The following is a 144,179-nucleotide window of genomic DNA, read 5'->3' as shown; positions in this document are numbered from 1 at the left end:
GAGAATTTACATTACGGCTTCTATATATTATACAAGGAGGTTATTATATGGGGAAACATGAAGATGACTATTCACGTACAATTATTCATACAGTGTCACCTAAAGGCAAAGCCACTCTAAAAGTAAAACATGTAATTTTTCTACGGCAGTGTCGCCATAGGCAGATGCATCAGTATGTCCACACATTTAAAAAGTCAGAGGGTGGTGAGAAGTGGCCTCACTTCACAGCTGCAGGTCTTGCTTCTTTCCCTCCCACCTCCTAATCCACTGCTGACAGCACCTCCAGTCCTCCAGCATAGACCTCTACATGACATTCTACTCCTCTCCCTGCCATCATCATAAGCACTGTGCTGTGTTTCTACGAGGCAGGGCTGGCTTCTCTTGATCTCGCTTGCCAGGAAGGAAGGCAGTCTCCCAAATGCAGCCCTCTCTTCTAGGGCCTATATACAAAGAACGGTCTCCCATTGTGGAAAGAAAATACACACCATGCATTCATCCACTAAAAAACCCACTCAGCACTGTCAACTGCTGTTCCCCAATAGAAAATGGAGAGTACCCTGTCAAGTACCTTGATTGGAAGCTTGACTGTGACTAATCACTAATACGACAGTTAGTGAAATTTACACAGCAAACTTTAAAGCTACAAAGGCAACAGGTATGCCTTTTACCCAGTAACAGATCACACACTTTGGGTGCAGAAGATCTAAGATTTAATCCCAGGCATCCTCCATTAAGATTACTATCTATCCAGCTATCCACTTACAGAGTACAAGAACCTGGCCCTCTGCCCTGAGGAGCTTACAACTGAAAATGTGACACAAGGGAAACAGAAGAAGAGGACAGGGGAGGAATATGTGATTGTTTCAGTTCTACATACTTAAGCTTAGTTACATCCTGAAATCTTAGAAATTATAAGGGTATCAGAAAGTGTGATATGCTCATAACTTCTTATTTTCACCACAGATAGCCTCTAAGCAGTTTGCAGATCAATAAAAAAATGCGCCTGTCATATAATAAGAAGCTTAAAATAACAACCACAGCTAAAAAAAAAAAAGTAAAATAGGACTCACATGGCAATCAAAAGCATGCTGGGATAGAAAGGTCATCAAGTGCCTGAAATTCAATAGGGAGAGGAGGACTGCTATTATCTCATCTGGGAGGGAGTTCCATAGTTGGAACTACACTACTGGGTGCATAGCTCCTGGTCGATATGAGGCATGCATCTGCATCATGAGGATCACCAACAGAGACTCCCATGAAAATCTCAGGGATTAGGCAGAGATATAAGGAACCAGTCAGTCCTTAAGGTATCCCGAACCAAAGTTGTTAAGGGCCATGTAAATTAATACAATATGCTGAGCTAAGAGCAAAAATCCTAACCGTGTCTACTCAGAAGTCTTATTGAATTCAATGGTGCTTACTCCAAGGTAAGAGAGGCCAAAACTGCAGCACAACCTCTATTATCTACTCTGAGTGGCAGTGGCTGCCAAAAGCCAAGGCAAAGATCTTCCACAGCACTACCACCCAAGACCCTTTTAACTGGAGATGGCAGGGACTGAATTGGGTCATTCCATAAGCAAAGCATGTGCTCTGCCAGACAGCACATTGTTTCAAGCTTCAGTTTATCCCAGAACTCTGTCCAAAAGGAAATAAAGAGCACTCTGTGCATACTTAATTGCTAGGTACACAAAAACTAAGCTGAAGAGACAATTGCTATTATCTTTGTCACCATAGTCTACAGTGGGGACCACGTCCTTCTGAGAGGCTTCTAAAGCTCATTCCAAGCACCACTTGTCACATTTATCAAAGGCCTGCGGACAATAAGTTAATCCCATGTGGAATGGCTGATTAAATTCTGTTGCCTCTGGTAGAACATCTGATCTCGATTCCTTTTACAGCAGCATTTCTCATAAACGGTCACCTCCAATTTGTCTTGCTGTCAATAAAAGTCTGAGCTGCAGCACACCGGCTCTCTTTTCCCAGGGGGAGGCAATGATACCGCTCTGTCAGCGGTGCACTCCATCAAGCCTCCATCCAGTTGAACAGCACTTTTAAAGCAATTTCCACTCATCTGTCACCATTTCTCAAGAAGCAGAGACTTTACAAAGGGCAACGCTTGTACCACAAGAGCCAGATGTCTTTTCCAGGACAAACATTTTCCAAAAACACTGAGATGTTTGGGAGGCGGGGGGGGGGGGGGGGAGAGACACTGACATGTAACTTTGCTGACAACCATTTCAGAATGGGTACATCCTGTCCCTTCAGTTCATTCAGGCCACATTTCTCTCGTGGTCTGTAATACTTCTGACAGGTCCCTACAGAGGCCTCTGCCACTGGTGCATTACAGCAAAAGCAACAATATTCTGCTGCCACCTTGTATATGCCCATTGATGTCATAAAAAGGGAAAATAGTTACCACTGGCAACACAATGGTATAAATAGGAAGGCCACTGCAGAATAGCAGTTAAGATGCTATGGAGCAAGTTCTATTGGTCTAAATGGGAACCTACGTCTGAGTAGGCATACACAAGGCTCCTCAGTAAGAGACTGAGATGCAAAGCTCCTTTCCATTATTTTACATTATACCTTTAGTCTAGGTACTAAAGCACAAATTGCCTACATTTTTGCAGACAACTTATTTCTAGTTCTCTTAAATACCCCCACATCAAAACTTTGATAAGCAACAGCCAGATCACTACAAAACATCTTGTCTTCACATGCACTGGGGCATGGCGGCGGCGGCGGCGGGGGGGGGGGGGGGGAGCTTCCAAAGACCATTGTAGCTATTATGAGTGCTTTATCATAGGAATGATGCGGTGCAGTGGCCAGAGTGGCAGGGTTGGATAAGAGAAATTCGAACACTAACTTGGCTTTTAACTTTATCTAGTGTCTTTGGAAAGTCAGGCTCTCTGAGTTTAAGCTGCCTCATAGGCTGATTGTGAAGCCAGAAACATTGGCTCTCAGCTCCTTGGAGGATGATCTAAGATCACAAATATATGATAATCCCAAAGGGTGAGTGGCACAACTTCCTAGGTCAAAGCAATTCCAAATAATGGCTGAAATCCAAAAGCTGAAATGTGTGCACGGAGTTGTGAAGAAAGGGGTGGTCAGCACAACCAATAGAAAATATTCATTCGAAGAGTAATTCTTTCCATACAACAATCTGGGAAGTGCTGCAATCAAGATGGCAGATACTGGCATGTTGGTACAACAGTGACTTGCCACCCAACCAGCAGTAGTGCAAACAGGATCAAAGAGCCATTCCATTGGCACCATTTCCCAAATTTCAACCCACTTGAGTTTTCTTCCTCTAGGCTGTTGGCATCCATCTATCTCGAGAGACAATGGACCCACCATCAGTCTCATCTGCTCAATCGGCCACAGCCTGTCTTCATATGAAGGAAGTCCCTAACTCTCTGGGGATTTAAGACCCATTGGCTACCTCACCTGGTTTAGCCAGCCAGTCAAGACATTAGCTGGGATGTGGGCACTGTCACATGCCGACAGCTTCAAGGAGCCACAGGTGAGAGCTGAGTGCGGGGTGAGGAGCGAAGGTGGATAAACAACCCCAGAAAGAGCACGACCTCTCCCCTACCAGACGTATTACCCCTCCCCTAAAACCCCATACTAGGTAAACTGGCATTTATAAACGAATGCTAAACATTACCTTTAGTCCATTTTGTGGGTTCATAAGAAAATTTCGTCCAATGTCATCAAACATAATAGTATTTTTCTTGCTGTAAAACTCTGAAAATTTGCCCCATATGACACCCAAGGGTTTCACCTGTAGATGTAAAGTTGTAAGAAAACCTCAAGTGAAACAGCATTTCAACAACAGAATTTACCATTAGTATTCTGCTTTTACTGTATAAAGATTATTTGCAGAAATGTGCTCCTGAAGGATGGGGAAAACGACAGAACAGATTTGGGAGCAGGTGTGGGAGCACCCAGGAAGAAGGGAGAAAGTCCTGTAGCATTGGGAGAAGCTCTTGAGTAAACAGGAGAACTTCACTGGATACAACCCGTTCTGGTGTAGAAGGTCCTTGTTTCTCCAGCCAGCACAGCAAGCAAGCCAAGCTCTATTTCTTTTATATGTATGGCTTGGCATGCTTACTTCTTAATTTTGTGTATGAACCACTTCCTATGGAGTGACTCAAAGCAATTTCACAATTCATAAACCCATATAACAATTGCATATATAAAAACTATTTCAAATTGAGTGCAGATATCAATTGGGATAAAAATATCTGGAAGGTTTGTTGAAAGAGGAGTCTTCAACAGGTGGCAAAAAGCCAGTCAGGTTTCTTAGAACTGTTGCTCTTAGTGTGATGAACCTATTCCATATTTTAACATACAGTCGTACCTTGGTTTTCGAACAGCTTAGTTCTCGAATGTAGCCGAATGTCCAACAGGGCTTCTGCAGCTTCCGACTGGCTGCAGGAGCTTCCTGCAGCTAATCAGAAGCTGTGCTTTGGTTTCTGAGCATTCGACTTCCAAGGTATGACTGTACTGAAATCTGAACTGCATACACTGATCTTTAGAACAGGGTGCTGATGAGTGGGTGCTCCTGCCCTGCCTTGAAAAAAGAGGTTGGTGAGAGGACACTTACATCAATTAATCCTCGTCTTGGTGTGTGAACAGTTATCATGGCCGCACTATCCAGCATGAAGGTTATCTTGTAGTTTGCATTGGTGCTCACTCCCAGCTCCTGCAATGAAAAACAATACCTAAGGACATTTTGCACACTGGCTCATCCCATGCTATAGTTTACCAATCTCCTATAATTTGCCTCTCCTTCTGCTTGTCACCAGTAGGAGCATCCCACGAGAGGAGGGAGGCATTCATGGGAACTTAGGGCCAAAGCCACAGTATTAATCATGCCAATTTTAGCACTTGTAACACAGTTCTATGCTGTGACTAAAATACTATGAATCATTTTGTGAAGCAGATCACACAAAGAACATTCTAAAACACAAGAAAATCAAAACACACACAAGTTTACACATCGAGCTTACTTTCATTTTAGCTTCAATCCACTTCATATTGGTAGCAGCTGAAAGGGAATAAACAAAGTATTTTCAAGTGAAGTATTTTCAAGGCATCTTTTAATACCATGTTATCCTATTCTGGGTATTAGCTAATTATTCAGGAATGCCGGCTCCAAATTAGTTTTCAATGCAGCAAGTCCCTCTCATCTGAACTGTTTTTCAGTTTCACCTGCATTCGCATATTCGTGGCAAGCAGCTAATCCAACAATTGCATGAATCTGCCCAGGGAGTCACTCTCTAATCCCAATGCTACCACCAAGTCACTGTAACAGTGTGTGTTCCTATTTATCTGAGCTCTGCTTATCTCATTTTAAGTGTGCGCTACTGTAAAGATGCTGAAACAAAAAGCACACTATGTTTAATATATAAACAAGAAAAAGATTGCTCAACCACAAGGAGGAAAAGAGGGGAGCATTAGATCTACTTCTGTACAACAAGAACACAAACAAATGGGAAGTGTCAAACAAAGTGGTTCAACAGCTGGCATTAAGTGTGTTTTCCTTCTCATGTCCTGGATCCTAGGGACCATGCAACGAGTTTTGAACACTCAAGGGAGACTTTGATTTGAATGTCTCCTACAGTAGCACACACAGTCCCAATGCAGCATGACAAACTTCATTTAAAGCAAGGCAAAGTTTCACAATCACTCTACTAGGCATCCCCAAGGCTTTGGATTACCTAAGTAGGTCTTTGGATCCTAGCCCATGTTTACAACCAACAGGGATTCATAACCCATTTTCTGAATCAGAGTATTTGCCCCAGAGAGTATTTTATCAAGTTGTTCAGGAGGGTATTTTAAATCAAGTATTGATTTTCATTCACACAGAGGTTCTGTGCTGACTGTCCCGCAAGGGCTAAAGCCTCCATTAAACTACCTCTCATGATTGCTGGCTTGAGAGATGTAATACAACAGAAAGGTTCAGCATCAAGCATTGTGTAAAAGATGCAAATCAAGTCCACAACATCTCCAGAGGATACCTATGTCACAAGTGGAAATGCATCTCTAGGCATAATGAAAACACTTTCAATTTGTGAAGTAAATAACTTACACCAAATTACAATATCATAGTCTTCATATGCAGATGTCAGGAATTCATGCAGATACGGCCTCATCAGCTCAAGCCCAGTCTCTGCGCATGATCTATGGTCTAGAAGAAAGTCAGCCAGTTCATATTAGTCATTTAAAACCTTAACTGAATGCCAGCATCTTTTCTCCTTACCTGTGCTCTGGCATACACCTACACTCCATTCAAGGGAGCATGTGGATAGCACCCAGGACTGCAGTGGAACCCAACTGAATCTACCTATACCCAGAGAGCAACTCTCTGGTCTGCTGCCAAGAACCATAAGATCAGCAGGTACCAGGCCCAGGGAATAATGTCTTGAAAATGTACATTACTTACCAAACAGGGTATAATCAACATCCAGGACCAACAATTTCTTCCCTTCTCGGGGAGGGTTCAATATTTCCACTTTATATTCCTTAACTCTGCGGGAGATTTTCAGCAGGTTCTCTTCCCTAAAAACAAACAATATAAATGACATGCAGCTGTTGCATATTTATAAGCCAGCCAATTATTTCTCTATAAAGCAACAAACTCACCTATTCTCGACTTCAACCACTTCCTCTTCAATGTCAAAATCATTGACTACATCTTCATTATCAGGCGGTGGCCCAAGGACATCTTCCTACAACAAAAGTAAAACACCGAAAACTTATTTTATTACAATCGTACCTTGGAAGTCGAACGGAATCCGTTCTGGAAGTCCGTTCGACTTCCAAAATGTTCAAAAACCAAATTGCGGCTACTGATGGGCCGCAGGAAGATCCTGCAGCCAATCAGAAGCTGCGGAAGCCCCGTCGGATGTTCAGGTTCCAAAAGAATGTTCGCAAACCAGAATAATCACTTCCAGGTTTGTGGCGTTCAGGAGTCAAAATGTTTGAGTTCCAGTGCATTTGGGATCCAAGGTAAGACTGTATTTGAAACTTCTTGTACAGAAAAACAAAATGAGATCTGCTTCCATTCCCTGCCCTTTAAAAGTACTTTTGCTTTTTGCCAAGGCGTTGTCTAAACAAAGAGCAACATTCAGAATTAAACATCACACACTGCTTAAAGCACCAATTTGGATACTTTTTACAGAGGATACATAAAGAGAATAAAGTGGCTGATCAAGCAGACAGCCCACAAAAATGGAAAATATAAACATGAGGAATCAGTGATAAAGCATATTAAGAAAATGTGAACAACCTATACATTCGTGGCTGCTTTGGAAGAATGCAGTTATTTTGGTGGCAAGAGGGTAGAAAATCAATTGGTTAAAGGAATTTAAAAAGGTAAGAGGAGCCTGCTGGATCAGACCAATGGCCCATAAAGTCCAACATCCTGCTCTTGGCAGCCAACCAGATGCTGTGGGAAACCTGCAATCAGGATTTGAGTACCCCTCCGGGAACACCTTCAGCTCACACCACATACAGGCCAACCTCTGGCTTCAACAACTTTTTGTCAGTTAACATTTAATCAGAAAATTATTTACACTGCTTGTTCTCATACATATACACGAACCCTATATTATTTCTAGGCAATTACATTTATTATAATCATTTTTTCTGTAATTATTAGTTTTTGTGTGTTTAAAATAGAAAAATGTATTTTACCAAGCTTTCCTCACGAGTCCCCATCATCATGATTTTAGTATTTGGTTTCAATTTTAGTGATCCAAGCTTAACATCATTGTCTGCTGGCTTGCCTGCAATATAAACAGATTACAGCTTCCTAGCAAAAATGAGTGATTTCCTCTGCAGCTGTTTCTTTCTCCTTTCACCTGATTTGTATTTTAAAACACTAACTTATGATCTTATACACACTCTCCTGCGAGTTAATTCCACTGAGATCAATGAGTGTTACTTCTGAGTAGACGTGTATAATATTATGATATTGGCAACCTAGAGTAAGATTTTCTCTCCTGCTTCCTGGTGTAACTTATTCTCCGTCCCCTCCCCTTCTAGGGGTTCCTGAAACCCACTGGAACAGATTTAGCATGGACACATGTAGAGAGAAGGAGAGGAAGTCCCACTGAGCAAACAGAAGTCTTTCTGCTAGCAGGACGACTTTGCTGGTTACAATCCAGAGTTCGTTCTTTCTTTCTGCTTCCCACCTCCCTCCTGGAAGTGCAGTGTCAACAACAAAAAGTGAACCCCTAGCCTATTTTTTGCAGGTCACCTAATACTTGCTGATATTCATAAAAAACATTAGAAGAGTGTGCTGAATCATAGTCTCACAGTGGCCAACCTGATGCCTACTAGAAATTCTTGCAAGAAATTCTGGACTGGGGAAAACCTTGCCACCTGCACACATCTGATCATTTAACACAGATTAGTTTTGCATATTCTGATTCTCAATTCTTGCTTTGTAAGTGTGTGTTAGCACAGGAGTGGGTCATTCTAGAAAAAGAGAGAGAGAAGGAAATTAAGGACGATGGAAGCCTTAAGTTGACCCACCCCAAGTGTAGGAGTCAGTCTTCTCTCCACCATGACAATTTTAACACATGGACCAGGCAAGAAGAAAGTGTGGATCTGGGACAAAAGGCAACAGATATGCAGATATGCCTTAGCAGCTGGCCAATTTGACAACCAGGTCTGTTTCTGCAACCCTACTAAACAGTGAAAGAAAGGTGGAGCATGAAATAAATATTACCTTTTACTTTAAGTCCAAGAAGCTTTTGACGCTCTGGGAGCACTCCAGTAAGTCCTTTGAGGGACTGCTTGAGATCCAGCACTGTGTCTTCTTCTGACAAGGTGGTTATCAAAAATTCCTGCCCACCCCATTTTATAATAAGAGAGACAGCCATATTTGTAACATATGTTCAAAATATACCTACAAGGAAGGAAGAAATGATTGTCAAGAGCATTCTAACATTTTAACTTCTTCTCACTTCTACTTGGAAAACCAGACAAATACTGCTGCGACATTCTGAACAAATTAGTGGTCCGCACACATCTGTGACATTTTGTATAAATTTGGAAGAGATGTCAAGACACTTCAGCAAAGGAAAAAGCTGCATGTCAGTAATATATTACATTACTGGACACCAGTTCCCAAGGGATACCTGCTCATGTCCACACCAGCCACCTGACTGGATAATCTGCAAGCTTCAAAAACCGTGTGTGCTGTCTTGTTTCAGAACACTAGAATTACCAAACTCTTAATGGGGGTGGAGGGGATCTCCTGCATATTTAAGAGGTGCGAAGACCAAAACTCTGCCGCAGCTCAGAAACAGAAGCACAGTGCCTTGAACGCTTCAATCCCTGGCCTCTCGAGGCAGGGCTGGAAAAGCCTCTTGCCTGAAACTCCGCAGCACTGCTGCAAGCCGGCCGTGGGCGACACTGGCCTAGATCCTCCAGCGGCATGACAAGGTGTTACTTGCTTTTCCCCACGTGCACGTGGACTGGAGAAAAGAGCCGGGCCAGGAGGCGGATTTCCCTTCGAGGAAGCTCATCGCCCCTTTCTGCGTAAAACGGCAGGCGCTGCGCAATTCATATAGGTTAAGGGACGCAGACAGGCTCCTGCTGCACCGAGGGCTGCGTCCTAAATGCTCCCAGCAGGTGTGCAGGGGAGGGAGGGAGGTCTGGAGCGTTGCATTAGGTCCCCTCTACCACCACCACCGCCCCCCCCCCTTGCAGGGTCCGAGCCTCGCGCTTCCACTAGCACACCCTTGGAGGTGCTGGGGGGCGGTTGTAGGGCGCTCCTTGCTGGCCATGTTTACCCCCCGAGTGCCACCCACGGCCTTTGGGGTGCCCGAGAGGGGCGGGGCAGGGGGGAAAGGCGCCCCGCTCTGGAAGACTTGCGGGCTGCGCCCATAGGGGCTCCCGCAGCTCCGCCGAGCGCCGGCCGGACCCAAGGAAGAAAGAGGAGCAGCCGCCCCGCCTCACCCCCAAGAGAGCGTCCCAGGAACCAGCCGCGCCGGAAGCAGAACCCGGCGACCGGAGCTCGCGCGCCGCGCGAACCGGAAGCACTTCGCGCTCTCGGAACCTGGACGTGGCGAGGGGGCCAGATGGCAACACAGAGATATAGCGAGGGGAAAAAAGTAGAGCGGACAGCCCGGGTTTCGCATCTGCCTCCCCCCCCTCCGCCCACACAGAGATGGGATTTCCGAGTTCCCCTTGCAGGAGTGAGAGCCTTCGGAGCGTGTCATGGAGGCTCAGTGAATAGGGCGGCTTGGGGAGATCAAAGGGAATGAGGGGCTCCCGACGGCCCCGCAGTGTAGGCCAGGTTGTGACGGTGCCGTGGCAGCACCAGGGCTTGTAGGGTCGCCCCCTCTTGCCTCCAGCCGATCCTGCTCGCTTCACCCTCTTGCGTCTCAGTCCCAGACGGGGTGGACCCAAATTATAGCCTGCATACACACAAACAGACGGGCACCCTACAGAGAACCAAGGTCCCGACAGCTACAGGTTTCCGTGTGATCTTGAGCCCCTTTAGAAGTTTCTATAGCAGCTTCCACCAGCGATTTATTAATACCCAAGCAGGTCATATGCAGATTTTACCAGAAACTTCGCAAGGATGGCTGCCTTCGTATGATTATGCCCTTACTTACAAGTAACTTTCCATATGATAACCCTGCAATGTACAGTAGTCCAGAGTTAGTAACCTGGGACGTGGGGCAGGTAGAATGCTTTGGATTTCTGTCCAAAAATCGCTCATGCAAAACACCCAGTCTGCTTAAATTTCCCTCACAGATGCCCTGCCGGTCCCAATCCATAAAATAGGATAAAGAGAGCAGGATCTTGCCATTGCTACTACTGTTCGTTTCAGGGTGGATGCTGTTACTCAACCAAGACAAGTATTAAATTTTTGATATCTCCATTTCTAAGGGCAGTCCTCATTGGTAGTTCAGGAATGAAAAGGGCTTCATTCAGAAGTTAGGTCTGAAGCTTAGTGTCTGTGGAACACAATACAGGTCAGAGAGAAGAGAAGCACCATCACTACTAAGAATACTTTCCTCCAGGTGGTGTAGGGCTTTGAAGTTCAACACAACCAGCCATATGAATGATGCCTGGAAACTATTTGAAGCTATTTGTGGAATAGATCAAGGTTAGCCAATGGTATGCAGTGATGGGAGTTGTTGTCTAACAACATCTGGAAGCCAGTGTGGTTGCTTCATTCTAGACCAGAACATTCCTGTACAGCAGCAATAGTTTACACATATTGCTCTAAGTTAGAGGTATGGTATGAATGATGGAGAATGCAGGGTTTTTTTTACTCCTGTAAGGACATATCAGAGGAGGGACAAGGGGGCCATTTGGCCTGGACCCAAAGCTCAAAGGGGGCCTCAAATTTAGACCCTTGTGAATTTTTTGACACTTGATAAGTGTCAAAAATACAATACACTGTCAGCTTAGAGCTGCAAATTCAAGCAAACAAGGTATGTAATTTGGGGAAAGGACACTGGCATTTTTGGTTAACTGATACAGATTTTATCATATTAATGAGTTTTAGATTTTCATAAATATTCATCAAAATATAGTTTTAATAGCACAATATTAGTCCATGGTGAATGTATCCTCAAAAGCATGAATTAGCCCAGGCCTCTCTGGACCTCTGAGGGCCTGCCTATTGGGACAGAGGTGACTATCCAGAAGCTGTTGGATTCCATCAGCCCTAGTCAAAAAGGGTGATGAGAGTTGTAATTTAACAACATTTGGAGAGCCATGGGTTCCTCATCTATGTAGTAGAGGAGTGTGCAGCTGGTATGCCAGACCTAGCTGGAAAAGCATCCCTTGCCACAACTGCAACTTGAGAAATGATCAGCAATATTGTGTTCAGGAGCACTCGCTCTTCCTAGGGAGTAGAACCTGCTCAACAGATTGTCCATCTACTCCCAAATCAACAGGTTCACCATCTCTTTATTAGCTGGATTGAGTTTTAGTGGACAGCTAAAGCCAGTAATGTTAGAAATTCAAAACTGATAGCCCTGGGTACAATTTGACTTATGCACCATTGTATAAGTCTAGCAACTGAGTAGGTATGACATGGAGTTGGCACCTGGGTTTATTCCATGAGTGCAGTTTTTAGAGTTGCCTACTGTAATGTAATACAATGCTGGAATCTACAATATGCAGTGGTGCCTCGGGTTAAATACTTAATTCGTTCTGGAGGTCTGTTCTTAACCTGAAACTGATCTAAACCTGAAGCACCACTTTAGCTAATGGGGCCTCCTGCTGCTGCCGCACCACCGGAGCACGATTTCTGTTCTCACCCTGAAGCAAAGTTCTTAACCCGAGGTACTATTTCTGGGTTAGCGGAGTCTGTAACCTGAAGCGTATGTAACCTGAAATGTATGTAACTCAAGGTACCACTGTATATCTCCTGCAGGCAAGCTTATTGAGTATTTGGATGTGATTTCATAAAGTTTGTGGGGAGGTAAGGTAACAGGCTCTTTATTGAGCATTCATTCTGAATTGTTTGCAATGGGGTCACAAAAAGTTGTGCTGAACAATCTGTATCCTACCGTTCCAGTACATTTTGCCACCACAAAAGTGCCAAATCAACTTGAATGTGACTGAATATCACCTGAAAACAGTGACAGCCTGGCCTAGTTTTGACACAATAGCCATTAAAATCAATTTCTATCCCTTTCGCTTACTTTTTGACAGTGGATTGGATCAGGTTCCAAGTTAGGCATGAACTGTTTTATTCATGGTGAAGGTGTAGGCTAATTTGAGTATGTGTCATGGCATATTAGGGTCCCTTTCGTGTATCTCATGATCAGCCTCAAAACTGTATGACTTACAAGAGAAAGCTGTTCTTCCAGTTATGACGGATTAAAGTTTTAGATCACTGTTTAAATTGCTACTGCTTGCCCTCTGCACCTTGGGAGGTGTCCAAATCTGTCTCTCTGCTGACAGAAGGGATTCATCAGTAGAATGGGAAGGGAGGCTATTTTCAGCAATGCCTCTCCTTTTCTGCAGCCTGCCCCCTCCCCCCAGCACAGCAGTTATAGGCAATACAGATATGTTTAACACTGGTTGTGCTAGTGCTTTGTAGATGTCAGCACTGTATTATCTGTCTGTAAACAAACATCATTGGATACTACCCTTACCAATTCAACACTTTAAATGCAACTGAAAGGTAAAAGGCTATATTTTCCCTCTTTCTCTTCTTGGGTAGATGTCATTTTCATCACCACATCTTAATATGTGTTTCCTTGGTTTTACTTAATACAGGACCACAAGGGACTATTCAGACCTGTATATAATGCAGCCTGTACATGGATTCAGCAGTGTAAGCATGGATGGGAAACTAGTAGCCCACCAGGTGATGTTGGACTACAACTCCCATCATCCCTGATCATTAGCCATGATGTCTGAGACTAATGGGAGCTGAAGTCCTACAATATCCTAAGGGCTGCAAGTTCCCCATGCCTAAGCTAAAAGGTTCACTTTCCTTAGGAATCTTGTGTTGGAAGAGATGAAAAGAAAAGAGAGAATTCTGAGGGAATTTAAGTACATCGTAAACTTCTGCCCTTCCCTTAAGCATGAAAAATGCATGTCTTGTCCATGTACATTTCATATTTTATGTGGTTGGGGGAAACGTGTTTGGCAAGGTAAGGCTGTTGTTTTTGTAAAAACCTGTTGGTGATGAGAGCTGTACACTGACAAATTGCCCCTACACTGTAATGTGTTTATAAAATGTTATATAGAATGCATTACTTTGGCATTGTATATGATTACCCCATAACTATGTGAATAATGAAGTTATTCCCCTCCCCTGATTTACTCCAGATTGCAGTGATGGCCATTACCTTTGACAAATTGACAGACAGTTCCAACAGTAGCTGATGTGCTGAATGGAATGTCCCTGTGCAGAGGCAGTGTGCTGCCCAGTATCAGAGCTGAATGTAAACAACAGGGTCTGGCCGTCCCTCTGCTGGTGAGCTTCCAGAGGCATTTGGCCAGCTACTGATGTAAACAGGATGCTTGACTAGAAGATGATCCTTGAGCAATTTGTGTTCCAAGGATGGGGAAGGGGCAGGGCTGAGTTGCTCCAGATCCCAAATTGATGTCATAGCCATCACCAGCCAGCATCAGGCCTGATCCAGACCCAAACCCTGAACCACCCTGGAGATGGCACAGGGATTGGGCCTGGCCATCCTTCTTCCAGCCCACACATCCACACCATCCATCACAGGGATGGCTACAGATGCAGCTGTTAATCCACTATCCTCTGCAGAACCCCAGCAGCGAGTTTAGATTTAGCCCAGGTTTTATTAGGATTGTTTTATTATGTATTTTAATTATGAATCTTTATATTTTAATAGTTGTGTTATGGGTATTTACTTCGTATGCCACTTAGGAGCCTTTTCTGGCATTAAACGATAAATAAGCCAATACCATAATGATTGCCTGTATGTGATTTTTCCTCTGTGAAAAACTGTTCTAGCAATTAAAAGAAAATGCAGCAAATGGAAAAGAAGACACACAAATGCTAGTCTGTACCTGCGATTGAGCAGTTAGAGTGCAGAAATCTCACTATATATATATATATATATATATATTTGCTTTCGTAGATTTTCACGGGTACAGGAATGCAGGTTTTGGTGTCCTCGGGTGTCTTCCCGTGTAAAAGTTGGGGTGTCTAGGCGACGTTTCGACGAGGTCTCACTCGTCATCTTCAGGCTGGTGCTTTCGGCTTCTTGTTACTGGAACAGAGCGGGATCTCAATGTTTGAGTTCCTATAAATACTGTAGAGGGGGTGTGGTGTCTAGCCTCCAATGTTCTGGGCAGAGAGGAAGTTCCCAGGCTAGTGTGCCTTTTCTTCTTTTGTTCCTTAATTACTTGAGAGATACCTTGAGTGATTTCTTGAGTGATATCCTGAGTACCACTTAGGTGGGTCATTAGGTGTGGATTAGTTGCTAAAGTCTTTGTGTCTTGACCTCTTGAACTTTGTGAAGAGTTTTCCTGAGAAGATGGCTGTATTGCACTTAGTTGTGCTTTGGCTTGGCTTCGTGTATAGGGGCGAGCTGTGGTTTTGTGGCTTGTGTCAGCCAGATCTGTGTAGGGATTGCAGGGGGGTGCAGCATCCGGAGGTGCCACCATGGACTGGCTACTGGATGGTGTCAGTAATTCATCTGTGGAGAGGGTCTGGGTTTGGGTCTGGTGTGGTTGATTGGTGTTGGCGTTCTGTGTGCCTCTGGATCTGGTGTCAGTTTTTGTGGGGAGGGCTAATTTCCAGATGTCTGGCAAGCGGGATGTGTCGTCACGCTTGTTCATGTTGTGAGGGTGTTTCTTTGAAACCAATGCTTTAGACAAGTCAGAACACAAACCCAAACTTTGGCTCAGATATGTTGACGACACCTTTGTAATTTGGCCACACGGGAAGGAAAAACTGGATAGCTTCCTCACACATCTCAACAACTTACACCCCAAAATACAATTCACTATGGAAATAGAAGCCAACAACCAACTTCCCTTCCTTGACGTCCTAATCTACAAAAAACCTGATGGCTCCCTAGGACACACTATCTACCAGAAAAAAACACACACCAACCGCTACTTACATGCACAATCACACCACCACCCTGCACAAATAAACTCCGTAGCCAAGACTCTCATCTCCAGAACCAAACGCCTGGCTGACAAAGACCACTTGACAACTGAGTTACAGAATCTCTCAAATGTGTTAATTGCCAATGGATACCAGCAAAACAGGATTACGAAGCTAATCCAAAAGGAAACACCCCCCAAAAACCAAGACACAGAAGAAAACAATGGCATGGCCCTCCTTCCTTATATCAAGGGCACTACAGATAAAATTAGCAAAATCCTCCATAAACACAATATCAAAACAGCCTTTTGCACCAACCAAAAAATAGCCAATATCCTCAGAAACCCCAAGGATAAAATCCAGTTGGAAAACCAAGGGATCTATGAAATACCCTGCAAAGTCTGCCCAGCCACGTACATTGGACAAACAAACAGACGAATAAATGCACGTATCGCAGAACACAAGAATGCCGTCAAAAAAGAAGAAAAAACTTCCTCTCTTTTCCAACACATGAAAGAAACAGGACACGAAATTAATTTTGCAGATTCCAAATTGCTCTTTAACACGGAACATCACCACAAGAGAATAATCATGGAAGCCATCGAGATAGAGAAACACCCTCACAACATGAACAAGCGTGACGACACATCCCGCTTGCCAGACATCTGGAAATTAGCCCTCCCCACAAAAACTGACACCAGATCCAGAGGCACACAGAACGCCAACACCAATCAACCACACCAGACCCAAACCCAGACCCTCTCCACAGATGAATTACTGACACCATCCAGTAGCCAGTCCATGGTGGCACCTCCGGATGCTGCACCCCCCTGCAATCCCTACACAGATCTGGCTGACACAAGCCACAAAACCACAGCTCGCCCCTATACACGAAGCCAAGCCAAAGCACAACTAAGTGCAATACAGCCATCTTCTCAGGAAAACTCTTCACAAAGTTCAAGAGGTCAAGACACAAAGACTTTAGCAACTAATCCACACCTAATGACCCACCTAAGTGGTACTCAGGATATCACTCAAGAAATCACTCAAGGTATCTCTCAAGTAATTAAGGAACAAAAGAAGAAAAGGCACACTAGCCTGGGAACTTCCTCTCTGCCCAGAACATTGGAGGCTAGACACCACACCCCCTCTACAGTATTTATAGGAACTCAAACATTGAGATCCCGCTCTGTTCCAGTAACAAGAAGCCGAAAGCACCAGCCTGAAGATGACGAGTGAGACCTCGTCGAAACGTCGCCTAGACACCCCAACTTTTACACGGGAAGACACCCGAGGACACCAAAACCTGCATATATATATATATATATATATATATATATTACTTTCTGCTAGAGTAGGATTCTGCTTTACAAAAGCAACTGAGTCAGAAAGGAGAAGACTTTTTCTAGTCCAAAGAAGTTCCAAGTATTTGCCATGTCTGATGATTCAAACACCAGGGTAGATAGGAAATTCCCCATGGAGTTCAAACTTGTTTACTGTTAACACTTGCATGATGACTATGTACTGCTTCAAGTATCAAAGGCAATGTGCCTTTAATTACCATTGCTGGGGATCATGAGTGTGGCTGTTTTGCACATGCCATGCTTGAGGGCTTCTCAGAGGTATTGCCATTGTTGGAACAAGATGCTGTGCTAGATATGCCTCCGGTCCAATCCAGCAAGGCACTTCTGGTGTTCTACCCACAGAGTAAACAATGTTTTACACTTCTGATGTTTCACTCTTGGAAACTAATATAATAGCTTAGATTAGTCCTTCATATCCTATTCCCTTTGTTTTTAAGTACCTAGTTCATACCATGAAGGGCTCTCTACCCTGCGTAAATATTCCATATTTTAATAAATGAAAGGAGAGCTCAAACTTTCTCTCCAATGATAACAGTTACAATGGTGCATTTTCTTCCATGACATTTTTCTCTGCCTCTTTCAGATGCCCTCAAAGGAATTTCCTTTCTGACTAATTTAAGGTGATGGCTTTTGTCCAGGCACTGTCATCAGACCTCCACATTATCTCTCAGTTCTGAGGAAATCTTTGGAAACTTTTAATGAGATTCCTCTGCATACTGCAAGCTTTTATTCTTCAGAAATCAACAGAGCTTTTGTTTCTGAGAAGGAGTGATTCTTTTCTTTTATTGTATGCTGAAAAGTTGAGAAATCCAATTTATATAAAGCTCTGTTAATAATGGGGTAAATTATAGCTGCAAACATCATGGCAGCAACAAATTAAAATTGCAGGAGGCCTTTGAAATGTTTGACAAATAAATGATTCTTCTCAAATGATACACGGCTGCAAATTTGTGTGCCTGGTTTCCCTGTTGAAAGATTTCTGCATTTCTAAACAAAAACCTTTCCCAGAAAGGAATCCTGACAAGTTTCAGTTTGGGAAATATTAATTTGCCTTCTTGCCAAATATGAGATGATTTGTTATAGCACTTGGAAAATCATACAAATACTAATATATCATGAATACAGAATGCATGAGAAGTAGCTAGCTGGTCACCCTTCTGTTATCAAAGCCTTGTGGGTGGGTGGAAGGGCTCATTCACACTTTCACTTGCCCCATTTTTTAAAGAATCACTATGTACACCAATTAATTCCCCTGAGTCTGAGAGCTGTTATTGTTCTGCAGCTGTGTCTTATGAAAATCCAATCTTACCCGCTTACTAAGACACCCAGTAATCAAAGTATCTTTTTTTAATTTTCTGTGCACCTGATAAGATCTGATTCAGCAGGTAAGATCTGATTTTTGCAAGGCACAGTCACAGAGGAACAATTTCTCAGATCCAGAGGAATTAATTGATACACAATATGTTCAAAATACAGGTCAAGCGAAAGTGTGAATGAGCCTTAAGTCACATTAAGAAAAAGCCCTGTTATTACAAATAATCTCTCCAGATTTGGCAAGCGGGAAAATTAATATTCCCTAACCTCGAACCACAGGTGTGGGAGAATTCAGCATTCCCCTTCCCCACATTCCTCTAAAAATAAAGGCGTTCGTATTATCTTTGTTTTGGGGAAATCTTTGATATTGGTGAATGTGCATGACCTCAGATTAGCCTGATCCTCCTGGCTGGCTGTGGATATTTGTTTGTTAGTGCAATTTCCTCACATATTCATGTATCTGAAGCCTGTGCTTTGCCCTAAAGCCTGCACAAAGGGTGCCTGACATGTGCAATACTCGCGCATCCATGCAAGGAAACTGCATATGACTTTAAGAAGTTATGTGTGTGTGTGTGTATTTAGGCGTGATCGCCTTCCATCTTTGCAGTTATCCTTGCACTAGGACTCGTCCTCCAGCTACAGCATGACAACTGTTCAAACACAAATGGTGGGGGGGGGGGGGAGGAATCTGACTGCAGGAGGTCTATTCTTGCTGTGGGAGGGGAAGTCTGTCCGCTCCTTTAAACAGCAACAAATAGAAAGGAGAGCCACGCATTCCAATGCTGGAGGGTTTTTGAAAAAAACATATCCTTCAAAGGAAAACAATGCATTTTTCAAAAGCTTATGACAGCACTTGCTGTCGAAGAGGAGCATAGCTTTGCTTGAATTTCCTACTTTCCCCTTCATTGTAATCTCCTGCACCAGGGGAGTCATTCTGGCCTGAGAGTCATGTGGCTCTTCAAGCCTCTCTTGGGAGAGGATCAGGAGCGGCCTAGGATGTTTTTCTGCTGTAGGCGAAACATCCCTCTGCCAACGGCCTGCCAGCCTCACCACCACAACTGCATCTTCACCCACAGATGCACCCATGCTGCCAGAACTATGCAGCAGGAAGGGCACAGCGTTAACTGCAAAGGCAAGAGCGCTGTGGCATAGTTGAAGCCAGGGACGGGCTAGCAGCAGTACAGTGGCAGGGTCGGATCTGCTCCTGGGGCAAATTGCTTTGCCTGGCCTCATGGAAACGCCGGCCTCCTTAGAACTCTCTCCAGGCCACACCCCTCATTGGTCCCCTGCTTCACACCCTCCTTGAGTATTTTTCTCTGGCTGAAATGTATTCTTGAACTCGGATCCTGCACTTTGCTTGCCCAGAGGGAGGATAAAGAGAAAGTAGCCCACCATGCAAAGATGGTATTTATATCTGTTGCTCCACCCACTTTTGCTGGTGCCCTTGCCCACTACTAACATGTGGCCCCTGGTCCAAGTGGAGATCTGGCCTGTGACCTGAAAAATAGATGAGTTATGTTTGCTTCTTTTAAGTTCACATTGTCAGCAATGTAGAAAATACTATCCATGTGATAGGGCACTGGTTATCAAATGGGTGCTTACCAAGTGTAGAACACGGTAACATGTGCACTGGACGTATGCAATACAACTATATGTTTTAGTCTCGATTTCTGTGATCTATCTACAGTACAGTGGTACCTCGGGTTAAGTACTTAATTCGTTCCGGAGATCCGCTCTTAACCTGAAACTGTTCTTAACCTGAAGCACCACTTTAGCTAATGGGGCCTCCCGTTGCACCACCGGAGCATGATTTCTGTTCTCATCCTGAAAGAAAGTTCTTAACCCAAGGTACTATTTCTGGCTTAGCGGAGTCTGTAATCTGAAGCATATCTTCCTTTGGAGATAACAGGCACACGTGAAAAAAGACGGTGAGAGATATACCTGAGCACATACTTATTTTTTACTTTGTTTTGAAGGTTCACATCCTACATTTTGGCTGGAGTCCACAAAGCAGCTCACAACACGCATATACCGTATATATAGAGAGAGAGTGTGTGAATACTACACTGCTGGCCTTAAACCTGTTGCTTTGTTAGAGTAATGATAATAATAGAAGCAATATTGTATGTAACACTAATGCCTCACAACAAATGAGGAAACGCAATTTGAAAAAAGAGACAATGCACGTATTTTTGTAAATCAAGAAATCTTTGATAATATTTTTTAAAGTATAAATACAGCATTATAATAGTTCCAGAGGAAAGATAGCACAAAAATGAAAGGTGCCTCCAGACAGCCACTATTTTGCAGTAAGGATTCGAGGTGTGCACTTAAGGTGTGCACATTTTAAAATCCACTTTTCCAAAAAACAGACTGTGGTTGGAAAGTGATGTGGAAATGCACTGAAACTTTTAAAGTGCAATTTGGTGGAACTTTTATTACATATATTAACAGCAACAATCTACAATATCAGTTACAGACAGTATCTCTTGAGGTCTGGAATGCTTCGTTGTACTTTTGACCTTTTGTGTTTTAATTTTAGGTACATATCTATGATTTTGAATGTTTTCTTTGTCCTCTGTGTTTTCTATGTAATGCTTTATTTAGTTATGTTATTCATATAACAAAAATTAAAACGTAAAAACATTAAATAATAATAATAATAATAGAAACAGTGGTAGCATCACTGAGCATTTATATACCACATTTGTATGGTTTTAAAGTGCTCCCCACAAATTAAACATAGCGACGAAATCTGCTTTGCATTCAGATTTGCATTTGATTCAGCAAGGGAGGGGGAGAGCTCAAACCCACATCCTCAAATAACTTTCCACTAAACAGGAAACAAGAGACTCCATTAACATTTTCTAATTGAAAAAAACCCCAGCCTTTAACCAAAAAGACTTCAAGAGGAGCTTGCAAAAACCAGTAATTAGGCAATCCCTGCCCTCCAGCTTATCATCTAAAAGTTATGACGCAGGCACCAGGAAAAAGGGATGTGAAGGAGCAAGAACCCAAGCTCAGAAATCTTAAGGCCACAGACCTGTTAAGGACCAGCTTGGATGCAGTAAGTTCAGGTAGCCTGGTGGAAGACTTGCTGCCTGGTGGAGACTGAGGGGGAACCACAGGCAGCTGGTCTGTCAGCAGAAGCACTGCAACAGCCCGGCAGCTTCTTTGCTCTGAAGCTCATTGGAATGGCTGCCACATAGTCCCACTTCGCACATCATGCTGAGCCAAAAGTTATTTTCCAGCAGGACGTTGCCCACATTTCTGTGCCTTCTGACCTCCCTCTTTATATTTCTCCTCCGCACAACCACACATACACATGCTTGCAACTCATTATAACACTTGTTGCATCTGATGAAGTTCACTGTAGTCCACCAAAGCTTATGCCACAATGAATTTGAAAGTCTGTAAGGTGCCACAAGGCACTCTTATTTTTCTCTCAGTTTCCTAGTGAAACCTGGTATTTACTATTGCCTGTAAGGTGGCAAGCTCATCTTTATTTGGGTATAAGTCAGATTGAACTAAAATTTATTTCCGAGTAGACATTACACTGCAAAACTAGCTATTTTCAAGACGTCACCATGGCTAATTAAAAACGGACCTACTTCAGCACTGGACTTCAGATCCTCAGATGGAACTGATGCAAACAGGTCAAAACTGAGCTTCCGATAATTCAAATGTCCTTATATTCAAATCAGTAGGTATGAAAGTATTTGTGCTGATTGCAGTGTGGGACATTGTCTGAATGGACCTACAAACAGGCTCTGCAATGTGGTGGGGTTGCCACTTGTGGAAGACATAGGGGTGCCCCTACTTGTGGGATGATAGACTAAGCACTCTGGGTGACAAGTCTGGTTGAGGGAAAGTTTGATTAAGTGGGGCTCCCCCATTGTGAGGGATGGGGGAGGAGAGCTGAAGTGGAATTTTTCTCTCCTGACAAGAGTGGGACGCACATATTACAGGGCCTTAGTTTAATATCTGTGGCTCTTAAGTACAGTATAGGTTGATATCGCAATGGTGGAATTGGGGCTCTCCAATTTCAGTGGCGTCCTATGTGACCGTCTCTCGCACTCCGTTCTACAGTGTTGTTGTGGTGGTCCCTGCAGCACAGTGCCCAGCTCAAGTACACTGGTTGTGCGACCTTAAAACTGCCTTTGGATATTGAATGCTGAAATGTGTCTTGCTGGGCATGTAGCTAGGAATTGCCAAGATGCTTCCTCAATTTCAGTGGGTGGGGGTTCAGGTGGAGAGGCTAACTAACACGTGGGTAGTTAGAAATCGTTTGATTTCTGTTCCTTCCTCTAGAGATACTGGTAGGCTATCCACCAAGCCTCCCTGGTTTGTACTGCTATTGAATGCCAGAGCAGTCCACCACCATGATCATTCAGGACTGGATCACCAGCAAAGAGAATGATCTGGTTTGCATCACCGAGACTTGGATGAGTGAACTGGGTGGGTTTGACCTTAGCCAGCTGTGCCCATCTGATTTCTTGATGCAGCATCACACCAGGTTTTGGGGGGGGGGGGTCCTAAGGGAAGTTTTGCTATTGTCCATAAAAGGACCGCCTTATTTTCCAGAAAACCTATTACTGTATACCTTGGGACAGGCTTAGGAGGTCTGCACCTGATCCTGGACTAGAGAAAGCACCCCCTTGAAGCAGAGGGCTTATTTTTAATGTTTGATGTCTCACTGTGTTTTTATATTATTCCGGAAGCTGTCCAGAGTGGCTGGGACAACCCAGTCAGATAGGCGGAGTAATTATTTTAAGTTATTGTTTGTTCCTAGTAGGCAATTATAGTATTTCACCACAATCCTAAATTCCTAGGTGATTATTATTATTATTATTATTAATTAGATTTATATTACCGAGGGCGCTTCATAGGGTAAAAATACAAGGTAAAAAATACTGCGGTTAAAAGCAGCAAAACAATAACGCCCCCAACAAACAATTAAAAAAGCCGTGGAATATCATTTCTTATTAGATTTATATAGTTGGGGTTATGAATCCTCGATTTCTATATACTATACTTGGAAGTCCCCGAACACAACAGGGCTTCCGCCTGAGCTGCTAGAATCAGGCAGCGGGATCACCCCGAGGGAATCTTCTCTCTCTCCGCCGGATTTCGCGACGAGCTAGGCCACCTGCGGTCGCGCTGGCTGGGCTCCGCTCCCGCGCTGGCCCCGCGGGCGAGGAAAGGGACCTGCAAGCGGCGAGGCGCCCAGGAGAGGGCGAGCCAGCCGCGTCCTGCCCCCGCCCGCCAACCGAGTAGCGCGCCGGCCGCGGCAGCAGCGGCGACTTTTTGTTTCGGCGGGGCGGGCGCATGCGCTCTCCGCCGGCAAGGGCTAGAGGAGGGGGACGGACGGGCTGCTCTGGGAGCTGGCTGCAGGCGCTGAGCGCAGCACCGCGGAGGGCCCCATGGCCGCCTGCTAATGGGGCAGCGGCGCTCGCCGGCAGCCGGACCACGACCACGACGATGCTGCTGCCTGTGGAGGCCGATCGGGTGCCGCTGAGCCGACGCAGGCCGGGCATGGAGCCTTGGCAGCTGCTGTAGGAGCCGCCAGGAGGAGGCGGAGGAGGAGGAGGCGGCGGAGGAGCGGGCGAACAAGCGAGCGGAACAATCCGAAGCCCCCCGGCTGGGGCGGAGGCGGATCGCACAGCCCAGGTGATGGAGAAGCGCCCGAGCCGCTTGCATCCCCACCCCGCCCCCGCCCAGCATGCCCACTCCCCAGCCTTCCTAACGGCCCTTTCTCCGGAGCCTCGGGGCCCTTCCCAGATCCCTTCCCGCTCCCCGATCTCCTCCTTGGTCACTCCCCCCCCCCGATCCTTTCCAAACCCTCGCCCACGTTGCCAACACCGCCTCCCTCTTCTCCAGATCTGCCCGTCTTTTTACCCGCCCCCCGTCTCCTCCCGTTTCCTGAGGATCTTCCCTCCCAACAAGGGCCTCCTCCATCCCCTCCCACCTTATTATTATGGCCCTTTCCCACCCAAAGTCCTGGCTTGGGTGCTTAAAAGGCCGAGAGGCTGTGACGGAGGAGGGGGGGTCGTCCCTGCCTGGATCCTCTTAAAGGCCTGCCGAACACCACGATACATCGCCAAATTCATGGGAGAGTTGCACAGTGCCTTTGAGTTATTGCAGCCTCTCTCTCTCTCCCCCCTTTCAAGAGCAATGCTGGGAAGCCCCCCCTCTCCCCGCCCTGCCCCCTTTTTCCTTGCTGCGCGCAGGTCTGGAGGCTGCTTTTGCTGCCGCTTGGGTCTGGCAGCGAGCTTTGGAGGGGTTACTAGAGTTCAGACGCAGCTGAGCTCGCAGGAGGGGAGGGTGCAGGGGGGGGTGTTTCCGCAGCAAGTTGTAGATTAATGGAAAGTGCTGAATGGATAGAAAAAGCGAGGTTCGGGGGAGTGGAAGGGCCAGGGGAGTTAGGAAGAACTGGCTTTCCAAAGCGTGCGTCGGCTCCTTGCGGTGGGATCCTAACCTCAGCCAGGGTGGTGACCTGGGTGCTGAGGTTTGGCAATGGCACTTGCGGCTCCCTGTTCCTTAAACGCTTTCGGTCTGTTCACCTTATTGGTCTTGCTGCCGAGTTAGCCCCGAGCACCTAGATCCGGAACTGGTTACGAGGAATTAAAGGCCTGTCGAGATCAATGGCATGGCCCAGGTATGTCGGATTGGAGTATGGACGATGGCTATTTGTTTATCGTCGCGAGCGTTTTTGTTTTGTTTTTTTACAGCGAGGCATGCTTTGCTGCAAATCCGTCCCATTTTGTGTGTGAAACTCGGTATTAGAGACAGAGAGAGAGGGAGGAAGGAAGCGGGGAGTCTGAAGAGGTCCAGTTGTAAAGCAAATGCTTATGTAAGAATTATTTCCCTTTTCTCAGTCTGGTGAGCAGGGGAGTCTGCCTGCACCTCTCTCCCCCAACCTGATTCTTTTAGGCACCTTAAATTAAAGCTTGCAATGTGAGTGTGAGTGTGTGTGTGTGTGTTGGGTTTAAAAATAATAATAATCTTTCTCTTTGGAGTTGCAGTTTGCCTTGACAGATGGGTAGCTATTGTAAATCTGCCTCCCTGTCAGGTATTACTTTGTCCTCTGGCAAGTACAGGAAAGGAGTGTGTGTGCTAGGGAGACAGGCTGGGCTGGAGAAAAACGTGACTTTAAAGATAATTTAACAGGCTCCACTCCTGCGCATTATATATTTTTTAAAAACCCAACACCTTAGTATGCTAACCTTTTCGTTATGATCACATGCGGATTTTGCTCTCCTTAAGGTAGACTTCTGACAATAATTTCGTTTATAAGCTATGCGATTCTTCTGGCTGTGATCAGCTTCAATTTTTGTTAAGAGATGTGTTTAAAGCTCACTATTTTGTGTGGAAGAGGCAAAGAGATTAATTTTCCATACATTATTGTAAATTAACACAGTTAACGTGCTGGCATTGTACTGCAGATCTGATGTACATAGTTCCTCTTGGTTTTACTTATTGTGGAGTGTAAAATTGCAATTCTCTATATAATTTTGGGGAGAATTCCACTAAATTCAGTGGGCTTTTGTCCAGTTTGGGATTGGGCTGCAGATTAAATCAAAACCACATTGTTAATGAAAGCTGTAATAAGAAAAGGATGGTTTAACTTTGGTAAATAAAAAATTGGCTTCTTTAATTGTGATCAATGGCATGCTTGAGTGAGTAGGCATTCTGACAGGCTTCTAGTTATACTGTTAGGAATATATTTGCAACAAAGTGATTTGGAAATAGGGTTGCCAACACTTTCTTGAACAAAGCTCCTGTATTTCTAACAGTGGCATAGCTTGTAAAAAATAATATTCAGAAACTATCTGTGGAATACAGGAAAAGTAATCTCCTACTGCATTTCTGTTTGTCTTAAAGCTGTTAAATGCACAGGGGCCTTGCTGGAAAAAAAGTTGGCATCTCAGCAGGGAATAGGCAACTGTGTGCTTTTTAACACTACTGCGTGACATAATGTCTTTCAGAGTAACCAGGTTTTCTTCTAGCAGAAATGTGAACATCTTTCAACATAGCTTTCTGTCTGCTTCACAGTACTGTATAAGTGAGTGAAGAAACTGATGTCAGAAGTGAACTGAAATCAGTCAAGTATACCAGAGAGGGATTTCCCTTGTCCCCTTTTGAAAGTGATGCAAATCACTCGTTTCAGTTCCCCCCTAATATCTCATGTCCCGGGGGTGGGAATTAAGAACTGCAGATAAATCAATATGTTGCAGAACTGACAAGTGCTGCAAAAAGGTGTGTTACTTTATAGTCTGCTTTAAGTAAACACAGCGCAAAATCCATTGAATTATTGCCTTTTGCCCTTTTTAGCTTGTCTATTGGTAGTTCAAACTATTAGAAGCCCAATTGGTGCTTATATTCCAGCTGCTCTTTTCAACCAGTACTCTGCCTGATACCATCACACAATATTTGATTCCAAATACCTGACTGCAGTGATTTTTTTTAAAGCTGTGGAATCAAATACAACTTTAATGTGTGCTTGTCTTGAGTAGTAAAAGTGTTTGACGATGGTGTCCTTCAGCCTGTGCTGTGTTTACAATCGCCAAAATTCCATGAGATTTTCTTATGCAAATAATACACTTAATTCAACAGATTATTTATTCTGTGGAATAGCTTTGCGTTCTGCTTGTACAGATTTGCATAGGATTTTATTCAGCCAGCTTTCCCTAAGAGTAGACCCACTGAAATTAATGGGATTTAAGTTAGTCAGGGTCATTGATTTCAGTGGGTCTACTCTGAGTAAAAGTTGGTTGAACAAAACCAGTAATTTACTGATATACGTATAAAGTGAGGAGCCCCAAAGTTATTTACCACTTCAGTTTTTGTAGGATCAGAACTGTATTGTACACTGACTGAACTTGGCATCCTTACCTTCTTCTACAGGGACTTTGTGACATTTATTAATCTTTACATCCAGTACAAGTTTTGTAGTGTCAGTAAAAAACCAGATCTCTCAAACTTATATCCTAGAAGTCATCTATGTATGAATACATATATGCTTATATTGGAGAGTCCCAACTGGGTGCCCACCAGGTGCTTGGGACTATAACTCACTTCTGCCCCAGACAGCATTGAGGCTGATGGGAGTTGTAGTTCAAAACATGTAGAAGGCACCTGGCTGAGAAAAGCTGCTTTAGATACCTGGAAGCACAGCACAGATTTGTATCCTTGAGTTGGTTCAGCATTGTTTCAGCCGGATATCTGGTGCATTTTACTGCTTTTGTGAATCTGCTGTACTTGCACTACATATGTTACATAGGTATCTTGGGGCGCACACCCCTCTTCTCTCACCCACAGAGGTGGTTGTTGAATAAAGACTTTCAGAAGACATCTGAAGGCAGCCCTGACAGAGAGGTTTTTAATGCTGGATGTTTTACGGTGGTTTTTATAAATTGTTGGAAGTTGCCCAGAGTGGCTGGGGCAACCCTGTCAGATGGGTGGCATATTATTGTTGTTGTTGTTATTGTGCATGAATATTTATAAGTGTTGTGCAGTTATTAAAAGATAGGACAGCCCCTGCCTGAAGGTGCACAGTCTAATAAGACAGGATACAAAAGGGAGTGGGGAGAATGATGAGGTAAAAGGAAAACAAACTGCCTCTGATTGATTGATTTTCTATGCCACCCTTCATCTGAAAATCACAGAGCAGTTTACAAAACACACACACAAAAATACACAGCATAGTAACAAACGAAAACAATACCCCCCACAAACGCTTTAGAAATATTGTACCACTAATTTGATTTATCCTGTGCTTGCAGGATAAATTGTATAAAAGTGCCAGAGAGCCCACTATAGTTAAGTGTGGGCCATCTCTTTTGAGAAGGTGTATTTGCGAGACATCTGCAAGGACAGATCTAAATGTCTGTGGATGCAGACCTGAATGTTGCCTTTCTCATATGGAACTTTCACTCCTTTTAAGGCATACACACTGACATCTTCCAAATACCACATGAGAAGCTGCCCCAAGAGCTCCTTTCATGGAGCTGCCTTCTTTTCACTGGAAGGAAGGTGTCAGAGTAGTGTCCCTGGAGACCTGTCATTTTTTCACTCACTTGGCAAGGCATGGTCAAAGCAGGAGCTTTCAGATTGCTAAAGTGCCTTCTCTAGATTTCCAGCCACTTCAAGGTTGCTTTTCATTATTTATTGAACATAAGATGAGCCTGCTGAATCAGGCCAATGGCCCATCTCGTTCAGAAGGTGATGGTGGTCCAGCTTCAGGCATGCTTGCAGAAACTGGTTACTTAGGCTTCAGGCCTGGTCATGGCACAGAAACTTTCTCAGTCTCACTGGTTGATGACATTTGTTGGGGGAGAGATGGAAGGAGTGTGACCCTGCTTGTTCTCTTCAATCTCTTGACAGCTTTTGAGACTGTTGACCATGGTATCCTTCTGGATCGTCTCAGGGAGATGAGGGTTGAGGGCACTGTGTTTCCGTGGATCCGCTCATACCTTCAGGGCCATTTCCAGAAAGTAGTTGTGGGAAGCTGCTGTTCAACACCCTGGGAGCTGTCCTATGGCATCTGCTGAGGTTCCATCTTGTCCCTCATGCAGTTTAACTATATGAAGCCTATGGGAGGTGTCACCAGATTTGGTGAGAAGTGGTAACCAATATGCCGGTGACATCCAGCTCTGCATCTCTGTCCCATCTGAATCCGGAGAGGCTATTGAGGTGTTGTAACGATGCTTGGAGGCGGTGATAGGCTGGATGTGGCCCCGCAAACTGAAGTTGAATCCTGATAGGACAGAGATGTCATGGGTGCCAAGTTCTCATGTCCAGGAGGTAGGAACCTCCTGTCTTGGTTGTGATTGTACTCCCCTTGAAGGAAGAGGTCTGCAGCCTGGGGGTGCTGCTAGATTCAACATTGAAGGCTCATCCTTGGTGGCTGTGAATGCAAGTTGCGGCCCCTTTTAGACAGAAATGACACGGCTGCTGTTCTCCATTCTCTGGAAATGTCCAGATTTCATTATTCAATATGTTCTAGATGGGGCTGCCCTTGAAGACAGCTCAAAAATGTCCAAAATGCAGTGGCAAGATTACTGGCCGAGGTTCCATTGAGTTTCCACATAATGCCTGCTTTAAAACAGCTGCACTGTGGAAACTGATGTGACCAATGTCTCTTGACAAAACAAACAGTAGAGGGAATATTTAGCAGAATTGATGCGCTGGGAAAGGTTTGAATGCCATAATAGGTGCACTAGTTGGAGGCAGGAATTCTGACACAGTTGAGACCTACCAGACAAGAAACTGAAGTTGGTGATAGTTTGGAGGTACATTAAGATGCGGATAGGTCTAAGCACAGACAGGAGGAAAAGGCAGCGGGTGATGGATTAATAAGCACACTTGGAAAGGCAGTGAATGAGTGGGAAAGTCATATTTCAGTGATGAATCTTCTAGAAAGAGGCGCCAAGATGTTCATAACTGGTCAGTGAAGAAATCCAGCAGAATAATGAAAACAGAATCTGAACTGAAATTCAAGCAGGCATGGAAAAAGCGGCTGGAGGAGGAAGAGAGGACAGGGTGAAGAAAGAGCTGTGGGTGGGGAGAGCCTTTCCCCCATTCTCTGGAGCCCCTAGGAAACTCCACAAATCTGCTGAGGCTGGATGGGTCATGACTGTGGGCAGCCTGAGCAAGTACCCTCTGCCTCGGGCCTGTCAATTGTGTCTTAACTGTAACCAGGTAGGCAGTGTCGCATTAATCTTTCAGGATCGAGATGTGTGGGATAAAGTTTGGTCTCTAATTCAGTGTTTCCCAACCTTGTGCCTCCAGCTGTTTTTGGACTACAATTCCCATCATCCCTTGCCATTGGTCTTGCTAGTCAGGGATGATGGGAGTTGTAGTTCAAAAACAGCTGGAGGCACAGTCTAATTCATATGTTTGCTGACAGAAAGCTGTTACTTGAATTAAAAAGTTGTCCAAGGAAGCCCCTGCCACCCACCCATTCTAATGGCAAGTTAGATATTCATTCCCTGTACTAGAGAAAGGGAATTTCAGTCTGGAAAAGGCAACTTGAGAGGAAGGTGTCGGAAGTTCTCAAGCCATAAGATTCCCGCCTTTGTCACCCTACCCTAATTATATATAGACATGCTGCAATAGACAAGATGGGAAACTTCATAATATTGGCCTGAATGTAGATGTTGGAATAAATATTTCCAGGTTTGAAGTTTCAAACTCCTACCCTGCTAGCAATCTGTTTTGCAGAAATCAAATGCTCAAGGTAAGCCCAGGCATAGGGGTAATTATAGAAAAGCAAATTATTATACCTTTAGCTCTTCTCTAAGATACCATAACTGACTAGAAAACATCCACAAAGGGCTTAGCAATCTTTAGTGCAACCTGGCGTGTTGGGATAATAAAAAGGCAGATTAGGATTTTATTTGTATGCTTCAGCAATTTGATACAATATGTTTGCAAGGGACTTGGTTGCACAAACTTAACCCCCTTTTACAGGGTTGCAACTCTTTTAGTGAGCCAGCTAAATTAAGAAATTAAAAAGGGCCGAGGAAGTGGGGACTTGATTACCTTGATTTGGCAGAGGAAGTTTTGATAGCAGATTTTGGAGTTAAAAATAATTAACTTTTGTCCGTACAAATAAAAACTGAATTAGGAAACTTTGTTTTCAGTATCAATGTAAGCAGAAGAGCTTATTTATTGCATTTCTATCCCGCCTTTTTCTCCAAGGAGGCCATTGTTCACCCCCTCTTCAATTAATCCCTACAACAACCCTGAGGTTCAAAATTTAGGCTCATCTTATACACGGGTAGTGCTGAGGGGGACATGCAAATGGTTTTTTGGCGTGAGCCCGGATTGTAAGCAGTGATTGGCCACTTGATTGTTGGGGGGGGGGGGGGATGCCGAAAATCTCTCACCCGCCAGAACGCAGCACACAACCGCTCGCGTCGCAGCTGCCTGATCACCGCCTTTAGCCCTCCTGTTTGCCGCTGCGGCAGCCAATAGACAGCTGCCCTTGTCGCAGCAAGCAGGAGCATGATTGGCGGCCGCTGGTGATGATCAGGGAGCTGACAGGTGGTTTCTGCGATGCGAGAGGCAAGCAGGAGGGCTAATGGTGGCAATCAGGCAGCTGCGACACGAGCGGTTGTGTGCTGCGTTCCGGCGGGTGAGCGATTTTCGGGATTCCTCCCCCCCCCCAACAGTCAAGCGGCTAATGCCAAAAATCGCTCACCCACCGGAACAAAGTGAGAGCCCGAGATTGTAAGCAGCAATTGTAAGCGACACGAATGGTTGTGTGCTGTGTTCTGGTGGGTGAGCGATTTTCGGCACACCCCCCAAAAAAATAATCTTCCCCAACAGCTCAACCCCCCCCCCAATTATTTTCTAAATTTTGAGGCCCAAAAAATAGGGAGCGTCTTATGGACGGAAAAATACAGTGAATTAAGTAGGTAAATAAATATGGGAAAGCAAAACGTCATTTAGAGAAGGATCTGAACTATTTTCCTTGAAGCTTGAATTTGTTTTATTTGATGTTTTAATGTGTTGTAAACCACTTTGAGAATTTTTCTTTAAATATAAAGTGGTAAAGAATTGAAATTAATCATAATTAAAAATTTCACTGAAACAAACAAAAAGTGCCTAGACATTCTCTTCTGGCAACTGTAACCTAGGTTTAAGGTGCCGTTTGGCGATTAGCTTTTATATCTCAGTTTCTAATACTGGGGCCAAATGCTCTCTGGATAGAAAATGAGTATTATTTTCCTGATTTATAAGACAGGAGATAGGTTTGTGGCTCATTCCTATTGGCCAATTAGCTTGTTAAGACAACTCCTCAAAGCTATATGCATGGTAAAATGGTAAAGGGCGGACGACTCTGGAGTTGCGGCGTTCATCTCTCTTTACTGGCCGAGGGAGCCAGCATACAGCTTCTGGGTCATCTGGCCAGCATGACTAAGCCGCTTCTGGTAAACCAGAGCAGCACATGGAAACACCATTTACCTTCCTGCCGGAGCAGTAGCTATTTATGTACTTGCACTTTGACGAGCTTTCGAACTGCTAGGTTGGCAGGAGCAGGGACTGAGCAACGGGAGCTCACCCTGTCACAGGCATTCGAACCACCAACCTTCTGATCGGCAAGACCTAGGCTCTGTGGTTTAGACCACAGCGTTCCCTGCGTCCCATATGCATGGTATCTCCTTCAAAAATTATAAGACTGATTGTAAAGTAAAAACATTAAGGGTAGCTCAGTCGGTAGAGCATGGGACTCTTAATCTCAGGGTCATGGGGTACACCCCAGCGGAAATGGTTTGGTTTCTTCTGAGTGCCAATAATAGCTTCATAACACGCAGAGTGGCCCTCTGTGCACTGGCTGGAAAAAAGTGTTAGATAAAATCACTATAAATTGTTGCAGTGATTCAGAGGTTATACATTTGAAATCAAATTGTATTTGAATTTCTTGGTGTCTCCAATATCCTCTCTCTTACATCATGGATGTTGGCTCATATTCTCGATGTATGATCCGCATTGTTTTATTGCCACGCTTGCTGTGGGTTTGCCATGGCCTTTGGCTAGAACAATAAACTTGCATTGAAAATTGAACCATCTTTATTCATGGTGGTGCCATGCTGTTTTTATTGCCATTGTCTGCATGTTTTTAATCCATTTGCCAACGAAGCTGAGAAGAGCACCCTTCTGTAGATAGAATCTTGGCTGCTGTAGCTAAGAACTTAAATTATATTAACTCGGGCGGTGGAATACTTTTGGAGATTGTGTTTTCCGCAGCTTCACACACAAAACAGTCGATATCTTCAAAATGCATAACTTGCCTGCCATGCCTTTCTGCACAGATTTCTTTCTTGTGAACCCTTAACAATCCCACTTTGATATCATTTGGAAATTGCTCAGGTACTGTGATGAACTACAGGGTGGGAAGGCCGGGGGTGTGTGTGGTTCCAGTGGAAATTCTGACAAGCCCTTAACTACAGTGTTGGTGCACACAATACTTACTTTCTACCTGAGGTTTAGCAGTATGATTATTTTCCAGGGTGCACAGCATACAGAAAGAAGCGTTCCTATTGTTGATACCATTTTGTATAAACCCCACAATAGTCCAACTGTTTTTTTGCTTTCCCGCAGCCAGGAGGAGTTCTTGTCTTTGTGAGTGTGCAGGCAACAGGTTCAGTTTGTGGCATCACCAGTTAAAAGGGCCAGATATGAACTTGTGGAGAAGACCCTAGCCCAAGACCCAGGAGGAGCTGATGGGCAGGGTCACTGCCATATACCTGGCCTCCGGAAAGTGGCATTGCTGCTGCTCACCAAGGGGGGAGAGGCAGTAGGGAGGTTGGTACCCTGGCAGGAATGCCAGGTGGGCACTGCCAGTGCGCCTGCTGGCCTGCTAAGCAGCAAATCGCTCAGAGCCAGCAGTAGATCCTGGTCTACCTTCTGCCCACTCCTGCCCCACACCACACATCTTAATATAAACCAATGTTGTGTTCATCTCTAGGGTTACCTCTCTGGTCCATTAGAAACATACCGTATTTTTCAGTGTATAAGACACCCCTATGTATTTGGGGGGACTCAAATCTAAGAAATTTGCACTATACACTATCCATGATGACCCCCACTTTTAAGCATAATTTTAAAAGAAAAAAACATAGTCTTATACACAGAAAAATACAGTAGTTATTTAACTATGGCCAAACATTGCGAAATACCCCATCATGACCTGAGGATGATGGTAATACTTGAACTAGTCCAGTGCTACTTAGCATGGTTGCCTTTAAAAAACTTGCTTTTTAAATTTTTTTTTAAAAAGCTACAGTTACCTTATTTTAGTTTTACATTTTTTTTATTTGAGAAAAACAAATGGCAACCGTAGGCTGATCCCTATGTATTTCATAATGAAGAGAAGAACTTGGCAGTGAATTAAAAAAAAACCTTTGCCTATTCTTTGCTGAAAACTGCAATAATTACTATTTTAAAAATAAAAATTATTTTCATTTCACAGTGTTATGTGTTCCCATAAGCATTTCAATTAGCATAATATCAGGCCTGTAAAGCACAAACTTTTTTTTTTAACAAAAAAGAAAAGAGACTTTAATTTTTTTCTCTCTCTCTTTGTCTTGCCTTCCAAGTTCTTGGCTGCTCTTTGACAATGTTTGGCTGGCATCTTCTCCCCACCGGGGGAGATGCAAAAGGGCTTTTTCTCACAAGACCGCAATTAGGAAGAACAGGAATCGCAAGGCATTGGCTCCCCTTGTTCCCTTTGCGTAATCGTAAACTCCAAAGACCTTGCCTGTTTCATCAAATGCTCCTCCTGCACTTTGAGGGCAATGAGCAGCTTTAACTTCCTCATGTTTTGTAAATCAGAAGTATTTTACTTTATTGGTTAAAGTGAATGGTTGTGGCTTTTCTGATACTATCTCTATTAATACAGCCCGTAAGTGGGGGGAAATTATTGAACAACTATAACCAGGAGATACTGTACATTACCATAGTTTTCTGTGTATAAGACAACTATTTCATTATAAAATAATGTTAAAAATTGGGAGTCCTCTTATACATGTATAGTGCAGGGGGGGGACGGGCGATTGGTTGCAGCCGTGAGCAGGAGTTTGTCAGTGACGATTGGTTGGGTGATTGGTGGCTGTGGCAATCCCTGTTGTTGATTGGCTGCTGCTGTGGCAGTTGGGCAGGCGATTGGCGGCTGCTGAGCAATTTCTGGCAATCTGGGCAACCCTCTCCCAAAAATGGTCAACAACTCTGGGCAATATCCCCCCATTTTCTTAATTTGGAGTCCCCCAAAATAGGGGTCGTCTTAAACACAGGGTTGTGTTATACATGGGAAAATACAGTAATTTTGCAAGAATTGGTGTTGCAGGTTGGAACAGAATCTTGACATAGAGTCAATAAGAAATGGCTTTGCCAGGTTTCTGTTTGGTGAGTTCACAAAAGCCTGTGTAAGAGAGAAGTTCAGTCAGGGTAGGCTTAATTTTTTTATAAAAATATGTTTAAAACATATTAATAATACACTGGTATTTTTTCTTAAGGGAATAATAACTGCTTGTTGCTTTCTGTGTTAGCTTAATTTCCAGATTGGCAGTTGTATTAAATGATAAAACAAAGTACAATATGTTCAGGGCTTTTTTTACAGCCGGAACTCACCTGAACTCAGTTCCGGCACCTCATTACAAGAGAACAAGGGAGGCAGGCTTTCCTTGTGGGTTCCAGCACCTCTTTTTCTAGAAACATGGCACTGAATGTGTTTAATATTAGCTCTTCTTTCTGAGTTTTAGAGGGCGCACATTACCAAGATGTTATTGAAGTATGTTTGCATGATGTGCCAGGCTGCTGAACTAAACAGGAGAGGCGAATACTTGAAAGCACTCGTCTTGAGAGCGAGCAGAGTGTGTTCTCGCTTGTTTGCTATATGCAGTTATATATGGCAGGCAGCTCCGTACAATAGACTGTTGTTCATAACTGAAGGGACATCATATCTGAATCTTCTCATCAATTCTTCTTCTCCGACCACTGGCACGACAGTGTATCTAGCTGTGGATTAATGTTTTGGTGGCTGGGACTACCGTCCTAATGGTATTCTGACGCCGAAGCAGATCTATGAAACTCTTTTGGAAAGCCTTTCCTAAACCTAGATATTAACGAGCCTTATAAAACTGAAGTGGACACGGGTTGAAATGTTGGCAAGATCAGCTGTGCTTTCTTGCACAATCCATTTAAAGGAGCTGCATGCTTTACACACAGACACACACAGTTCCAAGATACTGTAGTAGTGTTGCTGTTGTATAACATCAAGTATTCAGTTTTGTTGTGTTAGATTGCTGCCTTTCATCTTTCTCTCCAATCTTCTATGATTCTCCTGCCTGCTACATAAGTGTGTTCATAGCAATCACCACCTTTTCCTTACCCACCTTTCGTGGGTGAGAAGCCTCCTCTGAGTTGTACAGGTAGCCTGCCCTGTGTGAGTATTTTATGCAAACTGCTTAGAGGTTTTTGTCTTATCAAGCAGCCTCTCAATCTTGTCAAATGCTTTGATTCTGGCAATATTAACTCACATTGCAGTTTTTATGGATGATTTCCAGTCATGCCTGGTTTATATGGATTTCTCTCTTGCAAGAAGGTTTCCTTCCGAGTTACTTGTTTTTATTACAAGACTATTGCAGATTTCATTAGTCCTCAGTTGTACTAAATTCCTGGTCCTGCTTATGTATACCGATTTTCAGCCTTGAAAATCAACTCACACACATCGTTAGAGATCCTGTTTTTATGGCACTATCGTATTATTTTCTGCTTGATTCCCGTGACACCTTTATAAGCTAATCAGGTTGTCAAAACATAATCCTTATCTGTTAGATGTGCTAGAATTCTTTCATGCCTTACTAAAATGTATCCAGGGTTAGAGTTGGTTTAGCTCTGTTTTGTGGTAAAGGCAACAATCTGCAGGCTTGATCTTAGAAATGTGAAACGTCGTTTTAATGGAGAAAATTCTGTAATTACTGGCTTAATAAATGGGTGTTATTAGATAGTAGGCTATCTTCTTTCTCCACGCCCATCTCTTCTATTCTTTCATTTGAACCATATTTTCAGTTGGATTATTTTTATGACTGAAATGGTAACTTGGGCTGGTACAATAAGGCCTGACTATTACCATTCCACGTCTCAGTTTATCCACCTGCCTATTGCTCAACCATGCTGTGCATAGATGTTGTTCTTCCCTTTTGTAAGTATTCAATCCCAATGTCTTGTTTAGCTTTCATTTGTTGTATTCACGCACATAATTTCCAAACTGTCCACTCACCCACACCCAAGTGGAACTTGTTTTTTAAAACAGTGCTCTGAAAACAGGGGATTGCAAGAAAGTAAGTGGGACTTAGAACTGTGCCAACAGTGTCCTTTGCTAACAGAATCCACACCACAATCCAAAAGGGTCTATAGCAGGGGTAGGTGGAAAGAAGGGACCATGAACTACCAGTGGATCGCCTCCCACCTACTGGTTCCTCAGATTCATAAACAATACTGAGCTAGTTGGATCTTGGTCTGATCCACTGTCACTTCCTTTGTGTGTGATTAGGATCACATATTTATTTATTTTATAATAATTTTCATACCTCATCACATTTCCAAAGGAAGTTTTAAGCAGTGTAACACAGACCAGTTAAGCCTTGAGATCAGGGGTATCAAACATAGTGCCTTGTAGATGCTGTTGGGCAAGAATGTCCGTCAGCCTCAAGCAGCAAGGCAAATGTTCAGGCATAATAGGAGTTCAACGACATCTGAAGGAAAACATGTTGGCTATCCCTGCCTTAGATATTCAGTGATCCTGAGGGTGCACTTTTGATTTGTAAATTTAAAGCCTGTCAATGGACCGTGGGAACACTAGTTTTTAATTATCTTATGTGTAGATCACTTTGCGACACTGCTTTAGAATGCAGTTAATAAATTAATTGCAGTAATAATAGTTTTTTAGTACACCATCTATGACTTAAATAAGCTTACCCCTGGCTTAGCATCTTTGATATTGTGACGTCTCTTGATATCACATTGTTTTGAAGACTCCCGTTACCACCTTTCTCCTTGTTTAATTGGTTACTACTTTGTCTTCTCTTTGGTTAAGAATAATTGGTACATTTAGCTGTCTGTGTCTGTGGTTTATGTAGGAAAAAACAAGTACAGTCAGCCTACTGCTATGCAAACTATGCGCTGAAAAAGACTTAACTGCAATTATAGGTTTGTAGGCATTGGGTTAACCGACATCTCAATTGAAAGCCTTCACCCGACTGAGCAGTAATGCAGTGTCCTTCTCATACAACAGAGCCTATCTGTTGACAGTAAGTGACTGTGAGCGCTGAAAGCTACATTGACAGAAGGGCACTTTATGCAGTTCTCCCAGTTCATACTGTCATCTCTTTGGTGACTACACAGCACCTCTGGTCAGTCCATCAAATATCAGATGCATTACTTGCATTTTTAAAAGTTCAAATAGAATGTAGCACAGATCAAAGTTTTGAGGCTTTATGCCCAGACTGAGTTCAGTTCTTAAAAGGGTGTTGTTTAGTCATATAACACCTGAGCTCAAATTGACTCAATGAGCAGACATCGCTTCAGCAGCTTTCCATGTGTGTCTCTGCCAGTGATCAGTATCGCTAAGAGTTGTAGCCATAGTTGGTTTTTTTAATCCATGGCTTAGTACAGTAGCTGGTTGTGTGTCAGTCTACATGGCGATAGTGTGTGATAGCTACATACAGCACTAGAATGTGGGGTGTGTATGTTGGCCAGTGTTGAATGTGGCCCTTGAGACAAAAAAGTTCAGCAACCCACGGCTTAGTGTGATGTATGAATGCTGCCCAGAAGCTTAACTATACTTTGTTTATTGCCGTCAAACAATATTCTGAAGCCATGATAAGTTAGTGTATGGGCCAATGGCATGCCACTATATGCAAATTGAGCACCTTTCCCTAATCATGGTTTGTTTAGTCAACAACCACAGATGCTCAAAAAGCTACAAAGGCATGAGGCATTTGGGAAACAAAACAAGCTTTGCAGAAACAATCCATGGTTTATTAGATTCCCCGGGGTCAACAAGCCATGTTTAACTTGGTTTTTGATATACAAACCATGGTTTACTATTAAGTGCAACCAGATCAGTGTGTGTTTCTTTATCATACATATCGCCATCCAACATAGCCTTTGGTGGTGTGAAAAAGGAAGGCTTTAATGTTGTTTAAAATAGGGGGAAAGTTTGACAAGGAGCACAACCTGTTTTTAAAAGCGGCCTAGAAGACTTCACCTACTTTATGTCAGGTCTTTTGTCCAATCCTGCTCCAACGAATCATACAAAAATTACTAAAATGTGAAACTGTAGAAAATATCCTGCTTCGACAACCCTTTTAACATGCTTTAAAGACTTTATATGGAGCAACTGAAATGGTAAAAAAGAGTCCAGACTTAAAGGGTAGCTGGTTTATTTTGAATCTGAAGTTAAGCTTTCCCCAAATCTAAAATAAGCGTGAGTGAGTACAAAATGGTGAAAACATTGCAGCTTAATGAACTGTGGTGAAATTGGGGGTGCTTTTTCTGATTTGTAGCCCACCTTTGTGAAAAATGTTTACCATCAAACTTCCATCTACTTAGTCAGCGTGAACAGTACTGAGGCACGTAAGCCAGTGGTCTCACTCTGTACAAGACAGCTTCATAAATTCTAATGCTGTGGATCCTTTGGTGTGCCTAACTTGCTGTCTTTTGCTCTTTACAGTCTGCTACCCATCCATTGATAAGGAACAGAATGGCTGCCAAGGAGAAGTTGGAAGCAATGTTAAATGTTGCCTTGCGGGTCCCAAGCATCATGCTTTTGGATGTCTTGTACAGATGGGATGTCAGTTCCTTCTTCCAGCAGATCCAAAGAAGTAGCCTCAACAACAACCCCCTCTTCCAGTACAAGTACTTGGCTCTCAATATGCATTATGTGGGTGAGTATGCATTGGCTGGCCAGAGCATTTATTCCCTGTTAGTGATGCATTCTGCCTGAAGCAAAACCTCTCTCAGTGTATTCAAAGCATCTGATGATAGTCAGTGTCTTAATAGAGAGGTTTGAGTTGCTAAGAGGCGTTTAAAATCATTACTTCCTCTAGCTCTTGAATTACCTGAGGGAAGGCATTCCAGAGGGTGGGTGCTGGCACCAGAAGGCCTGCTTCCATATTGTCAGCAAGTGAAAAATCAGTAGGGTGCCCTCAGAAGGTATTAAATATTGACTCGGTCTGTATTGGGAGGCAGTCTGCTAGGCATCCTGGTCCCAAGTTGTATAGGTCCCAAGTTGTGTCAGCAACACAACCTTGAACTTAGGTCAGTAGCCAGTGCAGATCTTTCCACACCAATATAATATGTGTTAATCTGGATGTTCCTGGGATCTGCATTTTGCACCGGCTGCACCTTCTGGACCAGGTGCAAGAGCAGAGTCATGGCTGCCTCCCAATTCCCAAGGTTTCCTGGGAAGAAGGACTGATCGTCAAACCACTCTAAAAATGACAGTTCTGTGAGGGAAATTGGAAGTCTCCTAACAACTCTTAGCACCCTTAGCAAACGCCTGTTCCCAGGATTCCTTGGAGGAAGATAGGACATTTAAAGTGGTATAATAGTGTTGTAAACGTACAATACAAATACAATACAATACAAACATCCACATATGCAATTAATATTCCATAAGTGACTGGGTCACCCCTCGGGGGAAGCATTCTTTAGTAAAATGTTTTCAGTAGGCTCCAAAACATTGTGACATTAGGTGCCTCATTTAAGCGGATAATTGATTCCAGAGGGCTGGGGCCATAACACTTAAAGCTTGATTTCTAGTGTAAGCTACATGCACCTCTGGGGCGTGTGATACTCTCGTGCCCCATCTGAGGAGTGCAGTTGCCGGGCAAGGTGGTCCCATAGGATAGTTCGTTTGACAACTGATGGAGCCACGTGTGCATTTTGTAAACTCTGGCACACTTCGTACCTGTGTTATCAGAAATACACTAGCCCTACTCAGGCACTTCCCCTGACTGTGGCAGGGTTCTAAATCATGCAGAGGAGCCTGCACATGGAGAACAGACCTTCCCCCTTCACTGTGTGGAAAGTGGTGATGGGGACACAGAAGAGGGGTTGGAACCATTGAGCCATACTCCACTGTCCCCCACCCCACCAATGATTGTAATTGTGTGTGAGAGAGAATCTAAATTACCGTATTTTTCGCTCTATAAGATGCACCAGACCTAGTTTTTAATAAGAAGCACCTAGTTTTTGGAGGAGGAAAACAAGAAAAAAAAATTCTGAATCCCAGAAGCCAGAACAGCAAGAGGGATCGCTGCGCAGCAAAAGCAGCGATCCCTCTTGCTGTTCTGGCTTCTGGGATAGCTGCACAGCCTGCATCCACTCCATAAGACACACACACATTTCCCCTTACTTTTTAGGAGGGAAAAAGTGAGTCTTATAGAGCAAAAAATATGGTATGTTTGTTTTGTTCACCATCTAGCTTGATGGAAGAGCTGAACAACGTATACTTGGTCTGTTGTTGTTTTTTGTTATTGTTTTAAAATAATTATGTTTTAACTGACTGAGCTCTTTTTAAGGTACAGTGGACCCTCTGGTTATGAGTTTAATTCATTTTGGGGGTCCATGTGCACCCCAAAAAATCCATAATCAGAGGCACACAGAGCACCTCTGCACATGCGCGAGTGACGGAACCCGGAAGAATACACTTCTGGGTTTGCCACTTTCACAACCCGAAGATTATGTATCCAGAGCGGTACGTAACCCGAGGGTCCACTGTATCTTGTAATCCTACTGTACCATCAAGTCCTGTACCATCAAGTCAGATTCATTGCCTTACTTCCCAACACATCAAAGGGGAAAATACTTTCATTTATGCTAGTACCATGCCCTTGTTTTTATTAGTATAAAACAAGCAGAGATTCAGATTCAGATATTTCAGACCATGTTGACTGCACTGCTCACCCCTGGAGGATATTAAGCAGCAAGAAAGGACGTTTCATAAATTCGAGAAATATTTCACTGAGAGAGGGGTGGTCTCTGCTATTTGATTTTAGTATAAATGATTTCATTGGTTGGATGGTCATTCATATTGATGTTTGTAAACTGTCATAAATGGTCTAGATTTTTAAATAATAATCTTTGCCACATGATGTCTTTTATATATGTACTCTCTCCCTCCCCCATTTCATTCATTTGCTTAAGATGTACACGGACAAGAGTGGCATACAAATAATGTTACAAATAAAATTATGTAGATATAATAAAATAGCTTGTAGTGCAGTTGCTAAGCTGATGCTAGATAGGATGCTAGATAGGAAAAATAAGAAAATTCCTTTAATTCACTGATAATCCTACCTTTCTTCAGTAGCGCTCAGGACCATGTACACAGGGTTACTGAGCATTTGCCCATCCAGGTGCTAACCAGACCCAGATCTGCTTTTAGCTCCAGCAATGGTACTTTCAGATAATGAACCTACCATATCTTAGATCTAAGTAAAGAAATAGAGGCACTTTCCTTTTAAGCTGCTATACACAGTTTATCCCTCTGGCATTTTCTAAGGCTGATATGTGGGAGGTCTCTGATTCTTCAGCCTAATGCAGCCACTGGCTATTCCTAGTAAGAATGCCAAAGTCAGTGTGACACAACCAGATGTAATGGTCAGATAAATTGTTACGCTTTATGGACTTGGGAGAAAGGGGCCCCTCTGACAGCTACAGAGATGTATAAAGAGTTCATAATGTTGCTGCCTTAGCCATATTTGTGAGAATGGGGTTCGTTATAGATTGGTGCTTCTGAGCTGCATATTGGATTTCTGGGTGAACCACGTTGAGGCTTTCCAGAGGATTGTTGGCATACACTTCTTCCATTGTGCTTGGCAATCCTTCCTTGTGAAACCTGTCCCAGAAAATAAAGGAAGTCCAGCTATTGCCAGTTGCTCATGCTGCCCTCTTAAGAGTACATGTGATAAAAGTGTTGCTTTGTTTGCACTAGTAGTAGTTCCGTTTTAATCCTATGATTGCAGGTGGGGTGATAATGATCTGCGTACATGTCTACTGCCTGCAGCATACTGATTTTCACCACAGATTACAGCCTGCAACCTGTCTTTTTGTCTTGTTGACAAATGCAGCATAACTTCTGAAACTTAGTTGGCGTACGGCTTGCAGAGCTATGGAGAAAATATACTTAAGAAAAACAGCCCAAACTCCACACCGCACCAAAATGGATAGTTAGTTGACTTCTGACTGTTTATATCTAAGGTAATTGTAAGACAGTACAGTTGTTAGCTATTGTGGGAGCAGGCCGAGTTGATTTTGCACTGTATAGATAAAGGGTGCTGTCAGGGAACTGCCATCAGTGCCGGAGGGAGAGAGCAGAAGCCAGAGGGATTCCAGAGAGCGTCCAGGGATTGGGAGAAGCAGCCCATCTTCTGGGGAAGAGAATCAGCATAGCACAAGTGGAGAAGGGGGGGCAGATAGGGGAAGCGGCGAGGCGGTCCCATGACTCCTTGCCTGGGACCAGCGGGGAGAGTAGGGGTCCTCCGTTGCCTACGCCCTCCTTGCGCAGAAGGCTTCCGCGCAGAGAGAGTAGGAGGAGACTAGGCGTCAAAGAGCTTCTTTCCTGGAAGAAGTTTAAGAAACGCCCACTGACGGATTCTGCCAGCAATTGAGTCAGCCACGGGTAAGTGGCTGTCCGGACAGAAAAGGTTCACTTAGGCAACCCAGCCAGGTATTTGCACCCAGCCGGGGAGATAAGCACCGGTTTACGCACGAGCAACCCCTAGAACCATTACAGGTGCTTACAAGTTTTAGGACTTGGGAGCCCTGAGTTCAACTCCCCAATCTCTCGTGAAACTTGATGTGTGATTTTGAGCTACTCGCTTTTTCTCAGCTTCAACCTCATAGAGTTGTTGTGAGAACAAAATTGGGGGAAGAACCATTTATACCACCCTGAGTGGCTTGGGGGGAAGAATCTGAATGGGAAAAGAGAATACAGTGAAGCAACATTTTTTTAAAATGCAAGGACAAAATGAGGTTTGCATTACAAATCGGAAAGTGGTTTTTAAAAGGTTACTATAAGCAAAGTACTATCAAAATATTTGTTTCCAGTGTTAGCAAAAAAATAATAAATGTTCACAAATACGTTGCCGTCTGAAGCTGTCATATATATGTTGAATCTCTTTTTGTTGTTGACTGTTCAGAGACAGTGGGTCTCTGCACCTGACATCATATGACATCAAGTGACCGGGAGATGGGTGTGGATTGCTCAGCATGGCCTTGCAGGCCAAATCCAGAGGCCTGCCAGGGCTAATTAGGGCCATGGGTTAGGTTCCCCACTGTTGCTTTAGGTCCTGAGGCACCCAGGCCATGTAAGGCTTTCTAGGTCACAGCCAGCACTTAGAATTGGCCTTAGAAATGAAACAGATGCCAGTGGAAGTGCAAAGTGGTTAACTTCTTGACTTCTGTCAAATACCATCAAGTAATAGGCAGTCAGTTGGATATTATTCCTCTCCTCTCTTAAGAACATCCAGGTTGCATAGTGTTATGCTAGCTTCCCTGCCCCAAAGTAGATAGTTTGAAATTGGATTTGCCTGTTAACGTGAGTGAAGAATTTTGATGCTTAGTATAAATCTGTCACTGCTTCAGAAATGCGTGGGCTGAGGAAGCCTTGCTATATAAATAACAGAGTCCCTTACCTATCTTTCTCTCACCGTTCATTTGATTTTTGCTTCTCTCACCTCTGTCTGGCTGCTGTGATATGCCGCCTTTCCCCTGAGAGGCTTTTGCTGTCATCCCCAGGGACATTCAGCAGCCATTCACTTCTTGGCACAAAGTCAAAGAGCACACTTGAGGCCATGATCACATCCCGGCACTGAAATGCAGAGGGGGAACGAGCAGGTTGTAGTTTTGGTTAAACACTTTTAACAGACCTCTTCATAGTGTGCCTTCATGCTCAGACCGACATTAGTGCCTGAGTGACAGATCTAATTTTCAAATGTTCTATTTTGGAAGTGTAGCTATTTTTAAGTGAACCCATAATCTTATGACTTGCCTTGTGTCTCTTTGTGATCACGCATTTGGAGGGAAGTTTTTGTGTGGTGATCAATTGCTATCTTGAGTTCCTTGCAGAAAATTAGTTACATAATACAGTGAGAAGGCACATGAGGGCTATAGCTATCCTGTTGCATTCAGTACTTGCTGTGTGGTCTGCATCCATTCCCTCTTCCATCCTTAGTGGTTGCTGAAATGCATGAATGGATCATTCAGACACAGGAGAAAGAACAGAATGGAGCATGTTAAGTAAGGGTTTTTCCCCACACAATTAGTTAACAGGGTGGGCCTATCAGCTACTTACTTAAGTCCTTTTAAGTGCTTAAGGGGATAGCAGTGTTCTCTGAGCCAGTTTTCACACATATTAGTCATCTAGTAGTGGCTGCAATTGAGACATAATGGACGCAACACGTGAACTGGACCATTGTGTCATTCTTGCTTCAGCTGTTGTGGAGGAAATTGAAAGAGATGGCTGTACAGTCGTACCTTGGTTTTCAAATGCCTTGGGAGTCAAATGCTTTGGTTCCCGAATGATCGGAAACTGGAAGTGATTGTTCCGGTTTGCAAACGTTCTTTGGAACCCAAACATCCGACACAACTTCCGCAGCTTCCGATTGGCTGTAAGTGCTTCCTGCAGCCAATTGGAAAGCCACACTTTGGTTCGTTTTGGAATTCCTTTCGACGTCCAAGGTACCGCTGTACTGCATAGCTTAGCCAGTACAGTGGTACCTCAGGTTACATACGCTTCAGGTTACAGACTCCGCTAACCCAGAAATAGTGCTTCAGGTTAAGAACTTTGCTTCAGAATGAGAACAGAAATCGTGCTCCAGCGGTGCAGCAGCAGCAGGAGGCCCCATTAGCTAAAGTGGTGCTTCAGGTTAAGAACAGTTTCAGGTTAAGAACGGACCTCCGGAACGAATTAAATACTTAACCGCACTGTATATTCTCTTTGTAGCCAAAGCTGTGCAGTACAGTGGTTAAGACCTGTCTGTTTGAGTAATTAGAGCTGGGATGTGGTACCTCCAGCCAATGGGCTAAATTTGGCCTAGCACAGTCCCAGTTTGACCCATGAGACTGTTTTCCTCAAACCATTCGCATGCAGAGATGCAGCTGGATCAGCTGCATGACTGAGTTCTCTGTGGCAAACTCAACCGCGGGCCCAATCCTTGCAGAGAAACCAGGATTGAAGTCACTGCTCGGCAGCTGATAGACTAGCTTCAAGGCTACCAAATTGGCTGTGAAACAAAGTTTCCCACAGGGAACTCCCTGTAGCAAATCCTCCTGGATCGGCTGCATAATCAAGTTCCTCATTAGATCAAGACTAATGATAGTATTGCCATTAGTCTTTCATGCCTGCATTTGTCCTCCAGAATAGATACTGTATGGATAAGGGGCTGTATAAGGCCAAGAGTGGACGCCGTTTACTGAAGATAAACACTTTCACTGGAAACTGCAGACCAAGCCTGATAAGAACTATGTTCACCTTGTTGTCGCTGCTAACTTCAAGTGGCTTTTAACACTGGGAGAACACTACTGACAAAGTGCAAGTGATTTTGCACGTTGGTGTGATATGCAAAGTTATGTACCTGTATGGAACAATGAAGAAGCTCTTTCATATCCCCCTATGTGGAATCCATGCATTTTTCTCAAGGATAGTGTCCTCCTTCATATGTTACTGGTGCAAAGAGATGTGCTAAAGCTCATGTGCTTGATGGTTGCCCTGAATCTATAACTAGTACTTTACCTCTTATTATTTCCATGCCTTTGAACCTGCTACCAATCTTGTGGTCTTCAGAGGGTCACAGGTTCCTCAACCCTGCTCAGGGTGTTTCAGCCTCTGATTTGGTCATTTCTGGAATATACTACTTTAAAGTTGGAAACTTGCACAGTGTGTTGCACTACTAACATGCTGGCTTGTGTTTGTGTGCCTGCATTTAAAGACTGTATATCAACCTTCAGCTGATCTAATGGCAATGATTATGTGAGAGAAACAATTTACAGACATTTCAGTGATGAGACACTTTATTTGATCACCAGGGCCTTCATTTGCTAAGCAGCTGGTGGATTAGAAACCTGGAGATGCTGGTGAACATTTACATTAGTGAGGATGGGGACTGGAATAGAGGTGCAAATTCCAGTTTCTTCTCAGAATCCCCGTCTTTCCACAGAGAGTACCAGCCCATTCTATCTCTGAATGTTTAGCCACTGGGATGTAAAATTCTCAGTTGTTTACAGGATGTCCCACATACTGCATCAATCATTTTAGGATGCCAACGTTGTTGATTATGAAAATGCACATTGGCCAGAGTTGAGGCTTTTGCAGGAAAAAAATGGAAATCTGCAAGGTGCTTTTTTTTTTTTAGTGGTTACCGCAATCATAAAATCAAAGTGAATGCTGAGATATTGCTAAGCTCCTAAGCAGCAGTATTGTAGCTGCAGTGACCTTGACTCTTCTATTTTTGCCTATCAGTTCCAGCATTTTAAGGTTTGTCCTGTTGGGGCTACCTTTTCTAGAGAGCTCTTGCTCATGGCATTGTCTTACTTGCAGCCAGTGATGTGGGATGGAAAACATTATGTGGAAAATTTTCCAAAATGGGAAAACTTCCTGTCGCATTTTTTTCCCCACCAGAAAATTTTCCATTTCATTAGTTCCTTGGTAGCAATGTGAATGAATACCAACTGCAAATACTTTTTTTAAAAAAGCTTTCCTTACTAAGAGAGAGAGAGAGAGAGACTCTGAGAGAGTAAAATAAGAGTAAAATAATTCTGAACGGGTTCAGTCTCTAGGATTTCAGAAAACATTTGATGCAAAATGAATATTCTCTAAGGCAATTCTTTCTAAAAGTTTGCCTGATTAAAATTTTTCAGGAAAGTACAACAGTGCTTGTGGCTTAACATGTGAACTGCTGTGAAAGCCTTTCTCACACAGCAGCTGCATGTGACCTCCACACATTCAGTGTTGGGTGGGGAATCAGGATCATGCCCAATGTGATAGGGAGCCATGTAAAACACAGGTCTTCAGAAAACCAAAACATTGAGAAACTGGTACCTCATTGGTGATTCCTTTTCTTTTTTAAAAAATAAAATCTTAGTCTATATCTAAAAGATTGAAATGCCTTTCCCTATTTCAGCGTTGATTTCTGACTTATTTTTCCTGAACTTTTTGACTGACATCAAAGTTATGTCGATCACCTCCTTTTATTACGACAAATGAAGAATGTCATTTGCTTAGTGAGTGAATAGACCACTTCTGTTGCTGTTACTCAGAATAAGCAAGTTTTCAGAGCCCCAACTGAAAGAATAAGCAAACGTTCAGAGCCTGAATTGAAGTATTGATTCCTTGGTTGCTTTCCATGAAAAAGTATTCTTAAGGGTGCACCACCAGCTGTCTCCTCAATGAGTTTACTGTTGTTTGAGAGTAGCAGTGAGGGACTGTATGATTAATTGCAAAGGAACATTCTTACCTCCCTAACCATTAGAATCATAGCATTGCAAAGTACTTTGGAGGTAATCTAAACCAGCCCTGTTTTCCATTAGGGTTCTGCAATGCAGCTTACAGCATCATTGACAGAAGAGTCCAGCCTTTGCTTAAATACACTTAAATAAGTCCATCACCTCCCAAGGCAGCTTACTGTTAGGAGGTTTCTGCTCACATTTGTATCTGAAATCTGCTTCATCACAATTTCAACCCATTGGTTCTTTTACGCCCTCTAGAGCAGAGAAGAAACCTGTTTCATCTACATGGCAGCACTCCAGATATTTGAAGGGAGTGTCTCCCCTTCTCCTCCTCCTCCTCCTCCAGGTTCAACATAAGCATCTCCTTCAGCTGTTCCTCACAGGGATTGGTTTCCAGACCCTCTCCACTACCACAATCCTAATTGCTCTCCTCTAGACATGCTCCAGTTTGTTAACGTTCTTAAATGTGTTGCCCAGAACTGTGTACATTATTCCAGGTGCACCCCGACAAACAGAGAATAGAGTGGAACTGTTTCAATCTGCCTCTGTTAATTCAGCCTGAGACTGCATTATGTTCTTTTTTATAAGCTGCTTCTCAGTGCTGGCTTATGTTCAGCTTGCAATTATTTTGCTTGGTTTTGTTGGGCCAAACTGCATGGGAGAGATTCTGTGATTGGATTTCATGAAGTTGAAGGGCTTTTGTCAATTATTTCTCTCTCCCTTGCACCGTGCCTCATGAAAATCTGTTCTGGACAGCCTCCCAAACCTCCAGAACAGAATGAGGGTGCTTGTTCTGGGGGATGCAGGAGGTGGGGGATTTTGCAAAAATAGCCTCTCCCTCCTATTCTGCTAATAGGTACCTTCACTGGAGCAACAGGACCAGAAAAACCAGTGACAACTATATTATCTAGGTGGGCTTCATAGCTGACGTTTTGGATCAGTTGACCTCTCTAATATTAATTGTCTTTTTCTTGATTTGCTGTGGCTCTAGCCATAACACCTGCTTTTTTGTTTTTTAAAAAATGCAGAAAGTGGTAACTTTAAATTCACTTTTAAAAGAAATGAATAATATCATTCTTTAAAAGTCCATGGACTTAACTGGGAAATTATTTCCATTTCTTCTCCAGGTTACATCTTAAGTGTTGTGCTCCTAACCTTACCCAGACAACACCTGGTTCAACTCTACCTGTATTTTCTAACTGCACTGTTGCTGTATGCTGGTCATCAGATATCCAGGTAAGAGTTGTCTCACCACCCTTGTAAGTTTTGCATTTCATGAGTTTTTTGCCAATAACTTCCACTTGCAAAATACGTTATTTATTCCATTTATGTATTTATAGAAGGTAGTATCCAGTGGTGACTGTCCACTGACAGAAAGTGAGGGAAATCAGTTTTTGACAATCCCCCTTTCCCACCTCCAGAACTCAAACCTCCACAGATCTTCTCTAGAAGTCCCTCCCCAATCCTCTAGAGCAGATTTAGAGGGGAAATTTCTAAAATCTGCCTCCCACTCTATTCTGCTGACTATACTTGTAGTTTATATTATGGCTTTTCTCCAAGGATCTTGATGCATATGGTTCTCACTCCCATTTGTCTATTCACAAAAGAGGGGTAGGTTTAAATTAGCATCAGTGACTTGACCTAATTCACCTATTGAGCTTTGTAGGAGAATGGAGATTTGAACTCAGATTCCACAATCCTAGTCAAACACTAGTTTTCCCAAGGAATGAATGAGAAACCTTCCTGCTGGCTTCAGTTGTAGTCTGGAATGAGTCTTGAGACTTGAAACACAATCCTGTACTGTATTGGGTTGTAATGGATCCCTTATCATGCCTAGATATGTAAGGGGTGTGGGTGTGCGCACACATGCGTTTAGATATAAAGTGGCTGAGAATATGTAAAATGCAAAACTAAAAATAACAGTATCACACCTTTAAAAGACAGTCGTGAAAAACAACCCAATTTTAACAGCATCAAAACCAAAACCCTGTCTTTGAGGTCTGGAGTGCAGTGTCGGAGGAAATGTTTAAAGTATTTAAATAAACCATCTCCCATACAATTCTTGTTTCTAACCATCTTTGAAGGACCAGATATGGACATAATAGCTGAAGGATTGCTTATTACCCCAATGCAGTGGTACCCCGGGTTACATATGCTTCAGGTTACATACGCTTCAGGTTACAGACTCCGCTAACCCAGAAATAGTGCTTCAGGTTAAGAACTTTGCTTCAGGATGAGAACAGAAATCGTGCAGCGGCGGCGCAGCATTGCAGGAGGCCCCATTAGCTAAAGTGGTCCTTCAGGTTAAGAACAGTTTCAGGTTAAGAATAGACCTCCGGAACGAATTAAGTACTTAACCCGAGGTACCACTGTATACCACTAAATGTGGCACAATTTATGGAACCCTGTTATCTCTGAATGCAACCACCCATCAAATACAGCTATTAAGTGGTCTTTTTACGCAGTATGGAATTGCTTCAGTTCTGCAGGCTTTTAAGTCCCTCCCCCCTCCCCATGTATTCACATCTTCACATTCAGACTTTGGGTTCGTAGGCATATTCAGCTCAGGCAACAACCCTTCCTTTTGTCTGAAATCTGCAAAATCTGTATAAAGAAAAGGAAAATAGCGTGTGCACTTTTGAGTGTCAAGTATAACATCGCTATGAAAGATTTTTAAAAATACTGTGCTTTTACTTTTGGTCACATTTACGTTTTCAAACAAAAGGTTTATTTAAAAATGCAGAAAAACCATTCCCTTCATGTTACCACAGCTGTGGGAAACCTCCGGCCTGCACAACTAATGAGGCCCAACAATGGTTCTGATACGGACTGCAAGGATGTTTTCCTAAAGCTGCACCCACCTAGCGCCTGACAAAAGTGGGGTTCCAGGGTGTGGGGAAGCTCAGTGTTCAGCCTATTGGCCAGATCCTGTTTCCCATCCCTGTGTTAGCATATTTATGTGTGTCAAGCAGATACGCAGGGCCATCCTTAGCCAGCTATTGAACCTCTGCCATCTGAGCTGCATTCTGGGCCAACAACGTGATTCAGCTTTTCAGCCTACGGTGGACAAAATATGGGAAGGGGGAGCTAGGAAGGTAGCCAAGAACATAAAGAATCATTGCTGTGACAGTTATTGTAGATATTTATTACTTTTCCGGTTATCTTTGCAGCAAAGAATTTATTGACTTTGAGGGTGTGAAATAAAAAGTTAGACATTGGATAGCCGAGGGTGAAGTATCGAGAAGAGTAAGACTCCATGGTGTCTGCAAGTTTTCTTCAGGGAGAAAAATTCTCTTTAGCACAGACATTGATTTTTTTTAATTTATTTTTTAGCAGAGGAGCCATCTTGAAGATTTTATGTGGGAAATGCAAGGAATGTGGAATTGAAGCCAGTTCCTTGCGGTGTTCTGTGGTGTGGAAACTGGTGTATTAAAATGATGTCCAGAAAGTAGTATGTTGGCTTCCAAAACCAACAGAATTTTTCTTCCAGCAGATGGTTTGGAATTGGAGAGAGAAAAGCAAATGGACATTGTAGAGACATGTAAACAAAGAAGATAATTTTCTTGTTCAGAAATGAAAGGAGGTGGTAGAGAGTATACATGAGCCTGAATCTTGTTCAAATTACGATAATCCAGTACTCAGTCAGTTTCCCATCTCCCCATCAAGCAAGCTTTCCCCCCGTACATTCCTAACTTTCTCAAAGCTTTCCATGATCTGTATAGGCTCACTTTGGCATCTTGTCTTTCATTACTACTACTACATCAACATGTATACTGCCCTTTCCTCCTTTATTATAGGATAAATTGATTCGGCAGTGACTCTGTGTATACAGAGCCAGCTACACTGGCTTTAAATCATACACATTGGCTAGGGATGGGGATTTTGTGAGCCTCAAAATGTTGGCTGGCAACTCCTGTAATCCCTGACCATTGGTTGTGCTTCCTGGGACTGAGTTGTAGTCCAGCAGCATTTGAAGGGCACCACATTGGCCAACCCAACTGTAAACATCTGCAAAGATGCTCCAGAGCAGCCTTTCTCAACCTGTGGGTCCCCAGATGTTGTTGAACTACAACTCCCATTACCCCTAGCTAGCAAGGCCAGAGGCCAACAACATCTGGGGACCCACAGGTTGAGAACCACTGCTCCAGAGGGTTGTGCGATCCTCCAGAAAAGTGTGGGAGATGGTGTGGAATACAGGTTGTCTGTAGGAACCTCCATTGAATCAGATTTCCTTCCATGAACAGAAGGGCATATCTAGATCCTAGCCAATGTATGTATGTGGAATAGTAAAGTTTAGCAATTGCATTTTGTTTTGCTTTGAACTGTATGACTTACCGTATTTTTCGCCCTATAGGACACACCGGCCCATAGGACGCACCTAGATTTTTTTTGGGGGGGGGGAATAAAGGGAAAATAATTACACCCCCCCCAGGCACGGGGCTGGGGCGGGGGAAGTCCGGGCTTCCCCCGTCCCCAGCCCCCAGAACGGGTCCCAGAGCGATCCCAAAGATGCACGCAGCTTTGCTATCGTTCTGGGAGCTTGCGGGGCTAGGGGCGGGGGAAGCCCGAGCTTCCCCCTCCCCCAGAATGAGTCCCAGAGCGATCCCGAGGCTGCGTGCAGCTTCAGCATCGCTCTGGGAGCTTGCGGGGCTGGGGGCGGGGGAAGCCCGCCGGCAGCCTCCAAACCACGTCGGGAGACAGCAGGATGGCGCGCTGCGCCTCCCCGCTATCCCCCAAGCTTATGGGGCTGGCGGCGGGGAGAAGCACGCTTCTCCCCGCCACCAGCCTCCAAACCAGGTCGGGGACAGCGGAATGCTGGCGTTCCGCTTCCCTGCTGGGAACCAGGTCGGGGACAGCCTGCATTCGCCCCATAGGACGCACACACATTTCCCCTTCATTTTTGGAGGGGGAAAAGTGCGTCCTATAGGGCGAAAAATACAGTACTTCACATTGTTTTCACCTTTTTTATGCTCAGGGATAATTTCCCCATTCTGTTCTGGTTACCTTGATACAAGCCGCAGGCACAGAAGTTTCCTTCGTTGTCATGCAGTGTCCAGAGAATGCACAGCATCCCCATAATCGCAGACTAGCAGCTTGAATGGTCAGGCTGTGGTGTGTGAGAGAGCAAGGGAAATTTTGGGACGTCATTCATTGAATAGAGAGGGGAGGTCTTCGTTTGCTTCCCAGAGGTTGTTGGTTGAGGATGAGGGCAAAGTGGTCTGCCAAGGCCTCCATCACCCCATGGTCTTAGGGAAGCTAATAGGGGCCTGGCAGTGCCTCTTCCTATTAGGTGTACATCCTTACATACATAAAAGGGCAGGATTGTGGTAAGATACTCATTTGTTAATCTCTGGACATGGCCTCATGTGCTACTGTAGCTTCTTTTCATATACAGTGGTACCTCGGGTTACATACGCTTCAGGTTATAGACTCAGCTAACCCAGAAATAGTGCTTCAGGTTAAGAACTTGGCTTCAGGATGAGAACAGAAATCGGGCTACGGCGGCGCAGCAGCAGCAGGAGGCCCCATTAGCTAAAGTGGTGCTTCAGGTTAAGTATGGACCTCCGGAACGAATTAAGTACTTAACCCGAGGTACCACTGTACAGTGCATCCCCCTATGAGGTTATTCAGCAACCTGTTTTCCGCAGCAGAATAAAACAATTACTAATGAAGCAAGCGCTACAGATTTATCTGCATTTATTTCTGTGCTGGTCCAGGGGGGGGGGAGGTTACCGTGGGGCGAGGTCCAGGACCTGAGTTGAGGGTCGGCAGACAGTCCTCCTCGGGCGAAGCGGGGTCCACAGTGGGAAGCCGGGCAAGGACGGGAACTCTGGGGGAAACAGGACTGGATGCTGGCCGAAACAGCTCTTCATCGACGTTGCTTCCGCAACCTGGGACCGGTCTGACTGGCCTTTATCTTCTCTGAGGCCAGGGGCGGTCCCGGCCCCCAGGAGACCCGCCTCTCCTGGCCTTAAGGCGAGCACTCCTCCTGGGAGAAACCAGTTTCCTTCGCCTCTCTGCCCTGAGCCTCTGCAGTTCAGGAGAGGCTGAAGGGTTACTCACCTGTAGGCACTGAGTCCTCAACCACCTCTAGAGCCAGAGTGGAATCACCTGGTTCCTGCTCCTGCAGATCCGGCACAGGTGCAGGCGCTTCAGAATCAAGGCCCTGCCCCAGTTCAGCTGGCCCTGGAGGCGGGGACTCCTGTGCAGGCTGGGATTCCTTCGGTTCAGCCTCTGAATCGGATTCCCAGGCCATCACAATTCCTGTGCTCCTTATTAGAAGTTTAATAAACAGGGCTGTTGCTTAGCTAATTATTATGGCATTTTAGTTGCTACTATATTGAAAACATCCTTAGAGGATTCCTTTGAAAGCTTGGCTCATAATTACAATGTAGCTTCAGGGCAAAGTATTTCTTTTCTTAATACATAGCATCTTATATAGTGCTTTTAAGAGTTTTTAAAGCCCTTTGCATATATTACTGGTACAGTGGCTGTTGAGATACAGTAGAATATAATCAAGTGATAGGAGGAATAGGAATCCAGGTTTATCCTGACTCATGAAATGACGTCATGAGTTTTCTCTGTGCAAACTCTTGTTCTGGATTACAGTGGTACCTCGCAAGACGAATGCCTCGTAAGACGAAAAACTCGCTAGACGAAAGAGTTTTTCGTTTTTTGAGTTGCTTCGCAAGACAAATTTCCCTATGGGCTTGCTTCGCAAGACGAAAACGTCTTGCAAGTTTGTTTCCTTTGTCTTGCAAATTTGTTTCCTTTTTCTTAAAACCGTGCATTCACTTTGAGGAGCAACTCATAGCATGCGGTGTGGTAGCCTTTTTTGAGGTTTTTGAAGACTTTGGTGATTTTTGAAGCTTTTCCAAAGTCCGTGCTTCACAAGACGAAAAAACTTGCAGAACGAATTAATTTCGTCTTGCGAGGTACCACTGTAATAGAAGTTGCATTGGACACCCACAATTTGGGGAAATAGTACGGTAGAGGCTACCAAACTTTCTTCTCCATGCAGCTATTTCGAGATCTCAGGCTTCAGCAGTCCCACTGACTGCGCAAGATTCTGATGCCTTGGTTGTCAGGTTCACACTTTCATTCCAGTTCCTTTTCCCACACTTTCAAAGAGATGGGTAAATGCCAAAAAATGCAATGAGTGCTATTGAAATTTTACAGATAAGTGGCACATACAAATCCAAGATGACAGTAATAATATGAAAGCTAGAAAGGAGTTGTGTAGATACTTGCCCTTAACAGAGAAGACGGGTAACAAAAGTGTCTGTTGAATTATCTGATGTGGCTAAAGAAACCACAGTTGCCTATAATTAATTCATCCTTGCTAGCTTGCAAATACATCTCTTGTATGCCCAAGAATGCATGCATGTAGGTTCAGAAATGCTTCTTAAAATGTGTCTTTTGTTTTTAAACGAGATTAGTTCAGTGTGTGTGCAAGGATCCATCTTGAGAATCATTCCTTAGAGAGCCTTTACTTACTTACTTACTTACTTGCTTACTTACTGTACTTACTTACTGTTAGCCATCTGTGGAGTAACAATACAAAGGATGGGATATAGTGGTACCTCCGGTTGCAGACAGGATCCATTCCGGAGCTCTGGTCGGATCCCGAGGTTCCCACAACTGGAGGGACTGCTTTCTGCGCATGTGTGCACGGCAAAACCCGGAAAAATACTTCCAGGTTTGCCACGTTCGCATCCTGAAGGATACACAACTGGAGGTGTGCATATCCAGAGGTACCACTGTACACACATTTTAAAATTAAGGTAGGTGGTGGTGTTTTTTAAATTTGATTTTTAAAAAAACACAGTGGGCACTTTTTCCAGAGTGACAGATTGCATAGTACTGGCTGGACAAGAAAAAGGGAGAATGTGTGCAGCAAAGATGGAGGGAGAAGGTCGTAATGTACTAGCGGTATCGGTCCTTTAGATCCCTTTCTTATTCTCATGCATTTTAATTGCTGGTTGTAGACTAAAGAGAGCCACTTCACGTACTTGTAGCATAACCTGCACCTACTTGTAGCACTTCAAACACCTCTTCCACGTACCTGTGTCAGGCTTGCTACTTCACGGCAGATTTTTAAAATGTTTATAACAAGAGAATTTTAGCGCTGCCTTAAGTCCAAGAGTATCTTAAGGCACAAGGCTATGAAGGATAAATGAATCAGAGAGAAGCCCACATAAAAATTCCTAAATTAATGTGCCTCTCCTAAATAGAGACAGAGTTTCTTTTACTTAGTACTCAGTTATTCCCTCAATTTCCATTACCAGTTATTTTGCTCTCTTTTTGCATACTTGCCTTGTAAATTTCACATTCGGCTCTAAAAATTGGGCCCAAGCTACAAATTCTATGTGATCCCGTCAATCTTGTTTTCATGACTGCTGTTCTCCCAAGGAAAAGAACTTTGGGGAATTTTTGATCCAGGGGTTACCAACCTTTTTGGGCCCATAGACACAACTGCAAACTGGAGAAACTGTTGTGTGCACTACATACACACAGGGCAGCCAAGCATATACTGCAACCTATTTTATTTTATTGACTACAGTAGAATACTTCTTTCATGGCTAATTGCAGCAGGGGAGGAGATCCTGTGGATGTTAAGGAGGCCTCTGCAAGCACATCTGTTCCCCCTGGGAGCCACACTCCTTGGAGACCAGTTTGTGTGTGTGTTCTCTCTCTCTCTCTCTCTCTCTCTCTCTCTCTCTCTCTCTCTCTCTCTTTCTCTCTCTCTCTCTCTCTTTTACACACACACGCATACACACACAAAATCACTGTCTAAATACTTCTATCCCTATCGTCTGTTTTGCCCTTTCAAAATAACTTCCTAAACCTGATTTTTACCTACGGGAGGGGGGAATGCCAGGACCCCTGTATTTTTGCTCATTTGTGAAAAAGCAGCTTGAGGGGTGGTGACTGGTTTGGCAAGGGTTAACCAGCATCTTTTGCCTGCTCTGCTGCTTAAGATTCCAGCCTCCTTTAGATGCTTCCCTTCACAGGGAGGGCTGGGGGGAATCTATCAGCAAAAAGGAACATGGAACAACATGTAGCTTGGCACCTCTTCAGATTGCAGATTTGGTAGAATTGCAGCTGTTTAGCAGAAAGGATCTGGCGGGCAGGGGCAAGAATTGAGAGAGTTTCAGTATTACTCTTTTCCATTGGTAGCTCTGGCTGAAATAATAATTCAATTTTTGCTATTGGAGAGTCTAAAAAGATCAGATGCAATATACTAATAGGCTTGATCTATGTTTCTTCATGGTATTGGTATGCCTTTCAGTCTCATTCATCCTTGCAACCAATTCTGTGGATTGTTGTTTCAGTTGTAGAAGCCCATTGGTAATTCCAAGGCGTAGACATCAATTTTATACAAAAATCTGCACTCTTAAATATTATTACCCAAAAGTAAGTCCCACATACCATTATTCTCAGTAAACATTTTGTAGCATCAAGTAGCAGCTGTGCAGAGTGTTTACGTCCCCAGGAAAACCTGTGATCTTGGATATTTTTTAAACTTCTTTGCGAGAGGGAAAACTGAGGCTGAGTAGCCCAAGACCATCTAATAGTCAGTGATCTCAGCTGGGATTTGAACTTGGGTTTTGCAAGTTGAGCATGTGACCTTTTACTTACTATATATATTTTAGAATAGACTGATTCCTCACTCACTATCAATCACTTTGAGAGAATGATTACAGTGGTGCCCCGCAAGACGAACGCCTCGCAAGACGGAAAACCCGCTAGACGAAAGGGTTTTCCATTTTGGAGGCGCTTCGCAAAACGAATTTCCCTATGGGCTTGCTTTGCAAGACGAAATGTCTTGCAAGTTCCTGCAGGTTCCCCCCCCTTTTCCCCCCTTTTCCTAAGCCGCTAAGCCGCTTATCGGCTGATCCGCTAAAAGCCGCAAAACCGCTAATAGCGCTAATCCGCTAAGCTGTCAATGGGCTTGCTTCGCAAGACGAAAAAACCGCTATACGAAGAGCCTCACGGAACGGATTAATTTCATCTTGCGAGGCACCACTGTACTTGTTGAAAGTTAACTCAGAAAATAGCATTGCCAATGAGAGCAAGTAATAAATACAATCTGGCTGCCTCTTTAATTAATCAATGTATGGCTTAAGTTGTATACAGCCTTAAGTTTGGCTGTATAAGCCTTTTTGTGGCTTGTTTGTAGCCCCAATTCTTTCATTGTTTAGTATTTAGATTGGATTACAGAAGTGTTTGTAAACCATTGAAAGCTTCTCTGCTTGAAGAGATGCAACAGTGGTTTTAATTATTTTTTGTTCCTGTCCCCAAAACAGGAAAAAAACATGATGCATATATGGAACTACTACTTCTTCTTTTTTATTAAAAAAAATGAAATTGGTACATTTTTATGAGGCTTGTTTGTTCTGCTTATCTGGTTGCAAAGTCACATTTTTGTAACCCACCTCCCAGTAGGATGTATTCAGGTTAAAGAAAGCTGGTGAAATTTCTAGGAACGGTAAGACACGATACATGCTTTAGTTTAAAATGAGAAGAGTTGTAGGTTCACTGAGGGCTATTACACACAGGACATTTTCATGGCTTGCACCTACGACAACCAGTATACAAAATCATCTTCTTCTGTGAATTCTGAGTGAGTTTTGCTCCCCACGCCCTCTGTGATATTGGAAAACAGCACTTGTTTCCCAATGGTGTGCAATAGTGGCAAATTAGCCAGTTGCGCAATTGGTCGCATGTGACATTGGCCCTATTCAGATGTAAAAAAGAAGGTGCATAGCTCAGTGGTAGAGCATCTGCAAAAGGTACCAGGTTCAGTCTCTAGCAGGTAGGACAGTGAAGGTCCCCAGTGTTGAAACCTTGGAGAGTTGCTGTTTGTCAGCTACTGAGATTGATGGGCCCAGTGGTCTGACTTGGATAGGAATACCAGAAGATGCCTTATACCACCTCAGATTGATACACTATGATAAAGGAGTATAACAGAGCTGGGTACTTCAGGAGCATCCATACAAATCTTTGCTAGATTTTGTCTAAACAAATGGACAACAAGTGTCTCTGATTTCCTGGAATGCACATGGCAAAAAACATATGAAATGGAGGGCTTTTTGCATGAACAGTTAATGGCACCCGTTCTTACACCTGACTTAATAATGCTTCATTGTGTTCCTCAGGGATTATGTGAGGAGTGAGCTGGAGTCTGGCTATGAAGGGCCAATGTACTTAGAACCTCTTTCCATGAATCGTTTTATGACAGCCTTAATAGGTGAGTACACTCAAATTCGACATCTCCTGAGGGGCAACATGTTCTTTCTTGTACCATGAAAGCACATTTCACATAATCAAAATCACCCTCTTCAGTCATATTTATCTGCCTGCCATTTATAGCAAACAAAATGAATAGTGATTGTGTAGCTTCACAGACCATAGCTGTAATTTTGGCTCCTTTTCTTCAGTTACTGGGTACTGCTTGTTCTGTGTCTTCTTTGGAATGGTCTACTCGTTCAGTCCTGTTTTCTATTTGTGCCAACCTGTGATCTGGATTATGTGGATTAAGCAGTAAGGGGCCTGTAATATTTGGAGATTCCAGCTTTAGGGCAGAGAAGTGCAGCTACACGTTTCTGTGAATTCTGTTTGCTTCTTTTCAAATATTACAGGCCCTTGGTAAGAAACCGTGGGGCCGTTTTGAGACAGGAATGGAAACTGATGTCACTGTTAACCCCTATATAATGACACTAACACAAAACGCCACACCCACGATACTATATAAAAACGCTGCACTATATCAATAATTATAATTATTTTTTTGTTTTTCCAGAGGACAGTCCTCTGCTTGGAGGCCTATCAGAGGATTGTCCTCTATTTGAAGGCATGTTTTGACTGGTTTATAGAGCAAGAACCATAAGGAAGAGCAGCAGGGGCCTTGAAATCTTTCCTCTCTTCTAGATGACATTTTTGTGATGTAGATGAGGACACCCTAACTAAACAATCAACATTAAAATAAACTGATAGCTGAAATTTTAAGGGAAGAAGGAAATAAATAAATGCTGATTCATTGGTTGTTGTTTTTTATTTTAGTTACAGACCAGGCTGTTCAAAAATAAGTTAGCATTGTACTCAAGACTGATTTTGGGTGTTTTGTGTCCATGGTGGCCTTGTGGCTTTGACCAGTTTTTTATTATTGGGACCTTCTTTCATAAGCAAAGCATGTTCCAGCCCTACAAAGGGATATTCATCTTCTGCTTTATGGTGATGTTACAGCTGGTCTGACAGGAAATCAGCTTGTCTTCTGGCAGTAACTTTTTTAAACAGCTCATTTGCCGAAACTACCAGTAATGCAGCCTTCAGCAAGAAATCCCACCTTTTTCAGTCTCTTTGCTCTGGTGAATGTGTTGCGGTTTTTGAGAAAACAGAGATGGGAGGCCTGAAAGCTTTCTTTAGAGGTGTTTGTTCAAACGCAGGAATAAAAAGCTGCTGTTTCTGGCTAGGCTGGCTGCTTTCCCTTCTGAGCTAATTTCGCAACACCCACTTATTTCTATGATCATTAAAAAAAAAAAAGTCCCACCACTACCACCAGGGACTACTTGTAATCTTGAAAAGGATTGTCTCTTTCCTTACAAATATGCTTTCATTCAGTTTCCATTTTACAGTTAGCATGTTCTTTTCATGAGCACTCTGGAAAAGAAGCTCCTGATTCAAACTGTTTTCTTGGCATTTATTTTTAAAATCCCAAGCTATTTAGTTTTAATCTTCCAACAGTTCTGCTGGCTCAGGTTTTTTTTTAATTTCCCAGTTTCCATTTCACCAGTAGCCAAACTGAGCCTCTCATTGAGGGTGGGAGGAGGGCAGTTATTAAATACAATTGACTGACTGTATTCAGCTAACTTTAAGTCAGAGTAGACCCATTCAGGTTAATTCATTACCGTATTTTTCGTCCCATAGGACGCTCCGTCCCATAGGACGCACCTAGTTTTTTGGGGGGGAAATAAAGGAAAAAAATTTTTTCCTTTATTTTCCCCCCAAAAGCAGGTCGGGGAAACCAAACCAGGTCGAGGAAGGGCGCTGCGCCCTGAGCTTGTGGGGCTGGCTGATGTCTGCCTCAGGCGGCAGGCTGCTATCCGCAGCGTGGATGTCTGTCCGGATGTCTGTCCGGCGCGCGGGGCGCTCTGCTTCAGGGTCCTCCGCCCACCGGGCGGCAGGCTGCTATCCGCAGCGTGGGGAGCCCTGCGGGGAACCCCTGCAGACTCCCCACGCTGCGGATGTCTGTCCGGCGCGCTCTGCTTCAGGGCGCTTCGCCCGCCCGGCGGCAGGCTGCTATCCGCAGCGTGGGGAGCCCTGCGGGGAACCCCTGCAGGGCTCCCCACGCTGCGGATGTCTGTCCGGCGCGCGGGGCGCTCTGCTTCAGGGCGCCCCACCCGCCGGGAGGCAGGCTGCTATCCGCAGCGTGGGGAACCCTGCGGGGAACCCCTGCAGGACTCCCCCCGGTGCGCGGGGCGCTCTGCTTCAGGGCGCCCCACCCGCCGGGAGGCAGGCTGCTATCTGCAGCGTGGGGAGCCCTGCGGGGAACCCCTGCAGGACTCCCCACGCTGCAGATGTCAGTCCGGCGGGCGGGGCGCTCTGCTTCAGGACCTCCTGCAGGGCTGCCCGGGCTGCGGATGTGCTCCCGAAGCGCCAGGCGCTCTGCTTTCAGGGCGCCCGACGCTCCGGGAAGCAGGCTGCTATCCGCAGCCTAGACATCCCTGCCGGCCCTCCTGCAGGGCTGCCCGGGCTGCGGATGCGCTCCCGAAGCGCCGGGCGCTCTGCTTTCAGGGCGCCCGACGCTCCAGGAAGCAGGCTGCTATCCGCAGCCTAGACAGCCCTGCTGGACCTCCTGCAGGGCTGCCCGGGCTGCGGATGCGCTCCCGAAGCGCCGGGCGCTCTGCTTTCAGGGCGCCCGACGCTCCAGGAAGCAGGCTGCTATCCGCAGCCTAGACAACCCTGCCTGACCTCCTGCCCAGTGCGTCTTATGGGGCGAAAAATACGGTACTTTGATACAACCTCTTGTGGGTAAGCTGAGAATCCTCTTGGGAATCCCTAGCCTTTCTCCCCAAATTGTTGTTCCTGGGGCTTTATGTGAAAAGTCCTGGTAGTTAAGCTTGTAGGACAGAAATCGTCCTCAATGGGTATGCAGGAAAGACTGGGATCCTAAATTTCTGATGTTAAGTGACATTTCTGGGGACTGCCCAGGTGTGCAGAGAAATGAAAGTTTGGAAATACAAAAAATAAAGGGAGACAACCCCCCTCTGCAAAACATGTTGACAAGGACTGAACATAGCCTTTCTAGTTAGACTGGAGGATTTGCGCCATAAAGCATGTATCACCCCTTAACCCTAATTTCCTCCCCCCGCTATATGCTGTTTGGGGCTCTGATCTCCTTTAGAAACTAAGAGTGGTGGCGGAATAAATTAGAAGTGAAGAAAAAAACTGCTTCCTCCAGTCTTAATTAAGCCCACCTCCAGGACTCAATTTAAGCTGTAAAAGAGTTTTCACATCCTGAAGTATCTCAGAGTGGCAAGTGGTAACGAGTAAACAATACTACCAGCAGCCTAGTCTGTGCACTGTACCACTCAGGGATCCTGCTAACCGAAAGCTCAACCTCAACAGTCAGCACTATATAGGACAAGTGTTGCCAACCACATTTGGGCCTGTTAAGCACATCTGCAAACAAGGGCACCACACACACACCACAACCTATTCTGTTGGTTGCATTGCTACATAATCCTGCTTTCCACCCTAATTTCAGTCACAAATGCCTCTGTGGGTGCATGTGTGGCTGCAGGTGCCACAATGGCAACCCCTTGTTATAGGTCATTTGCATTATAGTGGTTGGTTGCTAAAGGTCAGGGCCTGGTGAGCAGGAAGTGGTGCTGTTGTGCAATGCAGGAACTTCCTTCCCTTATCTGTCTGTGCATATATACACACATGCTCCCCGCACTCATGGCTCTCAGCTTGTTTTTTCCTTAAATAGCAACATGCATAGGCATCTTGAACCTGCCTTGAGAGAATAGGAAGATTAGGTGGGGGGAGATATGGTCAGGAATTTGAGTTATGGCCACCATTCTGCATTAATGGCGTGCTTAAGCGCACAAAGCAGAACACCCTTCGCTATCAAATCAGTCTCTGCTCCCCTGGTTGTTCCCACAAAACTTCCACATGATAAGAACACTTTCAGTTAACCTAAAACTTGAGGTGTCAGCTTATTTCCTCTTGTGAGAGACATTCAGATCAGAATATATGCCGCCCTTTGATCTGATTGCGCCTGCGTTTTTCTAATTCATGTAATGATAAACAGACTGCAGTGGAAATTAGCCCTCAGCGATGATTAAGTCTCCAAGCATCATACTTCAGTGCAAGGGCTTAACAAGCAAAATGAATGGCTTCTGTTTCATAGCTGACGAACTAATTGCTCAAAAATCCCATTTTCCAGCATTCACACTAATGGGCCAGTGCACAAAAGTACTCTGCTGTTGGTGTGGTTGTTTTCGCTCTCTCCCTCTTTCCAGCCACATTGACTAAGCTAGCCCTGTCTCAAGAACGCTGGGCTAATTTTAAAACTTCCCCATCTTGTGTGTCTTAGCATATGGGAAGGTTGCGAAGTTGCTTAAAATATTGATGTGTGTAATTAATTTTGACTGCAGGCTCGTGCTGTGTGTTCCACATTTCCCTCTGGAACAAGAAATTACCAGTTGCACCAGTGATTTAGTAAAAGGAGATGGGCTTAACAAAATAAAATAAAAAAGTTAAATTGACAAACAGGATTGTCTAACTCTCTGCTGTGTCTCGAGGTGGTTGGGTGAGACTGGAGGTATCCGAGAGGGTGAAGACAGCTGGCATACAGGCTTGTTCATACCATCAACCAATTAGGGGGCACCACAACAATTCTGTAGAATTTAAAGATTGCCTTTGCTTTCCAATGTGTCTTCACTTTTTGTACCTATAATTGGAAAACTGCAAAGAGAAAATTATACGAAGTTAAGCAACAGGAGGAGAATTCGAGAAGGCGCTAAATTTTGGGGCATTTTATATGCTGCTTTAATTAGACTATTACTCAGATCACCTGCTCTTAGATTATTCACTCTCAAGCTCCGTTTTGTCATCTGTGTTGTGTGAATCATGTTCTGTATTCTCTTATAAATGAATGTGGAGCAACTTCAAGTAACCAAATATGTGTACGGTACTTCAGAAGTTCTGAACTATTCACTTAGCTGCAGCCATGAGCAAGACTTTGCTTTAATATTCAGCCAGTCCTCATTAATGTCTGGAAATCAGCAAATGTCTTCTTTTTGTGGATGAAATTGGAGGACGTAGCTTTGGTTCTAACAGATACGTTATATGAATGACACTTTCTGACTCCCAGAAGGGAGGATCGCCCGGTCAGTGTGCACAAGAGGTACAAGTATAGGACGTTGTGTGTTGTTGTGTCACTGATGACACTAGCTTCGACACAAAAGGATTTGCTGCCTTTAAAAGGCTTACTGTGTAACAGCTACAATGTGTTGCCGTGTTTGTGTGTGTATGTTTTGGGCCACAATAGAAAACGTCGATTACTAAGTTAGAAACAGTGGAAAGTTCAAGCCATCTTAATAAGCGCCTCCACAGATGGGACTTTTACTTTCACTTCTGTGAAACAACTTGTATATTACAGCCTGCATTTTAGAATATGAACTGTTACACACACACACACACACACACACACACACACAGTATCCAAATGGTATGCATCGGATTTGGATGAATTCAGAACTAAGGTGAGGTGCCTCAGAAGTGAAATGGGGTCTATATGAGGTGATAGGAGTCAAAGCCAGAACCCCTAAGGGGTTTTGTGGCACCTGGGTGATCCAGCTGTTAAAAAAAGAAAAAAAAAATACTACAGTCAAGCTTTTGCTAAAAGCATATTTGAAAGCTTACCATCTAAGGTATAAAGCGGGGGGGGGGGTGTTTTCTGATGTGCAGAATATGGGTTTGAACTGAATTTTGTGGTTTGTGCATACCTGTGATAGTTTGAAAGCTAACCTCCAAGGCTCTCTTGGATGATTGGGAAGCAGTCTTTCTAAGATGAAGTGGCTTCTGGCTGCCACTTTTCAAAGCACAATCCTAGGCAAGGCCTACGTGTTATTAATTCTCCTTGAGCTCCATATGGTTGACTCCTGGGTATGTGGGCACAGGATTGCAGCCCGAGTCTATGTGTTATGTGCAGCAGTCACTCTTAACTGTGGGCATGAGGGCATCCTTCCATTTATGAAAGTTGAAAGCCTCATTATCTTATCAAGAGTTCCTAAGTATTCCCTCACGAGTCATGAGTAAGCTGCATCTTGGGCATATTAATATCTTTTGAGCAGCATTTCAGTGTTAAGTACCCTTATTCTGAGCTAAGTTATTGGGTGTGGAGGAACTTGCTTCATACGTTACATTTTTTGTTTTATTCCTGCAGCGAAAGCCATTAAAATTGCACCCCTCCCTCTCATTATTAACTGCACATACCTTGTAATGACATACACAGCAGGGAAGCTATTTAGCTTTTTCAAACAGTACAAGTTTTAGACTGTGGTTCTAGGCACCCTGACCTCTGAGTAAGCTCCATTGACCTTGGTGCAACTTGGTTCTGAGTAACCATGCTTAAGTTTGCACTGTTAAGCACACACAGCCCGTCTGTAAATATAAATATAAAAATATACAGTCGGGATGAGCGTGTTCGAGTTGCGCTCTGCGGCAACCCGGAAGTAACAGAGCACATTACTTCTGGGTTTCACTGCTTGCGTATGCGCATACGCTCAAAATGATGTCATGCGCAGAAGTGCCAAAATGTGACCCATGCAGACACGGGTTACATTTGCTTCTAGATGCGAACAGGGCTCCGGAACAGATCCCGTTCGTATCTAGAGGTACCACTGTGTATCATTGAAATATAATATGTAAGGCAGCCCTTCCAACCTCAGCCCTGAAGCCAAATGTGGCCCTCCAGGACACTCCAGCTCATCCCTGGGAACCTGCCCAGGCCACACACCCTTTTTAAGCCACACTTCCCATTGGTCGTGCTCCACACTTTTCTTGAGTGCTCTGGTGCACGTTTTTGAAGTGTGATAGTGCCGCTTGCTTGCTTGCTTGTTTGCTTGCTTGCTTGCAGTGGTGTGTTTGTAGAAACCTCTGACTGAATATAACCAAGAGTACAAAGGTAAGGATCACATCTGTTGGTCCACCCATACTTGTCTCTGACTCCACCCACCACTGCCATGTGGGCCCTGGGAGCTCACCCATGAGGGACTGTGGGCCTTGGACTGGCAAAGTTTGCTACCCTTGCTTTAAGCATACTGCCTAGGGCTATATTTTTTATATTTATATTATTGCCACGGTCCTCCCATATTTTCACAAAACATGCAGCAACCACAATTTTGCCTTCTGTTAAAAAGCAGCTGGACTAGCTGAGCTATGTTTCGTATGCAGCTTTTACATATTTAGATTTGGCAGTTACGCATAGTCCCAGTGCCGGATTTACGTATAAGCTGAACAAGCTATAGCTTTGGGTCCCACTCTCTTGGGGGCCCCCAAAAAAATTTAAAGGAAAAAAACAACTGGATGTACATTTACAAAATATAAGATAAAAAACAAATAATATAAAACCTACATACAGCAACAGTGTTTTGTGTTGTGTAGTTTGTGTAGTTACTCCAATGATATAAGTATTGGGCCCCGCCTGCTCGCCTGCTCCCTATAATATCACTGGTTTGCTCATTTCTATATATAGGGTGCCTACAGGTTACATGGCAACTTGTGCATATGGCTTTAGATCATAGCTGTCAACCTTCCCCTTTTTAGCGGGAAATTCCCTTATTCCAGCGCCGCTTCCCGCTGCTATCCTGGATTGTTAGATATCCCATAGACTTTCCCCAGGACAGGTGAGGCTGCTGATCCCTTATTTTCAAATCTGAAAGTTGACAGCTATGCTTTAGATACCTATTAGGTCCATAAATGACCACATAGCATATATTCAACACAAAAAACAGCAACAATTTGTTGTTGACAAAGGACAGCTGGACATATAAAGGGCCCCATCAGCTTCAGTAGCTTAGGGCCTCATCAAACCTAAATCCGGCCCTGCAGAGTCCCCAGTGTGATCTTCCCCCTTTGCTGTCGATTTAGTCCATCATTGTTGTGTGAGGACAATGTATTTAATCAAAATAAGATGCGTCAGGCTGCGTTCTAGGCTATGGCTCTGCTTAATGAGGCTACTGGGGGAGGTGGGAGCCACTAATAAGATACAGATTTTGTTGAAATGGAAAAGATGTCGCTATTCAGTGTTCTCTGTCACTTTCAGGTCAGCTTGTGGTATGCACCCTTTGCTCCTGTGTCATGAAAACCAAACAAATCTGGCTCTTCTCTGCTCACATGCTCCCTCTGCTGGCACGGCTTTGCCTGGTCCCTCTGGAAACTATTGTGATCATCAACAAATTTGCCATGATTTTCACCGGCTTGGAAGTTCTCTATTTTTTGGCATCCAATCTTCTGGTACCATACAATCTGGCCAAGTCTGCATATAGGGAACTTGTCCAGGTAAGACGTATGCATGTTGAAATAAAGTAACTGGTTTTATCATTAGGTCTTGCATACTTTCGTAATATGGTAGGTGCATATACATATGCAGACAAACAAATGCACCTATATCCAGCATTTAGGTTTTGGATGCAAGCCTGGGTTACCCGTAATGTTGCTTGTAGAATGTAATTGTGAGCCAGTCCTAAAAATGGCTATTTTTGAGTAATGCAAAGTGCAGTGCAGGTACCGACAGAGGTCTCTTTTAGCCCTGTACATTGGAGGGTTTCATTGTTGAATGAGAGAAATGCTATCTATTTCAGTTTTGCCTTATCCCATGAATTAATAGAGGTCTCATTGCCCACAGCTCCCTTTCGCCCTTGCCACCTACACTGCTTTCTGCTATGCGAAACATTTTGACAGGAGTTCCAATATGAACCATTCTTGCTGTTTGTAAGCATTGCCTCTGCTTGTGTATGAGTGTTCATGAGGAATGAATCCTCTCGACCCAAAAATACTATGTATCCGTGAAGTTAATGAAACACTGAAATAGCTAATTACACTGCTGCAATCTCAAATGCAGCTGTAGAATTGAAGATGTATATAAATAACCATCAGCTTGTTAATTAACACGATGGTACGTTCTCTCTTTAACAGAGAACTTGCTATCTGATCTGTGTGTACATTCATTTGTGCGGTGGTGGAAAGGAAAGGAAATGGGCAGGGGAAATTAGGGCTCTCCCAGATGACAGTCTTACTGTTTGCAAGCTGCTTTGGGATTTGTTTGAAGGAAAAGCAGCATTGAAATATAATAAATCAAATCAATTCAGTCTTGCTTTGTGATCTACAGTCAGTGCCAAATCGCTGAAGGATAATTAATATTGATTAATGAAACATTAAATGCAAGAACCACTGGCACTGGAGGGTGGGGTGATGGCATCACTTAATTTTACATTTAAAATTGCACTTGCTGTTATGATGTGGCAGACATGTTAGTGGAGGGAACTTCAGTACCTCTGCCTGTGGCATCCATGATGTAATTGGCTGTGGCCCCACAACATCTGCTGGAAACTGGGGGCAAGCTGAATGAAAGAGAACCCTCACTTTTATCCTCACAACAGTCCTGTCACATACCATATTTTTCGCTCCATAGGGCGCACCGAACCATAGGGTATACCTAGTTTTTAGGGGGGGGGTGTCAAGAAAAAAAAATCTTATTTCCCCCCCCCCCCCCAGCCCCAAAGAGCAGCGTACAGACTGCATGCAACCTCTCCCTTCCGGAGGGGTTGCGCACGGCTATGGCACAAGTCAAGGCAGCCAGCGGGATCCATCCCACTCGCTGTTTTGGCTTCCTCTTTAGTCCCGAGCAACCTCGCCCTACCGGGAGAGGCTGTGTGGGGCTAAAGAGGAAGCCATAGCCCCGTGCAGCCTCTCCCTGCCGGAGGGGTTGCGTGCGGCTATGGCACAAGCCAAGGCAGCCAGTGAGATCCATCCCGCTCGCTGTTTTGGCTTCCTCCTTAGCCCCGTGCAACCTCTCCCTGCTTGGAGAGGCTTCGCGGGGCTAAAGAAGCCATAGCCACGTGCAGCCTCTCCCTGCCGGAGGGGCTGCGCGCGGATATCCCTGGAGAGCGAGAGGGGTCGGTGCGCACCGACGCCTCTTGCTCTCCAGGCTTCAGCGAAAGCAACACGAAGCCTTTGGAGCTTCCCTCTGCTCTTCGGAGGCTTAGTGTTGCTATCGCTAAAGCCAAGGCGCCTGCATTCACTCTATAGGACGCACATACATTTCTCCTCAATTTTTGGAGGGGGAAAAGTGTGTCCTATAGAGCAAAAAATGTGGTAGTTTAGATGGATATACCTTATTTGAAACTGTATTCAAGGTGGATCACTGAAAAAGACATAGTAAAAATATAAAACAAGTGCAACTTTTTTTTAAAAAAAGTACTTTTATGTACATAGTTTAGATTGCCTTAGTTCTTATTCATTTGAAGGCATTAAAAATAAGCTGGCTTTCTAATGCAATCTGTGCAGGAAATCTTAATGCCTGGTAAGTACAGTGCCACACACTCTCAACATTTGCAGAAAGGTGTTTGTCCTTGACAAACAGTACTCATACCACTGTTTTGTTAATTCCCTGTGCAAATCTTGACATTTACTTGTAGAGAATATCTAAACAATCTGGAAGATACTTACTACCTTCTGTTTGGATCATAGAGATGGTAATAAATAAATAAAAGCCTGTGGTTAAGAATAACTGTGTGTAATGTAAGCTAGAGAGAATGGAGTGCTGTTTACAAGAGGACAGAATTGTCACTAAGTTAATTTCCCCCCAAATTGCATCTCAGACAAACTGCCTGCAATCAGAGCATAATTATAGCTCTGAATTGGTTTTGTGTTAAGATTCCAATATAGTGTAATTTAGGGTTAGGGCATGACAACCTCTACAAAATAACATGCTGTAATCAGAATTGTATTTGTTCTGAAACAGGAAAAATATATATTGCTCAAAACAAAAAACTGAGGCTTTATGCTTACAAGTAAAAAAAAAGATCCAACGAACTCATCCAGCAAATGTCTGTCTGTCTGTCTGTCTGTCTGTCTGTCTGTCTGTCTGTCTGTCTAATACATATTCCAGGCTAGAACTCGTCTTGTTTAATCTTGCCCAGAGTTGGCTTAACTGTATTTTGCTTACTTTGTATTCTAGTTGCTCTCACTGATCTGATTGGTTGCCTTTTCTCAGCTTGAATTAATTCAGTGTAAATCAATATTTTGCTCATATGTCTCCTTCTGAGACTTGGAGGTGACATTGTTATCAATAGGTTTTTTTAATGCCAAAAGAGGGGAAATGCAGGAGGAGGATTTAAAACAGAGACAGAAATACTGCTTTGCAGCCATATCTCCAGAGCCCTACAGTTCTTGAAAGCACATGGGTGAAAAGTATAGGCAAAACTGGTTGCATATCCTGCCGTCACCTCCAGCTGCAATTAAGAGTTTCTGGGCATTCTGTCTAGTGAACTTACCTCTGTTGTTTCCAGTGGCTCATGGCAGTGTATCCTTATCTATCCCCCATTAGGGAAACACCTTGTTGAAAGTTGAAAATGCCATATCAGGGGTAGCCAGTGTGGGGTCCTCCTTATGTTGTTGGGACTCCAACTTCCACAAATCTCAGCAAGCATAGTCTCCTTGGCAAAAGCTTCCATTGCAGAAGTAACAGTTGAATCAGCTAAGTACACTTTTGCTGCTCAGCAGTGGCTAAAGAGTACAAAATTTAAGAACGGCCATTGAGAAGGTGCATTTTGATATTCTGGTACTTCCACTTTTATTCGTAAAGTAGTTCTTAACCATAAATAAGTGCAACAGCTGAACTTTCAAAAAAGCCAAGCAGACTGTTGTGCACATTGCCATAGCTGAACTTCAAGCACAGACGTTTTGTGCAGAGCTTCTTGCCTCCGTTTTACTTAGTCATTCCAGATAGCATTTTGATCTTGCCATAATTGCTTTCCCATCCCATATTGTTCCACACACCCAACTACTACTGATCCTACTCCTAGAGCATGATCATATTCAAAGCCTTCCATCGATGCAGAACTGAGTGTATTTTTTTATTATTGTTATTGTTATTATTTATACCCCGCCCATCTGGCTGAGTTTCCCCAGCCACTCTGAGCAGCTCCCAATCAAGTGTTAAAAACAATATAGCATTAAATATTAAAAACTTACCTAAACAGGGCTGCCTTCAGATGTCTTTTAAAAATAGGATAGCTGTTTTTTTCCTTGACACCTGATGGGAGGGCGTTCCACAGGGCGGGCACCACTACCGAGAAGGCCCTCTGTCCGGTTCCCTGTAACCTCACTTTTCGCAATGAGGGAACCGCTAGAAGGCCCTCAGCACTGGATCTCAGTGTCTAGGCTGAACGATGGGGGTGGAGATGCTCCTTCAGGTATACAGGACCAAGGCCATTTATTATTATCATCTCAGTAAAGTGCCAAGACACAAAGATGTGCCTTAATTATCAAAATGAATGCCACATGCTGGTTTAGGAACCATAGATTGTGACTGAAAAAAGATTTTTTCTTTTTTTAAAGGTAAAAGTGGTGGCTCAGATTTGACACCTGTGATTTGTCAACAGGAATGTGGCAAAAATAGTTGGCAGGGTGTCTATTTGGTTGTGACAGTAAATGTGAATAACTGTGCCGTCACTCATTATTTACATCCAGTGCTCCCCATTTTCTCCTTCTGATATTTAGATTTTGGGGAGGCAACGGAAATCATTGCAATCTTCTTTTCTCTTTAACTTGTCCAGGTGGTTGAAGTGTATGGCCTCCTGGCCCTGGGGATGTCCCTGTGGAACCAGCTGGTGGTCCCTGTCCTCTTCATGGTCTTCTGGCTGGTACTGTTTGCTCTTCAGATTTACTCCTACTTCAGCACACGGGATCAACCTGCCTCTAGGGAGAGGCTACTCTTTCTCTTTCTAACCAGGTAATTAACAAAAAAATCTGTAGTGGGCTGTTGCTAATCTGTGCTGTGTAAAGCAGCATGGCTGGCTAGAACGTTATACTCTAAAATGTATGGAGGACACCTGAGTGGCAAAAGCTGTATGCACCTGTTGGGATATACACCATCATAGAAGTTTCTACACATGTGACAGGGCTCACCTCACAAGCAACGAAACCTGCACCACAGATTGTTTGCACATACATACATATGCCTGCAATCCTTCCCACCTTATTTTTTAAAGGAAGAATTTCAGAAATTGGGAGTTCTTGTTTCTGCTAAACTTCCTTGCCCCACCCCTCAGTAAATGATTTTCAGGAGGAAATCTAAGAGAAGGCTTCTTTGGAGGGTTTAGCAGCCAAAATGATCAAAAGTGGTTGGCACTCAACCCCAAGGAAACAATCTGTTGCACTGTGCTTTGTGGAGTCATTGTAGCCTTTGTCTCTCGGGGCCTATTGCAGTCTTGCATGTTCCAGGAAGAAGAAGAAGAAGTTGGGTTTCATTGATAACCAGAAATAACTATAAACGGTTTAATGGGATTGCAGAGTAACACATCAGAATGGACCCAAATCCTCATGCAGCAAGTTAATTTCTAATTTTACAATCATATTAGACTTGTATTGTGCAGACATCCTTGGGCTATTGCAAACTGACACTGGAAATCGTGTAGAGAAAATACCTTGTTAACTACTAATGGAAACCTTGGATATGTACCCTTCAATGTTGGTGCCCCACCACAACTGGTTTCTTGTGTCTGATATTTTGGCTAAATGAGAATTGATGTATAAATGCATTGGTTTAACCTTGCATCTAACTGGACTCTTTTGGATCGAAACATCAATGAGCAAACTAAAAGTATTAATTTCTATTCGTCAATGAACGACTTGTTATCAAAATATAAGCGGACTGGACCCCCTGCCTCAATGGTGCTATCTTGTAATACACATCTCCAGTAATATCTCCAAAAGTTGAATATTGCTGCCTGATACGTATGTACATTTAAGACCCATTCTGAGTAGAAATGCTTTAGGATTTCACTGCTATGCTAGATGTGCAGCTCCAGCATTAGTATTTATAGAATATGGCAACGGACTGATTCATATTGATATTCCCCTGCTTACCCCATCTCCATTCCCCTCCTAGTCTTACTCTGTTGTTCTCCTTGTGTCTGTTTTAGCCGCATCAGGGACCACTCAAACCTCTTCTGTGTACAGTGGTGCCCCGCAAGACGAATACCTCGCAAGACGAAAAACCCGCTAGACGAAAGGGTTTTCCGTTTTTTGAGGCGCTTCGCAAGACGAATTTCCCTATGGGCTTGCTTCGCAAGAAGAAAGCCCATAGGGAAATCTCTGGGGACCTCTTTTAAATGCTGGCGGTGGGGACCAAAGCCTTTCCCCCCCCTCCGGCCTTCAGAAGAGGTCCAGGAAGGCCGGCGGGGGCCGAAAGGCTTTGCTCCCCACCGCCAGCATTTTAAAAGCGGTCCGGGATAGCAGGGAAGCGCTTCCCGCTATCCCGGACGCCTTTTGAAGGCAGGCGGGGGGGAGCAAAGACTTTTGCCCCCCACCGGCCTTCAGAAGAGGTCCAGGACCTCTTCTGAAGGCCGGTGGAGGGCAAAAGTCTTTGCTCCCCCCCCCCGCCTGCCTTCAAAAGCCGTCCGGGAAAGCGGAGAAAGCGCTGCGTTTCTCCGCTCTCCCGGGAAGGCAGGCAGGGGGGAGCAAAGACCTTTGCCCCCCGCCGGCCTTCAGAAGAGGTCCAGGACCTCTTCTGAAGGCTGGCGGGGGGTGAAAGTCTTTGCTCCCCCCCCGCCTGCCTTCCCGGGGGCTTTAAAATCGCCCCAGGACAGCGGAGAAGTCCGCTGTCTGGGGCGATCTTAAAATGCTGGTGGGCGGCAGCGCTGCCGCCCGCCAGCATTTTAAAAAACCCCGGGACAGCGGAGAAGTCCTCTGCTGTCCCGGGGTTTTTTAAAATGCTGGGGGTGGGAAGAAAAGCCCTTGTCCCCCCCCCCAGCCTTCAGAAGAGGTCGGGGGACAGACAGTTCCCGGACCTGGACTGAAGGCGGTTTCCTTAGGAACGCATTGATTGATTTTCAATGCATTCCTATGGGAAACCGTGCTTCGCAAGACGAAAAACTCGCAAGACGAAAAAACTTGCGGAACGAATTAATTTCGTCTTGCGAGGCACCACTGTATTTATGCACAAAGATCTAATTCAGCTGTATTTTCTCCTTCCTAGTATTGCAGAATGCTGCAGCACTCCCTATTCCCTCCTGGGTTTGGTGTTTACAGTCTCCTTCGTTGCACTTGGAGTCCTAACCCTCTGCAAGTTTTACCTGCAAGGCTACCGAGCATTCATGAACGACCCAGCTATGAACAGGTAAGTGCACAGCAGAGAATGCTTAAACCTTTGACAACTTAGGCTGTGTTTAGTTAGGCTGAGCACAGCATAGTGTAATCTTTCTAAATCCCACTCGCCACAAAAATAGCTTACTATATTGCTCAGGTCCTACTGTTATTGGATTTGACACTGAAATATAGGCTATCTTGTACCTTTCCCCCTAAGAAACATGCTGCTTAGCTCCTCTGCAGTGCATTCCAAGGGGATTGCAACTTGCTCAAGTTTTATGTACACGATCACAGCTTTATGTGCTTGGCTGAATTTTTTGGGGGAGGCAGAAGAGCAGGGAGCCATTGGTGATCTGGCAAGCGCCTCCATAGCTGACACAGGCACTTCCCAGAGCCCAGTAAGCAAAGCAGAGAGCTTTAAAAGTTCTTTTGCACATCTGATGGTAATTTTTCTCCTAAGCTTTTATTGCATTATCAGTTTGCCTCACTTTTGCCTTTTATATTTTTTGCTCCCTGCCAGAACACCCAACCTGAAAGGGGAAAAAATCCTCTTCAAGCTCCTCCCCCAGAGCTTTGTTTTAACACAGGGGTGTAGGACTTGTGGCACGTCAACTTCAACTAACAACCATTGGCCAGAGCTGGTGTAAATTGCACTCCAGCAACATCTGGAGGGCCACAGGTTCCTCCTCCCGCTTTCAACAATTCTTCTTACTTCATCCTGCAGTTTCCTTGTGATGTCCCCCCCCCCCTTGTGATGTTTTAATGAATGCACACCTGAATTTGCTCGCCATCTTGATGAGTAGCCGTAGTCAGTTGCCCTTGGCTCTCACGTCCCTAGTTTTAGATTGTAGGCTTCTCAGAGTTGCATCTGGTGTAACTTAGCACCAGGCATATTGTGATATCATTTTGTGATACGTAATGACCTGTGTTCTCCCTCCCTCCCTTCATACAGTTTCCTTCCTTTCTCTTCTGTGTACCAACCAAAGTAATTTTGTTTCATCCTGAAAGCCTGTTTAAATTACAAGGAGAGACAGCTGAAAATAGCTTCCTTTCTCCAACAATAGCTTGGCATAAAAATAGGAATTTTTAAACATTAGTGGTACAGAATCTCTAGAATGCTGAAATCTTACATGGTTACATAAGCATATATATTGTACTCAAAAATGAGCCAAGGATCAAAGAGATCAGAAGTGATCCAGGATCATTTCAGGTGAAGACAAGATGTCGAAAAACATTTTCTGGTACCAATATTGTATTTTACAGGATATGTGCAGTTGTATTAAGTCTCACAGCTCTGTAATGTAGGGCCCATGTGATCATTATTAATTTATATTAATTGCTAGTGATTAAATTTGTCAGCTGCCCTTCACTGTAAGGTCTCAGGGTAGGTTACATCTAGAAGAAAAATACAAGGCACCAAGAAAGATTAAAAACAACCCTGCCCCCAAATATAAGAGCATTCTCTATAACCCTATCGGACATGCAATTGTATTTATATGCATTTTTATTGTTGAAATTCTTATTGTTAAATCATTTCAGGATGTTTTATGGGAAGCGATTCATAAATTAGATAAATGAATAATATTCTACGCATCAACTAAATAGTTTAGCTATCAAAGGCCAAAAGAAAACTGCCTTAAGTTGTAGAGAAGACGGTGCCTGACACACCTCTCCTGAAAGGGAGTTCTACAGTTTGGGGGCCATCACAGAGAAGGCTCTCCCATGGGCCCACCACACACATACTTCACACCAGCCATTTTATGGATGGTGACTTGCCTAAGTCTGTCGAGTGAACAGAAATTTGAATTCCAAGACCAATGCACTGTATTGGGGATTTGCAGCTGACAGTCAATATCTCGAAAAATGATCAGATGAAAAAGGCAACAAAAACAGTTCTATGTTATGCTGTACAATTCTAAAATTGTGCCCAGTTCATTAATACTCCAAATGTTATGCTTGTCCCCCCCTTTTTTCCCCCTTTTATGGATGAAGAGGGATGACGGAAGGAGTCACACTTTTGATTCTGGCTGTGCAGACTGGCTTGATTGAATTGCAAGTTGTTCACCGGGCCTTCCTGCTCAGTATTATTCTCTTCATTGTGGTTGCGTCCATCCTGCAGTCCATGCTTGAGATAGCAGATCCCATTGTCTTAGCTCTGGGAGCTTCAAGAGACAAGTAAGCCATGCATTTTCTAGTGGTGTCTGTTGATTCTTGCTTTGCAAGTAAATCTAGTCTATATGTGGGATTTTGGACTATGGGCTTGTTAGTTTAGGCACCAAACTATGGCTTCAAAATATGAGAATGAGCATTCAAGGGTCATCAGGCTCACTTACTCCTTCCTTCCTTCATGCATGATGATTGCTTTGCTGGTTGAGGCAAACTCCTGCTTGCCATTTCCTTTGAACTGATCAACTATAGGGCTTACGATCCTGATTGGCAGAGCATGCACAAACCATAGTTTGTCTGTGTGGGCAAAACAGCAAGCAGTGGTTTGCCTCAAATTTGGGAATACAGGAGCAAATCACTGCACGATGCAAGGGAGAAGGGAGCAGCTGATCCCAAGGCTCATTGAAATCTTAGTCTGTGTTTCATTTGAACCAGCCCTGTGTGTCTGAAAGGAAGGCTTAGATCCTTAGACCCAGAAAGGCTTAGACCCAGAAGGCTTAGACCCAGAAACTCCAGCGGATGCAGAATGCCGCGGCGAGACTCCTTATGGGGTCTTCGCTGCGAGATCATATTCATCCGGTACTATACCAGCTGCACTGGCTCCCGGTGGAGTACAGGATCAGGTTTAAGGTCTGGTTTTAACCTTTAAAGCCCTATACGGCCTAGGACCCTCATACCTACGGGACCGCCTCTCCTGGTATGTCCCACAGAGAAATTTACGGTCTGCAAATAAAAACATCCTAAAGATCCCAGGCCACAGAGAGGTTAGGCTGGCCTCAACTAGAGCCAGCGCTTTCTCGGCCGCGGCTCCAATCTGGTGGAACGCTCTGTCACAAGAGACTAGGGCCCTGCGGGACCTGACATCTTTCCGCAGGGCCTGCAAGACAGAGCTGTTCCACCAGGCCTTTGGTCAGGGCGCAGCCTGACCCCCTCCTCTGGCAATCTGCACAGAATTTTGCTTGATGGTTGCCATTAATTTGATTTTAATTTGATTTTAATTAATTTTATAATGAATGTTTTTAGAATGTTGGACTATTTTGATTGTTGTTAGCTGCCCTGAGCCCAGCTTCGGCTGGGGAGGGCGGGATATAAATAAAATTTATTATTATTATTTATTATTATTAGCAGCTGAAAAGAAGTGGGATACAGGTACTCCCTGTTCAGTCCTCTCTGCTCTCTCTGGTGCTATTTATAATGTATGGGAGTAGCTTTCTCAGTCTTAGTAGTCACCGAATTTTAATGCAGATATAAAGTACGAAAATAGTGTCATGAGAATTAACAGCTCTTCTGCTAAATGTCTGGCTAAGTTTTTTTTGTGTGTGTGTATGTTCTTATGTTTTGAATAGTATATTGAGTTAGCACTGAAAAGGAGCAGCATGGCAGGAGGTGCAAAGGGTGGGATTTGGAGTAAGGAACCAAGTCGACCAATAGCAAATGAATGAATACATAGCAGAAAGCACAGCAACTGAGGACCATAAATCAGAGAAGTGGGGAGAGAAAACCTTAAATGTGTAAGGGTTAGAAACCTGAAGTTGATTTACTAGAACAGCAAGGATTTGGGACTAAAATTGCTTTAGTGTTGCATCTTACCTGTGACCTAATGCATAATATTTGAAGGTGTTTCTTAAAAATGTCCTGGTTAGAAGCTATGGCTTTTTGTACCTTGCCACCGTTCCCTGTAGCTTTGTCTTCCTCTCATCTGTGTAGCCTGAAAGCGTGGTAAATAAGAGAAGGCTTATTTATATCCACTGTGTCTGTTTGTTTTGCTTAGAGGTTACTTGTGGCCAGCACAGGTTGTTGGAGCATGTTAAATGCTAAATTTATTAGCTGAGGGAAAAGGGAATATCAGAGCTGCGGAATGCATAGCTGGCTCCTATAAATTGGCTCTGCTGGCAGCAGGCTGTAACTCAAGCTCTGCCAGGTACAAAGTAGGCTGGGGAAAGAAGATCTAGAAATGGCTATGGGCGGTGTCCTTAAATTTTAAGATCCAGATGTTGTGCCTTGGTATTTTCATGAATTAAAGATACAGGAGTATGCAAGTCCTCTCTGCACAGACACTGCTGTAGCTTGGAGTTGTGGGTTCCTCCCCCCCCCCCCCAGGAGATAGCGATATATCTGTGTGTCCGATTTATTCTTATGTACTGTTACAGAGAGATAACCCCTTCGGAGGGTGGGGCATGCAGTCTTCCTCCATTGAATTAGGTCATGAATGAGAGAAGCAACATGGCACTAAATAATGCTACTTTTATAAAGCTAACTGAGTGCTTTTTCCCCGTCTGCTGAAACGAAAGAACAATCATGTTCAAAAGTTAAGTGGGTTGTTACATAAGAACGTAAAATGTGCCTGCTGGATCAGGCCAGTGGCCCTTCTAGTCCAGCATCCTGCTCTCATAGAGGCTACCCAGATGCCCTATGAAGTCTGCCATCTGGACATGAGTGCAGCGACACTCTGCCCACCTGCAGTTCTTAGTATTCAGAGCCATATTGCCTCTGACTGTGGAGGTAGCACATAGGCATTGTGGCTAGTAGTCACCGATAGCCTTCTCCCCAATGAATCTGCTTAATCCTCTTTTAAAGCCGTCCATGTTGGTAGCCATCCTTGCCTCCTGCCGGAGCAAATCCCACAATTTTAACCGCATTGCATGAAGAAGTGCTTTCTTTTACTACTTGTCTTGAATTTTCAAACATTCAGCTCCATTGGGTGTCCATTGGATGCTGGGTTTCTTTGCAGGGATCATGATGGTCCTCACTGAGACGATGCTACTCAGCAAGTCACTGAAGACTAAAGCTGAGGCCCTTTTTAATTTTAAAATTGTGTTTCTTTTTACAGGAGCCTTTGGAAGCATTTTCGCGCTGTGAGTCTGTGTTTGTTCTTGCTGGTCTTTCCAGCTTACATGGCCTACATGATCTGTCAGTTTTTCCACATGGACTTCTGGTTACTGATAATCATTTCTAGCAGCATTCTCACCTCCCTCCAGGTAAGGTATAATGGCCTCCTGTATGCTGTTAATTATTTTTTAGTTTGTACCTGGCAGCAAGGCCTTGTGTTAGAAAACCAGGGCTAGAAAGCAGAATGCAAGGTGTTGACCAAGTTGTTTTTGGGAATACAGACTGAAAGAATATGTCTTTTCCATCAAGCTTGTTCTGTGTTCCAGGCCCAAGTACAGGGCATTTGTATTTACAGATTGTAATGGGTGGTATAACAGATATACCAATTTAGAAAACTCCCATTACTAAGGAAGTTTAAACATAAACCATCTATGTCAAACAGTTGGACCCAACCCAGCTAAAGCAGAGCACTTTCCATTGATTTTTAACAGCGGAGTTGACCGTGCGCTCAAATCTCTCCTGCTGAAATCAGTGAGCCTTAAAACTACTTAATGGCTGGAGTGTATCTAGCGATATTACATGTAACTTAAACTATCCTGATCATGCCATAATGTATTTGTGTTGAAACTCTTAACACTGAAATTCAGACTTCTACTTAAAATATATAAATCATTAAAATATAGTGTTCCACTTTTTTTTAATAAAAAAATTAAGCCTTGAGTTTGTCTTGTTAAATATATCAATTATATATTTATCATTATGCAAGTGCATTGTTAGATTAGGTATCTATATTCTTCACCCATGCAAACATAATATTGAGAGGTTCTAGCTTTGTGACTCAGTCCCCTTTTTAAATCAGTGTCATTTTTTCTTGCTCCAGGTGCTTGGAACACTCTTCATTTATGTCTTGTTTATGGTTGAGGAGTTCAGGAGAGAGCCAGTAGAAAACATGGATGATGTCATTTACTATGTGAATGGCACCTATCGACTGCTAGAGTTCCTAGTGGCTCTCTGTGTCGTTGCCTATGGTGTGTCGGAAACCATCTTTGGAGAATGGACTGTGATGGGCTCGATGATCATCTTCATTCATTCCTATTACAATGTGTGGCTTCGTGCTCAGTTGGGATGGAAGAGTTTTCTTCTCCGCAGGGATGCTGTGAATAAGATCAAATCACTGCCCACTGCTACCAAAGACCAGTTGGAACAACACAATGATATCTGTGCCATCTGCTATCAGGTGTGTAGCTCTTCTGAAATGGTACTTTTGTGGATGTTGTTCTGCCTCCTTATGGTATTTTATTGGAAGAGTTGAAGTTTTTGCCTTTGAATTGGGTTATAAATGAATTGAGCTGGGGAATTTATTACTACTAGTACTACTGTTACTACTCTTACTATAGTTGTTTGTATCCCACCCTTCATCCATCAATCTTAGGGCAGTTCACAACATAAAATTGCAGTACAATTGTCCTGTTTAGATACCTGCAGGGCTATCACTTCCACCTGTGCAATGGAGGAGTGGGAGCAAGGCTGCCCCTTCACTATGGTTCCTGCATTGCAGGGGGTTGGTCTAGATGACCCTCAGGGTCCCTTCCTGTTCTAGAATTCTATGATTTGCCAGCCTGCCTGCACAATGCCCTGACATGTATGATTCTTCCCTCTGCAGATGAGTAGTAGATGGTGTAGATTGGGTCATTATATTTCCAAGACTTCAAATAGTATACCCACATCACACATTTTGTTACGCACTACTTCCACCGTGCAAATTGTAGCCCCAGCCCAGTTAAGTGTTTGAGCTGAGCCAGTCTCTTCACCAGTCACAATTAAAAACAAAACAAAAAAAGTGGTCAAAGGCAGATGATGCCTGTAATTTTGTAAGATGCATCAAACATAGTTTTTTAAGTAAACAAAAGCTTCACATTTTAATTCGTCTTGAAGTCATATCTTTTGAAACAAATGTAACTGCTTTATAAAGGATCTCACTTTGGCAATTGTGCCTGAAATAAATTGAGTGATGTCTATGCTGATAAGCTTGCACTGGCAACTTGCTTTGCAGCCGATGTCTGTAGCCACCCAGAGATGCAGGTAGGCTGTTGGGTTCCTTCGCACACAGTCTCAACTAGTTTCTCCAAACTCCTGCCCAGTGACTTTGCAAGAACAATTTAATCTCTGAGGCCTGTTCACTGCATCCCCGAAGAACCAGTTGGGCAGAAATTATAAGGCCAATTATCTAAATTAGATCTAGCCTTTTAAGTGAGCATTAATAATGAAGTTAAAATAAACCTGGAAGCCACACTTCCACATTTGTGCTTTAAACTCCCCAAAAACTGTCTTTTCTTCCTAAGAATGCATGTTGGATCTGAATGAAGTGGTTGCATTGATGGCTCTTGGAATGCAAAGCTTCTTGTACTTTCCTAGCTACAGTTCAGGAGCATCAAATCCAAGCCACATGTTACTAGTAGAGCACATGTACTGCATATATAAGGATCCAGGTTCAATGGAACTGCCAGTGAAAAATGCTTCAGGCAGGCATCTGCATATTTTGGCTAGTCTTGGTAGCCAACCAGAAATTGTGCCAGGAACTTGCTGCTCTTTCCAGGGATGGTACTTTCTCCCTGACCTCATTCTGCACCCCAACAATCAGTGTGAAGTCAGGGACCTTCTCCAGCACCAAGCTTGGAGCTGAGGTTGGGGGCATTCCAGCAATCTTGCTGCACTTTTGAGGAACCCTCATTACCTTGGAAATAGAACGCCAAAGCAGCAGGCCCATTCCAAGCTTGGAGCTGGAAAAGGGGAGTGGAGATAATCTTGCAGTTGTGCTGCATTTTGGAGGCTTTCAAAGAACTTCAGAAGCCCAGTACACTGTCCCCGTCTCCAAGGGTGCTGGCTCCTGGGGGCCAAGGCACTATGCCCCCCATCTTATTTTTTAGAGGGCTGGGCCTCCACACTATTCGGGACATCACATCTGGAGAAGCTGGCACCTCTGTTTGTCTCCCTTTCCTGTTCAAAGGTTGGGAGAGTGACCTATGCTAGCCAAAGGGTGATGGGACATGCTGTTTCTGCGCAGAATTGTGGCATTCATCCAGCTGTGTCTATGTAGTTCTTGCACTGCAAATCCTTAGTAATTAAAATTTAGCCTACTTGCCTAGAATGAAATATTATGCTTTGTGCTCTGCTGTTCTCGTGTGTTACTAATTCATAGATATAAAGCAAGTCTCCTCTGTGTATGAATAAACAACTGAACATGGGCAGTTGGGTCATTGTGGTTTACCTTTTAGCAGTCCATGCTGAGTTTTAGGGTAGCTTGGGCACTGTGTGATTCTTCTGCCTTCTTTCTTTCAGGACATGAAATCTGCTATCATCACGCCTTGCGGCCATTTCTTTCATGCGGGCTGCCTTAAGAAATGGCTTTATGTGCAAGAAACCTGCCCCCTGTGCCACTGCCAACTTAAAAACCCCACTCAGCCCCCGGGGCTAGGATTGGAGCCCGTGCCACAACCAAATCCCGGAGCAGAACAAAACACTGTTCAGCAACAAGCCACTGAGCCCGCCGGTGCAGAGCACCAGGAAAGGGCAGGAGGCAAACCTAGTGACAATGGACAAGCTGCCAAAGGATCAGGCTCCCTGCAGGACTCTGTCGATGTGAAGGATGACTCTGTCAGTCTGGACACTGCATCTTCCAGTGAGTCTGGCCAGGGGGAAACTGTCGCCAAAAGGCCGGCTGAAGAACGGGAAGAAGTTGCAACGCGAGACTTAGGGAGCTGCATCCAGAATTGAACAGGCGGACGCTGGTGGAAGAATTAAGCACTCCAGGAGCTCCTGATTTGGCAGACGGAATCTTAAACCCTTCATTTGTCTCGAACAAGTTTTAACTCTCAGAATGCTGGCCAAAATGTATTTATGATATCCTATGCTGATTTTCTGTGAGCTGCTTCGTTTACAGGGCTGCCAGTGGGTTCCACTGGAAACTACCTTAGAAGCTGCCACCATGTTGCAAAAGGGCAGAAACTGGAAATCAAAACTGAATATTGTTGGAAGGGAAAGTTGGGCGGCGGGAGGTGGGGAACAAATGTGAGGATGTTGGGGTGTGAGTGAAGAGAGAGGAAGAGGGAGAGATTAAAATAAAAGACAGTGTTGTTTAAATGGAAAAGGGAGAATAAAATTCAAGGGCAATAGAGGTTTGAGTCCATATCCTTGGCCTTGTCTTTCTACAGTGAGCGGAGCTCAGTCGAGAACAGTGACACAACTCCTGTAGATCTCAGAAGTAACAATAAACAAATCAAGGATTGTGTTGGGACAGGGCAGCACTCAAGTAAGTCGAGTGTGGTGCTTTGGGCATGTCGGGGTAGGGCATTTGCATTCGTGTAATCTATAGCAACTCTTGAATTTTTATGACGGAGTCTTAAACACTTCAATGTTTTAGAAAACCTTTTTTGTTCATGAACTTTCTGGACAGCATGGGCTGTGTGAAGTCATTAAAGCTCCGGTGAACTTTCTGTCTCGCCTCCACCGGTGAGTGCAAGAGAGAAATGAGAGGAGTTTTATGGTGCTGATTGAAGCCTCTCAGTGCTGTTGAGTTCTGTGTAGTGTATAATTTCTTGCAGATGAATTGAAGCAGTATTAATCTCCTGGCAATATTTGCACCTTTGGGAATGAGTACATCAATTGTATGATCAAACGCCGCAAATGCCACTCCTAAAGCTGTTAATAGGATTTGCACCTTTTTCTTCCCCTTCCCCCTTCTTTGACAAAAATGTGTGTGTATTTAAATTTTTACATTCATCATGGCTTTCAGGTAGAACTAGGGATGTGGGAGGGATGGGAGCTGGCAATTTTTTATGTGAATTTTGATATGAAAAGGAACTAGTCACTTATTTATACACTAGGCTTGGCTCAATTTTTTGTTTTTCTCGAGAGTTGTTGTTCCTAATGTGAAATGTGACATTACTTTATTTTTTAGTAGTGAATTTGGATGTAGACTGACAGACATAGCTGAATGTCTCAATAAAGTACTTTTGAAGATTTTTACATTTTGATTGTCTTGTTCTTCCATGGGAAAGTTTCCTACATTTCCTGACCTTTAAAGCCCTTCACGGCCTAGGACCCTCGTACCTACGGGACCGCCTCTCCCGGTATGCCCCACGGAGAGCCTCAAGGTCCATAAATAGCAACACCCTTGTGGTCCCGGGCCCTAAGGAAGTTAGATTGGCTTCAACCAGAGCCAGGGCCTTTTCAACTCTGGCTCCGGTCTGGTGGAACGCTCTGCCTCATGAGACCAGGGCCCTGCAGGATCTGATTTCTTTCTGCAGGGCCTGTAAGACAGAGTTGTTCCGCCTGACCTTTGTCTTGGAGCCAATTTGATTCCCTCCCTCTCTTTCTTTTTTTCTTTTCCTTCTCCTTCTGCGATGAGGCTACATTTTAATATTTTAATGTTTCAATATTTTAATGTTGTATTTTTTAATTTTGTTTTTAAGTTGTAATCATTTAACTTGTTTTTATTATTGCTTGTAAGCCGCTCTGAGCCCGGCCTTGGCTGGGGAGGGCGGGGTATAAATAAAAATTATTATTATTATTATTATTATTATTATTATTATTATTATTATTACATTGCAGGATTTTAGACTAGATTACACTTGGGATCCTTTCAAACTTTACAATTCTAGAATTCCTCACAACCCTGTGAGGCAAGGTTATATTATCCTTATTCTATAGATTATGAACTGAAGCTAACGTTGCAATCCTAATTTAATCATATATACTAATAATAAACTCATTATATGAGTACGTATCCTTTTTACAGCAATAATGGCATCATCCATACACAGGAAGGCAATATAAGCCTTGGGAAAACCCTAATGTTTGTAGGCGTTGTAAGGCTACAATAACACACACTAACATATGTTACATCTATTTATTTTGGAAAGTGGTTTGTCCGTTTGTTCTATGTAGGTATGGACACCTGTTGAGATAATCATCACTAAACATGACATGAGTATTCACCATATGGGAGCAGCAGCTTTAGTCAACATTTGGATGCTGGCTGCCATTTTGAATCAAGATGGTAGAGCAAAACGTGACTCTATCCTGACTCTGCCCATTTTGGTGCTTAAGTTCAGCTGCCTCTCAAGATTCTATCACCAGACTCGGCACAAGGCTTCCCAAGGTGGAGCTGGCAGACTTCATTGCCCTTTGGGTGCCAAGCACCATTTTGAATCAAGGCAGACCAAAACGTCACTTCTGATTTGTGGCATCGTAAGTCCAAACTCACAAATTATGCTATCCATTTAACAAACATATTTGCAAAAATTCCCAGGCAGCAATGGGCACATCCCACTAGCATAAACATAAAATAAAATTCCTGGGGAAAAAACAGGAGAGAGCCCTCACCCCCCAGCAAAAAAAAAACCCCGAGTGAGGTCTGAGCATACTTAGTGGGCACAAAATACTGATTATTGGTGCAGTGGAGTGGGGAGGAGGCTGGAAACCTGAGGAGCAGCACTGCAATTTTGTTGCAGCTCACACTTGTTACTTCCCATGTAATGTTAATGGAATGGAATAAGTGTGGTTACAATTAAGGCTGTGTCTGTATCAGAAATGTGAACCTAAGAAATATGGTTCCTAGGAACCTAAGGAAGATTATTCCTCTCCCGAGCTGCTTCATTTTAAGGACTTGTCTGCTTTCCCTTATCTTCATTTTACAGCTATGCGGGGGTTTGTTTGTTTACAGAAGCAAAACGTCTTTTTAATAAGGAGCTTGTAAAAAAATACAGCCACAAAAAAGTTGCAACTTAACCTACATTAACACCGCACTCCCTCTGCTGGTCAGATCTGCTGCTTCAGGCTCACTGCTAGAGGGGGGCTAACAGTAGAGTATGTTGATACCTGTAATCTGCAGCACAGAGAGCAGCCTCCGTTGATCGATCACAGCGTTTTGCTTAAAACTGACAACAGGTCGGCCTCCAGAGGGCAGAAGATACCTAAAAGGGAGAAGATGCTCCATCTATATACTGTGATTAAGGGCATCAAGGAGTTGTGGGAAATATCAGGAAACTGATAGGGTGCAATTTATGTCGAGCTTTGTGTATAGATAACTAGCCAAAACAAAGTTGGAAATGACCACATTTTATAGTTTCATAAACCCTTCCATCAATATACATTGCACAACTGGGAGAAAACTACCATTCAGTGAGGGTTGAGTGCAGGCTGTGAGGGTTCAGTGCAAGCTATGAGAACAGAAGAATGGATAAAGCACAGCAAAGGCTATACAGTGCCTCTTTGCAAGATCTGGCTTAAAGCAAGAAATGCAATAACTGAAACGCAGCCCCTGGGTGGTGGTACAATAAGACATGAGCGAATTCTTCCCAATCCTGGTCTGATCTGGAATTTATCTTGGGAAAACTAGATTTAAAACTATGCATCTGCTGGCCATTTAGATGTTTATTCTGGACTTCCACAATTTAGATCAATATGGATCCCTAGCTTGGAGGCTTCTAACACCATGGCAGGAGCTCCTCACTCCTGTGGGAGCCTTTTCAAAGGCAAACTTACAAGAGGTGGAGGAATACCTTTCCTTTTTGCCTAGGAGAACACAACAGCCCATTCACTGGTATGGAAGATAGTAAAGGTTTGTGCTCACCATATGGGTGGGTAGTTAAACTCTCTACCTGCCCCTGGTGACCCCCAGTTTCTTGGCACTGTTCCCAATAGCCTTTCAAATTCTAGCTCCTCTCAAAAATTTGCAAGAGATGCATGAGGGAGCCTCAGTTCCTTTCTTAAGCCATGCTCTCAGTTCTGATTTGTTGGCATTTCTAAATTGTGACATTAGCATGTGACTCCATGAGGTGATCTCCCTTCCCCCAGATGTTGAAATCAGGTTTCCTCCTCATGTAGAGGAGATATATATACATACATCAGTACGTGGAAAAGGCCCTTTCGCATGGCCATGGGATGTAGCTGGTGGGCACATTGGTAGCAATGGAGCTGTTGGGCAGGTTTCCACTCCCTCGCTCAATAAATGGGGGGGGGGGGTTTCATCTGAACACCTTTAAAGAAATTGGACCAAAAACATCTAGATAGATATTTCTATGAGCCACTGACCCAGGGCAGTGGATTATAGCTTTGACTCTTGTCAATTGTCAGTTATTAGTCATTCTGCGGTGCCTACAGTGTGCCTTGCTGAGAAACACCCAGGTCTTAATTTTTAAACTTACAGAGTTAAGTACATAAGAATAGCCTGCTGGATCAGGCCAATGGTCCATCTAGTCCAGCATCCTGTTCTCACAGTGGCCAACTAGATGCTTATGGGAAGCCTACAAGAAAGACTTGAGTGCAACTGCGTTCTCCCAACATCTGATTCCCAGCAACTATTCAAAGGCACTCTGCCTCTGATAGTGGAGATAAAAAGGTATAGGTAAAGGGACCCCTGACAATTAAGTCCAGTTGCAAACAACTCTGGGGTTGTGGTGCTCATCTCACTTTAAAGGCAGAGGGAGCCGGCGTTTGTCCACTTCCACAGACAGTTTTTTCCGGGTCATGTTGCCAGCATGACTAAGCCGCTTCTGGCAAAACCAGAGCAGCGCACGGAAACGGCGTTTACCTTCCTGCCGGAGTGGTACCTATTTATCTACTTGCACTGTGTGCTTTCGAACTGCTAGGTTAGCAGGAGCTGGGACGGAACAATGGGAGCTCACCCCGTCACGGGGATTCAAACCGCTGACCTTTTGATTGGCAAGCCCAAGCTGCACAGTGGTTTAACCCACAGCGCCACCCGCATCCCAATAGTGGAGACAGAGCACAGCAATTATTGATAGCCTTGTCCGCCATGAGTTTGTCTAATTCCCTCTTAAAGGCATTCAAGTTGGTGGCTGTCACTCCACCTTGAGAGAGCAAATTCCATGTGAGGTCCTTTACTTTTTCCTGTCCTGAATCTTCCAACAGTCTTCTCCAGCTGAAACTACAAGTGCTAAATACCACAGATATTTGCAGGGCAGATATGGAAAACAGTGTAAAGGGGAGGCAGAGAGGTGGGCAAGGATACTTTCAGGCAATGCCTGATATTTAAAGGAAGTGAGATACGAAGGACATAACTTCCTTTGTAGATTGGAGCGCAATGTTTTCTCTTTTTTTGAGACCTCTTCCTAGCGTTCCTCAGCATTGCCTTCAAAGCTGAGAAAAGAAAACAGAATGTCTTGGCTGGAATGCAGAGGGATTAAGTTTGTATTTATTTCCCCTGCTCTGAGCTTGTATTGTGCAGTTTGGAAAGGAAATGTCCTTGAAAGATGGGTTCCTCCATAAACTCTTCCAGCCTCTGTTTGTTTTTAGATGGAAATTATTTTCTCAGAGGCTCTGCCTGTGAGGAAGTGGGTGTTGATAAGTAAGGCAAAATAAGAAAGCACAGCCTACCACACAGAAGACTTTTAGAAGACATCTGAAGGCAGCCCTGAGAAGTTTTTAATGGCTGATGTTTTATTCTGTTTTTAATATTTTGTTGGGAGTTTCCCAGAGTAGCTGGGGCAATGCAGTCAGATAGGTGGCATATTATTATTATTATTATTATTATTATTATTATTATTATTATTATTAATAGTTGTAGTTTCCATCAACATGGGCAGTTCAGCAGACACAGCACCTCAGCTCTGCTTCCCCTTTGTACTTTGCATGCTGACTGCAGCATCTGGGGTTGATTAGGCATGTGACCTTCACCTGTTCCAGGCCTACTCCAGATGACGATTCCCACACCACTCCTAGAGCTAACGAGCCCCACCTGGCCAGCTTCACCTCAGAGCCTGCTCCCTACACCTCAGAGCCTGCCATCTTTGTGGAGACAGGGGCCCCTCTGGTTCTGGTTCTGGTGATGGGTCCTGCTGCTCTGGTTCCTGTGCATTGACTCCCATCCCCTTGCTATCCTGTGTCACCCTGTGAGTACTTCCTTACCCACCCCCTTCTTGTCCCGGTGTGTCCCAGTCCCAGCTACACCCCTCTCTGAGATCCTCCTCCTCATCTTCCTCTTCCCCATTGTCCTGCCAGTTCATGACACATGGCCACTGAGCATGCTCAATCTTTATTGGGTTGGGTTGTGGTGCATGGTTGTTGGTTTTAAAAAATAATTGTTATACTTCTGCAAACTTCGGCATAGCCCCAAAGCAAGTTGCTGCCTGCCTCTTGTTTCACAGTGGTTCTGTTTTGATTGTAATCCTAATTAGAGTCTAATCTATTCTAACTCGATCCGTTCAGCTTGTGGGGAGTCCCTATTTGCGGTCCCCCAGCAAAAACCATGCATTCAGTACTGTGGGCCCAATTTTATGGAACTCCATCTCAAGTAATTGAGCATGTGGGTGACGCAGCTCTCCTGATAATGTGTCATTAGGAGCTATCCAGGGTTGTGAGTGATCAGCGAGACAGCACAAGTGGATTCTGGACTTTCCTAAACTACAATTTGGTTAGGTGATATGGGGATGGCCAGTGAGTTGGTCAATGAGCACTTGCTACTGCTATGTAGAAGCAGAATGAAAGGTTGGTGTCTATGGCAGAGATTTATCTTCACCCAAGTTCAGAGGTGGCCTTTACCCTGTAGTTCTGTGGCAAGCACCATAGCTCCGAGGCAGAGCATAGACTATGCATGGAAAAGATCCCAAGTTAGAACTCTGGCATCTTTTGCCTGAAATGCTGGAGAGCTGCTCCCATCCTTGTAAACAATACCAAGCGAGATGAACTCAGCATAAGAGATCTTCCTCTGTTTCCTTGAGCTTATTTGAGGTTGCTTTTGGATAGAGGTACCTCGGTTTTTGAACGTAATCCTTTCCAGAAGACCGTTCGAGTTCTGAAACGTTTGAAAACCGAAAACTCAATAGCCGACAGCTAGGCCTCAGGATCTTGCACTCAGCAGAAGCCGTGTGGCCTGTTCGACTTCTGAGGCATGTTCGAAAACCAAAGCATTTACTTCCAGGTTTACGGCTGGAGTCTGGTCATTGTGAACATACTATGTCAACTGCACTCACTCCTCATCTGTTTCTAGGCCCAGTTCAAAGTTTTTGACCTTTTAAAGGCCTTCACAATTTTAGGTCCAGCTATAGTACTTGCCTGCCCTTCATAATTAACTGCCAATATATTCAGATTTTCAGTGGAGGGCATCCTTATTGTTAACTGCCTTATACTGCTGCTAGCTGCCTTATGCTATTTTTGTGCTTTTGTGGCCTTTCATTTTGTATGTTTTTAAAAGTTTCTTGCAAACTGTCCTGGGAATATGATTGATGTGGCTGTGCAATAAGGCCTATAATTAATTAAAAGGCCACATGGCAGTTTACATGGAAGACTTTAAAATGTTTGTGCTTTATTTTCTCACACACTTAAAATAACAACAGTGTTATACCAGGACTCTAGATCAGAGGCCTTTAGCCAGGCTATAATTTAATGACTCTCTATGGGTCACTTGTATGCATGCGCCCTGATATTTGTGGTTGCCCCTCCATAGAAGCCTTGCATGGCCACAATGGAAGAAATGCCACAAGGAAATGAAGATCTAATGTGAAGGATCTTTCTTTTTCTTCACTATTTTTTAAAGTTTTAAAGTATTGTATGTTAAGATTACCTTTTAAAATATATTTAAGAATAAACCATTTTCCTCTTTGCACAAAATACAAAACAAATATGATCTATCCAATAAACAACAATATGCGACATAAGTCAGGTTGGTTTGTAGCCAATACTAGCCATACTCAGAGTAGACCCACTGAAAATCACAGACACCCATTAATTTCAGTAGATCTGCTCTGAGTATAATCTAGTTGGCTTCAACTGTTTTGTGCTTAAATTGGTTCTGAGAGAAAGGAACTACAGCAGTACCTCGGGTTAAGAACTTAATTTGTTTTGGAGGTCCCTTCTTAACCTGAAACACCACTTTAGCTAATGGGACCTCCCGCTGTCACCGCACCGCCAGAGCACAATTTCTGTTCTCATCCTGTAGCAAAGTTCTTAACCTGAAGTACTATTTCTGGGTTAGCGGAGTCTGTAACCTGAAGCGTATGTAACCCGATGTACCACTGTATGACACTTCCACAGCTGGAAAAAAAGTATAATTTAGGAAAGAAAGGCATTAGGATGGACTTTGTTCTCTTGTTGCCCTCAGGATTCTTTGGGAAAATCCCAGAGCCTTTCTCCACCCATTTCTTTGTTTTGGAATGCAGCATGGGACTGTAGACCACCTCCTAAATTTCCATCTTGCACAAGTTGACCATTATACCTTTCTAAAACTTAGCTCTGATTAACAGCCAGCCTAAAAGCTGCTCTGTTTGCAGTCATATTCATCCTTTGGGATTCCTGCAAACCAAGTAGATTATCACTATTCCTATGCTTAGACATGTAGGAAAGAGAGGGAGACTCTTACTCACAGCCAGCTACTAGGTATGTCTACTAGATGCATTAGCAATAGGTTAGTTATCAGGAAATTGACAGGCTGGTCCTTTGAAGGAGCCCAATGATTTAAAGTTCCATGTTTGTCTATAATTGTCTTACATGTGTTTTTTTTAATTGCATTAATAGCACTAAATGAGAGGTGGTATTTAAAAATGCTACCACTAGTTGCCACTGGATGGCACCATGGTTATGGAAACCAACTAGCTCTTTCAAATTTCTTCATGAGAAATGAAGACACTTAATAAATGATATGTTTATTGTATCAAAAAATGTTTTAGTTAGCAGTGTTGCGGCTTTTAATTTTTTTTACTGTAATTGCATGAAAAAACTGTACTTGCAGATTTGTTTGCTTTCTTTCATTTTAAAGCTCTGTTTTCCGTGTTCCTTACAGAGAAGATTCAAAGTCAAATGAATTACAAGGCAGAAAATAATCACTCTTTCATAAGGTCCATGCTGTAAATTGTGAGTATTTCAAAAATTAACCTTTGCTGAAATTGATTAGGAACCCCTTTTACTCCTTGTGTTCACTGAATTTGTCACTTTCTGCATTCTATGGACTTCTAATATGCCATCTTCAAATTTAAAAATAAAAGCTGTGTGCTATACTGCTAGAAACATAATTCCACACTTTCCCTAAATCAACACACCACATAAAGTATAAGAACATATGGATTGTCTGAAACTCATTAATTAGGATGGCATGGAACAGTGGTCCCCAAACTTTCTTTCCCCACCATGGGCCACGTTAAAAATGCGGAGTGTCTCGGCAGATATTTTTTTCTACCTGTTGTAGCAAGTGCAATGCACTATTAAGGATGCTGTTTGATTTTTAATCACATTTTATTGTGGCTTTTATTTCTTATATATTGCATTTTATTATCTTTCCATTTGAATTGCAATATGAGAATTAAAAGAAGCAATAAAAAATCAATATTAATATTTTGTGCCAGGGGTGTCCCATTTCCTGTTTTCAAGCACAAATCCACAGACATGACACGGACCACCTTAATGAAGTTCATGGACTGGTGGTAGTCTGTGGACCACCATTTGGGAACTCCTGGTGTAGAATGTTGAGGGGTTTCCTTTTAATTCAATCCTTGGTTCAGAAATCTATATTGCCCCCTTCAGGTATTCAGCAACTATGTACTGTATAATAATCATGTGTGGGAAGGAGGCAGCTGGGATTATCCTGCTAGCTCCACCCACTAGGCTAGTTTCACCTCCCTGAGTTGGAGGGTGACTATGGAAAGCACTGAGTGTTCTGAATGTTTCCTGTGTGTTTTAGATCCCCCCCCCGTGTTCTAAAATGTGGTTGCAAAGTAGAGGAGGCTCCCCCATTTTGTGCAGTTTCCCTCCAACTCATGGTGGGTGATAAGAATAAATCTCTCATAAGCAATAAGAAATGCTAGTTTTAAGCAGTTATTAAGAATGATGTTTAAGAGAGCTAAAGGGGAAAGGCAGAAATATATGTGACAGACAATTAAGAAGCATTATAAATCTATCTACTCTATACAGCTACTCACAGACATAGGCCTCTGGTCTCCTCATGAGTAACTTAACATCCTGGATGGTCAGTTGGAGGGTGAGGGACAAAGGAAGATTGGCAACACTCCATTTTTAAGATCTCTTGATCAAGAAACAATGCATGTAAGGGGGAAATCTGGAACCCCACGGGCTATTTGAAACATTTGTATATTTTCACAGGCCTCTAACAAAGATATCTGGATTCCCCCCCGCCACCCTTAAAAAGAAAATACCACAAGCCGAGGTGATGCAGATTCTGCAGAAGCTACTGTGTTCTATCCTGCAGATATCATTTATGAAACAGAATGTATTCAGAGCCATACAGGGTTTTAATACATTCCAGCTACCTAGATGCTAATGCTAATTTCAGAATATTTTTGAATAAGCAGCATACTCATTATGTTCTGCTAATGGCTCATGTTTTCAAATATTGCCGGTAAATTATGAATTAATTCACAGTGTAAAAGAGATCTGCTTTGAATCGAGTCTCTTCTATTTCAAAGTCTTTTTCTCTTGTGAAAGTCAGAGGATACAGTTCTCAATGGCAAAGTAATTATATGTCCACAAGCCAATTTCTAACTTAGGTATTTCCTACAGATAAAGATTTATGAGAATAAAATTATATGACTAAGGTCAGAATTTCTGAGCAGCGATGTTACCCAAAGGGATTCTTAGGAGAGCTCAAGTTTTTATCCAGTTCCCCCAGGACATTAATCAACAAGCCATCCAGCTTCAATTATGGGTTCAGAGGGTGGACTCCCGCCCCCCTCTTCATCACTCTGAATTTTTAAAGCTCTGTGCAAAAATGCCACTAACATTGTCTACTTTTAGTTTGTTTTCCAGTGATGAGATGATCATTTATGCATAAATAATTTGCTGGCCCAACTTGACTCAGAGTTGTTGGGTTTTCTTTTTGTAAAGGGTGCTATAAATTCAGTGAGCTGGTTTTTATTATCATTGTTTACTTCAAGCATTTTTATCCTGCTTCTCAGCCAATTTTTTTTTTTTTTTTAAAAAGGCTTCTAGAATGGTTTACAAGTATCAAAATGCATGACACGAAAAGAAAGGAAGAGGGTAGAGCAGGTCAGGGAAGGGAGAAAACCCAGCTACTTTTTCTTAGCTACAGAGTTATTGAAGTCAGGGCCGGCCCATGCATGAGGTGAAATGAGGCAGTTGCTTCAGGCGGCAGATCCAAGGAGCACGTTGCCACCACCTCCTCCTCCATGCCTGCCTGTCATGCCCTTCTCCTCCAAGTCCATTGGAGCTACCTCGGCTTTTTAGCACTTGTGAAAAAGTAATTGCGACATGTTGTGCAGGCCAGAGGTCCTTGACTGTTTATTGTTCAGTAAGTCCTGTTGAGTTTATTGGGATTTACTCCTGGATAAGTGTGCATAGGGTTGTTGCATAAGCATACAGCATTCCAGATGCTGCTGCTGGACTACATCTCCCTTCAACCTTTACCCTTGGCCAAGCTGGCTGAGGCTGATAGGAGTTGGAGTCCAACCACATCTGGATGGCCAGATGCTCTCCGGTAGCATGTAGGAAACCTGTATAAAAATGGGGCCACTCTCTGACTTGCCGATAATGGACCAGAATGAAAGATGATCCTCCACACTTTGCCATGACAGCATTGCTGGAACCAAGATTTTTGTGTTTTAACTTTTTGGATTTTAATTCTTCCTCTCCTCTGCACCCACCCTTGAGAGGATAATATGAAGGAGTAACATGGAAAAATATGACTCCTGGCTCTGATGATGTAATGGTTCTTTGTGGTGACATTTTTAAGAGGCCTCGGGGAACAATGACAATAGCAGCCTAAGCATGTGAGATGTTCTTTGTAGTAAAAAGGAAACAAATAAATGTCCCCATTAAATTCTGTGAGGTCAAGAGCATTCTCCTGACCATTTGATTCATACTTTCACTGACACTTTTTTCCTGACTTATCTTTTGGAAGGAACATAAAACAGAGGTACTGCTCTCAACCTTTTGTACACAGAACATGACAAAGAATTTCCAATCTGCCAAAAAAGAGACATTTTTCTCACTGCTTGAGTATGAAAAACTGCCATTGTGAAGAGACCTTTAAAAGGTTTGCTAAGGCCTTGCCTGCCAGAATTCTCCTTTTAGGTGAACTTACTTTTCTGTTAAACTCCACCCCACCTTTTGTTTAAACAAACAATCACCCATATTCTGGTTATTTTGATGGGGAATTTTGAAATCAGAAAGTGCCCAACTGTCACTTCTGTCCCATCTCAGAAAAGAGATCACAAAGGTGATATCTACACTGCCCCTGCCCCAAGAAGGACAACCTATCACTTCAGGATGGTTAAAGCATATGGGGCTTAGAAAAAAAGGCTCTTGAAGGAGACATGATAAAGGCTGATAAAATTAATAACGTCTGGGGAAAATGACCCAAAAATGGACCCAAAAATGAAGATTGACTGGCAGTCATTTCAGAACAGGCAAAAAGTAAGTACACAATCAACTAATTTTTGCAGGAAATTAAGAAGTTGCCTTGTATCTGACTATTGGTTCACTTAGCTCAGTGCAGAGATGGGGGGGGGTGCAACTTAATTGAGAAGTGAAATCACAGAATTATGGAGCTGGAAGGGAACACAGGGGTCATTTAGTCCAACCCCCTGCAATGCAGGAATCTTTTTGAAATGAAAGCAAGGAAGGAGTCATTCAAGTGTTTTAAGGATTGATTGATTGATTGATTGATTGATTGATTGACTGATGGATGTATTTGAATTTTTCATGAGTTTGATCGTCACTGTTCATCATTTTTAGTAGTTGCAATGAAAATGTTTACATAAACTGTGATGATTTGTAATTTTCTGATGTAGTAAGATTTGATTGACGTAGTTTTGCCTATGTAGCAAATTGGCATTCATGGTTGTTAATTAATTCACCATTATTAAATGGTGTATACTAAACTTTATAGCACATTCCTGTTGTTATTCTGTGCTTTCTGTTGATAGCAACTGGGAGGAGGTGCAGGAGGAAGGCCCCAAGTCTCTGTTGCCTTGGGCCACCTCTCAGTGTTGACTGGCTCAGAGTGAACTGCATGCTATGCAATGACCAGCCGTGGTGACTTGCCTGAGGCTGAATGTTTGGATTTGGGGGTCTGAGTTTTGACTCAAAACCTCGATTGTGCTGCATCCAAAGCCTTAGCTAAATACCTAAGAAAAGTGAATATCCGGTGCTAACTTGATTCTTAGACTTGCAGAGAGCTCTGCACAATAAAGGGAATATTGAAAAGGAGTTATATGCACAACTGGACACTAGATGTCAACATAGTTCCATAAAAACAGGAGAGAAGAGCCCAAGTTGGCTTTTCAGTTTGAGTGTTGTTGCTATATTTTCAGAAATGGGTCACATTTGCCCAGGATCTGGGAAATAAAAAACAACAACTAAACATTTGTTTTAAGATGCATACTCTTAATTTTTTTCAATGTATTCCCAGGCAGGACATTTTGTGGTAGGAAAATATCTAATTAGAGAAGTCTGATTAGAACCAAGGTTAAATACACTCAGCCTCACCAACTGGAAGAATCTGAATTATTTAGAACAGCAAGCCACTGAACCATAGTGTCCACTCTCTTTAGGTACCCTGTCTTAACAAAGGCTGTGAGCTTTGCCTCTTAAAGACACAACAACAAGATCTGTTGGATAAAAATCACAACTGTGTATTCAGGCTACTTTTGCACATTCCTGCTAGCATGTTAATGTTTTAAATATTCGGTGTATAAGATGAGGGATCTTTTTAATGGCAACGTTGTCTTGCTTTATGAGTTATTAAAACAACGAGAAACTTGTGCTTCTATCTCCTGTCCCAAAAGAAAGCTTTTTGGAGAGACGGCTTTCAGAAACACTACTACTGATTTTGATGTATGCTGTGCTTTGGTTGTTTGCATTGTTTGCAATAGATAATATTTTAAAACTACGTGAGCTTGGAAAAGGATATAAATTATAAAATAATATAAATAATAATTCAACCCTGGCTGCCCCACCCCCAGCAAGAGGACTCTCATCTCAGGTGTTGTGTTTGAGAAACAATTCATTTCCAAAATTACACGTGCTAGGTCTTTTTTTCCTTGTTGCAAAGTCTGGGGGAATATTGTCTTTCCCCTCCTTTTTAATTGCCACCTATATTTTCAGCAAAGCTAATCCCATTAACAGAAGTTTTCATAACAAGGCTGTGTATAACTACAGGGTCACCTCCTGATGTTTTCTCCCTAGTATGATGCAAAATACCTGCTGAGGCATTTTGTTGTTGTTTGTTCACTTTGAAATCAGGCCCTCCCTAGTTTTCACCTGAACAAAGATCCACTGGATATAGATATAATTATAGGTGGTTATAACAAAGAGGGGACTGGTGGCACATGGCCAGAAACTAAGTCAAGAAATGACCATGACCTAATAAGTAATATTGTGTTCTCTTGACTTTGACCTCCTGAATATGACTTGCGTCTCTGCCTTTTCTGATCTGTAAAACTAATTAGAAATGATGGCAAATCCAGTTAAAGTTAAGCAGTTTAAAGTCCTGCTACTTTGGGTATGGAGTGTTGTCTCAGACCTTTTCCACCTTTAGATGTGGACTTTTTCAGTCTTGGCTATTTCAAACTTTCCAAATTTCATTTAAAGGGGGAAAGGTCTAGGGCAACACTGGGATGGGGAGGTTTTCACATGGACTCCCCTACATTAAGGGGCAGACAGGCTGGCATAAATCCACATTTTTCTCTGGTGTGGACAAGTCCATAGAGCCAAACTAGATGTAATGTTAAACAAGTTACTGTATTTAACATGTGTGTTGTTGTTTTTTTTAAAAGTTACTGTGATAGGGCCTGAGTAGGATAATGGCACAATGGGGAGGAAGACTTTCACCCTTTCCCACTGCCACCGCAATCGAATCGCTCCCTCACCACAATGCTATTATTTGCATTGGAACAAAAGCTCCCATAAGTTCTAATGAGGCTTCACCCCCACCTGAATGCAAATAGCAGCTAATGGGGAGGATATTTTGGTGGGCATTGCAGCCAGAGGCATACCTAAAGTCCCTTACACTCTTGGCAAGAAGCTGTAGTGGTCCCCCTTCCCCTCCAAAAAAGCCACTTTACCACAATAGTCATATTAGAAATTACTACGTTTTGTGTGACCCAAGTACTTGAAGCACCTGGAGTAAGGGTGAGGTGAGGAGGAAGGGCGAAAAGAATTGCATGTCTTTTTGCCACAGTGTGAGAGGGACAGGAAGCTTCTCCTGCATTGGATCTCATTGCAACTGTGGTGGCACGTCAACACACACATATATGCCATACATGCCATAGCCTGATAGGCGATTTTTGCACCCCCTCTGGGTTTGCGGATCCAGTGGGGGCCGGTTTCGCCAACCCCAAGGTATGCCTCTGATTGTAACAGTGGGGCAAAGAGTTATCGTACACTTCCCCCTTCCCAGCTGCCACAGTTCTGATTGTGCTTATTCCCCCTTCTCTACAGTCGCTATTTATCCTGGCTAACATGTAAAATATGACAATGCATGACATCACATCTCATTTTGCCCTTCAGCATGCACTACTTAATCTCTCCTGTTGACTTTGTTAGGGCTTTAAAGAGCTACATTTGGCCTAGGTAGTGCCCAACAGGAACATACCACGGGTTTCCCTTAGAACATTGTTTCTCTACATTGATGCAAAACGTTCACATGGTCAGGCATGGAGAATGTGGGGTGACATTCAACTTAGTTTTACAAAAGGCTGATGTTTTGAAATGAATAGACCTAACTGAGCTGTGTTCATTAATTCCAATGGGTCTACTCTGAGTTGGGTTAATACCCATTTTTGCCATGGGTACATGTGCTAAGAAGCTTGGAAACTGGAGAAGGTGCATACAGCTGACTTGGAACAAGCGCTCCCATTAATGGGCAGTGGCTATATATAGGGACATAGGAAGCTGTCTTAACAGCAAGTCAAGCCATTGGCCCATCTAGCTCAGTATTATCTACACTGACTCTTTAGGTCCGATGCAGAAAGGGATCTAAACATGATTGCTTCTACCAAGAGCTCATTATGGTGCCCACTTATCAAAATGGAGCATGCCCGAGCCAGATACCTGACAAAGCTCCTACTTGCCGTACTAAGAATCACTTTTACAGAACTACGATTCCAATCGATGCCCCCAGCGGTGCTGGATGGACAGTATGGCAAAGTACATTACGAAGACAGACTCTGTGTGGACAACCCTGCGTTGAGGACCTGTGCCATTATTTATTGCAGTGCCCGTTATATATAGACCCAAGAGACCGATTTATAAAACCCCTGTTTATGAATGGAACACATTTGAATAGGGTAGAAAGGGTGAAATGGCTGCTGAGCGACACTGACAACTTTGTTACTTATAAAGTAGCACTCTATGCACTGGCAGCTAAGAAGATCTGGAGGAAGGAACTAGATAAAATAGCAGTCAACTGCAAAGGGGATTTGGATATTTAATTTGGCACATCTTACCTGAGAATCTTCTGCTACTCTATTCTATTTAATGCAACAAATAATTTTAGTAGCCGTGACCGTAGTTTTATTGTATGTGTGGTGCCCAATGAATTTTATGGTTACTGTTTTTTTGTTGTTGTTCTCCTTCTGAATGATGCCATGGCCTATGGCAATAAAAAGTTTAATTGGAAATTGGAATTAGCAAAGAATCTACACTGACTGCTAGTGGCTCTCGGGGGTTCCAGGCAGGGGACATTCCCAGCCCAACCAGGGACTGAACTTGAGTCTTTGCATGTGAAGCATGTGCTCTACACCTGAGCCACAGCCTTTCACCAGCCTAATACAGTACAGATTGATGAGAGGACTGGGAGAAACCCTGGATCTGACGGGGGGGGGGACCCCACACAGTATCTCAGATTACATATCCACATGGCAGGCTTAAAGTGGTCTGTCATTTCCTCTTCCCAACAAGTCCTGGGAATGCTAGTTCTTGAGGGAAGAATGGGGCAGAGATATGATCGCTCACAGGATATTATTTCCCTGGAATTTCAGGTCTGACACTTTCTTTTAAGCAACATTTAAGGAAACAACCAAACATAAACTTCTCCCCCCCCCCCCCAATGTAGCATTGGTAAATGTACCAATTTTATGAATGAAAATAATGATATAGGTCTGGGAAGGTGTGACTATTTAACCTTGATTTTAAAGCTACCCTCACATTCTTCTAACATTCTTCTTTTGTACAACCTAACATTAACTTGGGTCAGGTGATGCCAAATCTTCACTTATATGGCAAGCAGTTTCCTGCACAACTTCTTTAGAAGTGGCTGGTGCTTGGGTGCCACAGATTCTTTCTTACAGAGCACTGAAACTATTCTCAAAGAATCCACCAGAGTTCAGTAGGGGGTCTTAGGCAAAAATTTCAATGAGGTTTTAAAGTTCACCCTTAGTTATATTCAAGGTCGATTTTTGGGGGAAAGCAGTGCATTTTAAGAGCATTGTTGTGGCTACTTTTTATACATTCTTATTGGGTTTAAAAGGAATTAGATAAATTCATGAAGGATAAAAGCAGTTGATGGCTACTACTCATGATGGCTTTGAATAGCAGTTGTTAGGGACCAAAAGTGGGAGAGGACTATTAGCTATGTCCTGCTTCTGGGTTTCCTGAAGGCATCTAGCTGTGCAGTGGATCAGGATGCTGGATCACCATTGGTGATTCTTCTGTTCCAGTGGTGTAGTGGAGGGAGACTTCCGGGGAGCACATCTCTGAGACTTTTTTGAGTTGGCAGCTACTGGAGCACCAGGGTACTTGATGGATCCTTCTTGCTTTGGCAACTGAATGAGATGATAATGAGGCTTTCAAGTTTAGCATGGATTAGCATAGAGGAAGATTGGGGGGGGGGAGAAATCAAGTGGAGTTTGGATGCTTTTCTTTCTTTCCTTTGATGAGGTTGCTACTTCATGGTTGTTGTTCAAAATGGGATAACACTTATCTGCAAGATTGTTTGCATTTCTGATTAAAAGCTAAAGGTTGCATATTAGCAGGCTGAAGATGTTTTGCTGAAGCTCAATGTGTTTTGCAAATCATATCAATGAAGTGTGAAGCAAGCACAGCTGAGTTCAGTGGAGTTTGGTCCAGGGTAGCTAGGCATAGGTGCACTCATGCTGACCCTAATGAATTGGGTCTTTAGATATGGGCCACTGCTCTTTGGTGTGGGTGTGTGCATGCAGACAAGCATATGTGCATGTTTGTAGCCCTGCTCAAGTGTTTTTTGCTGCTGTGTACATCAGCAAAATAGCTCAGTTGGTTGGAGTGTGGTTGCAGGTTCAATCCCCGCATGGGACAGCTGCATATTCCTGCATTGCAGGGGGTTGGACTAAATGACCCTCAGGGTCCCTTCTAACTCTACAATTCTATGGGAGCATGGAGCTAGACATGTGAACGCATCATTAATATCGCTAAGGAAGGATTTCAGGTGGCTGGGAAGCCATTGTACATACCATTATATGTGTGAATCCCCCTTCCTACTGGTGTTCAGCACAGCTTGCTTCCTGGTGCAAGTGCTATAGCAGGGATCATTCCATTTATAACTTAAGGGATTAATGATGTTCTCAGTGTTAGTCAACTAACTAAGGGGTCATTGTCCTATTGTGCTGCGTATGTAATAAAGGGGAACCACACTAGGGTGAAGGCATCCTCCGTAGCTTGTCCCTGTGCTAGTTTGTTGGTTAACTTTTCTGGTAGGGCTGTTTCCCATAGGTTTTGGTACCTGCATATTTCCCTGCATATCTCTTTGCAAAAAACCTTTAAATAACTATTTTTAAAATAACTAACTAAGAGGTGTGTGCGTAGCAGCCAGTCAAGGTGGCATGATCTTCTCTGAGGTAACATGTGCTCTGATTGGCTAGGTGGTTTTGAAGGAGTTTTCTTTTGTATGTTTGGTTGTATGTCTTCTTACAATGTACCAGGCCTGAAGCAAGAAAGGCAAAACCCCTCTGTTACTTTCTCCTCAAAGTATACACTGCCTTTGTTCATTCCCTCAGTAAAGTTTTATCAGGATTTCTTTTCTTCCTGGACTCCGCCTATGTAATTTAAGTGACTGCCAACACTCCCGACCAGATGCTCATTGGAGCAAATAACACACAAATAAGGCTTTTGTAAAAATTCATGAACACGATTGCCTGGATTTTTGGACCCTCCTTATGGGGGTGAGGGCTATGGGCGCTGTCAGGATGAGCTCCAGCACTTCAAACTGTACCATTACACCTCTGATTCTATTGCAACACAAACTATGCAAAACATGGCAGGTCCCTTTGAGTTGTGTGATCTGATTGGCTATTGGTTTATCTTATTTGACTTACAACACAATCCTAACCATCTATGCAAATGAAAGTCCTATTGAATTCAGTGGGGCTTTCTCTCAGGTAAGTGAGCCTAGGATTGTGGTCACAGGATATGAGTTTAGGATTATGCCCAATTCTTCATGGAATATTTTTTTTAAAATTATTTAACAAAAATTATATGCCACTTTGTTGTAATAAAACCTCTAAGTGGTTTACAAAAAATAAGATATTAAAATGGTCAATAAAAGACTTTTTTAAACCAGATATTTTAAAAAATCAGAAGATAATTAAAACTAACAAATCTGATATGGGCCAAAGGAATCTTCATCTCTGCCAGTCTGCAGGATAAATAATCTAACTAAAGGTTTAAAAGTGCCAGCTTCCAGCTCTTCCTGGTGCATGAACAAATCCAGTTGGGGATGATGTTTTTATAGTTCAGAGGGTTTTTTGCAGGAACAGCCACAGAATGAAGCTTGCAATCCACAACCAGCCCTCTTGGGAGAGAGGTTGTCAAAGGGGCAGCATTGCCCCATTTCCTTTAAAACACAAGCTGATAAAGTTCCATGAACATACCAGCCATTGGGGAAAGTTGCAACGGCACTGGCAATGATGGTGAATGTTTCATTAAAAATAAAAGGCAAAGTATGAAATGGCTCGCTTTGTTTCTTATAGGTGATTTTAAAATAAAAAATCACTATACAGCCCAAGTTTGACTTAGCATTCCTAAGAGTCCAGCTCATGTCCTTTAAGTTAGAACCTTTTAATACTTTAAACAGTAACCTTGGAGGGAATTTATATAAATTAAATAATATTCATAATGCAAAACCAAAAACAGTAAGCATGAGAATATAGGGCGTTGTTTTTTTAAACTCACTTACTTACTGAAACAAGTTTAAATCGTAATGTAAATGCACTAATCCCAAAGGATCCACTTCAGACTTCAATAATGCTGAATATGGAAGCTTTAACTGAAATATTTCTGGCTGGGTAAGAAAGAGGCGTGCTGATTTCACTGAAGTTCCCCCCCTATTTGAACCATGTCTAATTAGAAGCATATCTTCTACCATTAAGAATGCCTACTGTGCAATCTGGTACTCCTTTACCTGGGAGTGCATCCCACAATGAACTCAGGGAGACTTTCGTCAAATTAGGAATGCAGGTTTGCACTTCAAGAGCAGCCTTTGGTGAAGCATGAGTAAGTGAGCAGTCTAGCAGGTCCCAAGGGCCAGTGAAAGCAGGGATAGCAGGCACAGGAAGCTCCCTAATACAGACTTAGGCCAATGATCCATTTGGCTTAGTGTTGTCTACACTGACTGGCAGTAATGCTCCAAGGTTTTAGACAGGGAGTCTTTCTTAGCCCTCCCTGGAGATGCTGGGGATCAAACTTGGGACCTTCTTGCAAAGCAAATAAATGCTCTGCCACTGAGCTCTACCACTGAACTTTCCATGCCTGGAAAAAAAAATCTATTGCAAATTCTTTTACAAAGTGACCTGTTCCTCTCTGGAGTAATGTGCAGGTTGATATTTAGGGGTCCACGTTAACAACGTGATTACAGAAGAAATAGGGATAACCAAGGGTACACGACAGGGGTGTCCACTTTCGCCACTGTTACTCATCATGGTCCTGGAAGTCTTTCTAAAATCTATAAGGGAAAATGAGGTAATAAAAACGGTTGCAGTAGGCCGGAATGAATATAAGGTTAAAGCCTTTGCCGACGATCTGGTTTTAATGGTGGAAGAACCTTTGGAAAGCGTTAAAAACATACTTATAGAGGTGGAAAGATTTGGTCAAGTGGCAGGATTTATATTGAATAAGAAAAAGACTAAAATAATCGCTAAGAATATGGACCAAGATACGATAGGAATAATGCAACAACAAATAGGCATAGAAGTGGTGAAGAAGGTGAAATATTTGGGTATTTGGATAACCCCTAAGAATATTGATTTGCATCAGAATAATTATATGCCAGTGTGGAATGGAATAAAGAAAGATCTGGAGGTGTGGGGACAAATGAAGTTATCGATGTGGGGGAAAGAAAATTTAAAATTTACTGCGTGTGTGGGGTTGAAGGAAAATGTAATGAAAATGTTTTACAGATGGTATATCACACCGGCAAAATTGTCAAAAATGTATAAAACATGTAATAAGTGCTGGAGGGTTCTTTCTACCACATGTGGTGGGAGTGTAAAAAGGTAAAGAGCTTCTGGGAGGCAATATATAATGAATTGAAAAAGATGTTAAGATACACCTTTGTTAAGAAACCAGAAGCTTTTCTTTTAGGGATCACAGGAAAAGAAATAAGAAGAAAAGACTGTAAACTCTTCCAGTACGCAGTTACAGCAGCAAGAATTTTAATGGCCCAAAAATGGAAACAAGAGGAAATACCGACAATCCAAGAATGGAGAATGAAACTAACGGACTACTCGGAACTTGATAAACTGACTGGGAAAATAAGATATACTCGAAACCAAAAGTTCATCGAAGATTGGGGGAAATTTGTAGAATATCTGAAAAATATATGTGAGGTACAAACAACGCTATTGGGGTTTCAAGAAGCACTGTAAAACTCTAAGAGGCATTGTTTAAAGGAAATAGAAAAAATGAGGGAACATAAATGGCAATATAATGAAAGAAATGTGTATTGAATGGTAAAAATGGATGATTACCAGAGAAGCCGAAGGAAGACCAAAATTTGAATTTTGTTAAAATTAGATAAAATGTGTATGAGTGTGATGTATTGAAAATTAATTTTAAAAAAATTTAAAAAAAGAAATGTTGGAAATGTAAAGAAAAGGATATTACTTTCTATCATATGTGGTGGGAATGTAAGAAAGTGAAGAGCTTCTGGGAATTGATATATAATGAATTGAAAAAAATGTTGAAATATACATTTGTTAAGAAACCAGAGGCCTTTCTCTTAGGAATTATAGGAAATGAAATAAATAGAAAGGATTGTAAACTTTTCCAATATGCAGTAACAGCGGCAAGAATATTACTGGCCCAGAAATGTAAACAAGAACAGGTACCAACATTGGAGGAGTGGAGAATGAAGCTGATGGACTATGCAGAACTTGATAAACTGACAGGGAAGATCAGATATCTACGAGACCAAAAGTTCATCGAGGACTGGGGAAAGTTCGTAGAGTATTGGGAACGTATAAGTGACAATGAAATAACGTTAGTGGCATTCAAAGAAGCTTTGTAAAACCCTAAGAAATATTGCAAAAAAGAAAAAACAGATGTCGAAGGGTTTGTTAAAAGGCAATAGCAAATTTAGGAATGTGTATGTAATTAAAAAGTTTAATTCGGATGATTATCAGAGAGGCTGAAGGAAGTCCAAAAATGAGAAAATTTGTCAAAGTTATAATGTGGTGCAATATGTATTTTTCTTGACAAAAATCAATAAAAAATATTATTTTTAAAAAAGAGAGATTTAGGGGTCCACTGCAATTTGCACTTCTCCAAATTCAGTATCAAATACAGTGGTATCAAAAGATGCATCTAATGTCACATCCACACAATACCTTTAAAGGACTCTTATACCACTTTGATAGCCATGGCTTCCCCTCCAAGAATCCTGGGAACTGGAAACTGTAGCTCTGTCAAAGGTTTCCTGACAACAGGGCAGACTTTGGTAATGTGGTACCCTGAGTGAGCCCAAAATTTGGCTCCCACAAATGGATCTTTCCACTTACGGATCTTCTCAATTTTGTGCTGCCTCAGCTCACCATTCTGTGCGGGGGAACCACCCACACTGCCCTAAATCCGGCACTGCTGACAGCTCTCAGCACGCTTAACAAACTACATCTCTCAGGGTTCTTTGGGCAAAACCATGCCTGTTAAAGTCAATTAAGGGTGCTTTAAATGTATGTGGTGGATGAGACCAAAATATACTGTTGGAGAGAAAATGCATTCCCTTGAATGCCTCCAAACTGTCCCCCTCCCAAAAAAAGGTTTGGGGAGGATCAGGAAATCCCCCAGAAGAGCTTGCAGGGGGCGGGGAGTGGAATCATTCCGCTTGTCAATGCGGAACTGATCACCTTTGCATGATGCTGAATTCACCCCATATTGTGAAAGAAAATGATATTTAAACGGTATTTTGAGCGAAAAGACATATTAAAACTTTTTTTTTAAAAAAGGACATATTAAAACTTTAAAAAAAACAAACAAACTGGAATGAAATAATGGGTAAAACATGTGAAAGTGACATGGAACAGAAGGATGACTACATAGGTTCACCCATCCCTAGCTAAGAAAGATGGGAGGGCAAAAGGAGACATCAGAAGACAAGATGTTGCCCTGAAGCCAAGTGAATCTTAAACCATAGAGTTGGTGGTGGGGTGTGTGCAAAAAGAGCAACTTGGATGGGGAAACTGCACCACCCGGTTGGATTGGGAAGGGACCATCATTTCACTTGCCAAAATGATTAGGGCCAAATCTGAGTATCATTTCATGGGGAGGAATTTGTTTCCAAATCCCATCAGGTATATGAGGTCATCAGGCAGAACCCCCTTACCCTGTTTCCCATCCCTTTGAGGTACAGGAGGCTTATTTTGGAGCACAGGGCGGGGGTGGGGATGAATCTTAGGATCAGTGGGGAAACAGCACTATTTGCAGTAAGCCTGTTTCTTTCTCCAGGATTTATGTTCTTTGTGAACTCTGTGAAACGGAGTGAGGGAGCAATATCTCTGTTCTCTGTAAATGAGAGGGAGAGCATTTTTAAAACCTTAGCTTGGGTCTGTAAGGCATAAACCCTATGCATGTTATATTAGATTCTCAGCAGACCACCACCCTGAACATTGGTGTGAGACCTTTGGAATCTTTAGCACAAAGATGAATCCTGTGTTCTGCCTTCAGTGCCAATGTCCTGTGCACATTCCTGTGGGGGGAGGACTTCAGAGACCAGTTCCCATGTGTCCTCTCTCATCCACTGCAAAAGTGGTCAGGAAAACTGACTGCTGTCCCCACTTTCATGCAATCCAGCTCACTCCACTCCCACTTTCCTCATTCAAAACAGAGTCAAACGTTTGCGAGACTAACAGGACAGAGTTCTTCATGTTGTGTCCTGTTCCCTTTGCTGTAGCAAGTGGATAAGCCAAAGTTCCTCACAAATGCGTTATCCATGCTGAAGAGGACTCTAAGGAGCTCCATCTCCATCCTGTGGCAGGTGAACATGGTAGGAACCTGACATTATATAAACTGCCACTCATCTAGGTCAGACAGGCAGATTCTTGGTGCACCTTCCCATCTTGCAAAAACCAAGGTACTGTAAAACACCTATTGTTAATAGCTGCAAATGAACAAATGTAGGAATTCCCCCCTCCTTCCTTTCAACCAGTTCTCATTTTACTGGTGCCACTGGCAAAACTCACTTTTTCCAAGAAGCCTTTGGCATAACTCCTGACTCCTTATTCAACTCAGCCAAAGTGCACCTCACTTAACTGGACACATACATGTTCTTCCTCTCTCACTTTCAACTCCATCCTCCTCTCACGCCTCTTCTGTCTTCCATCATGTCGGATTTTAAATTGCAACCTCCTCAGGGCAGAGATTCCTGTCTTTCTGTTTGCTGCTCTGGACAGTTGCATACACTTTAGGATCGGACAACGATATTCATTTCTTTGTAACATTTGTACACTGCTTCATTGTCAAAACCTCTGAACTGAACATAAAATATACATTAAAATTCCTATTCCCCTTTGCACATGGTGTGGTAAAGGAGCTGTCCGTGTCAGCAGTGAACTCTCTGGTTCTAGAGACTCAACCAAAGCCATCTTTAATGACTTTTCAGCACCAGGCAAATTCCTGTTTTTATTTTCCAGTGCTTTGCTAAGTACACTACTAAGAGGTATTTCACTTTATGAAGCATATTTATATATATATTTATTTATATGAGCTTCTGCATCTTGCTGTGGTTTGAATGTGTATTTTCTCTCCACGTGGTCATTTCTGTGACTGAAATTGTACAATTTGATTTGATTGTATTCTGATATGATATGGTATGGGTTTTTATTTGATTGCCGCATTACAATAAGTTGTTGTTGTGGGTGGTGGTGGTGGCAATGTGATTTTAATTGGTTGTAATTGTTCATTGCCCTGAAAACTAAGGTGGTAAGGAACTTGATAAATATGACTAAAAATAAATAGGTTTGCCTAGGAATGCAACCTTACTTGAGAAGAAAAATTCAAACTGGCATTTCCTGGTTGTTATATGACAAGGGAAAGGGCTTGCCAGAATTTTTTGTCTAGATACTTTGCAAGCTCTTCCGTACTAGATGGGAGCTGATTGTCAAAATTATGTCTGATAATAAAAATTTATAGGCATTATCTAAAAAATGCTCAGTAAGTGTTGTTTGCTTTAAAACCACAATTAAATATCTCTTCTCCTCCTGGCATGACATGATCATACCCCCCTGAGGATATTGTGCATTCACTCCTTCCATATTTGGGGAGGGGTGAGATAAATATGCAATGTTCCTTCCTTAACTATGTGAGGAGGAAGGTTACTGCTCTTGCCTGGTGTGACTCATGTGTAATGCCTTCAGCCTATGACTTTTTCCTCAACCCTGTTGCTGATTGATCCCCATATACAATACAGAATACATATGCCTGTCATCAGGCCTGGCAGGTTTGCCTGTGGATGTGATATTTGGTTCGTGCTCCTATAAAATTGAGGTGACCAGAAGATTGGGCTGGACGACTTTAAATTCATTCCTACTCTGTAATTGCAATCCGTAATTTAAAAATGGGTTACATGTATCCAAAGTGCCCGCTCCCCACACGTTATACACAAGACCCTTTAAAAGTTAATGCAAGAACTCCCCACCCCCAACCCCTGTAGCAACAAAGGCATTTAGGAACTTGTTATGATAATGACTTGTGTTTGGACAGTTTTTAAGCCGGATGTTTAGCTGAGGAATTTTTATAGTTTTAACTATTTTGGCATGTGATTGTGTTTGAGATGATTTTGCTTGCTATTCTGATTCAACATGACAAAAAGCAACGTCAAAAAGGAAGGACAGAAGAAGTACCGAGATTCCTTGCTACCTCTTTGATTTTTGTTTTGTTTTCTGCAGACTCCCCTCTCCTTTGGTGCTTCAGAGTCATATTCCTTTCACAACCCAATGCCAAGCCTGAATGAAGGGGACTTGAAAGCAGACTCACATGCACTGGAGAACTGGAGAAACATATACAGCCTGGTGTGTGCTCTGCACACAGGCAGAGATAATCATAGAATCATAGAAATGTAGAATTGGAGGGGACCCTGAGGATCATCTAGTCCAACCCCCTGCAATTTGCAGCTGTCCCATACAGGGCTTGAACCTGCAATCTTGGCATTATCGGCCCCACACTCTAACCAACTGAGCTATTCAAAGCGATTGCTCAGTTGCAATTACAATCATTTAAATGTGAGCAAGTTTTAAATCTAGCTGAGAGGCAGAGTTATTTCCAAAGGTACATTGATGGCAAATAACAAAAATATGAAGGAGGGGGATGCGAAAGAAGAAGTATGATAATGTTGATTGTGTGGTGTCATTTTTCTGGTTAAGCAAAAGGACTGTTGCAATGATTCCAGGTCAGCAGAGAACAAGCCACTTTCAGGTTATAAATTAGTACTAGCCACTACCTACTGGGGAGGAGAGGGGATATCCTGAAACAGCGAGCATAGTTTTATCATTGAGGAAGGCAGCTTTCCTCCTGCCCACGTGAACAGACCTGGAGAGCAAAGGCTGCCAACAGTGCCCCTTGCATTGATCCAAGTTCTGCATTTATCTGATCGTTACTCCTTCTCCTGGCATGTGCAGAGCTCTGGAAAAGAAACAATTGGGATCGGTGCAAATTGCTTTTAATTGTAAAGAATATCGCAGAGTTAAAACATTTGGCCTAGAAAATGATATAATTATTGCAACGGGGGGAGACTACATGCAGTGAGGTAGTTTCAACAACTGGAAGGGACATGTACTTTTCTACTCAGATGGGAATGCATTTAATCCAGAGCTCATCCGGTCTTTTTTTCAGTGCTACAGCACAGTCCTGAAAGTAATATTCCTATATTCATAAAATTGTAAGGCTGCCATCGCATGGCCCCCACTGGAGGATTTGTATGGCTGCATCACAATCCTAGATTTACAGGGGTGGCAAGCTACGCAAGCAGGCTTGGCAGCCCATCATCACCATCAAAATGTAATACCTAAGAAAAGGTCAAAACAAATATTTTCAAATACTCAAAATCCCTCCATTTTTCTCCAGTTTCACCATTTTGATTATTTAGAATCAGAAATTTCAATGCAAAATCCAAGTGCGAAGCTTTAAGCTCGAAATTGGGATGCTTTAGGCTTGTTGGCGTCCTGTGATTATTTCGATTTTGGCAGGCTTCAAACACAAGCTTTCAACTGTCAAGTGCTCATTGCTATGGCATGTTATTGATCAAATGTCAGATACTAAAGGCATTGCATGTTTTTCATCAAACACTATAAGATTTTAAAGCGCTGTTATATGTCAACTAACAAACACCTTCTAATATTCTATATTTTTTGCATGTCAACCATCAAATGATGTCAAATGTGATTGTAGCTTTCTTTCTTTCTAAGCTTATGGTGGAGACCTCAGTGGGAAGAACAACTGAAAGGCAGCTTGCTGATCATTAGTGATCATACTCTGCAGTGTAGAAGGGATCTTTTTTGTTGTTCTACCACATGGGATCCGCAAGATCATGAAGCCCCACCTTTCCCGCTTCCTTTTGGTTTTGGTTACCTCCCCACCCCATCCCAATCACAGCTGCACTAAAATCCTGGATACCTGAATTGTTTTCAGCCAGGCAGCAATCACTTTTCCATCAGAGGAGACCAGAATGAAAGGCTGAAACAACTATCCAAGAAGTTCCTTCTACTGATGAGAGTTGTTTCACCCTACACTTCTTTGTCTAATTGGCTACACCTCCTTTCCTAAATGTCAGCCCTTGCCATGACTACATTCATTGGCTAAAAAATGCTACAGGCTGGTTTCTTATAAAGGAAATGAACAAAATAGACATTTTGCCTCATATATCAGGTCATACAAAGGCTTGCTTTATTTGTTTTGTAAATGAAAGCTTGGACTACGTGGCTCATCTAGAGGAGCATCTGTCCCCTTGCCTTCTTGCATAGAGCATGACCCAGAATTATCTGCAATAGCTTCCCCCAACCTAATGACCTCCAGATTTTTTGGGCAGCACCTCCCATCATTTCTGACCTCTGGCAATGTTGAGTGGGGCCAATTGGAGTTGTAATCCAAAGCCTCTGAAGAGCCTCAGGTTGGGGAAGGCTGATCTACAGTTGGAAAAAACATGCATACATTCCATGACAGATGCTGTGGAGTGTATTCATGGGATGTAGACCATTAGAAAAACACTGCGATAGACAACTATGTGTCAGTGGTCCATGCAATCAGATATGAAATGTCACCGCAAGTTGATGATCAGATGTTGCCATATTGATATATATCAATATCAGTTGGCCAATATCTGTTATCGTTGGTTGTTAAATATGAACAACAACAAAATATTTTAGATGATATTCAAAGAGTATTCAAGCATCCAGAGAATACTTGGAGAATATTTGACTCCAACTTTGGAAAATAGAAAGTTTAAAAGAATCTTAGGAAATTTAATTTCAGCTCAAAAAGTGGGTTTATTAAGCATGTGCAGAGTGCCTTCACCACTAACTAATTACAACCATGTCCTATAAACATGGGCTTATTTTAGGTGGAAGTAGGTTTTATGCTAGGAGGGGGCAAAACCGAGTTATCGGTGACACAATTGGTCAGTTAAGTATTTTTATTTATTTACTTGATTGATTGGGGGGCACCTGCCCCCCTGCACCCCCCTGGCTATGCCCACGCCTACAAAACTTGGAATAAGGAGCAAGGTACCAGGTCCTCAGGCTTTGGGACTTTCAGGTAGATTTGAAGCCAACTACCTCCCCCTAGTGAAATTAACTATGCATGTGTTTGATTAAGTTGAATGGAGAATGTACATAAATGCAGGTATTATTCTGTGCTGACCAGGTGATTGTGTGAACTCCTGCTGACTCTGTCAGTTTAATATTTATTCATATATAGAGGATTTCTGGCCCACCCATCACCATAAGGATCCCAGATAGTTTGCAGAAAATAATAATGATAATATCAGTAAAGGTTACATAGGAATATTAAATATTAAGTCTGCACACAATGCAGATTTTATGACCATTCACTGTTCAACTCAGATGAACCCTGTACAGCACATGCCCCTATTTGTATACTCAGTGAGACTCTGGTAAAGCAATGCACTCCATTGCCAGATTTCTTGATCTTCACAAATATGTCAGTTAAAATGAAGCTGAATTTTGTACTCGCAGCAGTCTTTGACTTGTGGGGTTTTAGACACTATGCTGCATACATGTGTTGCCCTCTTCATTCAATCTTCATTTGAAATACAGGCAGACAGAAGTACCTACAAAGAGCTATGGATGTTCAAAATGGCCCCATGGAAATAAATGAAATCGGATCTCTGTCAGTGGTTACCTGTCTGCCTTCCTGGAAATCAGTTTATAAACCGATGTTTGTCTGTGTGTCTATCTATAATCATCTGTTATATTATCTGCATATTGAGGCAAGTGAATTTTGAAAGAGGCTCTTTATCAATACGCTGCAATACAAGGTGTTAGAACCACATTATTTGCATGTTTTTGCAAGCGTGAACAACGTCGGTGCAACACTTGTGCAGATTTACACGTGTAGACACGGACAAAAAGAAAGAAGGAAAGTCGGAGAAAAAGTCTTCTTTGCGAGAAGGGCTGGGAGAGGATACCAAGCCCGCAGTCTTTGGGCAGGAAAAGAGAAAAGAACAAGTCAAGTCTCTGGCTGCAACTTCCTAACGATCAGTTGATTTACCCTGGGAGGATAAAGCGTTTGTTTTTGCGCCACGTTATTATAAAAAGGCTGACCAGGCTTGTCAAAGTGCCCCTCTCCATATGCTAGCACCGCTGATGAGAAGTTGCTCTTTGGGGAGATTCCGACACGCATGGAGAGGTTTGGGGCGGAGGGCTAGATCACTTTTAGGGAAGATAAGCAGTTAGGGGGCACGCACGAAGATGTCCCGCTAGACGTCAAGTACGAGAAAGCGGGAGGCTCTGGCACTTGGCGATCAAGGCGATCAAGAGAGGAAGGAAAGGGAACGCGGGGAGAGTTTTGACGCACGGAGACTTAAGTCAGCTCCAGAATTTGAGTCGGTTCCAGAACGATGCTTGCAGCGGAAATGTTGCAGAGTGTGCGTGTATGGGTATGTAATCTCTCTCTCTCTCTCTCTCTCTCTGGAGAGAGAGGGGTGGTTCTTGAGAGCGTTTGTGCGAAGAAACTGCCACAAAGATACGTGTTACACGTGTGGCGCTCGTGTGCATGCATCACTGGGTTTCTTTCAACTGTCTTCGTCGTCTTCTCTTTCTCGGAACAAATCAAGCAAGAAAAAGAAAATAGTGGGCTTGTGTATGTATATTTTAAAAAACCATCGCCGCTAACCCCGTCCATTTGAACCACAGCGTCCTATTTGAGACACGTGTTTCCAAGACTCCGGACTACAAGAATGAAAAACCATCACCATTCTAATGGAAATCGTTCTAAACTGAAGTGAAACTCTTTTCTTTCAGGAAGGAGTCCTTTCTCCATTCTGCCCCACCACTCCCCATCCTAAAAAAGAATTACCCGACCTTCCTGGATTTGAAAGAGGGATAAAACGAGCCCATTAGGCACTTTTTAAACTGATGCGCCCTTGGTTTATTGATAAAGGAGAAAAGAAATAATAATTTTTATGCCCTTGGTGGGGCGAGAAGTGGCACTTCCTCGTCGGAGAGTGACTTCTACTATGTGGAGGCCACGTGAAAAGAAATAAGGGAGGACGAGAGAGAAATAATAATAATAATAATAATAATAATAACGCGCTGAGCTAACTGCGCAATGAAGACTCCGAACGACGGGTTCTTATTTTAAAAAACACAAGGCATATTTTGTGTGGGTGCTTTTGTTTCGGGTTTTTTTTGCAAGCATCTGCCTTATGACCTCGTCCGACTATAAATTAGAAACAAATCCCACGAATCTCTCGATGATGGGGTGAGGGGGGAACTGTACAATCGGTCGTGAGAGTGAAATTAACAATGCGGACGGATCATCTGCTCTTTTTTTAAAAAAGAGGAACACCAGCTTGGTGGTGGGTGACAGCTGTGCTCACAAAATCGTCTCCATTATGGAAAGGATGGTGGGGGTTGCATCCAGTCGGAAGGGCCTGTCACTGTGGCCCGCAACAACAACAGCAACAACAGCAGCAGCAGCCGCAGCAACAACAGCATTGGAGGACGTTCCTCTTTTTTAATTTTTAATATTATTTTTTTTGTGGTTTGCTGAAGGGCTGCACAGCACGAAAGTAACCCCACCCGCACCTTGGGCACGTAACTTTGGGACGGGCGGCGGACGAATCGTCGAGGCAGCGGGAAGAAAGACCTTGGTCCCTGTGCCCATTTCACGCGAAACCTGGAGGGCAAACTCGCCTCTTTCGATCGGGGGGAGGCTGCTATATTGGAAATATTTAACTCGATGTGCTGGAGAGGGAAAAAGAAACCCAAACTGCAGCCACCTTTGGTTTAGCGATGGGATCGCGAGAGGCCAAGAGCGAGCAATCAGTTGCTGGACGGCGCGCCTCGCCAGCCCGAACTTCCACGCGTCTTAAAACAAAAACAACACCACGAGGCTGCTGCCGGAGAGCCAGCGCGCTGCTCTCCGCCTGCATTTGCGCCTTTCCACTCCGATCCTGCCTCTTCCCAACCCGATCCTGTCCCCTTTTCCCCTTCCTTCCTCCCTTCCTTCCTTCTCCTCACCGCCCGCGGCTCTCGCGCCCTGGCTGGCAACTTTCTCCGGTCTTTTCCCGGCGAGGCGAGCGGGGCGGGGCGATGCTAATGAGCGGGGCGTATTCCCCCGGCCCGCCGCGCGACGCACCTCGGAGTTCCTCGCCGCCCATTGGCGAGCCGCGGCGCGGCCGAGGAAGTTGTGACGCTATGCAAATGGAGAGGGCGGCGCCGGGCCCGGGCCGGGCCCCGCCCCCTGCCCGCTGGGGCTGCTGCGCTCGTGTTTGGCTGCGGGGAGAGTCGGAACGGATTCCATTGGGAAAGACTGCAAATCACTCCGGTTCCAGCGCGTGGGGGGGAGGGAAGAAGGGGGAGGGAAGAAGCCAAGAGGATCGCCGTCCACCCGCGGAGGCTGCTGCTGCTGCTGCTCCTGCTGCTTACCTTTGCCGGCGTGTCTTCCTCTCTCGCTCTCTCCAGCAGCCAGCCGGCAGCTTCCTGCGCTGGGGAAGAAAGGCAGGAGAGAGAGAGAGGAGCCAGAGGAGCTCCGGAGAAAGAAAAAAAAAGCAAATATATATATTAATATATACATATTAAAGAAAGAGGGGGAAAAGATCTTTGGCTGGAGGGAAAGAAAAGCCAGGAAGAAAAGGCACCAGAAAGAAGAGCGCGCGGGAGGCAGCAAACTTGCCGCTCTCTTGTCACTGGAAAATGACACTTGAGGTAGCCAAGGGCGCCGCCGCCGCCGCAGCAAAAGCCGCCGCCGCTCCAGTCGATCCTATTGTTTCTTAAACTGCCTTCTTTCTCCGGCGATCCCAAGGAGGGTGACTTCGGCGCGGAACGGGGACGGCGCCTTCGTCCTCCGGCTTCTGGCGCGATCCCGGCCAGCGAACAAACGATCGCCGTCATCTTCATCTTCATCATCATTTTTTTAAAAAAAAAATTATTATTGTTGTTATTCTTCTCCTCCAAAGGCCACTCCGCCACGCAGCCTCGACAAGAACCAGCTCGCCACCAGCCAAGCCAAGAGCATCCGCGGCCAACCCCGGGGGAGGGCGATTTCGGTCCCCCTCTGGATTCTCTCTCGTTTTGTTTTTCCTCCCCCGCTGCTGCTGCTGCTTCTCCCTTTCAATGTCTGTGTTTGATTTTCTCTGATTTGCTTTGATTCCAGCAGCGGTTCCAGAGAAAAAGAAAGAAAGCAAAGCAAAGAGCGAGAAAGAGAGAGAGAGAGAAAGCAAGCAAGAGAAAAAAAACACACTCCCTGGCGATTTATTATCATCAACACTATTCTTTGTTGTTGTGTTTTGTGTTGTTGTCGTTCTCTCTCTCTTAGATCTATATTATTAGTATTTTTTAAGAAGAAGGGAGGGTCCTGGTTGCTTTTAATTCATGTTTGGGATCCAGGAAAGCATTCAGCGGAGTGGGAGCAGCATGAAGGAAGAGCCCCTCGGCGCGGGCATGAACGCGGTCAGGACCTGGATGCAGGGCGCCGGCGTCCTGGATGCAAACACGGCCGCGCAGAGGTACGTAGGCGCTGGCGCAGCATCCCTCGCTCCCCTTGCCTTGCCCTCCTCTCCCTTCTTGTCTCGGCAGGCTACCTCTCCAGCAACACCAGCTCCCCGCAGCCGACTTTTTGCCTGCAGGACTTTTGCGCTGGGGCCACTTTTTGTTGTTGCTAGCGCCTTGTCAGTGGCGTCTTTACGCGCCTTGGCTTTTCCTTCCTAGTTGGGCAAACACGTCTTTCTCTGTCTCTCGCTCACACTTTCCATTTCCCCTCCTCCTCCCCAAAATGGTTTTCACAATATGTTTACTCTTCCGATGCCCCCAGTCTCATAACCGTCTCTCCATCTCTCAAAAAAGCTACATTAATAGGTGCAACGCTCTTCCTTCCCCAGCATAACCCTCCAGAAGATATAAGCACTAATGCGAATTGACCCCCATTTCCTCCCAAAGCCTCGATTTTTGTGAGTGAGTTGCAACAGGCAATGAACTTTTTCTAGATGCAAAACCTTTGCAATATTTATTGGTAGTCATCCTCCTCCTCCGCGGATGCTCTTCCCGCCCTCCACAACCTTGCATTCTGCAAAGCCTCTGTCCCGGACATCTCTAAATCTTTCTCTTTCACACACCCCTCTTGCTGTCCGTGTTTGCGCGGAAGCAAGTCCGAATTATTGCCGTGGGACTCGCCTCCAAGCCAGCCCTGGTTCGGATTGCAGCCTGGGGCGCATTTGCTAAGACGGATCCGGAACCAAGAGCCAACTCTCGGTTTTAACTGTCATGTTCGGCTGTATTTCACGTCCATCCTTCTCTGCCCAGTACCACCCCCAGGAAAAATGCCCCTCTGAGGAAGGGAAAGTTCTGCAGGGACAACCCAAAGGTTGAAATGTTTAAAGTTTTCCTAGGCAGCCTGTGGCGGGATGGTTCCCACCGCAAAGAACCGGAGAGGCGATGGAGCCAGAGGCGCTCTTAAAAGCTCGGGCGGAAAGATAAGGCACATGGCGGGTTTCCCTGACAGCTGAGGCCAGAGCGGAGGGGACTGCGAAAGAACAGCGCTGGGAAAGCAAAGCTCAGCTATCTCGGGCAGCTTAAAGCAATCTATAATTCAACCTGAGCTTTACAAAGTGGAAATAGAAGGTTTGTGGGTGGAGGGGGGTGTTTCAGGAGCAAAATAAATGTTTCATAAAAAAAATAAAATCATAATCACTTTGGAGAGCATTGTTTCTTCCTTTCTGGCTCCGAGGAGCCAGCTCCAACACGGGAGAGAAAGAAAGAAAGAAAGAAAGAAAGAAAGACAACAAAATAGCTGAATCACTAAGTTTGCCTCCCCTGTAGGACTGAGCCACCTGCTCTGGTTTCTCCTTCGGGCTAGTGAGTTTCACAGAATTTTCTGCTGGAGAATAGGAGGACCAGGCCTGAAATGGACGTGGGTGAGGGCCCTTTAGCTGTGACCCGAAAGCTTGCTGGGCATTTTAGAAAGCCGTGCGGGACCCTGGCCTGGGACTTGGAGTGCTTTCCGGCTCGCTAGCCCCGGCGCCCCTTACTCGGTGGCGTCTAGTGCCCTAACTCCAGCGAGGGTGACCAGAAAGGCGGGCAGGGGTGGCATGTGGGAAAGAGACCCCCTTGGAGATGGGAGTTAAGAGGGTCTTGGGACCGCCTCGGGGCTCTCTAACCGTGTGTGTCTTTGGCTGCAGCGGGGTGGGCCTGGCCCGGGCTCATTTCGAGAAGCAGCCGCCTTCCAACTTGAGGAAATCGAACTTCTTCCACTTCGTGCTGGCTCTGTACGACCGGCAGGGGCAGCCGGTGGAGATCGAGCGCACCGCCTTCGTGGGCTTCGTGGAGAAGGAGAAAGTAAGTGAACGTGTGAAGTGCGGGGTGGGTGGGTGGGTGGGTGGTGAAGGGGCTCCGACTGCCTCACCTGCGAATTGTAACCCTCCCCCACCCCTTGCACAGCCCATCACCAGGCAGAAAGAGAGAGAGAGGGAAGGAGCGCAATCCCACACCTCCATGCCTTAAAATTAGCTTTGCAACTATTTTGCACGCTATTGGGAGCGGGGGCATAACATTGCCTTTGCAAAATCCCTGCCAGACGATTCGCCTTCCAAACGCTCGCAGGGTCCCTTTCTCCCCTCAGAACCTCCACCCCAACTGAGCCAGTTTGACAACTTCATGCCACTACAACGCCCCCACCCCGTCGAGTGTCTTCGTGACATCAAGGCGTGCCCCTCCATCCCTGGGCTTCCCTCGTGGGCTTCTCTTCGGTTGCAGCGCTGCCCCAGGTCTCTCTTTCTTTTGGCACTCTTGGTTAAGTGCTTCATGCTAAATCCCCGCTTGAATGGGAAAAAGGAAAAAGAAAGAAAGCGGGATGTGTGTGCTTGTGTGTAGAAACTAAGAACAAAGTAAAGAAAAGCGCAGAGTGAGTTTGGAGCGTCCCGGTGGTCTGCGATCGTTCTTATATGTGTGCGCCCCTTTTCCATTCAGGAAGCCAACAGCGAAAAGACGAACAACGGGATCCATTACCGGCTGCAGCTCCTCTACAGCAATGGTGAGCCCCTTTCCTGGCTCGGCCCAACCCTGACAGCTCGCGGCGGCTTGAAAGCTCTAGGGAGCTCCCTGGCTCAAATGAACTGTTTACTCCTGGAAGTGAGAAGCCGGGGAGGGGAGAAGGGCTCGCCTCGTCGGGATGCTTTAGGGGGGAAATGGATCAGAGGAAAAGAAAAGGGGAAAAGCCACCTCTCCAGTAGTCCCATAAGGCAGGACAGGTTCGCTTTCCTTCCCCACGTGGCGACTGCTTTCGCTTTGCATGTTCCCAGCTCACCAGACACAACGTTCCACTTTGGTCAGTCAAACATGGAGGTCGCCAAGGCGGAGCAGGGAGGGGCAGCTGCCCCCTCCAAATCAATGTAAATCAATAAAAATGCATAGCAAACGGAGGTTCTGTCCCCCAAAGCCCTGCTCCCCTAATAAAAGGCCCACCCTCCAAAAAAAATCTTGTCTACGACCATGCAGTCAAACTCAAGGAAAAGAGGGAAAACTCTATTTTCGCCTCCACTCTCCCTTATAATATATATGCACTGGGGTGGGGTGGGGGTTAAGGCGGGGTGACAAGTCAGACTGGGACCGATGGGGGCAAAGGGACACCGGAAGATGTCTCGAGGAAGATCTCTACGCGCCATCCAAAAAAAGAAGGGAGGGGTGTCTTCGAAGTGCTTGTGTGCATGCTGGAGTGACAAGGAATTTGAACCCGGGTTCACTTGCTTTTCGGAATGCTTACGTCGTTGTTATTTTCGCGAACCATCCCCCAATTTTTTTTTAGGGTTGTGCTTGGTAATGATGACAATAAATAACAGTAACAATAATAGTGATTATTATGACAATCGGTTCCAAGGCCCTTTCCCCTTGCTCCTGGACAGCAGAGTAACCGAAGTTCAAGAAAACACCGATCTGTCCATTTTGTCATTTTCTGCATTATTTATCGGAACGACGCTCTTGATTAATTTATTTCTCTTCCCCACTCCCCATTCCCCCTCTCCTGCTCGTAGGGATCAGAACAGAACAGGATTTTTATGTCCGCTTAATCGACTCCATGACAAAACAAGTAAGTTCCTCCCGTCTTAATTCGTGCCTGTATACTTTCTTCCTCGGAGAGATCAAGCTGTGTCTGGGGTGGTTGCAGGGGGCGCGCAGGCAACGCGTTTGGTTCGGTTCGCCGCGGGTTGCAGGAAGCTGAGACTGGGGGCTGGCTCGGGAGACCAGTTGGTTGGTTGCCTGTGTGCGTCCCCAGAATTGCGGAGCCGGCGATCGACACGGGGAGGTCAAGGCGCGTAACGTGCGACTGCTTTTGCGTGCACGCTGCGACAGGCCAATGCAGCCCAGTCCCTCTTCTTGGGGGAAGGCGCAGCCGCTCGGGCAACTTGACACAGATCAGCAAATTAGGGGAGGAGAGGGGGTTGGCTTTTTCTTCTCTCCCCACCCCAAGATACCAATTCCATTTCAGCCCCTTTGCTGTCCTGACCAAGTTTACCCCGAAGTAAACCCCACTTGGCTCGAGAGACCTTTGTTCCAACTGTCTGCCCGCGGATCCTGGCTTTGCACGGCCGGGTGAAGTTGATAAACTCCTATCCAAACCAGTCCCACAAAGACCTGGTTTCTTGGGCGAGAGCCGGAGGATATTTTCTAACATCGGCCAGAGTTTTCAAACGGGCCTCATCTTCTGGTTCGATCCCTGTACGGGACAGCTATATATATTCCTGCATTGCGAGGGGTTGGACTAGATGATCCTGAGGACCCTTTCCAATTCTATGATTCTGCTAAGAGCGGACGGGGCGCATTAGGTGCGAAGGATTTCTCTCTCTTTCCCCCACCCTCACATTTCCTACTCCAAATTCCTAGCCTCTTAAAAGTCCAGGTAGAGGAGAGAGCCAGCAGGCCTAACGGTTAGAGCACAGAAAGGGGGGAAGTCCGCCTAAAGCAGGAGCGATGAGATGACGGAGGGATGAAGTCCATCCGCTTGGAAAGGAAAGCGCGCCTGCGGCTGCAGAGCCCAGAGCAAGCCGCGCGCAGCTCAGGCGAAAGAGCGCTTTGCAATCGGCGTTTGGCTGCGATGGGCAAAGCGCCTCCTGCTCCCGGTTTTAGATTGGCCGGGAGCCAGGGCGGGGTGAAGGCGCCGCCGCCTTAAAGGTACAGGATCGCCGTCACAGCCTCCTCGCCAACCTCTCTAATGGGCCAGGGCCAAATAAGGAACTGAGATCGGGTTGCGGCCAGAAGGAGGAGGAGGAGGAGAGGCGGGGAGGGCAATGTTATTTGTCACACACACAGAGAGATTAATTTTGTCTCCCCCCAAATCCGAAGTTTTAATTAGGCACAGTTGCTGTTTGAAATAAATAAATAACGTGCGGCTTCCTACTCCCTGAAGGCGTTCAGATCACAGGATTCTTCTCTCCCCCGCCCCCAACTCACTTTAATTATACGAAGGAAAAGAAATAGAAAACAAACACAGCCACGCAAAAACAGCAACCAGCCAGTGTAGCAAATATTTATCCTTCTCTTATTTGCAATGACATTGCTAGTGTTTTTTGGTGGTTGGTTTTTGGGGTGCGGGGAGTGGGGGACAGCGATTAACTCATTAGAGCTTTGCAGCTGTATAACTAGGCAGTGAAATGTATGCCGGGAGGTTAAGTGACTGTTTTAGAAATGCTACGTTCAAATACAAGCCTAGTTTTAATTTGTAATATGGGGAGCTGTTCCTGTGATGCAGCCTAATTTTGAGTATGACATTTGCTTCAGAACGCTCAAGTGTGTGTGTGTGTGTGTGTGTGTGTGTGTACATACCCAAAGCCAAGCAATTGTGTTTGCAGGTAAAAGGCTACACACAGAGAGAGAACCAAAACAGGAGGCAAGAATTTTGCCTCCCCAAATCACAATAATTTTGTGCTATGATTTAATTAAAAATATTTCTTTTTTAAAAAATAATAATCTAAAATTAAAATACTTTATAATCAGATCTGATTAGCATTCATGTTAATCATTTGAAGTAATCAGTTGAGGTACATAGTCTTATTCAAGTTTTGTTTTTCTATAAAGTTGGGTTTTTTTGTGTAGGAGGGGTTGCTCCACTTTAAAGAGGCCAGACAAAATCTCCAACATTTGCACACATTTATAAACCAGTTTCTGGGTGTTTCAAATTCTGCCTTCAAAAACTTTTATTGCTTGGCTTTGTTTTTGGTGGCTTTTTGACACCAAACCAGAAAGGTCAAAGTGCTGAGTTTGTTTTAGAACACTGTCTTTGATGGTCCCTAAACATCTTTTCCTGCTATTGATGGCTGTCTTACAATAGAAAGAAAAAGAAAGAAAATGAAGTAATTATGTTAGACAATTCCATCGTTCAGATACAGCTAATTGAAAGATACTCTTTTGAAAGAGTCTGTAGCAGGAGCTGAAACAAAAACAGGAACAATTCTCTAACAACAAGTCTCGAAAAAGTGGTGATCAGAATTGGCTGAAAATGGATCTGTCAGCTCATATTTAAATTGGCAGAAGCCCTCACAGTGCTTTGGGGTGTGTCTTGTGTATTTCATGAGGAATTGTTACAAAAATACCATTAAATATTATAATTGAACAGCTTTTATATTACAGTCATGTAAGAGATGATGTTTCCACCTTTCATAATTATGATCCCCTGGTGGAAAGCGACTATTTGAGTTTCTATAGCTTTAAAGCACTTTCCTTTAACAAGGCACTTTGCTTATGATTGCATTGTTGTCAAATCATCTGTGAGTTTTCTTAAGAAAATAAAAGGTGAATAGTCTGCCATCCTTCACTTAAATACAATGTTGAGATTTAAGAAGCCTGAATGCAGGATTGCAGCCTTTGTTTGTTTGTAGCATTTATAATATAGATATTACAGGCTATAATCACCTTTGGCGGATGTCTCAATTCCCCCACCCCCTTCTGTATCTAAATCTGCAGTGAGGAAAAATACAGTATCTTTTTCTGAGTTTGGGGTGGGATCGAAGAGTATCACTGACAAATAACATAGACAGAACCAAGATCCGAGGGAGAATGTTGATACAGAACTACATTAAAAGCCTCTTCTGGATGTCGATGTGAATGTAGAAAATAGCAAGCTGGTGGATACAAGTGTGTTGTGTTATTTGCTTCCTTGTTAGGCCCACGAATGTGTTCAGAAGTGGCACATGTGCCTTTAAATATAATCAGTGGCTGTATCAGTTTTTGTGCGTGTGGTGATCTGATTATTATTTCTGGAAAGCAAAGACGCTTGCTAAATTTCTGCTCGAAACAAATTTGCTTGGGAGGTCTTGAAGCCTGTGCGCTAGTTAATCAAGAAAGGAAGGTCAGTGCTACATAGGGCTTGCCAACGTGTCCAAATGTGGAGACATCACTAGCGGTTTAGCGCAGAGTGTGCATAATATATAGGAGATTCCCGAGTAACTTTCAGCTTGTAATTGAATTGTGCAAAGCCTGGTTGGAAAAAAAAATCTTTAATCTTTAATGCAAGTTAAACATATATTGTCAACCTACTTAGAGGGGCAGTATTCCAGTACACACGACTCAGAACAAATTGGATAATGGAATGATGACTCCGAAATGAAACTGTGGCAGGAGCATGCATGCCTTAATGGGGTGGCGTCAGCGGGAGACTTGCGCACGTGCCTTCGTCAACAATGACTGTCCTAGACGGCAGTCACTGTTTCAAAGACATTTGTTGCAAATATTATTTTTTAAAAAATATATCTGAAAAGGTTAATGAACAAATAGGTTGTCCCCTAGGAATGTGTCAGTGAAGAGACACCATTGAAGGGAAAGGGTGGTTTAAATCTATAGTGATATTGACATAAGCATGTAGGTTAATCATTTAATTCAGAAAAATAAACTTTAATAGATGGTTTATTATCCACAGTGATTGCAATCACTTTCATTCAATTGTATTAGTATTATTATTATTTCTTTGTTTAAATGTCTGGATGCTTGAGACTCTGTATGAAAGTCATAGACAGATGCTGGGCTTGAGATATTGCTTTTAAAAAAAATAAAGCAGGTCGTAATAGAGTTTTATGAGTCATGGATATTATCCCAACGTCATCTGTATGTTTTTTAAAAAAACAACCCCTAAAGCCTAAGAATAGACAAGGGTATATTTTGGGTAGAAATCTTGAAATAGTTACTCATGAATAAGCCATTGTTGGCTTAAATGGGACAGTACCTGCATGCAACTGCTTGCCTATATTTAGCAGTCTCCAATACTGCCTAAGAAATTAGACTTGAGTCCTGGTATAGTGACAAAGCTTACCCCAATTGGTCTTCAGTGAGAGCTGATTTAGGCTTATGGGCATTAATTTTGTCTCTGCATGCATATAAGCAAACACCCAATCTTACTTCCCTTGCCCCAAACATGTGAATTTGTCCCTGAAGTTTTAACATTAGTCAGACCTTCAAGTGTGTGCATGTATCATGTTGTGTTTATGTGTCTATATCGCACTTGGCATTGGACATATTGGCAATGTAAAGCTGGATGCCGTGGGTGCTTCTCAGCTCTGGAATGATGTGCATGTAAATATAGATGTGTGCAACCTGATAAACAATACCCTACACTGAACAACGTTAAGTTCTCTTCAGTGCTGAGAGCAGATCTTTTCACAGTTCAGTCCTAATGCACTTCGTAGAAATAAGTAGAGCTGTTTCCTGCAGAACTTTCCCCCATGTAAGGCATTCTAGATGCCATATCAAACATTGTTTCAAATAACTCTATAGATTTCTGTTCCCTCCCCTCCCTGCCGCTGAGCATGATGCACATGGTACATATGTAGTTTTCCATTTTTGCTCCGATCCTGCTGTGCCAATGCACACAGGTATTCAATCAGCTCTCTGCTCAGCATATTGCATGGTTCTGTGGCTGGCACATTGGCGATTAAAATATTATGAATCCATTCAGAAAAGAACTGTGCAGAATCTGAGCTATTGAGCACAATGCGCCTTTGAAAACGCAAGAGAGAAAGTTTGCAATCGAGCCAGGTTCCAGCAGCTTCAGTGTTCCTTTGGTTGCATGTCAGAAAGTGCAGGTGATTTTAATTTCCTCATACGGAGAAGAATGCAGAAGTCTGAAATTTGCATGCATGATCAGGACCTGTGTGTTTGGGAAAATGTAAACTCATCACAGTGGAAAATGTGTTGTTTGGAGTCTGGGGGTGAAAACAAAGCTGAGGATTTTGGAGCGACTGCCTGGGCCAGATGGCCTAGTGCATTCCCAGTCTGGCAGCCCAACTGCTCCCTCCTGTATAATATACAGCCATTTGTTCTGGGATATTTACGCTAGAGTTGTTTCCATGTGAATGTTTGAGAAGCGTTGAAAACGAACATATTAAGGGGGGCAAAAATTTTATTTAATTCATGTGAATTCAAGTTGATTAGTGAGCCAACATGCCAGGGATGAGAGAATGAGAACAATGAATAGTGTCTTTTGGTTTAGGGCTGTTGAGCAAGAAAAATAATCACTATATTTTGGGGGCCAGTCTGGGAAATCCCTTATTGCTCTACCTATTCAAACATTATAGCAAATAATGAGAGGCTGCTCTGCAGCCGGAAATCAGAATTAGTGGCTGGTTAAATATTGCAAGTGGAAATTATTTTAATCCAGAATCTAAGCACTCGTTCCTAAATATTTCCAAGGCTTTATCAGTACAACATGATGGTCTGAACCCTTATGATTGGTATTTTATGATTATCTAAATACCCAGTGCCCCTTCTCCAGACACAGACCTATGGATGCAACCTGATGTATAAAATGCTTCTTTTATCTGGACACCTATTTGTCTGCATAATGTTAGATAGCACTCAGATATCCCAAGTGGTAAGAGATAATTTGCTGGATATAGGGACATAGGGATTGGTTTGTGACCATTTATGTACATTGGGTTACCGCATATCCAGTGGTGGTGTTCAGCTAACAGAAGACTGCTGCCACCAGAAAGGGGATTTGGGCAATTTCAGGCAATTATCCCACCCATCCCTGCAGCCCGCCTCACCTGCCATAAATATGGTGCAGAGGTTTGGAGGAGTGGGTGGGGAGAAATTGCTAAAAAACAACTTATTGCCCTATTCTGCAGATGAAAACCTTACTGCCTGCTCAGCAACATTGTTGGATACAACCCATGGGCTCCAATCCAGCTAAAGTTAGTTGCTCCTAAGTAACATTGCAGCTAATGGAACAAGTTAGTTAAGACTGTAGAGCACGTCCCGCTGGAATATCCAAATCTGTGCATTTTTAAAAAACCCAGTGTGGTTGGACATATATCCCAATGAGTCAGAGGTCCTGTTCTGGAGGGGGTTGCACTCCTACTGAGTGAACCAGTGAATAGTTTGGTTTGCTCCTAGAATAATTGTTGTTGAGGAGCACCTCTTTTCAGCTTTGGCTGGTTCACCAGCTGTTGCCGTCCTATGACAGGGAGAACCTGGCTACTGTGGCCCATGTGCTGATAACCTCATGTTTGGATTACTCTATGTCAGTGTTTCCCAACCTTGTGCCTCCAGATGTTTTTGGCCTACAACTCCCATCATCCCTAGCTAGCAAGACCAGTGGTCAGGGATGATGGGAGTTGTAGGCCAAAAACATCTGGAGGCACAAGGTTGGGAAACACTGCTCTATGTGAAGCTGCCCTGGAAGTTTTGTTGCATGTGGCTAGGCTCCTGTCAGAGCAGTGGTGGGCTTCAAAATTTCAGTGGCTCCCTGGGCAATGCCAAAATTCACCCCCTTCCACCTCTCACTTTCTGTTATTCATCATTGTTCCTGTTCCCTCTCAGTTTGGCACCCAGTGTGGGCGAACCATTCGTGTTCCCTTAAATCCACCTCTGGTCAGAGGCGGCCTGCAGTGAGCACAAATTGTGGAAGAACTGCAGTGGCTTCTAATATGTGACTGAGCCAGTTTCATGGTTTTGGTACTTGTGTACAGAAAGCCCCAAACAACTTGGAAACTCAATTCCTGGGGGAACACCTGCTGCTCTATAGACCAGCCTGTATATTAAAGTCAGCTAAGGTGGCTCTCAACAGCCTCACCATTTTTTGATATTTGTTTGGCAGCGTTATGGGGGAGAGGCTTCTCGGTGGGGGCACCTTGCCTTTGGAATGCTCTTCCCTTATAATAGGATGGATGCTGATTCTGTTTTGCTTTGGGCACCAGACTCAGGCCTTCCTCAACATTTAATGTCAGACTATTTGTCCTGACCTCTTCAGGTTGCTGTGCATTTTCTCCTGTTCTTAAGCTGTTGAGTGTTTTTTGTGTTGCTTTTAACTTGTAACCCACTTTGAAATCACTAGCAATGAAGAGCAGGATAGAAACGTTTTTAATAAGTAGTAGTAGTATGTATATATGTATGTCTGTATTTATTTATACCCTGCCCATCTGACTGGGTTTCCCCAGCCACTCTGGGCGGCTCCCAACAGAATATTAATAACACGATAAAACATCAAACATTAAAAACTTCCCTAAACAAGGCTGCCTTCAGATGTCTTCTAAAAGCCATTTATTAAAAGTTATTTCTAAATTAATAAACATAATGGTCCTAGTTGGAGCTAAGGGGAAAGGATTTAATTGCCCTTTTAATATACTTTTCCAACCTCCTATCAAGACATACCCCAGAGTTAAAACTATAAAAGACAAACACACCCACACCGGGGGGAAATTGCATCACATGGTTGTTTATTTCTTTACCCATGTGGGTTATGGTGTACATTTGCAAAATTATTTTTAGTACCTACAGTAGTCTAACTTTATACTGGGGAACTTTCACTTCACTTCTTCCTAATTTATTGATCTCCTTTTGTAACTGGGTTTCACTGGAGCAGAGCCCTGCATAACTTTGACAATTATCCCACCAGAGGTCTGGGTTTCATGAACAGAGCATGAAAAATATTTGGAAGTATTTAGCTCAATACACCATTTTCTTTTAATGCATACAATAGAAGGGTGGTGTGTGTTTTTTAAAGGAATCATAATTTAGCAACTTCCTGTAGTGGGACCTGAGTTTCTGTCAGATGCAAAGATCTGAGACTGTTCTTCCTTCCGTCCTGAAACCAACTGTTGTAAATGTTTGCCGCCATGGTTTGTGAGCACAGACGGCAACTGTAAGCTAACCAGTCAGCCCCACACTTCTTATATTGTGCCATTTGTGAGAAGAGGTAACATCCTAAGAGTGGCTTAGAGAGCCAAAATAGAGTGGCACCCTGTGTATCCTGTTATCTGTGTATCCTGTTCACACACTGAGGGGGGATTCTTTTGGTCTTCCAAGCCCTTCATTGCAGCTTAGAGGTCTGCAAACTTATTCTTCTGAATAAATCTTGGTAATGCTGCAAGGGAAGGATAACAAGAGGCTGTTCTCCACAGGCCCTTAATGATTTATATATCTGCAACATTCTAGACACTCGCATGTCAAGTTTAGCCAAGTAACACTAAGGACCACTTCTTGCAATTTCTCTGCCCAAGACGGTCTCTTTCCTCCCCTTTGACTGGATTTCACTCTGCAGCAGGCAAAGTGTTCATGGGACTTGGCCAGTCCTTTTTTTTTGTATGCTCTTGCTTTTGGATGGTGTGGGTCATGTGCACTGCACTGTTTCTGCATGAACACATGGTGCATCAACCTGCTCAACGTAGTTGGGTGACATGGATCTAATTTCCCTGGTGCTTGTGCACAGATCCTAAGCACCTTGGATGGACCAGGCTCACATATAATGTAGGGGCAATCTTGGCAGGAATGTTGCATCGGTGTGTTTGTATGTCAAGTCGGACCAGCTTTCTAAGCATTGTCTAAACTGACCGGTAGTGGCTCTCCAGGGTTTCAGGCAGGGAGTTTTTCCAGGCCTACCTGGAGCTGCCAGGGACTGAACCTGGGACTTTCTGCATGCAAAGCAGATGCTCTGCCACTGAGCTAAGGCCCTTCCCAACACATGCATGGCATTTAATGCAATTCGTTGAACAGCTATTATCAGTAAACAATCTGAAATGCAGGTAAAATTGTGAACTGGCTTGCTTTTTTGTTCTTGCAAAGAAGGAAATACTGAGGAGCATCTGCACAACCCAACACGTGTGTGTGTGTGTGTGTGTGTGTGTGTGTGTGTGTCTGTGGGGGGGGTTAGGGTTGCCAACTTTCAAATCCGCACATGCAGCTCTCTCTTCAAGCACAGTTTGATAGGCAGCAATTGGCAGGTGATAATGCTTAGCTGCAAAAGTGGTGCCTGCTGATTTATGCAAATCGAAGCTTTGTTATAGGGCAGGAGAGGGTTGCTTTTGCTTTTATCTAGTTGGCAATCCTAAAGGAAATGCGAAACCTTTGGTAAGCTCTATGTGTGGCTCATAGAATGGGAGCTGAAAGAAGGTAGGCAGTGTCCATCTCCCAGCCATGCTCGAGTCTTCTGTTTTAATACATGCAGTTGCCTTGATAATAGCTGAGTGCAAAGAAATTGAAGTGAGCCCCTAGTGCATCGCAAGGCTAAGGATGTTATGCACGTAAGCAAAAGGACTGCTGATGTTAAACACAACAGACAGGTGATTAGATACCACACTGTTGACTCTGTTTGTTCATTATTGCTATTTAGCTGGGTTTTGTTTTTTAAAAAGTAGGTACCTGGAGGTTAAGTAAGCATAGCAGATGCATGGAGAGGAAGTGAAGAAAGGGAGGGAATTAAATCTGCTTGCTCTTATTTGTAGCTGCTAGTGAAGCTGATGTTGCTGCAATTAAACTCACATTGACTCCGGTGCCAGCAAGATTGGCAGCTGAGCATGCACAGTGGTGGGGCTTCAACATTTTCAGTTCTTACTTAAGTAGGGGGTGGGATCCTTTGGGGCCCTACTGTGCTGTATTAAATGCAAAATCAATTATTCAGTGCAAAACACCATTGCCCCAGCTTCGCTGGCTTTTTGGCAGCACCCAGATAACCTGACATATCAAATGCAATTAAGCCTTTGGTATTCTTCCATTCCTGTGGTCAAAAAGTCCACTCTTGATAACATAAAAACCCCACAGCATCAATCACCCGTGTTTCCTTTTGATTCTAGGAAGATTTTTTAAAAAATCTAAACCTGCAAAAATCACAGTAGACTAAAACTTCATTTATTTAAATAATAGATTTATATTAAATGAACCTGTATCTGGTCATGATGATTTGCGGGTAAACCTCTACTTGTAAATATTCCTTAAAAATTCCAAGAGGCAAATCATTGTGTGTTTTTTAAAAGCACAATCTGATGTAGGAATTAGTATAGTGTTTACTTGCACAGATCCAGAACTCTGTGTGCACTCCAGTGTGCACCCAGACCTCCTTACATGGAGTGGTTTCCTCATTCACTTTAATTGTGTGCAAGACTCCGTCCACGGGAATGTTTTTCTGCCTCTCTGCACAGCAGATCCCCCTCACCTGCAAGAGATCTCTGGATGACCACAAATGCTTTTAACATGAGGGTTTCTCTGTGTTTCCAAGCCTAAGGACTTGTAAGTTAGAGCTGGTTCAAGCAACTCTGCAAGGTGCGCGGCTGAGTCTGGGTGAAACTGCCTCACGGCACCTTAGGGAGATGGGATGTTTCAAACCACCCCTAGTTCTCCTTGCACATCCAAAACCCACTTCATCTGCATGCACTGGCTTTGCACGTACAGAGGGATTTTAACATGGAGTGCTTTCAAGTAAGTCACCATTATGGAAAAGTATGAATCAGCTCCAAGTTCCACTGAAGCCAGTGAGATGTGCCTGTAAATAGGTGAGTGGATATGGAGTTGTCTAGCCCAGTGCAGTTCACTCTAACTCAGTAGTGGGAGCCAGATGTGGCCCTCCAGGGCCTCTCTATCTGGTGCTCAGCAGCCCTATTTCACACCTTCAAGTATTTTTTTTTTTTGCCTAACTGGAATGTATCCTTGGACAGATCATGCCTCTGGGTTGCCTGGAATGAAGGATATATATATAGTGTGTGTGTGTGTGTGTGTGTGTGTGTGTGTGTGTGTGTGTGTAAACAAGCCCGCTGTATAAAGGTAAACATTTGCTGGTTCCCACAATTTTGCTTCTCACCCCTGGCATGGGGCCCCCTGCCATGTGCCCAGATGGCACTGTGGACATTGATCAGATACTGGCTCTAACGGGCATCAATTCTTAAAGACTTCAGGCACCAATCCTTAGCAGCCCTGATCCCCAAGATCTGCTTAAATGAGAGATGCTGATGGTTGGACTCGGCATGCAACTAACTTGCAATGCTACCGAGCTGCATCGCTTTCTCTAACCATTTTCCCCCTTGCAGTACTGAGCTCAGATCCTGCTAAGCATGTCAGGATGGGAAGCCAGTGGCTTTTCAAATGGAAAAGAGAAACACACTTGGTATACAAAGCCCCAGTGGGTGAAACAAGTGCAACAATATATGCAAAGGAGCACAGGCTGAAATCCCTCTGAAATGCAAGCTAAGATCTTGGTTGATGAGAAAGGGATAAGATCTGGATCCAGGGAAGACACCCCCCCCCCCACAAACCCTCTGCAATAAAGTTAGATGCTGAGAAAGTCCCTCTGTACAAGCTCTGTTAGAGCTTTCTTAAAAAGTGACGTTGGCGTGAAGGCTGCAGAATGCTACAGCAACATCAGTGCTATTATTTACGGCACTACTAAATCATATTAAAATATAGTATACCGTACTGGAGTGTGATAATACTATGTTTAAGCAATTACTTTTGCTGGCTAAGATTCATGACTGCTGCACAGGCAAACCTCACCCCCTCCTATCGCTTTCAGTGGGCAACCTTTTCAAAAGCAAAGTTACCGCAGTGCCAAGCCGTCTCATTTTATGCATGGCTTTGTTCCGCTTGTTTAGCTGTACTAGTTTGCTTGAGCTGGCCACGCACACACACACACACACACACACACACACACAGGAATTTTACTTGTTGGTTTGTGTTAGGGATGCCATGAAATGACTTATACTTTTAAAAGCAAAGTTTTTATGCAGTACCCTTTTTAGTAAGGGTGTGCCAAATGATGCTGCGGACTGCAGCTCTGGCATCATTGAATTGTGGAGTTGGATGGGACCACAAGAGTCATCTAGTTCAACTCCCTGCAATGCAGGACTCTTTTGCCCAATGCGAGGCTCAAACCCACAACCCCGAGATTAAGATTCTCATGCTCTACCAGCTGAGCTGTGTGCATTTTAATTTATTTATATATTTGAATGTTTATGACCCCCAGTTTTTCATAAAATATATCAAGGCAGCTTACAACATAAAATGCAATGGAACCTATCTACAATTGTCTATAAAGCATAATGAAAAACATCAATAAAGCATCAGTAGATATTGTCTGGTCTCTACTGATACATTGTAAATATACATTGTCTCTTTGAAGCAAATGGGAGTACGAGGCTAAGTTAGGTGTGAGCCACATTTATTTGTATACAGTACATCTTGAAACGATTCACTCATAGACATGAATATTGCCTAAACCTGTAATAGGAAGCTGGTTATAAGTCATTCAATGACTATGCTGCCTAAAGTGCTACAACTCCCTCTTGAGGAAAGCTAATTCCACTCTCTACCTCCAAAACAAAACAAAACACTCTAATGGTCTTCCTTAGTTAAGATAGTCAAAATCTTCATTTTTAGGAAGGCATTGGGGACATAAACTGTTGTTTCCCTTTTGAAGTAGTTTTAATGGCTGTGGTTACATTGTTTTTGATGGTTTTTTTAAAAAAACAACAACAACACACACATTCTACTCTCTCTCTTGTTTTAATGTTTTATAGCTGTTGTTTTTATTTCCATTGCCAAATTGTTTTTTAAATGGTTAAGTTATTGTTTCAACTTGCATCGTTAACTACCTTGGGCTCATTGAGGAAAGGCAGGCTATAACCATTTTGAATGAATGAATGAATGGATAATAGCTAAATGGAACACCCATGTTCCGAACCAGTGTACCTGACATAAGAACAGGTCAGTGGGAATTGCTTGGCCACTGCGGGAGACAGAGTGGGCTAGGCAGAACTTTGGTGTGATTGAGCCAAGGCAGTATTTTCCTGTTCTTGCATTATATAGAAGCATCGATGGAAGATGCAAAGGTGGTTTTAGGGCAGTGCGACCAGTTCCCCCACACTGGGCACCCAGTGCAGAGGGAGCCTGGTAAGCACTTGCTCAGCTAGGAGAAGGAGACGTGAGGGCTCTGACAGCGTCCTAGAGTCCCCTCACCTTCTCCAAGCCTTGCATGGCATGAGGGCTGGGGTGGCAAGTTTTGGCCTAGCTTAGGGCACCACAGTACCAAAGTCTGCCCAGGAAGATGCACACATGGTTCTGTAGGTCATCTGGGGATCTACAAATGCTATTTCACTCATTACTGGAGACAGAAGACAGGAAGATGCACCTCTATGTAGCACCTAAGTTACTGGTGAATTTGGAAGCATTTCCTGCCTGCGGTTGGTAAAGCACAGGGGGAGCACATGAGGACAAAGGACAAGAGGGCTTCTGTATTTTTTAAAACTGTTGTGTAGAGGAGGGCGTTTCAGTCGAGGCAGGCTTTCTTGCCGTCGCAGGATAAGCCGCTCCTGCTGAAAACACCCCCTTTCTTTGCAACTAGTAAAGACAAATACAGGAGCCCTGCCCTCCTCTGCATCTGCTCACCCTAGTAAAAGGAGTTTACTAATGGCCTACCTTTAACAAGATGGCACGAAAGGTTAAGTATTGCAAATGCAGAGCTCCATCCTGCAAAAACATATGCCCCTGCACAGCAGTACACCCTGCATGAGGTTGTTTGCCATTTTTATTGGACCTCAATAAATAGCTTGTTGCAGATTTCAGCAGCCAGCTTTTACTTTTAGGGTTGCCAACTATTGAACTGAACCCCCCCCCCCCCCGCCGGCCATAGCTGTTCCTTTACCAGCCATTTGATCAGCATCAATTAGCAGGTGAGGGCAGTTCTGTGCCATAAAAATCTTTGCCTGCTGATTGCTGCAGAATAAAAAGTCTTTTAAAGGGCCAGACCAATGATTTTGTGTTCTAGCCCATTAGGCTTCATGGTCTTACGGAGGATCCTTTCTCTTTAAATAGCAACAGTGTATTACTTCTGCAGTGTTTGGGGGCCCTTCAGCCAAAGGGGGACATGGGTGTCTGCCCCAAAGTCCTTCCCTGAGATTCTATTTGTTTTCTCTTGGTTGTGCAGAGTCATATCCCCCCCCCCCCCCGTTGTGTACATGTTGTGGGGGGAAACTGTAAACTTCCTTCAGATGGCGCATGGATTTCTGTTGTGATTGCAACGTAGAATGTTGCTGTGTGCAAATGGCATAGTGGCACAGCTTCCCCTTCCTTGTCAGTTTTTGCAGCCCAGGCTGATGCTTTATTTATTGCCTCAGCTGTAAGCTCCACCAACTCAGAGTCAGCATGTGCAGGACTGGACCCTTAAAGGTACAGGAGCAGGCAGAATGGACAGACCAGGACAGCTTGAAGTCCCACCATTTAGAAATGATTTATTCCACACATTCTGTGGCAGCAAAAATCTGGGCTGGCCACCTAGAGAACACGTGACAGGGATCCACTCCTTGACAAGTGTGGCTGTGTGCGACATGCATGTTTGTAAACATGTACTGATCACGTACCACTTTGAGGCATTTATTTAATGCATCCTAGGCTAGAGCTAGATGCTGCAAAACAAACACATTCCTAACCCTGGGCTTGTTTGGTTATTGCATTTATACCCCATCTATTTCCCTCCAAGGAGGTGATGCACATGGTTCTCCCTCTCCTCATTTCATGCCCACAGCAGCCCTATGAGATAGGTTAGGCAGAGAGGTGGTGGCTGGCCCAAGGTGACCCAGTGAGCTTCTTAGTAAAGTAGTGATTTGAACCCTGGTCTCCCAGGTCCTAGTCCGACACTCTCAGTGGTGTAGCGTGGGGGGTGCAGGGGGGCCCGGCTGCACCGGGCGCAACATCTGGGGGTTAGGGTTAGGGGGTGCAAATCCACGGGGTAGGGGGCGCAAATCCACGGGTTAGGGGGCGCAAATTACTTGCCTTGCCCCGGGTGCTGACAACCCACGCTACGCCACTGTACACTCTAACTGCTGCACCAACACTGGCTGTCAAGTTTACACCTGACCCCAGTGTGGGGACAACTGCTGGGTGAATTGGCAGATAGCATGAGTGTGCTTAATCCTTCTGCTGCCGCCCAGTTCTCCCTTCCCCCTCTCCTTGTGGCTTGCTTCTTCCCCCTTTTTTCTGACCAGCTAGATCTGAGCCTAGAAATATGCATGGCCTGGGAAAGGGATGAGGTTTGGGGAGCACTGGCAGATGGGAGGAAGATTAAGCAGCCCCTCTCCACCCCCTCAGTTGTTCCCCATCTCCGCATTATGACCAACATGTGTTTGATGACTTAACGGGTGTTGTTGGTCTCTAGATTCCTTCAGCTTTAGCCAGCATGGCTGGCGGTCAGGGATGATGGGAGTTATAGCACAGCAACATCCAGGCGACCGCTACCGCCTCACCCTGGATTAACATATCGTGTCACATAAGGTGTATGCCTAAATAGATAATGCATGAAGCAGACTTAAATACTGACATGGCATTTTAGGTACTGGTGCATCTGTGTTACTGGCTTAGTCTCTTGTTTTCCAGAACTTGTTTGTTTGCATTGACAGGAATTTACTCTCCTTTAATTTGTTAGCATAGTTAACTAGGCTGGAGTTTTACAGAGCACGTTGTGAATCAGGTTCTGTGCTCTGGTAGTAGCTAGTTAAGTGTACAGCCATGCTTTTTGAATTAAAAATATATTAACTTTTTCTTTTTATGAATAGGCCCCATAGTGTTCTGCGCTTTCCTGGTTTTCCCGCCCCCCCTCCCTGCTATTAAGTTTATATTTTATTCTGAATTGAAAAGAACATTGTGGTTGTCTTGACTACTAAAAAAGCTTATCCTACACACCGCTCAGAAGATGTGCATAATGCATCGGTTAAAACAGAAGAGAGAGAGGGAGGGAGAGAGAGAAAAGCGCAGAGCAAAGCTCTCACTCTGCTCCGCTTCTGGGACTCTCCAGCAACAAATCTCGAGGCAATTTCTGCTAGGATGCCGTCTGTTTAAGCAAAGCTAACTGGCTTGCCACATTGTTATGCATTCATGTGCTGTGTCGGTGATCATTTTCTCCAGGCACAGTCACTTTGCAGGTTAAAAATAAAATTAAAAAATAAAATAAAATCCCCCTTCCTGTTTCTCTTTCTTTCCAGGCGATAGTGTACGAAGGCCAAGACAAGAACCCAGAAATGTGCAGAGTTCTGCTCACCCATGAAATAATGTGCAGGTAAGAAAGCTCCTGTCACCATTTAATTAGCAAATACAAAATTAACTCCTGTCTCAAAAAAGAAAGCGGGGGGGGGGGGGGATGAAAGTAGGTTGATCCTGTAACTATTTTGGAATGTAAAAGCATCACTTTCTTTGCTTCCAAGAAGCCCAAAATAACACAGTTTTACGTCTGCAATTAGCAGCAAAGCCCCAGTCATCATACACATTTTCAATTATTTATTGGAGCTCAATCCTCAACAATGTATGAGAAGCTTCCGTTTAGACACTGTTGCCTTAATAGGCACGGGAAATGTCTTCACACCAAAAATGTTAGCATCTAAATTGCTGCCTTTCGAGGAGGAGTCATTATCCAGCAGAATCTCCCAGCAGTAAAATTGCCATGTTAGGCCGCTGGGATCACGATGGGCTTTCATTCAGCCGGACCGAAAGGCAGAGGATGTTGTCATCTTTTTACGGATTTACAGGTTTATTCTCAGCAGTGAGATGCCATTTCGGCTGCCTGGGAAGGGCGTTTTAGGGGGCCAGGGAAGGGAATACGGTCTGTGGTCAAGGTGATGATATCTTTAATGCAGACATAAGGCTTGGATGCCGCAAGGACTCTGGTGCTCAGGTTTACTATGGCTTCTTCGTTTCAATGGGACCATTCATGGGAGCAAATTTACACCCATTTCGAAGCCTCGGATAAGAGGCCATTGGCTCAACACAAGGTTTGTCCTTGTTTGGAAATATTTCCACATGTGTTTCTATCCAGGGCTGGCTTCTTTGGCTCTGGCAGAATTAAGCAGCAGCAACTCTACTGGGGCTATTTGGGAACTGATCGCAGCATCTTTTTTCTTTCTTAAAAAAAGAAATAAAGATGTGGGTCTTTTGCTTTTCCGATTCCATGAAGGATTGCATTAGGGTGCTGCCAGCTTTTGCACTGGGCTCCTGTGCCTGTCCCTTTAATGGCAGTTTGATTGGCAGCACTTAGCAGGTGAGTACGTTTAGCTGCAGGCCATGAAGAGCTCGGCTGCTGATGGTTGCTGCAGAACAAATCTCTGTTAAAGGGAATAGGTGAGGCCTTTTCTTTCTTAGGCCATGTGACAAACTCTCAGCAAGATCTGTAAGCTCATGCTAATGGGCATGACCCTACAATTTCAATGATGCCAGTGAGTATTTTTTAAAATAAATTTCAGGAATTTCTGTGCAGTGAAACTCTGATGTAAGGAGGCCTGGTGAAAAATGGTCCCAGAGCTCCCTTTCCTTTGATTGCTGTGTAGGAGGGGGAATTTCAGTAGAGATAAAGCTTGGATGACAAGCTCCAGAAGCTGAAATTCCCTTTTCTATTTAAGGTGCAGGAAACCTCTATTCTTTTTCACCTGGATACTCCACATTGAAAAGTGGGAAAGTTCTCCAGATAACTATCAGAAACTCTGGTGTCAATTCTGAAAGAGTGTATTCTTGGAGGTCTCTAGGGGTTGTATCGAATGGATTTGTCCCATGAGTGCAAGTGCTTTCACCTGCAATATGGGTCTTCATTTCCCTCTCCTTTCTCGGCATCCTCCCAATCCACTCAGTTGGTTGGGGGAACCTCCATCACAGATTGGGGGCAGGGTGGTTGGGGGAAGAGGAAGTCCTGTTAGTGCAAGTCGTTCTTGCACTAACAAGACAACTTCATTGGATAAAAACCTAGGCTCCAAAAGTGAGACATGGGGATCATTTACAGTTTTACTTAGCTTTACTGTGCAGCAGGCAGAAATCCAACAGGTGAAGTTTCCCCATATCTCCATACAGGACAGTACACACGTGTTGAATTTCTGCCTGTTGTGCCACTGTTAAAATTGAGAGCTCCTTGAGGCGAGAACTGTTCTATTGAAGTGCATATAATGGGTGTAATTTGGAGAAAGGTTGAAATGCGGGGCAGGGAAGGAACTTAACATTGTTTACATTTAAGCAGCACAAATTTCAGTCTGATTTCTCTGGGCTCCAAGCTATATCAGATAAGATGCTAACCACGCTTTATTGAAAATAGTGACAAAATTCCCCATGATTTCAGTGTGAACAGATGGCACTTGGAATTTTAACACCCACAAGACTTCCTTTCATTTATAGTGCCAACGCACAGTAGTCTGTTCTCTTTAAATTATACAAAACTCTACATATTTACTTTAAATAAACCAAAAATGCAAAAAATAACTAGATGTTAGCCAATTTTAATATCTGTGTCAGTAAATTACATGGCTGCCAATATACCTTGACACGAAAACAACATTCCAGGCCAAAATTTTGAATTTACTTGATGTAGTATTTGCATTGTTCTAAAATGTGCAGTAGATCTTTCAATTTCTCACTGCTTTACAAATGCATGCAGGCAGGCAGAAAAGGATATGTTGCTTGAAATAAGAGGGTAATACCCTGTTAAAATATTTTAGGGCCAATGTAAGCATTCGTGGATGTTGACCAAACTATAAAAGATGCTCTTTTTTCTATCTGGCTGCCTGATCTTAATGCACAAAGCTCTGATTGGTTGTACTGATACCACACTTTTCAACAATAAGGAAGGTTTGTAGGGTGTGTGTTCCAGCCTTGGTTTCTCTACCACTCACTTCCCTGCCTGCTATAAGTGGAAGTTGGGATGTGCTGAATCTGCACCAGGGGTTCAAATGCAGCCTCAATTATAAGCATAAAATTAGAGTCTGTTCCCCATTAATCAGCCCAGCTAATTGCTATGCACTACCATTAGCCATATGGTGTGAAAGACAGCTTGCTCTCTCTAAGATGAAATTTCTTCATTCCAGACATGAAATAGTGAAGGCCCTGTGCTTCAGAATAGCTTGTTTTAGATATTTAATTCCCAAACAACTTTCAGCAGTGCCTTCGATCAAGGCTAACGGCACAATAAAACTTTGAGTTTATGTCACCAAAACCGAATATTTACAAAATGGAAGGGACTGTGTTGTGGAGGAAACAAAGGGCTCAGATGTAGAGGAGAAATCCTGGATGAGTGGAAACGGCAAAGAACTGAATTGAGATTACAAGCGGTTGGTTGTTTACTGCACAGGATTTCCAAGTATCTTGAAGAGATGGTTCTTTTGGTGATGATAAAAATAAGAATAATGCTGAGGACAAGAATAGCTTCATAATTCATATTAGAGGAGAATCTCACAAAGCTAATTTTTGTTAGTTGCCATTGTGCAACGGAGATATCAAGGTGCAACCCCGACTTCTAAAGAGCATCGTCCTCTTTTCACCATAGAAAATTTGTGTTATCATCAGCTTGTGTTTACATTTAAATGGCAGTTAATCAGACAGTTGTCTGGATGCTTTCTGGCAGGCTTGGAAGTTGGCACAATTCAGGTTCTGGCCCTTTGTTACCATCCCTTGGAAGCAGCAGTAAAAAGGGCAGTCATGTGAATGGGCCCCAAGATCTGCAAGGGGCAGCTTCCTATACTGTACAGTGGTACCTCGGCTTAAGAACGTAATTCGCTCTGGAGGTCTGTTCTTAACCTGAAACTGTTCATAACCTGAAGCACCACTTTACCTAATGGGGCCTCCTGCTGCCGCTGCACGATTTCTGTTCTCACCCTGAAGCAAAGTTCTTAACCCAAGGTAATATTTCTGGGTTAGCGGAGTCTGTAACCTGAAGCGTATGTAACCTGAAGCGTATGTAACCCGAGGTACCACTGTACTCTCAATGCAGCACATTACGGGTTACAGTATTATTTTATTTTATTTTGGGGCTATTGTTCTCGTGTTCTAACATAGTATAACCCAGATCATCATTAGCTTCTGAACAGGATGGTTCACCTCTGCTTTTTGTTCTGTGGTAGTTTCAAGACTGATCATTCTCAGAGCACTAAATGACCCAACACACACACACACACACACACAACACACATACACAGAACAAATACCTAGCATTTATACAGTATATGCCAAGCTTCACAATGTTCAGTGCAGAAATCCTTACAACTGCTGGGTATGGCTGACTGATATTCTCACCATTATATAGGTTGGGGGGGGTGGCTACCCAGTGAATTCATGACTGATAAAGACATTTTATCCAGAGCCTTCCTGTGTCATTGCTCACTCTCTTAGGCATCAAATGAGACATGATGTGGGGTTTTGTGTTTGGCTCTTCAGTGCATATACCTCCACGATCCTTTTCATCATTCGATTTCAATTCCAGCATGGGGAACCTGTGGCCATTCAGATGTTGTTGGATTGAAGTTCCCACCCATCCCAGACAAAATGGCTAATGGTCAGGGAATATGGGAGTTCTAGTCCAGCCACAACCTGGAGGCCACCAGGTTCCTCACCCCTGCTTTAATGAGATCAGGGTTGTAGTGGACCATGGCCCTGATTGAAATAGTCCTCCTGAAGCTGTGGACAGGTGCCCATGCAGAAGACATTAGTTTCAGGTGTGTGTGATTTGGATCAGCCCTGTGCCTCACTGCACTACATCCCCAGTCCAAATTAGACCCTCTCATGGCTGCTTTTAAAGAGGTGGGAAAACATCCAGCGATCCAGTCACATATATTTCATGCAAAACCTAGTTTGGTCTGCAGCTCTCGCTTTCTTAAAACAACAACAACAACCCTGAATCCTCAAAATGAATTTGCTTTGAGTTGTATATTTATTGGCATGGTCCATATGCTGTTTTTAAAAACAACAACAGCCCAGTTTTAATGTGGGAGAAGCACTCTTTGTTTAAAGCTCACTCTCACAAAAGTTATGTTTATGAAAATCAATAAGAAATATATATGCAGCCAGAACTAAACACTTTTAAAGTCCTACTGATTTCAGAGGGAGAGAGAAACACATGCTTAAAAAGAAAAATTAAGATTTAAAAGTGCTTAACTGTGCCTTGTTTGTTCTGTTTATGTTCCTACATATAAATTCATGCAATAATCAAGTGGAACTCAGTTCTGAGGGGTTCAGATGCTCTGAGGAGACGCCAGGTTTCTAGGCATGGGTTTGGGCTGAGGCATCAACAAGTGGAATGAGTGTGCTTATCACTCAAGTGAATAAAAATGCAATTCTTTTCAGATATGACTCATTGTGGGTCCCCGTGCGTTCTCCCTCTATTCCTAACTATTTTAATGTGTGCATTCCGCCCATCCCCTTATCGCTTACTAATTCCTCAGTAGTTTGGGTGGGGCCCTTAGTTTTCAACAGTCATTTAAAACTATTTTATGTCGATCATTTTTTAATCTTGCACTCATCTTGCGAGAGGAGGTGAGGTCACATCTTTAATTAGTACTACTTCTTTGGAAGGGAGTGCTATTTGCAGGTTTTCATTTTTTAAAAAAAAGATATGAAAAATATTTCTAGCAGTACATGAGTGTGGGGGTGTGGGGAAATATGACAGGGTGGTGTGAAAATTGATAGACAGTCCTCAGATGCTGATATGTCTTAAAAGTTATTTTTTACGGAGCAGAGAACAAATCAACGGTTCTCATTATATTTGGCGCAACCAAAACAATGCCAATTCCCCACAGGTGTGGAAATCCATTCAACTGTGAAAAAGCAAAAAAGTTTGAAGCCCTTTATAGCTGCTGTGAGCTTTCTGCCCTGTGAAAAGAGTTGTGTGTTCTTTCCCATTTTTATTTTCGTAAAACTGCTTAAACAGTCTGGTTTTGTAAAAGGCGCTTCTGTTATGCTTAGTGCCGTTTATCATTTTATTGCCAATCTTGGTGGGTCCCCATACATTATTCGCTATATTGTTGCACAGCACAAGCAAACCTTTGTCGCTCTCCCTGGAGAGCTATTTATATGGCACGACACTTCCAAGAACTCTACTGGGGAAAAGAAGTCTATCTTCGCACACAGTTGGTATAGGGTGAGCTTCTAGTGAGGGGCTGAATTCTGGCAAGATTCAAGTCACACATTGAATATTGCTGGTCCTCTTCACCCTTCACTTCCCTGCCTTCCTGAACCCTGGTCTTCCCTTTAGCATTTTTGATGGGAGGCCAAGAAGCCAACAGCATATACTGCTTGCATGTAAATTTCCTTCATCATATCAGTATCTGATCCCAAGTGCTTCTGTTCAATACTTCCCCTCACACACACACGGGGCACAGAGCAGCCCTGTCACAATAGCCATGTCATGTGAATAACACATGAGGAATGCTGCCCTAAGACGTTTTGCTCCCTAAAGCAGAGTCCAAACCCTCCTGCTTTACCCTACTATGATTCTGTCATTCAGGTAGCAATTTGCCCCTTCCTCCATCCACCCAGATGGTGCCACTTAAAACAGGTTGCTTCACCCTGCTGTATGATTGGTCCAGCTTTGTCTATGTGCTAGGAAGTAGCGTGTGATTTAGTGAGGGTGAGGAGGGGGGGTCTCCACATGACGGTTGTTGCCGTGAAGCACCCAGATCATAAAGTGGCTTGAAAATTTCTTTTAGGGAGGAGGGGAATGCACGAAGTCTTATATTTGTATATTTAGGCATGCACAAGGACCAAGAGAAAGATACAGAAGGATGCATCTCTCTAACTTGAGGGCCTTTGGCTTTGCTTGCCTTCCATGATTCCCTTTTAGGTATCCACAGACACCACACTTATTAAACATGGGGATGAGGACAATGATAGCGTCTATAGCCAAAGCTCCCACCACCTCAGGCATTCCCATTTGCTCATGGGCAACTTACTGGGCATTGGCATGGCCAACCATTCAGAAAGGTCTAGGCAGCCAGTTGATCTGTACAATCCCAATATCCACCATGCAGGTGCACCATAGAGATAGGAAAAGGTTAAGAGTGATCCTCGCACGGACACTTCCTGGCTCTGCTCGCAAAGCAAGTCTTTGTACAGAGAGCAGGCACATCCAGTTTGTTTTTTTTTAACTAAAAATGTTTAGGGGTACATACTCTCATTTTCCTACTCATATTGAAATACTGCCCCTTAAATTCACAAAATGTTTTAGGGTATGAGTACCCCTGTGTCCCCCCAGAAAAAAAGTACTGGGCATGTCCATAGAGATCAGAAAAAGTAAAGAATGATACTTGCACACACACTGTCTGGTTCTGTTTGCCAAATCCTGGGTGATTTGGCAAATTCAAACCATCCAAACTGAAATTTTACCCTCCCCCCCCAAGAAGGAGGACC

At 43.7% G+C, this 144,179-nt stretch overlaps 3 protein-coding genes across 13 annotated transcripts in view; 2 read left to right on the top strand and 1 right to left on the bottom strand.

Annotated features, from left to right (window-relative positions):
* UBLCP1 (ubiquitin like domain containing CTD phosphatase 1) overlaps nucleotides 1–10,057 on the bottom strand; it is a 13,705-nt gene extending 3,648 nt beyond the window's left edge. The window contains exons 1-9 of one of the 2 annotated variants that reach the window (XM_083726229.1): nucleotides 9,979–10,057; nucleotides 8,744–8,923; nucleotides 7,705–7,796; nucleotides 6,652–6,737; nucleotides 6,452–6,567; nucleotides 6,098–6,196; nucleotides 5,016–5,053; nucleotides 4,610–4,708; nucleotides 3,668–3,784 (exon numbers count right to left, since the gene is read on the bottom strand). In XM_083726229.1, coding sequence (XP_083582355.1) covers nucleotides 3,668–3,784; nucleotides 4,610–4,708; nucleotides 5,016–5,053; nucleotides 6,098–6,196; nucleotides 6,452–6,567; nucleotides 6,652–6,737; nucleotides 7,705–7,796; nucleotides 8,744–8,897 — 801 coding nt within the window. In that variant the 5' untranslated portion in view covers nucleotides 8,898–8,923; nucleotides 9,979–10,057. The other variant, XM_083726230.1, reaches the window with a different exon arrangement.
* Nucleotides 10,058–23,499: 13,442 nt separating this feature from the next.
* Nucleotides 23,500–84,699, top strand: RNF145 (ring finger protein 145). Of its 3 annotated transcripts, none has more exons than XM_083726213.1 (11): nucleotides 23,500–23,937; nucleotides 39,512–39,725; nucleotides 49,419–49,527; nucleotides 59,454–59,545; nucleotides 67,631–67,866; nucleotides 72,147–72,322; nucleotides 74,570–74,710; nucleotides 76,672–76,854; nucleotides 79,676–79,823; nucleotides 80,555–80,911; nucleotides 83,014–84,699. In XM_083726213.1, the coding sequence occupies exons 2-11, from the start codon at nucleotides 39,542–39,544 to the stop codon at nucleotides 83,446–83,448; spliced, it is 2,061 nt and encodes a 686-aa protein (XP_083582339.1). In that variant the 5' UTR covers nucleotides 23,500–23,937; nucleotides 39,512–39,541; the 3' UTR covers nucleotides 83,449–84,699. The 3 variants fall into 3 exon arrangements, with proteins under 3 accessions (XP_083582339.1, XP_083582338.1, XP_083582337.1); XM_083726212.1 differs by lacking the exon at nucleotides 23,500–23,937 and adding an exon at nucleotides 24,193–24,925; XM_083726211.1 differs by lacking the exon at nucleotides 23,500–23,937 and adding an exon at nucleotides 24,995–25,120.
* Nucleotides 84,700–116,079: 31,380 nt separating this feature from the next.
* The window catches only part of EBF1 (EBF transcription factor 1), a 378,896-nt gene continuing 350,796 nt past the window's right edge, over nucleotides 116,080–144,179 (top strand). For all 8 annotated transcript variants that reach the window (XM_083726224.1, XM_083726220.1, XM_083726223.1 and 5 more), the window contains exons 1-5: nucleotides 116,080–117,307; nucleotides 118,976–119,132; nucleotides 119,763–119,826; nucleotides 120,824–120,879; nucleotides 137,015–137,088. In XM_083726224.1, the coding sequence (XP_083582350.1) occupies nucleotides 117,174–117,307; nucleotides 118,976–119,132; nucleotides 119,763–119,826; nucleotides 120,824–120,879; nucleotides 137,015–137,088 (485 nt within the window). In that variant the 5' untranslated portion in view covers nucleotides 116,080–117,173. The remainder of the gene's footprint in view (nucleotides 117,308–118,975; nucleotides 119,133–119,762; nucleotides 119,827–120,823; nucleotides 120,880–137,014; nucleotides 137,089–144,179) is intronic.

Source organism: Podarcis gaigeae (genome assembly GCF_964106915.1).
Source record: "Podarcis gaigeae genome assembly, chromosome: 2".
Lineage (NCBI taxonomy): Eukaryota > Metazoa > Chordata > Lepidosauria > Squamata > Lacertidae > Podarcis > Podarcis gaigeae.
Note: the sequence above shows the minus strand (reverse complement) of the source record. Positions and strands in the feature narration are given on the sequence as shown.

Excerpts from the sequence above, each read along its gene's own strand:
- RNF145 (XM_083726212.1), top strand. Across the intron at positions 74,711-76,671 it reads AACGACCCAGCTATGAACAG|AGGGATGACGGAAGGAGTCA; the intron begins GTAAGTGCACAG and ends TTATGGATGAAG. Across the intron at positions 76,855-79,675 it reads CTGGGAGCTTCAAGAGACAA|GAGCCTTTGGAAGCATTTTC; the intron begins GTAAGCCATGCA and ends TTCTTTTTACAG.